The 143,572-nt window shown below is 39.6% G+C and overlaps 7 protein-coding genes across 19 annotated transcripts; 5 read left to right on the forward strand and 2 right to left on the reverse strand.

Moving 5' to 3' along the window:
- The first annotated feature begins 6,927 nt into the window (after positions 1-6,927).
- Positions 6,928-65,992, forward strand: LOC101167491 (neurexin-1a). Of its 11 annotated transcripts, XM_011488276.3 has the most exons (25): positions 6,929-7,212; positions 8,679-10,049; positions 15,598-15,615; positions 16,312-16,341; positions 29,225-29,526; positions 30,947-30,970; positions 33,276-33,437; positions 35,445-35,516; positions 35,949-36,173; positions 37,225-37,372; positions 38,311-38,441; positions 39,833-40,085; positions 44,377-44,580; positions 45,543-45,569; positions 48,056-48,178; positions 48,433-48,814; positions 49,186-49,376; positions 50,733-50,906; positions 51,993-52,112; positions 52,773-52,954; positions 54,537-54,708; positions 55,625-55,714; positions 56,732-57,042; positions 61,966-62,044; positions 62,933-65,992. In XM_011488276.3, the coding sequence occupies exons 2-25, from the start codon at positions 9,317-9,319 to the stop codon at positions 63,232-63,234; spliced, it is 4,455 nt and encodes a 1,484-aa protein (XP_011486578.1). In that variant the 5' UTR covers positions 6,929-7,212; positions 8,679-9,316; the 3' UTR covers positions 63,235-65,992. The 11 variants fall into 11 exon arrangements, with proteins under 11 accessions (XP_011486582.1, XP_020567880.1, XP_020567881.1 ...); XM_011488280.2 differs by lacking the exon at positions 55,625-55,714 and having other exon boundaries at positions 6,928-7,212; XM_020712220.2 differs by lacking the exon at positions 45,543-45,569.
- Positions 65,993-71,689: 5,697 nt separating this feature from the next.
- On the forward strand, positions 71,690-85,139 carry fshr (follicle-stimulating hormone receptor). The gene is given in 14 exon segments (NM_001201514.1): positions 71,690-72,010; positions 73,575-73,646; positions 74,073-74,147; positions 74,287-74,361; positions 74,433-74,507; positions 76,508-76,582; positions 77,608-77,688; positions 78,280-78,348; positions 78,444-78,518; positions 79,810-79,995; positions 80,335-80,555; positions 80,661-80,842; positions 80,920-81,111; positions 83,724-85,139. Coding segments are annotated over 14 exon segments (2,064 nt in total). The 5' UTR covers positions 71,690-71,858; the 3' UTR covers positions 84,258-85,139.
- Positions 85,140-86,490: 1,351 nt separating this feature from the next.
- LOC101167743 (F-box only protein 11) lies at positions 86,491-97,918 on the forward strand. Of its 3 annotated transcripts, none has more exons than XM_020711877.2 (22): positions 86,491-86,838; positions 87,936-88,099; positions 88,204-88,285; positions 88,432-88,573; positions 88,679-88,808; positions 90,062-90,145; positions 90,319-90,451; positions 90,597-90,703; positions 90,859-90,970; positions 91,603-91,709; positions 91,803-91,940; positions 92,028-92,245; positions 92,948-93,128; positions 93,211-93,333; positions 93,758-93,843; positions 93,985-94,061; positions 94,136-94,279; positions 94,370-94,480; positions 94,565-94,672; positions 94,746-94,854; positions 96,316-96,414; positions 96,583-97,918. In XM_020711877.2, exons 1-22 carry the CDS (start codon positions 86,751-86,753, stop codon positions 96,710-96,712), a joined length of 2,673 nt encoding a protein of 890 aa, XP_020567536.1. In that variant the 5' UTR covers positions 86,491-86,750; the 3' UTR covers positions 96,713-97,918. The 3 variants fall into 3 exon arrangements, with proteins under 3 accessions (XP_020567536.1, XP_011486583.1, XP_004080502.1); XM_011488281.3 differs by having other exon boundaries at positions 88,204-88,264; positions 88,429-88,573; XM_004080454.4 differs by having other exon boundaries at positions 86,492-86,838; positions 88,429-88,573.
- A 3,633-nt stretch (positions 97,919-101,551) lies between these two features.
- msh2 (mutS homolog 2) lies at positions 101,552-110,391 on the reverse strand. Its single transcript, XM_004080455.4, has 16 exons — positions 109,971-110,391; positions 109,390-109,538; positions 108,974-109,258; positions 108,736-108,882; positions 108,496-108,645; positions 108,218-108,351; positions 107,849-108,048; positions 107,652-107,761; positions 107,444-107,567; positions 104,352-104,502; positions 104,153-104,250; positions 103,561-103,806; positions 103,282-103,486; positions 102,956-103,203; positions 101,879-102,051; positions 101,552-101,796 (listed from the first exon to the last, which is right to left on the reverse strand). Exons 1-16 carry the CDS (start codon positions 110,176-110,178, stop codon positions 101,620-101,622), a joined length of 2,805 nt encoding a protein of 934 aa, XP_004080503.1. The 5' UTR covers positions 110,179-110,391; the 3' UTR covers positions 101,552-101,619.
- A 13,244-nt stretch (positions 110,392-123,635) lies between these two features.
- On the forward strand, positions 123,636-126,370 carry LOC101161367 (GTP cyclohydrolase 1). Its single transcript, XM_004085058.3, has 6 exons — positions 123,636-124,031; positions 124,397-124,506; positions 124,584-124,639; positions 125,192-125,223; positions 125,330-125,414; positions 125,682-126,370. Exons 1-6 carry the CDS (start codon positions 123,734-123,736, stop codon positions 125,809-125,811), a joined length of 711 nt encoding a protein of 236 aa, XP_004085106.1. The 5' UTR covers positions 123,636-123,733; the 3' UTR covers positions 125,812-126,370.
- Positions 126,371-127,645: 1,275 nt separating this feature from the next.
- On the reverse strand, positions 127,646-132,180 carry cript (CXXC repeat containing interactor of PDZ3 domain). The gene is made up of 5 exons (XM_011493443.3): positions 132,052-132,180; positions 131,783-131,848; positions 130,356-130,410; positions 130,104-130,207; positions 127,646-127,966 (listed from the first exon to the last, which is right to left on the reverse strand). The coding sequence occupies exons 1-5, from the start codon at positions 132,065-132,067 to the stop codon at positions 127,902-127,904; spliced, it is 306 nt and encodes a 101-aa protein (XP_011491745.1). The 5' UTR covers positions 132,068-132,180; the 3' UTR covers positions 127,646-127,901.
- A 275-nt stretch (positions 132,181-132,455) lies between these two features.
- On the forward strand, positions 132,456-135,920 carry pigf (phosphatidylinositol glycan anchor biosynthesis class F). Its single transcript, XM_023949499.1, has 5 exons — positions 132,456-132,823; positions 133,340-133,431; positions 133,617-133,733; positions 133,814-133,922; positions 135,636-135,920. Exons 1-5 carry the CDS (start codon positions 132,596-132,598, stop codon positions 135,747-135,749), a joined length of 660 nt encoding a protein of 219 aa, XP_023805267.1. The 5' UTR covers positions 132,456-132,595; the 3' UTR covers positions 135,750-135,920.
- Positions 135,921-143,572: the final 7,652 nt, after the last annotated feature.

Here is a 143,572-nt window from a genome sequence, read left to right on the forward strand (position 1 = left end):
TGAGTCTGAATGGGAGAGAATGATATATCATGAATGTAAACCTTCTGCTTTGAGGAGGTATGGTCTTTTGTTTGGTTGTGAAATTATCAATTTATGGAATGCTCATGCAATGACAATATGTTTTTAACCAAATGTGAAGCTGCTGGATGCGTGAGAACATGATGTCTCCATAACGGTGTGCAAGTAGTGGTCCAGATATGACACAGTTTATGTTTAAAAGTTGGATGGTAGGAATCAAGTTAAAGAAGTCATTTTTCAGAGTCTCAGATTGCTGTAGTTTCAGGTTGTTGGTGTCAGCATGCTGATGAATGTACTGTATACGCAGAGGGGTGTTTAACAGAGAGTTAGTGGGTAGAGTTTTTAATGTCATTCACAACTGCTCCAGAGAGCGAGAGTGTGTGGCACCTGCCAACCCGGACATGCCGGACAACGGAGTACACAATGAGCACTGGCTGCTGCACAGGTCCGGGTCTCCCAGCGGATCTCCCAGCGAGTCTCCTCGTGATTGCAGCTGGGTGACGAGCAGCAGCCTCCGCTCCAGCGGGCTCAGGTGGAGAAATGGGAGCTCCAGAGCAATGGTTAGCCTGGCAAGCCATACTTTTTCATAAAACATGCACTTACCAACAAATTAAACAATGCATTTTAAGATCACTTTATAACCTATAAAATCTTTTTAACCCATATTGTTGTTTCCATTTGAAGAAAAAAAAAAGTGAGGGGTGAAAGCAACATTTGAACAAATGATTATCCCACTCCTGACATTAGTGGAACATTTGAGGTTTTTTTTTTGGTTATTCCTGGTGTAGGACTTTGCTCAATTTTGTCAAAAAAAACTTGACATGAGTTGTATTTTTTTTGCATCAAAGGGACATTAAAAAAGCTGGAAAGACAAAAGCAGGGTGAACCACATTTTACATCATCTGTTAAGAATTTGACCCAAAAAAAGTTATTTAAAAAGTAAAAGCTGCAATGAACAGATGCATTTAAATTGTATATACACTGTACAGTTCACTGCTCTGAAAGTCAGCTGTATTGTTATGTACAGGGTTTGTGAAATGTTACTATTTCCTGATGCAATTTAGTCTTAAAGGTCATTGCATGAGAGTTTTTTTTTTCTATTTTACATTCTTCATTCAGGTATTTAGCTTTGGGAAAAACTGGAGGCAAAACAAGATATGTGGTAGAGTGTGAGGAAGATGTGGTAATGTGGTGGTCAACCCAGTGGAAAAACCATGTGCTGATGTTAAGATAGTTTCCATAGAAACGTCTCCTCCACCCAGTCTTCTCTTCCCTTCTAACATGCATGTAACTCACACTGAGACACGTGCACGACTGTGTACTCAGATCTCCTATCTGTCTCCTAGCAAATGTTTCTGCGGCCAGCCCTTTCTGGTTTAATATCTGTTGCTCAAATCAATTGGAGTCTTCATGTTCCAGCTGTGCGGTTGTGCCGATATGCTGTGGTCTGACCATATGAGCTGTCTTACTAACAGACGTCTGACTGAATATCATGTTGTATTTTGTAGGATCATGTAGTTTTTACATTCCAGCATCTTCTGAAAGAAGACACAGGTAAGGATGACAACTGTCAAACAAAGACAATGGATGGCTGCTGTTTCTCTTCTCAGATGTTGAAAGGGCATATTGAATGATGTAACGCTTTCTGCTTTAAACATACATTTTGACAATCTCATGCACATTTTCAGAGCTCAGGATGAGGCGTTGCCAAGTAAAAGCAGTTGGGCAAAGTGAAAGTGGGAGGAGTCATGCTCTAGTAAACATGTGTCAAACTCATGTGCCAAATGTGGCATTGTATGTGGCCCGCTGGAGCTTAAAAGTTTTTAATTTTTTTAAATAAAAAATGTCTATGGTTGATTAAATAGTTTTTATGTGTAGTTGCTGCAATTATTCAATGTCTGCAGGTCTTATGTGTGTATGCAGACAAAATGTTACACGTGTAATACATGTTCTTTGGAGCTGTTTTATGTTATTTTTCTTTAGTCACTTGGAAAATTTGATCCTTCATTAATGGAGTTATGTGGGTTTTAAAAAGCGGACAAAATTTAAAAGGATTAATGCTAAAGTAACAAGCAAACATGTGTTTTCTAAAAAACTGTAATTGTGACTTTAAAAAGTTATAATAAATAAATAATGGTTTATTTAACATTACATTTAGTTACATGTATAAGTTATATTTGGCCCTTTGAGGACTGCCGCCTACTGATGTGGCCCTCGGTGAAAATGAGTTTGACACCCCTGCTCTAGTGCGTCTAAAGTGTACAGATTCTAGAAAAAGGGCAGCAGCTGGCACAGGGAGTCCAGTGAGAGCACTGGGAGCTGGGTTTGACGCAGCTGCAGGCAATGGTATTACTTTTTGGTGGAGTAGAGGACACATGAGTGGCTAAAAGTAAGAGCATGTCAAAAGTGATGATCAGTTCTAGGAATTTTAACCACTTCACGTCGTATGTCTCTGATTTGCAACATACCATTCAATCCAGGGCCCTACCTTAATTCAGCATTACCTTAAAATGAAATAAGAAACACTAAAGAATTAGAAGTACATTTGGGGGGCAGTGGTTAGCACTCTTGCCTAAGTGAGAAGTTCCTGGTTCAAATCCTGGCTGGGACCTTTCTGTGTGGAGTTTGTATGTTCTTCCCGTGCATCTGTGGGTTTTTAGCAGGAACTCTGGCTTCTTCCCACAGTCCAAAAGCATGCTTCATAGGTTCTCTGATCTCTCTAAATTTTCCCTAAGTCTTCATGTGTGTGAATGATTGGCCATGTTTAGGGTGCACCCCGCCTTGGCAATCGGTAATTGGGCTGGCTCCACCAATTCCTTGACCCTGAAAGAGATTTGGGGAGTTCTGACAATAAATAAAAGGATGGATGGATGGATGGATGGATGGATGGATGGATGGATGGATGGATGGATGGATGGATGGATGGATGGATGGATGGATGGATGGATGGATGGATGGATGGATGGATGGATGGATGGATGGAAATAAATTCAGCTATGAAGGGCTTAAAGTCTAAATGTCTCAAGAAGCTTGATTGCTTTTAAATTGAACCACCCAACTATCAAATTAATAATAATATCTTATGTGTATATTTTGTTACTTTAAGAAGGTTTTCTACAAGAAAAGATGTGTTGCACTTTGAAGTTTTTTTCTAACTTAAAGTTAGACTATAACTAACTTTTGTTCAAACTGGAGACAAGAAGCCATACCAAAATTGATGTGCAATCACTACTAAGGTCTGCACAGTTGTGAAGTGGTTAACGCCAAAAGCCAACAGCAAAAATTGTAACCCTTTTTGAGACTTTTTTGAGAGAAAACATTGACACCGCGAAAATTTAGAAGGAGAAAGAGTATTTGTCTGATCTGCAACCCTTAAAAACCCTCAAATCTAAGTAGAATAAGAGCAAAGACAATGTGGAGTCTTAACATGTTCGCATTTCAGAACAGACTTTTCACACCATTCCTGGTAATGACATGGACAGGGTAGATCACCTGACTAAAAACCAGAAGTTTCATTATCATCTGTCAATTGACAGGATTGTGCAAAATGAACCAAAATCGACAAAGTTCCCTCTTAGAGTCTCCTTTCACCGGCCATTTCCAATAATCCATGTCTTTTTCGTTAACAACTATTCCCTTGGACTTTAGTTAAAGGAAGCCTTTATCTCAGAGACCAGAGGAATATAAAAGAGCTGTTCATCGACCATGTTCTTTTTGTCTACCAGTTCTTATTTTGTCATTTTTTTTCTTTTTGACAGACAAAACAGGTCAGAGATGTGTGAAATGGGTACTCTCCATAGGCTCTCAGTGCCTATGGTGTCTGTTTAAAAGAAAAGAAAAAAACTATTTACTGAGCTGTTCATCCTTGAACCTGGTAATTGCACATTGCTGATGATAACTTGGAGGAGTTGAACTTTACACAAATGTATTTAAAAAAGGGACCATGTCTGTGTAAAACATGAAGGCTTTTTGTAAAAGCAATAAACCTTTAATTTAAAATTTGTTCAGTAAGAAACAGCAGATGATGCAATGAATCATTGATGAAAGTATTAATTAGAATCTCCAAGTAAAGGAGATGAAGAAAAGGAGAATCATCATTGCTGATCTTCTGTCTGATGCTTTGGTTTTCAGACCTTCCTGGACCATGAAAGACTCAAGATGACAAGTTTCTCCCTCTATCCTGCAAAAGCTCTCATTGAACATTATTTTTCTGCATTATGGACCCAAAGAAAAATAAACTTGTAAAACTAAAATACTCTTTCTGAGGACATGGATGCGCATTTTAGGTTGAATTTGTGTTTAGGTTGTGGTTATTTCTGCATTTCAAAACCTTCTGGAAGGATCTAACCTCCATGTTGCTTTCAGCCTTTTACTTCTCAGCTCCACTCTCTTGTAAGATGAATAACACAAAATAATAAGAGCATCAAGGATCAAACTACAGGTCTTCAAAAGCCATCTTCAAAGGTTTATGAAATAATTGGAGCCTTCATCACTTACTTTCTAAAGCAGGGAGCATGAATTCAAACCGTATGCATTTTTACAGTCATATCAGTCATCATACTAAAATGAATAATGTCTTTATTTTAATATTCTGTTATTTAGCTTCAAATCATGTCTCTATTTAACTAATCCCTGAAACAACTGCTGTGTCCACAGATCTTGGAACCATTTTAAACCACGTCTGTGACTCATATTTGGAGAGGACAACAATCATATCTGTGACGACATGAACTGTGGAAGTTATTAATAAATGGACATGGGAAGACAATTTGCTTCTTTCTTTTTTATCATTAGTGAGAACATTAAATGAAACTCTTTGACCACTTTCCTCTTTATTTACTGGCAAATGAAACCTTCCTCAAAGTATTTTTTAAACCTAAGTGTTTTTGTGCTTTAGCCATCTTCCTGCTATCCACTGTGCTGGTTGTTCTTTATATGAGATTTTAGGAATACTGTATTTGAAATTTCATTTCTTTTTACCTTTTCTGGTCAAATAAAGCAAAAATTCTTTTAAAACAATGTTTGGTTGTTTACTTTGAGCAAAATTTGTTTTTAACTAGACCTGAGGTCTGCATGGTGGCTCTGAAATCACATGCGGCTCTTGTTGCTCTTTGGCTTTTGATGCTAACAATTTACAATGGATTTGTAGTTTTGGTTATTTTGTTTTAGCGAAGTTGTCATTCGTGTCAGAAAATGGATCAAAATGATGGTAAAATATTGTATCTATTGTCTGAGTGGTTTATCATTAGAACACGCTTAAAGCATATATGATCTACTGCTGCACAACAGCATAGTTGCTGTTCAGAGGCAAATAAACTTTAAAGTTGCGTTTACATGTATGATTCTCAACAAAAAAAAAAATTTTGATTTGACACCAGTGTTATTACATTTATATCTCATAGTTAAAGGAGAATTAAAATGAAAGTGCACCAAAGTCATAATGACAGAAAATGTCATGTTTGACTTGACTTCTTGGCATTTTTAAACACAAAAATCAGTTGCAGCAGGAGGTTCTTATTTGACACAGCAGGCTGTGTTTTATTTTGAAAGGAATTTGCTATGCTGCAAAAGTAAAAGAAGGTGAAATAGCCATACTATATATAGAAAAATGTATGATTATATTTATTTTATTTTTTATCGCTATAATTCATTAATTAAAAAAAAAATTTAAAAGCTACATTTTAATGAATGTCTTGATGGCCAAGAAAACAAAGTGTATTTTTTTAAACATTGAGGTGGGACCAATTGTTTGTTGATGAATGAAAACATGCAATGAAAAATTGAATTTTTTGTGTTTTTAACATGTTCTTGTAGCATTATTTTCATGATGGAGAAATTAAAATTAGGTTCAAAATACCTTTTTTTAGTATTTCTTTATTCAAATATTTATGAATCACAGGCAGATTAAAAAAAAAAGGCTTGTAGCAGTGACGTAGGAGATACTGCGGGCCACAAGCTCCCTGCTCCGCTCCATTTTGATGCATCCACTTGCAGACAAATAGATTAAGTACATCTTTGTTTTCCTCGTCTGAGTTGACATCTGGTTTTAAACTTTACAGCTGGATAGCTCCAATATTGCTCGCCATTTTTTTTGAACCGGTCATATTAGGTTGGGTAATAGAGGGGCTGTAAGGATAGAGAGCGTAAACTAAGAATGGTGGAAAGTGAGGGCGGGCTTACTCTGCAGTAACAGTCCCACCCACAACTCAGAGACGAAATCTTGATAAGTTCTGACCACTCTGCAGAAACTAAGTCTGAAATGACAGTTTTGTTTATTTTTTTCTAAAAAGTGCAGAATTGAAAAGAGCACTGGCAATGATTTTCTAATCGTTCAAAAGATGATCCGAGTGGGACTTTAACCCATTAGAACTCAGAGCCTTTTCTTTCTTAAAAATTAGTGAATAACAAGTGGAACCACAAAATACATTTCTGATAACTTTTCTGTTACACTGTCACCATGGGTTCTTATGGGTCAAAGATTGTTGACCCCTGAATTAGACAGGTTTTTACGACTTTAATTACTTCCAAAAATTAGTCTGGTGTTTTGTTTTGTTGCAGATTTTCATTTTTTTCTTCTGTTTTGTTAAGTCAAATGTTGTTGCAGTCCCTGTTAGGGTTTACCCTCTTTAAATCACATTTAGTCTGGAAATCTCTAATCACCGCGCTCCTGACAAACGGTAGAGTGGGACAAATAAGGTCTGTGCTCATCTTTCTGATCTTCCCCGGTTCTCCCGTCTCATGTCTGCCTGGGGGAGATGATGTTTGTTTCGTGTTTGCCGTGAGTGAGCGCTGTCCAAGGTGCTGCAGCGGCGCGCTGCCCCGCCCGCGGCTCTTCCTCCTCTCTCCAACGCGCACACGCATTCAAATTCACACTTTCTCTGCCTCTCTTTCTCTGTGGCGCAACCACGTGACTCTGGCTGGTCTGCCGCGAGAGCATCACACTGCACCTTTTCCTCCTCAGGAAAAGAGAGAGAGGACAGAGAGACACGGAGATAGACAGAGGGAGTTAGGGGCAGGAGGAGAAGGGATCGGAGCTATAGAGAAACACAGCATCGGGGTTGTCTCCAGGCGAGGCTGTAATAATCTCCGTCCGGACCTGCTTTGCGCGCAGCACCTCCCTCCTCCCACTCCAAATTCCCGTCAAATGGGAAGGGAAATCGATGCGCTGTTGCCACGGACCCAAATGTGCATGGGGTGAGTCTTTTTTATTTATAAATCACGAATCACCTTGAGTTACAGGTAAATGTCAATATAAAGAGTTGCCCAAAAAGTAAGGGCCAATAGGTTGGAGTGTTTTTGAGGTGATGAGTCGGAGCCTCTGGTACAGTCTAGCAGTGGGTGGTAGGGAGAAAAAAATGGAGGAGGTATGGCCGCAAATCGACAATCGATAATTCAACCGCATTCATTCACCCTCTCCATCAATAACTGGGATGTCGCCGCCTTTGAAAGACCTAAAGAAGAAAGCCAATTGCTCTGGCTCTGGGACTGGAATTTCAGTTTTTTGTGACAATATGATTTTTTTTCTGTCTTTTTTTTTCTAAGACAGAGTATGTGTATCAGTTAATTCAAAAGCGAAACGGTTTGAGTCATCCGCAGCAGAGCGCGCGGAGCTGCTCCTGTTCTTTGTGGTGGAGCCAAAACAAATTCTGGCGACCCTTTTAGGTCTGAGGGGAATTCAACAAAAACGCAGCAGTGGCTGAATTGTGCCGTTGAATGCTCGGTGAGTCTGGTAGCATTGAAGAAATTACTTTATCCAGTTAAGGCAAGTCTAAAAAATCTCCTGCGGCATTAATAATGAGGTGCGGTTTGTGCGTGTGTGTTTGTGTGCGTGTTTGTGCGGGTGCGTGCGTGCGTGTGTGTGTGTGTGCTTGACTTGACTTATTAGTCAAAGGATGTGTAAGGATTTATTTAACAACAATTCTGCACGATCTGATTCAGTGACCTAAAAATTAATCCAGAACATCTTTAGCCAAAAAAATCAATCAGTGTGACTCAGAAATAAAAACTGAACGGTGCAGGTGAAGTTTTCCAGATTTCTTGCATTTTTTTTGTGCAAGATAATCAAGTATAAATGAAATATGTGTACAAACAAACAAGTCAACAAGAATTAATGGCAAATCAATTCACATTTTAGTTTCATAAAGTTCAGCCCACTGCTGTTGCTTTGTTTTTTTTACATATAGGGAACATTATTAGAACATTCGGCCACACGGTCATATGTCTTTGCAAAATTCAAAGTGTTTCCACACATTGGACTGTAATGATGGCTTACTCATTTTTTGCTGCCATCACATGCTGGGATGGTCACTTTTTGAGAATAAATAAATCTACAGTGCCTCAAATCAAACACGATTTTCCAATATCGATTAACAACTAGTCTCAGATTAATATGGTTGGATCGTAGGAGTACAAATTGATTAATCGATTGATTAATCGTCATATCCCTACATATTACTGGTGTGTGGGCTGTGAGGAAGTTTAAATACACCTCTACACTGACATTTAAAAGCTTATAGTTCTGATTAATGCCTAATTGGATGTCTAAGTGTGCATAGAATATACCTGTGTGTGTGTTTTACAATTTTTGCATTCTTGTTTTCATGGGATATCTGTGTGCATCTGAACCTCGGTTGATTGTGCCATTTCTGTTCTCTCTGCAGGTCTCTAAAGACAACGATGACGTGGCTGTGAGATATACATCTCACACAAGCAGCCATACACACATAGATAATTGCCCACACACACATTCTGTCTTGACCTACTACAACAGGGAGAAAGGGGGAGAAAATACTGCTATGACGGTGTCATTTCTCTCCATTACCCGTGTGTGAGCTCCACACACACACATGCTCACACTCTCCGTGGGGAGTTGCTTGCATGGGGAATAAAGCCCTATCTAGGGCACAAAGATGGAGTTCATATCGTATTTGTCCCAAATTTGACTCACAGCCATAAACAAACATACTCACACCTGGAGTCTCATGTCTAAAGGGAGGAATGAAAGACTGATCGGAGAGGAGGCGTTGAACATCCCACAGACCATACAAACGCTGGGAAAAGGCAAAAGAAGACGTGAGATATGTGCTAAGAGGACACAGGGTGTTGCTGTCTAACCCACTCCCCCTTTGGAGTTCCCACCTTAAAAGACACAGTGAAGACCAAAGGTTTACAAGAGACACCTAGAAAGTGCTTCATGAAGTGCCCTCCAGTTTGCACCATGAGCTGTTGGTTAGAGGAAACCCCCCAGCACTAGCGTCAGTCTTCTCCCGTGTGTGTGAGTGCGAGAGTGAGTGTGTGTATGAGTGTAATGGCGGTTTGCGTTTGGGCGGCAGCCCCCCTGCTCTTCCTAGGGCTGTGCCTGTGCAGTGTAGGGGGCCAGGCCCAAGGGGAAATCCTGGAGTTCGGGGGTGTATCCAACCAGTGGGGGCGGTTTCCCGTGTGGAACGCCTGCTGCGAGAGTGTGCTGAGTTTCAGCCTGCGGACTCACAGCCAGGAGGGCTTGCTGCTCTATCTGGATGATGAGGGTTTCTGCGACTTCCTGGAGCTGCTGCTTCTCCACGGCCACCTTCGCCTGCGCTTCTCCATTTTCTGTGCCGAGCCAGCCGAGCTTCAGTCAGGCGTGGCGGTGAGCGATGGACGATGGCATGCGGTGCGTGTCAAGCGGGACTGGAGGAACACCTCGTTGGAGGTGGATGGGCGACTGGAGGGATGGGCAGAGGTGAAGAGTAAGAGAAGAGACATGACAGTTTTCAGTCACACATACATGGGTGGGGTGTCACCAGACCTACACTCTTCGCCCCTGCGCCTCACCTCACCCACAGTGCGGGAACACCCCGCCTTCCGTGGGTGGATCACAGCAGTGAGCATCAATGGTTCGCTAGTGACACTGGACAGCTCAGAGGGCGTCTCAGTGACAGCTGGTTGTGGACCTGACCACCAGTGCCAGAACGGAGGGGTGTGCAGTGTCATCAATGACCAGGCTGTCTGCGACTGCTCCGATACCGGCTACCAAGGCAACGACTGCAGCGAAGGTAAGGCTCAGATCATGCTGACCCATCATAAACATCTCATCCTTCAGATATGCACACACATGCACATATGTGTCTCCTAACTCCATTTTGCTCAACCTTGACCTCAAATTCTCAACACCAGATACTTTAATGGACAACACACATTTTTCATTCACACCTTCCAAAGTACATTGAGTTGGCGTGTATGGCTCAGCAGACTTCCCAAACACTGCAGGACATGAAACTGATCATGTCTGATATTGATTTCTAGCCTTCAAATGGCTACTAGGTTACCGTGTTCATTCAGAACCCAAAAATAAGCATCCTCCATGGAAGTGTAGTGGCTGTAGCAAAAGCTGAGACCTTGACAGCAGCTGTTTAGAGCCCCATTTAGGTTTGGAAGCTCCAGATCCTGCATATCCTTATTATTTAAAAATAATAGTAAAACTTTGTAAAGACTTGACTGATTCATCAAGCTCTAAAAGACTCAGTTTTTGTGTTAAGCAAACAATCATATACAGTTAGATTTTGGCTTGTGCCCTATTAGTAAGGGATTGAGATGGAGGTTGTTTTTTTTCCAATACTTGTCATCTTGTTTGTAATGATCATGCACTGATCATAGGGAGTTTTTAACCAATCTGTTGCAATGGTGTGTTCATCTGTTTCTAATCCTTTTAAAAGCTTCATAGGTTGCTATGTTTGTGAATGACTGCTTGCTTGTTTTTTGTCTTAGCTTTTCTGCATATAGAAAAGATAATGTCTTATCAGTCATTAAGACTTTGAATAACTTTTATTGTGTTAATGGAAAAAGATAAATTATATTTTACGGTTAAAGTCCTGAACGGTACCAAATTTTTTAACACGCAAACAAGCCCTTGATCAGTACAAGTGCCAATATACAGGGCAGTGTAATGATGGTCATTACAAAAGCAAAACAGCTGCTTAATGAACGTTGCTGCTTTGCAATGGCCAAGGATGCAAATGCTGTAATTTCCTCCTGCCAAATCATGCGTGTGTGTGTGTGCTGTGAGATTTGCTTGAGTTCATTCAGAGCCAGTTTGCACTGTTAATCAATAGCTTTCCAAGCTACTGTACACCAAGCTCACCTTCCAGACAAGGCTCAGCGAACGATTTCTTATTTGGTGCCATTAATGCATCTCCAAAAAATGGAAGAGTGGCCTTGCTGCACAGACATCTCAACCTTCCGCTCCACTCAGCACCAATGACCGCATATTACATCTATTTAGGCTCCCACTGGACTGCACCGTAGCATTCAGTGGATGGTGGGATGTCTTAGGTTACCACAGTAACGTAACAGGAATTTTTTTTCTCAGTATTTCTCAGTCTCTCCTCTTCATATCAAACATATTTTTAGTCACCTGGGGTTTGTTTTCAGCTCTCAAGGCATGACATCTACAATGATTATCTACTATAGTAGTGTGTTTGTGCAGTTATTAGATGCAAAACACATTGATCTCTACTAAGGAGTTGGGAGATGCTCATTGGTGCATTCAGGTAAAAAAAAATCAATCTTTTTCAAAAGAGTCAACAATTGAAGCAGCAATTTGTTAATTAGCTGCTCAACCTAGAAATAAACAGTAAGTTGACTGACTATCATAATCAAGTTAATAGTGAAGCAATTGATGACAGACTGTTAAGTGTTAAACTCACTGCCACAATTCTTTGCAGTTGACTTCTTGCCTCTGAGCGTTTAGGAGGTGGCAGGTGAAGCTGTCAGCAGAGCCATATTGTCGTGCTGAAAATTACAGTTCTTGTGAACTAGGTCAGACTAACCCGGTTTTCTCCAAAGTGGGAAGCGCAGACATGGGGTTAAACGCACAAACCCACACAACGTAAATATACGTGCGCACGGAGGAATGAATCAATAAATTGTGCAGGCTCTGCAGTGATCAACCAGATCTTCACTCAGTCATCTAACAGCAGTGTTGCTCTGCAGACTAAATGTAAGCTGCGGATATATTCTGCATACATGCTCGCACCAGATGCACGGCCTACTTTGCACTGGTACTTGTCACTCAATAAGAACTAGCTTTTTTTCTTAGAAGCGGGAGTTTTCTATTCATAGAGATGTGTTGATGTGAAACAAGTCTGCAGAAGTTATTTTATGCTCCGTACAGAAGTAGCTGGTAATATTCACACGACTCTTGAGAGGTCCGCTAGAGGATGTGTACAGATTGAGCAGTATGACACGTTTCTGTGTAAAAAAATAAATTATACAAAATATATTTTTTCCTTTCCAAATAGTTACAGACTTTTAATAATGACACGTGTTGTTTGTTGTAAAGGAGAGCGGCAAAGTTGGCTTATTTTTTGAGAACCTATTCACATTTTTAAAAGTTGTGTTATCTTGTAGAGATTCTTTGTTTTTGGTTGAAAATGATGATAAATAGAAGTAGCTTAATAACCTCTTTGAAAAAACAGTTCATGTCATTTTAATTTACTTGCAGGAAAGGGGAATTACAGTAATTTACTTGAAGGAAACAGAAATCAGTGTGCTTTTCTTCTGAAAGCAAAACGATCTCTGCACAAATCGCTTCGCCGTGGGGTCATGACATTTCTATAGTTGGATCCATCCGAATCATATTCCTTGTTTTCTTTATTTAGTTCGTACAGATATAGATATACAGAGGTCTACGAACTGAAATATGAGTATATAATGTATTTTTATGGGTGGTTTCAAGTAGTTTGGAGTTCTTAGTTGTAATTACTACCCTCATATACTGCTATTCATTCTGGTCTCCCATCAATGACATATTTTTCACCACATAATCCACAGGCTATTTTTTGGATCACCATCAAAAACAATCACCAATTTAGAGTTGGCCAAAAGAAGTCTAAATTTGTTTGGAATGAAAGAGAAGATATAAAGTGGCTAGAAGGGAAAAAAGTGTAGAAAGGTCTAAAAAACCATTGACATTAAATAAAAAATGGTTTACCAAAAGTTAGAGTGGGAAATAAGTCCAATTGTAAATATTTAAGTTTAATACCTTAGTCACAACTCCCCTTATGAGTGGATAGAATGGGCAAATCCGCATGGGGCACGCAAGTGGCCCAAAGAAAATTTTATCCCATGAAAATCCAGATCCATATTTCCTGTAAAAAAAATAAATAAATAAATAAAAATAATGTAGAATACACCCCGAACCAATTGGACCACTAAACACATTTCTGATATTTTTCTGTTACATTGATGTCACCATGGGTTCTTACAGATTAAAATCGTAGACAACATGGTGAGCCTGTACAGCAAAATGGTTAATGTAGATTTTTTTCTACTAAAAGGATGAAGTAGGTGAAATGCAGGCACAGTGTCTGGATTTTTAATATTTCACCCCCACAAATCTTAGGAACTGCATGTGTTCTATTAGTGCTGTTCAAGTGGTAAGTGGTCACTCCTTACCTGAACACCTTGTGCGTACAGCATTTGTGCCTGGTTAATAAGGAGCCAGTGCTTGCACCTTACTTCTACAGGGTGGCCGCAGATCTTTAAAACCCATCAATGGTCTTAAAAATGTCTAAAATTTAACTGAACTAAAATAAGGCCTTATAAAGCTTTGACTTCCTGTCAGTAATAAACAACATTTCCAGGATTTGTTGTGTCATAAGGTCGTGAACTGGTCATGAATCGTTTAACCTCAGCTAGCTAATTAGCTCAAGCTCGTCAGTTCAGGAAAATGGAAATGCAAATTTATTGAGAAATGCCTTGAAATAGGGATTACTCATGGTAGTTAAAACCGGTTAGTGGAAATCCTTGTGAAGCAAATTGAACGACATTCAAACTTGGCACAATGGGAATCGTGGGTTTCAAATTAAATCACATGTATAGCGCAAGAAACAGTAGACTCGGGTTGTTTGTTTCTTTTTTTTTGTACGTGCAATCTGCAAAATCTGTAGACACCCTGGACTAGAGTGTGGCATATGGGCAACATATGACAGCATCAGCTGTGCATCAGAAGTGCCTGCAACTTACAGTTCTCTTGTGAATATTTCTCGATACACTTAAGACACGAAAATGATACGTTCCATTTTTGTGACACTCCTTAATATGGACGTACGGGTCTCAAGCGAACTGCAAGACACACCTTGTGTCCTTTCTATGAGCCTCAAAGCCAAGACAAAGCCAAAAAACCTGCAGCACCCAAAAGGGTCAACCCCTGTATGGGTACATGTGACTAAGGCATAAGCCGGCATTACTGCTAGTTAAAATGAACAAAAGATGTCCCTTTTTGGTGTAACTAAAAATAACCCTCAATATATTTGTGTGATAAAGATTTACAATTTGACTCTGTAAAAAAGGAATATTGGCAACATGTGACAGAGACGTTTAGATGAAATAGTGCCACTTTCCGCACATGGCTCTGTGATGGACCAAAAACCTGTCCAGTGTGTACCAATGAAGAAAGTTGGAACAGGAAACTTCTACATGATAGAAGAAAGTGTAGACAATGGTATAGATTATTTCTCAATTTGTTTGCAGTTATTATGTTCAGGGCTTCCTAGTTTTTGTAGTCTTGTTTGTGTTGATCTTTGACCGGCTTAGAAACCATCTGAGAACGAAAAATAATTTCTCCCAAGAAAACTGCAAGAAATGTGTTTTACAGGCTTGCAGAATAAATGAGTTATGGCTGTTGTGTTGCAAAAACTTGGTAATTATAAATAGCCAGAGATAAGACGGCATAAAAGGACACAATTTAGGCAGGTCTGTGAATAAATGCAACCATCTGAGGCATTTTGGCTTGCAGCGAGGGCAGAATCAACCTGGCTCGTTAGGCCTGGCTGGCTTGCATTGTCCTTGAGGGCAAATTGCTGTTAGCATGCTAATGGCTCCTCCTGTTTCTGCCATGCTACATGCACAAGGGCAAGTGGCAAGGGAACACACCGATTTGAGCACACATCGACATACAGAGGCCACTACACACACATCTGTACGCACACAAGTACACAGAAACCCAGTTCTGAATCATGCATGCCTCTTCGTCCTGCTGCACTGCTAATCCATCCCTACATGTTTACCCTGCTATTTCACATCATAATTACTGCCATAGTCAATGTCAGTGTGTGTGTATGTGGAAGGCAGTGGGAGTGAGAGAGAGCTTGTGAGAGGGCATGTGTATGCCCGCGTGTGTCTGTGTGTTGCATGCTATCTGTCGGGGTGCTCTGGGGAAAGAAAACAGCTACAAGGTAAGTTTTGGGGTAAATGGCTCTCGAATCCAAATCTACAGGTAGGAATGCATACCAAGTCCCTCCACCCTTCCCTTCTACCACGTGTGGATGTTTGCATAGGTAACTGTCTTGGAACACAAGTGGAGTAGAGAGAAAATGGGCTTTTCTTAAATGTGGCTGTGTGCATAAATGTCCAGACAAACTTCAGTTTTGGCTACCAGTTCAGCATGGTACCCATCGTGATGTTTGTGTTGACTTGCATGTATGCTACCACAGAAACCCAGGACGGGTGTGCATGTACAGTAAGTAGCCATGGTGGGCTGAGCATGCATGTTAATGAATGTCTGTCTTTCTCTCTCTTCACCTGGCTGCAACACCCCTCCAGAGCACAGCTACACGCCAGGTAGGTAGTCATTCTTTCTATCTATCTATCTATCTATCTATCTATCTATCTATCTATCTATCTATCTATCTATCTATCTATCTATCTATCTATCTATCTATCTATCTATCTATCTATCTATCTATCTATCTATCTATCTATCTATCTATCTATCTATCTATCTATCTATCTATCTATCTATCTATCTATCTATCTATCTATCTATCTCAAATTCTCTCCATTTCTGCTCCATTCTTCTCTTATTCTCCTATCACTGTCATTACCTTCTATTAAGGAAATCGGTCAGCAGTAGGTAGTCAGAGCAGTAAAAGTTTATCCAGGCTAAACAGGTTTTCTGGGAGTACATAAAGGGTTGGTTGCTGACATCTGGTAAGTACTGCATCGCTTGCACAATCATCTGAAGTAGCTCTTGCCTCAAGGTTACGCAGACAGAGAAACATAAAAAAACAGCTCAGAAAACAGTCTCCTTCATGACTGTGCAGAAGTCTGTGAGCGTGTCTGTGCGTAGGATCGGTGCCTAGTATACGTAAGCTTCCTCCACAAAAGTTCCTAAATTTTTATCTATATTTTTACATGCACACAAAATTACTTAGCAACTTTAGCCTCCAGAAGCATGTCACTGACAGACACCACAAACACACATCTCACACCCCATGATCCTTTGCTGTGCTGACTGTGCTCTTGTCTTCCTTTAAGGTCTGGCACACCTGATGATTGGCGACCAAGGTATGGCCTCATCTTATCTCACTTCCTGTTGTCCTCTGCTTTGCCATCACCCTTTAATTTTTCCTCACACCCCCACGATCAAAGCTCCCCGTATCCCCTCCCCCTCACCTCATCAACACCCTGGGCAGTTGTCTCTGTAGGCTTGAGCTAAGGTCAGTTATATTTTTATCAAATCATGCTGGTTATTAGTGACCATTTTGATCGAGTTTGATCAAAAATGTAGCTTTCATTGGAGGATAAAGTGGAATATTTCAGTTATGAAGTTAATATTTAATATGGATTAGAACATATAAGCATTCTTTAAGGAAGCTCTCATATTTACTGTATGTAAATGCAATGATTTTGATGTTAATGTGGAAAACCCCAGGAAGGGGGTATTAATGGTTGCCACTCGATGCTACTTGGCTGGAATCGACTTGACACCAATCCAGGTCGTGGTAATGGAGCTAAAGGTCATAGGGTCACGTGACTGAGTGACAACAAGGATGGTTTGATTTTTTTTTCCTCCTCTGCCTCATTCCACATTTCTTCATCAGTGTGAATTGACATTTATAGGGGTGTAAAATGCGAGGGGCTAGTGTGGTTGTGTATGCATGACCCGATTGGAAGCATGCATGTTTCCCTGTTCCAAGCGGGTTTAATCTTTGATTGTGGCAGTTTGTCACTGCAGTGCAGAGCTCATCCCTACACCTCCATGGCTGCTGATCTGCTTCATGCATGTCTGCTGGTGCCCACATGGCTCCTGATCACATGTTGGCAAGCTCATGTCATTCCAAGTAGATGTGTTGTGTCAGAGATTTACACCTTTAAAGGTTTGGTGTTTTGGAAATAAAAAGATGTAAAAATAAGCTACTTTAAAAAAAGTTTTCATTGATAAAACTTATAGTGGCCCCTGTCTCCTCTTTTCCTCATTCCTTTTCTTCTTCTTTTTTCGAACCGTGATTTTAGGAAATCCCAAAGACACCTCCTTGATTTTACTTTCCCTATTGACTATGGGGGTATTAGGGCTTAAAATGAAAGTGTTGATTAGTCCTTGTTAAATAAAATGTTCAGAGCTGTTTATGAAATTTTTGGGAATAGAGCGGGAAGGAATGTGCCATTTTTGGTAAGGTAAGATTTTGCTGCATGCTTGTGTGTGTCTGCATGCGTGCAAATGAGTAGAAGCTCCCGGCTTTTGAAATTCTAAAGGTAGGTGCTGCTCGGTCGGTTGGCTCTGCGTGACGCTGATGAATACACTGATTGGCACACATGAAGAAGGGGCTGAAAGTGACTTGGCATTGTGCCTTCTGATTGGATGAGAGACGACATGGTTTATGGCTGTCTCCTGTTGGGATGGCGCTGCCTTTCATTGGGTGAAATGTTTTATTTGGTGCAGGTGCTCAGCCGCTCATTTCAGCGTGCACAAATTGTATCTCTATGAAAGATCCAAGTCATACCAATGCATGTTTTTGCTGCTTTGGATCGCTCGATGAAATGTATCTGTTGGTTGATTTTTGCTTTAAATTGCCTGCAGTCAAACACCAAGGTGGCACTGACAACATTAGAGCCTAATCTACCCTCAGAGAAGCTTCTTAAATCATCTATTTAACAACTGATGTGCATTAACATATGTTTAGAAAATATTTAATGTATTTGTTTTGTTGGTTCCCCCCTACTGTAAGCCCTATGTAATGATGATTGGCTGGAAAGTGTAACTTTTTCCCCCCCAGAGTTTGGAGTGTATTTCATTACACATTAATAGCTATGTGTGGTTTTATGAGTGTGTTCTTGTTCCACATATGATGCAAAGGCTGTCAAATGGTGCAGGCAAAGCCAAGCTTAGGTTAGCTCAGCGTGAAGAGTTTTTTTTTATTTTTTTGAGGAGCCTTTAAAGCTCGAATGAGTTTCTTTGAGGGGGCTGATGTGTGCGCATGCATGTGTGGGTGCATATATCTGCCTGCACTGTGAAAAAAGTGAAGAGAGAAAAACTGTGCCTTTGCTAAAGAAATGAATGAAGCAAAGAGGAAGCGAGGGAGGCGTGAAGTGAGTCGTCTTCTCTTGCTGTATCTCCAAAGCAACAGCAGCCTTCCTGTCTGCCCTCCTCGACCAGCCTGTTCTCCAAGGGACATCAGCCCATCAGACCTTTCCCCTCCTCCGTGAAATACAGTTATCATTCTCCCTGAAAATGGTACCCACAGATCACTAATCACTTGGAGTGGGTATAGTGTGCAAATGGTGGAAGTAAGACAGAAAAGAAGGAACCAAATTGGATTTTCATAAGGATTGAGCAGCCAAAGGAAAGAGGGGAAAATTGATTTTTTTTTTCTGTCTTTGTGAAAAGTATTGAGCAGTGATAATCTGGATAGAAAATGTGCTCAAAATCAAGTAGATTTTGCTCTTTTCTTCCCTGTTCTTGGCCAAAAAGAGACAAAGTCTGAGAATCAGGGTTCTGGCAGCACGAGTGATGGCCTGCCATGAATGGAACTACAGAGTGCTTCTTGGGGATAATTTACTGCCATGCCTGCTTATATTAATAATTTCTTTTTTGGCTTTGGGGCAGGATGTTCCCTTAATAATGGTTGTTTGTCTGCATGTCCAAGTGTTCTCCATATCAGTCCAACAATCTTGGCGCAGCTTAGGCAAGTGGCCAGCGCTGCTTCAAGTGACCTTTAAAGACGCGGGTACGTGAACGGACGGACAAACAGACATACACAATAACCTTTAGAGATTGCCTGCTGAGTAGGTGAGTTAGTGTGTGTTCAGTGTAAATATGCATGAGTAAGGCTGCCTGCACATATTCTTCACGGTCAGTGGATAAAATCAGAAGAGGGAGCAAAGTGTGTGTCTGTAGGTTGGTGTGTGTGTGTTTTGTGAGTGCATGTCGAGGGGAGGTGGATTGCGAGTCATCATTTGTGACTCATAAAGCGTCGGCAATCAAAAGTGCCTCATTTTTTAACACATTGTCTTGTGGCAAAAAATGCATTTATTGGTGTTCCACTCAAAATCCAGCTATAAGCACACCCTTTACTTTCTCTTGCGCATATGCTATGATGTAGCTGATCCCACAAGCACTGATAAAAACTCACATCAGACGAGCGTCATGCTGACTCAACCATATGTTAGGTTGGGAGTGGTAACAGACGCCAAGACAAGAGGAACCAGTCAATACCAACAAAGTACAGCATGTATCCCACCTCTTCCTTACCACCATATATGGTCCTAGCAAGACTAGAAAGTAAAACACACAAGTTTTTATGGTTTGTATAAACATGCTTTTTAAGATGGCAACATTTATAAATGTTTATTTTATTATTAGCATAGCAAAAAAAGGCTGCATCACTACGTGTATCTCCAGTTTTCTCTACTTAATCAATGAAAACATTTTTAAAAAGCAGATAATGATTGATCTGATTACTAAAATAGGAATCTTGGAAAAACAAGCAGCTTGTCTTAATTTTGATGGACATCAATGCAGAATAATTGTAAGCAAATCTAACACAAGCGCTGCTGAGGGGGGATAAGATGAAAGTAAACAAAGAAAAAATGTAATGAGCAAAGGAAACCAAAGTGACTAAATACTGATAGTGGTGACGATTAATGGAGAGCAGCTGTGAAGCAATTACCCATAACCAGGTGAATGCAAACAGGAAAATTAGCTTCAAGCCAAAAACAGAACTGAAAGAAAAACATAAGTACAGAGGCTTCACAACCAGTAGAAAACAGTCTTATGAAGTTTTTCAATAGAAGAATAATCTTGGTTTTAGAAAACATGTCCATGTGACTAGAATTTATTTTCCTGAAATAAGAATTCTTGTTAAGACTATTCTTTCCTACTGCATTGGCAATTTTTCAATTGTGTAAATAAAAAAACAACGTTGGTAAAGCTTTTTTTTTTAAGTACTGAGATCAAACAGAAAATATTTTTGCTGGCAGTCCTTCCCAAAGAAAAGTGAGGTGTTTTTTTTTCATGGTACGAAAACATATATTTAAAAAAAAGCACATAATGGTTCTGTTACCAAACAGCAAGACAGTTTACATGATTGGGAATTCAATATATTTCTCAGGCACCAATAAGTCCCTGTTAGTCTGTTTCTTGTCAAGCTTACACACTGTTGCAGGACTGGCAAGTGAGCAGAGTCCAACTTGAGACAGAGAGAAGACGTTTGGTGTTAAGAGGCTAGTGTGTTGACTGGCTGCCGAACTCACTGACTGCCATCAATTTTTCTCCCGATGGTCGAGTCTTAAGATTTTATGAAGATAAAAAAAAGTGCTTTTAGTTTGGCTATGAGAAATGCAATTGCATGAAAGTTTGCAATGCAAAATGACTAAACTCTAGCTATGTTCTCCTATCTAATGTAACCAATTTAGCCAGCTCTCTCTGTGACCACTTCCTATTGCATCAGAGCACTCATTAATGCTTAATGTCCATGCACAAAGTCAAAATTGGACTAGTGCCGTAATTTCAGTGTAATGCATACTTTTACTTGTAATTGCTTGCAAAATCCCATCCTTTTTGCAAGCATACAAACTGCACTTCTAGCAGTTACTAACAGGGAAGCAGATGCACCCCGTAATCGTCTAAAAATAAAGACATCAAATGAACTTCCTGTTTCCTGAGGATGAAAAAGCAAGATAAAGCAGAGGAGGACTGTGAGTCTGTGATGGAGGTTGGGAGGAGAATAAGGAGTGTAGAAAAGTGATGGTGAAGAAAGATAGGAAAGTGGGAAAAGAGAGGTGGTAAGAGAAGGTCGGCGACGCGCATGGAGACAAGGCAGGAGATAAGACTGCAGTGTTTCTCAGCAGGAGCGCTGCATCTCTCCTTGGGCTCACCAGTCTGCACAGCCCAAAATGGTAGTCATTATAGATGCGGATGCCTCATCAGACTGTGGCATTGCACACACATGTTTATACACAAGTGCCCATGCACTCCCGTTTTGGAATGAACAAGAAAGTCTAGTGCTCTAATTGTCTCTTACCTGCTCTAGAAATTTCCTTTGTTTATTGGCAGTTGCTGGGAGTAACAACCCAATTGGCGTTTCACTCCAGTACCCCATCTGGCATTTGAGGTTAATTTCTTTAGTATTTGCCAAAACAGGAACAAATACAAGAGAGACACACTTAGATGATTTTTGTACACGAACACTCCCATTGCCTCATTTTTTATGATTCAAAATAACCACAAACTTAAAAAAGAAGAGTTTCTTATACCTTTATTTTTTAAAAAGCTACAGTACGAGTCATTGGATATGTTTCTAGGGTGTGAGATCTTTCAGCATGAACACATGAATGCACACATTTATCTATGTTAATATGACTATCTTACCAAAATGCAAATTTTTTCAATATGGATGTTTTATCTGTCTTTTGGAACTTTGCTCTGTATTTTTGCATGATATATGGGTGCATTTATTTGATTTTATGTGTGCCCGTGCGTGTATGTGTGGGTTTCTGCATGTCTAAACGGGATGAAACCAACTCCGATCTTATCCAGCTTAAGACAAATGCACTGTTCCGCCCAAAGACATCGTCATGGAAACAAGCCGGTTTCCCTGGGTACCAGACAGAAAGTCAAAATCGAGCTATACAGACGGAGACCAAGAGAAAGAGAGACGTGCAGATAAAAGGAACAAAAAAGGGTATAAAAAAATAACAAAAAAAGTATGACAAAGTATCATCTGTGTCACGAAGAAATTTCTTTGAAAGACTAACTCTGCACTTTAGCCCCTTGACACCTATTGATGCAAATATGCAATGAACCACTTCAGCTCCAAAATTACTTTCATTTAGCTTCCACATGAACACAAAAGCAATAGGGGAATCTTTTTTTTTTTTTTTGTAGCTGGAAAGTCATTCAGGCAGAAAGGGGTTAAGTTTTTGCTAAGCAGAAAATATGCTTTGTTGACATTCTTTGCTTATTAAATGGGGAGTTACTGCTATGCACTGTTAAATATTACCCTTACAGATTAAAAGCTTAAGTGAACATAGGGTTTTCGAATGAATATTCAGTTACAGTTATTTCAGAAATATTTTCTTTATTTCTGATTAATTTAAATTAACCCTTTTGTGCCTGGTATTATTTTCAATTACTGTGTTTTTCGGAGTATAATTAACAGTTTTTTGAATAGGTTGGCTGAGGGTGCGACTTATACAGTACAGACCAAAAGTTTGGACACACCTTCCCATTCATTTTAATGAGAAGGTGTGTCCAAACCTTTGGTCTGCACTGTATATGATTTTTCTTCTTCTTTATTACGCATGTTTTAGCTGCTGCTTTTAAAGAATATTCTAAAAAATATTTTGTTTTGTTTTTTTCTACAAGGTCATGCTAAATTAAGTGGTGTTCTGGATTAAATAGTATATTGTAAATCAGCATCAATAGTAATTAAAAATATAAGCGTCACTAACACACTATTTAATGATTAGGATTTGACCCATTTAAAAAAAAATCAAACATCTGATAAAAATGTATACCATCCATTTTTTTTTGGATGGTATACTTACGCTTTTTTAGAAATGTAAGTTATATCTACATTTGTCATTATTTAAACTCATGCTTGTTTGAAATAATTAAAGCAGCATTGATATTGCTGCTTTCTGTTTTTATCCCATCTCTGTTAAAACCCCAGTTCTATATTTGGTTTCACCAGATCCTCCTCCTGAATTTTGCCACATCTTTCCACATTCAGCATGAATGCCTTCATTCCAACACTCGTAGCAACAACAACAAAAAAGAAATACGAGATCTACGGTTCAGGCAGCCAATCCGTCACCACTGTTGTGACAGTAATATCCTCCTCTACAGTATTGCTCCCTTGGCTGTGATGTGATAACCCAATCGGTTTCAAAGCTATTTACAGCAGTGGTCGTCTACATCTGTATGAGTATTTAGTTAATCCACCTGTCTGTTATTAAGGAGGGATGTCTTATGTGTGTGTGTGTGTGGGTGGATGTGTGTGTGCAGGCTGAGAGGAGCTGATAGCAGAACTGCATGGTGGGCTAAAAACGAGGTGCTGGGGAATTGCAGTGTACTATCTCTGGAATGACAGGACTGCCATGATTGAGGCTTGCTACTCTAGGATTTAGACACACCAGCATTTTTCTTGCTCCCGTCCTTTTCCCAGCCAACTATCACGGCCCCTTGGCCATGGCCTTTCCTCGCCTCATCCTTCTTTGTTCCTTTCCCTCCTTTCTTCCATTTTGTCTTCCAATACATGTCTCCTCCCACACTTTTCTTATTTTATTTGCTTTCAAATTTCCCTGTGCGCCGTTCCCTTTTTTTTTGCATCTTTTCATCCTGCTCCCTCCATCAGGTGCTGTATAATGAAGGTTCCCCTGATGTGCACCCACCCTCCATCCGCCATTTTGATTCAGTACAGCTGTCCATGATAATGTACTGTTCACTCAATCACTAGTTCTCTCTCTTCCGCTCCTTTTCAATCTCCCTTCCTGTCTCCCTCTTTCTCCCCTTAAGACACCCATGCAAACATTTGCTGGAGCCCCCTTTTAATGCAGGGTTGTCATGGAAATGATAAATTAGTATGTGAGATGTTGAGGAGGAGACCCACGGGATGAGACAGCGCCTCAAATGACACACACACCGCCATATGTGTGGAAACTCACCAAAAAATCCATGTGAAGTGTGTTTGATCATTGGTGGTGCAGATGCAGCTGGTCCCTGATGCAGCAAGCATCAGATCAGTTATTCCATCTCTGTCCTGCCTCCCAACAGATTGCTTTATTCATTAGAGTGGCAGTTTAATGACAGCCTTCAAGGGCTAATGCCAATCATCTTTACATCTGTATCTATTCCCCTTATAGCCTCCATAACTCAAATCGTTTTTATGCAGGTTCCCCATGTTCCTTCTTTGATGTCTTGTCCTGATTCTTTTCGGCCTTCCTTTTAGAATAATATCCACATTTCCCTCCGTGTCATTTTCTTGGGAAAAAGCCATTCTCATGAAAATGACATTACTTTTATTCCACTGTTTGTGGAAGCTGTAATTATGGCCTGTAGCTATGTTTCCTGGATAGTAATCTGCATTAGCCGTGTGAAGTCCTTGCAAAATTACAGGCGGACTCGGCACTTTGCCAACCTTGGAAAAGAAGCCTCCTTAGTGTCTACAAATGTTGTATAAAACAAAATTTTGCCTTTTTGAAGACGAGTTTTTGTTGAAGTAAATACAGATTAGCAAAGCTTCTTTCATGTAACAGTTAATTCAAGATTACACACTTTACTTTGTATAATTGCAAAAAAACAACATTCAATTTCAACAATTTTCAGTCTATGTCAAAATAAAAATATTAACTTTTCATGTTTTCTTCTAGTGTTCCTTACTGCTTGTCCTCATTCGTGAAAATAAAGTCGGCAAAATGTATTTATATATATTAAATAGACATGATAAATGCTCTCAAGACAATTCCATTCCGTTTGAGCAAATTGCTGCAGAAAATAATTAAAATACTGTTTACTGCTATGTCTTAAAAACAAAAAGCCTGCAAAGACATGGTTTTTATTATAATCTTAAAAAAATTCTGCTCAATAAATTAAAGAAAAAAATGATCAAAACAAGTGACTTGTAATGCATTGCTAGTAATGATATAAAGACTCACTCTGATGAAAATCACGTTTTTGGTGTCATTAACATTTTCATGTGACATTTTTCTGATTATGGAGGACAGATATTTGGAAAATTAAGCTTAGTATTGTATTTCTACGTTTCTTTTTTCGCATTGCTCTGAATTAGGAGCAGAGGGAAAAATGCAGTTTGAAAAATAGCTTATTTGTGACTTTTTTGTGATATATATGTAAGAATGTCCTACACATAGGGTGTCATTTAGAAAATAAGCATGTTGAGGTGTAAGCTATAATTACATAAATTCAGCAGCTTGTTTGCTGCTGAAATCTTTTATTTACTCTCTCAGTGTGTCTTAATGAGAAATATATGTTAGACCAGATGAAGGTTATACTTCATTAATGTTAAACAGACTGAAGCAGAGAGCTAAAATGGATGTAGTGTATTATGCATTAGACTAAAAAACAAACCAAACTTAATTTTTCTTTAAACTTCTTATGGTTGTCTTTGAATTTTTTTTAATTTATTTATGAAGCCTTAAATTAATACTTCAAAACACCATAAGCTAATTGGTTATTTTTGATGTAAGCCAAGTATTTTATTAAAAGAATAAGCAACAGCAAATAGCCAAGAAAGATGATAAGAATCGGCTAAAAATGCTTTTTTGCAACGTCTCCTGGGGAATTGACAAGCAGGGATTTTTCTCTTCTCTCTTTTATTTGCTTAACTCAATATGATTAGGTAGTAGTTTTTAGATTAAGGTCTGTGCAAGAGGCTGACCATAAAAAAAGAAAAGGCCCTGCAGTCAGATTTTCCATGGAACTACAAATCACTTGAAACTATTAACATGGTTAAACTTACCGTACTACACAGCAGAGTGCAAGTCATTTAATGTACAAGGTAATAGAGCTTGAAATAGGTATGTTTTAGTAATTTCTCCTCTTTCTTTTGGCTTTCTAATTCCTTTCATTTGGCCGGTTCCCCCTTCTTACGCACTGTTTCCTCGTTCCTCACTCCCTCGCGTTGATCGACAGTGCTTTCTGCGGGATGAAGTGTGACATGTGGTGTGTATGTCAGTGTCTGCCTCAGTGTTTACTCTGAGCTAATACTGACTCACTACATTAATCTGAGCTACAGCAGATCCACTTAAACCTGCCGCTTGAGAGCAAACACGTTTTTTGTGTGTTTCAGGTGCGTAGGAACAGTGATGGAATCCAAGCCCCACACTTCTTTGTGTTTTATATTGTTCATTTGTGTCTTTCGTTTGGTTGTGCACCTGTGTGTTTTCGGGGGCCACAGCTCCTTGATCGATGCAGAGATGCTTTATGTGCCCCTGTCTGATCTAATGGCGTGTCTGTAAATTAGCAACAGAATAGTGGAGCGCCACACTGAAACCTAATGGCACCTCTGTAAATTACCGCCTGAATGCCGCTCGACGGCTGTGTGTGTTCAGAACAACCTGCCCCCTTCCTTCTCATCTACATCTGTCTGCGTGCGTGTCAGCAAACATGTGCGATTGCGTTAAAGTTTCCCGTCCATGTGTGCCCGCCGCGTGCATTGGGGTTTGCCTCCCTCCCCTCCTCGCTCTCGCTCCTCTCAGTAAAGACTAGCCCCAGGCCCTGAGTTGGTAATAGCTTTTCTGACAGCAATACACCAATATTTACAGAGACCAGCACCCACCCACTCCCACACACATTTCACTCACGCATAAAATAAAAGCAAATAATTGTTTGTGTGTATGTATACTTTTAAACGCCTAGATGCAAAGTTGCCATTTTCTTTATGAGCCACTCACACACACTCTTAATTAACATGCCGGGAGGAAAGGAATTACACACTGGGGGGGGGGGGGGGGGGGGGGGGGGGGGCTCGCACACATGCTGGCAAATAACGTGTTGTTTCTCACTCGCACACTGACATTCACACTTTAGATTTTTTTCGTGCGACAGAGGCAAAGAAAGACAATTTGCCACAATTGCCCTTTGGAATAGTGAAACATTTTCACTTTTTCCTTCTCATTATGCTGCATGTGTTTTATTCACTCAAGTGCGGCCAATTCCATTTCAACACTCCTCTCTCCGCCTCTTACTACCTTAATAACCTATTACACTTCAGTCTTTTCATTATGTGACAGTCTTTTTCCTCCCCTGCTCCAAGTGTTGTTTTTTTTCTCCAGTTCTCACCAAGTGCTTGCTAAATGGGTCTCTGTCGTCTTCATTGTTCCAAACTGCAAGATGGTGGTTGTGCTCGAGGTTTCACTGTGGAGGGAAAAAGAGGCCAATGACATGTGTGGAGAGGAAAGGTGGCGTAAGGCCAGGAGGGAGGTGTGAGCGATATAGAGATCATGGTGAAAAGGACACAAGAGTAGAGGCAGAAGAAAAGGGCTTTGGCTTGTGTTGGTGAAGGAGACAGATAACGTCCACCCTGCTTGTTTGTGGTAGTGCAATGGTATGATGCTGTTTCCACGCAATTGTGTGAGTGCATATTTGTTCCCTTGCTGGTGCAGCAATGCCCTGATATGTGAGCCGGTGTGAGAGAGCTGATAAGGAAATGTGAGTTTAAGGATGATGGATTACAAAACCTTGGTCTAGTGTCCTTGGGGGTCACAAGAGGTCTGCAAGGTAAGTTGCTATTGGCTGTCTGCCTGTTACTCTTAATTCTGATAGCATATTCCTGCAGGCTTTTGGTTTCCATGACACTTACATGCTGCCGTTTTCCTTTTTCCCTTCATCTGCTTTTACCACCTTCCTTAAATCCCTTCTTTCCTGTTCTGCTCCTGCATATACATCCTTACACCTGTGTTCTGGGTTTTTTAAAAACATCGTGGAATGAGCCGTGTTGTCAAACAAGTCCACATCACTTTGGGCTGCCAGCACAGCTGTTCTCTCAAAAGAGTGGATGGCAGGTTTTTGAAGCGAGCTTGGAATGCTGCACACTCAGTTACTGTGTCTCTCACATCCACTCTGTTTAATCTCAAACCCACATGAATGATCAAAGCTTGTTTACGCACAACTTTATGGAATGATTAGAGGCATGGAGGGAGTGTTGGCATCAGTGAAGCCTTGCTTGACAATAACAATATGTTCTGCACAACAGTATTAAGCCAGAGAAAGCTATATTTGAATTATTAGAAATAGACTTCTACATATCATGTGACCAACACGCAATGTGTTGTGGGTATGAGTGGCAATTTCATCAAAACGAACCCACGCACGTGCACTAGTAAAGCGACGGCTGTGACTTTTATGCTCATTTGTATCACCATCGGCAACGCATGCACAAGTGGGCACTTCCAATGAAAAGTCTATGTAAACACGTACATATGCTCAGGCTTCTCCCTTCAAAATTCTCAAGTCCATGCATCACCACGCTAGGTTCCACAGCCATTTTCAGGCTCTATAGAAAATGCACGTCCATTGAAAATTAAACCAAGTTACACTTTGACCAGTCAGGGATGCGAGTTGGTAGTGACAAATAGATGTCGTCACTTTTAATTCATGGAAGTGCCAACCGTTTAAATATTGATCATGAAGGATAAATTAATAATTGTGGCTTGTTCCCGCCTGGAATTATATGACACTAAGTCTTTCATATATCGAAATAGAGCTTTGAAAGAAAAAGCCTGGAGCAAGATTTGCGAAATTTGCACCGCCTTGATGTTTCGCACGAAGCCACTTCCAACTGTTGGTACAGGCGCTAGTAAACAGTAGAAAAAGAACAAGAACACCATATGCCAGAAGCACGTTCATGAAATCGTGTATAGCGCGTTCTTGAATGAGCAACACATGCCCGGAGTGCATGTAGCTTCGGCAATGCATGTTTAAGTAACAACTTCCAATAAAAAGTCTATGTGTAAGTTCAAAACGCTTGCGCTCACACGTCGCTACACAGGTGTCTACGACTCTTTCCAGGTTCAAAACGTGTGGCCATTGAATGCGCATTGACGGTTACGACAGGTTAAAGTTTGACCAATTAGGGACTCAGACGGGAACACTGGACATGAAGGAAGAACTAATAATTACACTTTGTGCACTTCTGGAATTATGTGACATCAAGTCCTTCGTATATTGGAATAGCGCTGATATTTGAGATTTGCTTCGACATCTAAGCCTCTTCCAACTGTAGTGTGGCGTACATGCACTAGGATCAGGTAGCGACAGTCCAGTGTGAACACCATGAGCTGAATGTGCGACAGTTGCCCGGTCTGAACCTAGTTTTACACTCAAAATGTCACACCAATGGGTCAAAAAATTATTGCTAACTACTAGATCACAGTAAACATAGATGTAATGGTTTTCTTCCTCTTTTCCATCTCTTCCTTAATTTTTTAGCTCGCGAGGAGTACGTTGCAACTTTCAAGGGCTCTGAGTACTTCTGTTATGACTTGTCACCCAACCCCATCCAGTCGAGCAGCGATGAAATCACACTTTCCTTCAAGACGTTGCAGCGCAACGGTCTAATGCTGCACACGGGCAAGTCAGCCGACTACGTAAACTTGGCACTCAAAAATGGTGCCGTGTCGCTTGTCATTAACCTCGGTTCTGGGGCGTTCGAGGCCTTAGTGGAGCCCGTCAATGGCAAGTTCAACGACAACGACTGGCATGATGTCAGAGTCACCCGCAACCTGAGACAGGTAACCAGACCACAGTGTGTTACAGCCTTCTCTTGGTAATGTTTGCTAACAAAGAACTGGAACCCAAAGATGAGAGCTTTGTTTCAGGATGCCCTTATTTGTGTTCCATCAGACACATTTTATTGTTCAAACTTTGTCACGTGTCACAAGTTTGTTGCATAGATTCTTTTCAACAAATAAAGTCAAACAGGTTTCATTTTGATTTAATCAATACAGTTTCCCCACAAAAAATATTTATCCAAATGTTATTTTAAATTTATCATCTTTTATGCCAGGAGCAACCTGAAACATATGCTCCCTTGTTTTGGTCGTGTTTACCTAAAATTTCTGACAAAATTTCATTGTTGATTTCTGTCTTTCCTGATTTCCACTAGGACATTCACTAAAAGTAATTTCCACCTCAACAAATAAAAAAGCTCTAAATACTATTAACATCTGCAAATCTTTAAAACTGTTTTGCATGACAGCTACTCTCAAGCACACTGATTAATTGACTAATTTTACCCTTTTTAATATCTTTAATATTTCTTTTCCTTCCTTTCTCTATGTTTCTTTATTATTAGGCTTTTGACTTGCTCTGTTTGTATTTTTCAAAAAATGTGATGAAGTTGTCAGAAAAGTAACCAGACCACAGCAGGTGGAAGACTCAGTGACTTAAAGAAAATAGCAGAGCAAGGAACAGAAACTTTTTATATCCATATATATATTGATATGTATATAAATTAGAATCTAAGTAAATGTTTCTCATGGCTCTAATTAATGTTGTTGACTATTTTGTGGCAGCCAAATTTTCTGGGAGTAGGTTCCAAATGATGTTTGTCTCCCCTTGAATTTCATGCCACTGGCTCTCTAGTGGAAAACCAGAGGCAAGAAGGAAAAAAAACTAAAATGAATCCCGACAGAGTTTTCCCATTAATGTAACAGTTTGCCTGTTTAGGAAATAACCATAAGATATATCTAATGTAGAAAAAGAAAACTGCTAATGTCAGTCTGTTGATCTCTAGAAATAATGTGTTAGTGAGGTTTTGGTCTTAGTTTGCAGTGAGTTTACCCCCAGCACAGCTCTGCTTTCAGCTCTAGGTGAGTGCTTTTTCACTCCAATGTGTGCATGAATCAGAAAGAGTGAACCAGCAAACATCGAGGATCACAAGCAGTCAGGTGCTTGTAAACCTTTTTGTGCTCTGCCTCTGCCGTTTGCCTGTCTGTACTACTAACTTGACTACTAACTTTACTAACCTGCTAGTGAAACTAACCACCATTCATGGAATGATTCATTCTACTAACCTAACCTGTGCCCTTCTCCTAGCGAAACCACTCCAAACAACCTACAAAAAAATCACCTGAGGCCTTTTTTTTTTCCTTCCCAAAGTTGTTCTGTTCACAGTTTTTTGCTTTTTATTTCTCCCCCTCTTCTACAAAGCACTCAGGCATTGGACACGCTACGGTAAACAAACTCCATTGTTCGGTAGAAATAATTCTAATTGTTTCTTAGTCTGGGTTTGTCTATTTCCTTTTGAATCATAGACATCAAAACTAAACCAATAAAAGGATAAATGCGGTTGGTAATTCTTTACGCTTAAAGAGCCCCTTATCCCCCCTCTTCTTGCCAACCACTTTCTTTAATTTAACCCCCCCTTCCTTCCTTTCTTCCTTCCTTACTTCCTTTCTTCCTTCCTTCCTTTCTTCCTTCCTTCCTTCCTTCCTTCCTTCCTTCCTTCCTTCCTTCCTTCCTTCCTTCCTTCCTTCCTTCCTCCTACTCTTTTCGTTTGTCACAACATCACTCTTAATGACATTTAGGCGTGCACAGATCCCTCACCTGCACGCAAATGGCGAATCCCAACTTTCTGTGCATGGCGTGAGTCAGAAACCCCTCCCCCTTCTGATTGGTCCGTTGGATAGAGAGGCTCCTCTTTTCCTTCGTTTATGTTTTTTTTCTTTTGTCTCGTCCCACACTCTGCCACTGCATGTTTTCCATGGTGTCTCTGAGTCATTCTATTCTTTTGTTGTCCTTTCTTTATCTGCGTCCTCTTTGCCGATGTTGCATGCAGAGAGAGGACCAGGACGCATGTTAGTGTATTTGTGTGCGTGCGTGTGTGTATGTGTGTGTATGCGAGGAGTGAGCTGCATCAAATCTAACAACCTGTGCGTGCGCATCAATATCGGTTTGCTCGGCTGTGTGTCATCTCATTTGGACTCGCTGATCCAACAAACCCCCTAACACCTCCATTACAAATCACCCTAACAACTCAAAAAAACATCATACCGACTACTAACCGCATTCGCATCATTAACCCGATCCTTAAGATCCAAACACGGCTTGCCCTGACACAAGTGACAATATTTTGGCTGGAAGCAGTGCAATAGCATAGTACTAACACCTACTTAAAAGCACGAATGCCTGCATACTTACTAACACCTGACTGGGCAGGATTGCCCAAAATTACTGAGTAGTGCCAGTAACAGAGAATTGCATTTATAGAGTGAAAGTAATGTGCTAGTAGCTTTTAATAACTGATCAGATATGGTTACTAATTTGCTTCTTAAAATTAAAGTGACTCCGCAAGCTGTAACTTACAGGACATGATTGGAGCTGCAGTCAAAGACCCACTCTGATTAAAATTGTGTTTTTTGTGTTTTAACATGTTCCTGTGGCATTAACCTGAGATTAAAATTGCATTTCTAAGTATTCCTTTATTAAAATCATGTGAATCTGAAGCAGAGCAGCAAAAATTCTGTTTAAAAAAAGTTTGTCAGAGAAGCTACAATCGGCGGGCCACAAGCTCCTTGCTCCGCTCCATTCCGATGCATTAAGGTTTAAAACTCTACAGCTGGATAGCACCAATATTGCTCGCCATGTTTGGTGCACTGGTGATGTTAGGTTGGGGTGTGAGGGGCTGCATAGCTGTAAACAGATGGATGAGGGGAAGTAGAGGCAGGCTTACACTGCGCCAACAGTTCCGCCCACAACTCAGAGGTGAATTTCTGATGAACTACTGCTGCCCTGCAGAAGCTATGTCGTAGAAAATGACAAAGTTTGTTTTTTTAAATGGGCTAAAAACAGCATAATTAGAATTAAAAAAATACTGAGAACTTTCCAAAAGATGCTAGGAGTGGGTCTTTAAAAGCCCCAAGTAAGGGCAAACTAAAAACTGTTGTTTTTCTGTGAGGGAGTAAATCACTTTAAATCAATTTACAGTGTAAAACATAAAAATATTGTAATAAACTTTTAATGGAAAGCAGCAGAAGCAGAGTTGCTTTTTTTAGTCAGTTTTATTCATTTAGTAATATCTTCTCACAGCGTGGGATTTTCCAGCTATCAGTGCAGCCTAAACCCAAAATTGAATCCCCATTCGCCAGATTTTTTTTTATTTTTGCTCTGTATTGGCAGATTATACTGTATGTCTGACTCCCAGAAGACCCGGGTGGTAGATGGGACTGCTAATTGCGTCAAAAACTGTGGGTAGAATGAATGATAGGGATTTTTTTGCAGTAAAGAAGCCATTTTTAAGTCAAACTACTAGGAGAAGAGTCAAAGTTTAGCAGCATTCGATGATGCTTCAATATCAGCACTGAGCCAACTTCACCAAAAAAGTCCCAACAGCAGCACATCTATCTAATTCCCAAACCATCTCTCCCAACAAGACTGCATACATACTGCTCACCAAACCTACGGGGGGCTAATTTGGCTGGTCAGCGCCAAGCTAGCGCTTAGTATACAGCGTGTCCTTTCCCTGTGCTTTGTTGAGTAGGTGACCATCTCTGTGGACGGCATCCTGACCACAACAGGCTACACTCAGGAAGACTACACGATGCTGGGTTCGGACGACTCCTTCTATGTGGGGGGGAGCCCCAGCACTGCCGACCTCCCTGGATCTCCTGTCAGCAATAACTTTATGGGCTGTCTCAAAGAGGTGAGAAAATGCTTGAAACACCGGTCTATCAATCTATGGATGAATGGATGGATGGATGGATGGATGGATGGATGGATGGATGGATGGATGGATGGATGGATGGATGGATGGATGGATGGATGGATGGATGGATGGATGGATGGATGGAACAGGCACACAATGATGCATTTTACACATGTAGTCCCTTTGCCAAAGGTTGATTTCCAGCCACCCATCCATCTTCAAGACACGCTGAATCCCTTTCAGGGTCATGGGGTTGCTGGAGCCTATCCCAGCTGCTGCTGGATAAAAAGGCTGGGTACACCCTGGACAGATCGCTAGTCCGTCACAGGGCCACACAACAAAACACACTCACATGCAATCCTAGGGGGAGTTTAGAGACATCAGTTAACCTTTAAAGCATGTTTATGGACTGTGAGAAGGAGTGTAAGTTCCCAGATTAAACCTACGCATGCACAGGAGAACACATAAAGAACCCAACCGGGATTCAAACCATGGCCTTCTCACTGCAAGGTGAGACGTTTATTTATATTTGGCTATTGCCAAACATACTTTCACATAGTGCACTTATTTATATTTGGGAACAAAGTTATTGCTCTTTAGATTATTTTTTTTGTGCAAAGCTTTCTGTCTTTTACTCTCTTTTGTCAAGCATCGTGCAAGCGTTTCCACACAGAGTTACTTGTAACGCACATGCACAAACTCACACAGAGAAATGCTTCCATTTGGCAGACTCATACAAACAGTCCCAGACACACACACATCCTCTCCAGCATCAGACGGAATCAGTGATGAGTGTCGTTGAGGGAGTAGATACAGCACTAAGCACTAACATGCTAATTAGTTATGCCACAGAGATACTCCATCCATCCGCTCTGCTTGAAATGGGCCACAATGTTGCAATGGCAAAATTCACAGGACACACACATGACAACACACTAATGCACAACTTTGTACACTTAGTCACAATCTCAACCTGCATGAATGTGTTTGCAACTTTGCATAAAATGTCCCAATAAATTGCAGACTCTTCAAATGATCAGACACACACTACTTAATGCGCTCGATAAAACTATATACCCTGGCACTCATCAAATGGGGATCCTGTCTGTGCTTCCATTTCACTCAGACTCACATAGAGGCATAAACAAGCAAGCTGACAGATGATATGCCAAACAGGGAGCTTTCTGTGTCAGCGCTGAATGCGCCCTGTGTTAGTTCATTAAGAATGATGGCGTTTTAAACAAGGCTGCCACAGTCAAAGTGATCCCTCTACTGACACATTTACATATTTAATATGATATGATAATCCATGTGAGCAAATTAGGATGAATGTAGGGAAATCACATGCATAAACGATCAGCGTTTGTTTCTTTTTTTTGCATTCAACGTTTTGTGGGCACGTTCGTGGGGGAAATGCTAACAGCACTTTAATGTAGCCACTGTCTTTGCGAGTCACCTTCAATGCTGACCGCACAAAACAAATCCCAGAGACCAACGGAAAATGAAAGCAGGGATGGAAACCCTATGTTTCAAAAAGCATCTGATGCTCTCAGTTCACAGAAGGATAGAGTGATTGTTAAACCAGGCGCAGCCTCTATTTAGCTGCTTGGTTATATTTATTTATTTATATATTTATCTGCATCTATCAGATGTTTAAAAAGCATGAATGATAAAAAATGTTTACATTCATGCAAAAGACTTTAAAGTCAGGCCTGACATTTCAGATAAAAAAAACATGATCTCGGATGAAAAATATAAGAAATAACATTAATCGTGTAGAGTTCTGCAGTTTTAATGTAAAGCCTTGGATTGACTAAACCTTTTTGTAAATTGATGTATTTGTATTTTTTATTCTACACATAAAAAAAATTTACATTCAACTTCCTGAATGGTTATTTTACTTCTTCTGTGCATCATTTTTCACACATTAAAAAGTTAAATGCTTGTTTTATTAAAAGGAATTCAGGGTTAGTGATGTTTTTTCCCCATTTTTCTCCCTTTAAGGTGGTTTACAAGAACAATGATGTGCGGTTAGAGCTCTCTAGACTGGCTAAACAGGGAGACCCAAAGATGAAGGTATGCCCAGCTGCCACACACCACAACATTTTTGTGTCATAGCCTAAAAGACTAAGACGATAAGGGTCTTTTAATTGATATTTAATATTTAATTCCTTTTTTATACTCTTCACGGTTTAGTTTTGGCTCAAAAAAGGGGTTGACTAATTTCAATGGCTTCAGCAAAACAATGAAATTCCATTATTCATAGCAACTTTAAACTTTAAAAGTTGTTATGCAAATGTGTTGTGCAAAAGGAGTCTAAATAGTTTGGTGTTTTAAAAAGTCACTTTTCTTACTATTTGATTGAAGGAAAATCTTTAACTTTACATAAATACGTCACTAAGCTCAACTGCAAGACAACCATTGTATGACAGTAAACTACATTTATTTGGTCAAACCTTTAACTGCTGTAGCTCCTAAACAGTTTTTGCTCCCCTGCATTTTACCAAGGTGACTGGCGTGGTGTCCTTTAAGTGTGAAAGTGTAGCAACGCTGGACCCAGTGACCTTTGACACCCCAGAGTCTTTTGTGGCACTAAGCAAGTGGACTGCAAAGAAGGCAGGGTCCATATCCTTTGACTTCAGGACAACAGAGCCCAATGGGCTCATGCTGTTCAGTCACGGGAAACCTCGGCAACTGCAACGCAAGGATCCAAGAACGCCTCCTACTGTCAAGGTAAAACCTAATATTTTGTTTGCAACAAAGTAATAACTGTATCGTTTGTGGGTGCTCACTAAATGCTTTTGGAGAAGCTCTGTTCAAAGTGTGTTTTTGTCAAATCAGCTGGGGGGAAAAAAAGAAAACCTACATGCCATTTTTTTACATATATTTTTTTAAATAGTTAGTTAACATTATTCCAAATACCTTTATTTTTTTATAAGAGTAACTTCTTTCAGTCTTTCTTAACCATCCGGCATTTGGGCCAAATGGGTTTAACTATCAGCTTCAAGAATGGGCCCCATGTGGGTTTGTCTGCTTGTTCCTAAGTGCTCCCCCAATCACTGGCTGGAAAAGAATCAGCCTACAATTTAGGTGGCTGATTGAATGAGTCCCTATAGCGTCTAGATTCATTCATTTCCGTCTTGAGTTTTATATTTTTCCCCATATTGAGTGTCAGAGTTAAGGAATTTACATGGGACCCTCATTTTTGCCAATACTCAGCCCCATGCTTACTTAAGTAGCCCTGCATATGGGGATCATACTTTTTACTTTTTAGTCAAACTTTGAGGCCTTTGGCTACGTCCTCTTTTTATCAAGGCAGACCAGTAAAGCATCTGTGTCACTGTGTAGACTGCCCCTGTTAGTCAGTCTCATGATCCAGTTTCCTTGGTTCTCTTAAACAAGAAATCAAACTACACATGAGGCAGAAAACTGGACCAACTTTAAGGGGCATTTGAGCATTTGGAGGGATTCCCATCCCAAATGACAAAGGGCAGAACTGACAGTTAACTGACTGTAAGTTGGTCAGACTTGATACACTTTAACATCGACCCATATTCTGGTTTTACAAGGCCATTTAAAAAGATAATGTAGTCCATATTTCTCCCTAAGGACACCATGAACTATATGATAGTAGCTTTTCTCTAAGTCTACAAACAGACTCGTAGGATAGACTCATTAACTATCTATGAATGCTAAAGAACTGACCCAGTATTTCACCAAACTCTTTGTGGTTACACCATAGCCATACCTTTCTTTACTGATGCTACATTTTCTAAACATACAGGTGGATTTTTTTGCTATTGAGATGCTGGACGGACACCTGTACCTGCTGCTGGACATGGGTTCTGGAACGACAAAGACCAAAGCCATTGACAGAAAAGTCAACGATGGAGAATGGTATCATGTTGACTTTCAGAGAGACGGGCGTTCAGGTAAACCAAAGGCTTCTTAACTATTATTTCTCTTATTAAGACCATATGATTATCTGAATGATGATTGATTTATTGCAAATTCCTCCATCTTCATTTTAAAGTGGGTTTTGTTTTTTTACATTAGTCTCACTGTCATAAGGAAGTCTTATAGTTCAGGTAAAAAATAATCGTTTTTGATTAGACTGGTAATCGGTCATGTGCTGTGTAGTTTGGATGTCTTCAGCAGCAGTCCTCTTAACAGGGGTCTTGTTTGTTTACCGTACCCAAGCAAATGTCTAAAAATAAACATATTAATGATTCACTGGTGACAGTTTTTTTAGACGTAGCACTTTAAAACCTGCTGGAGATGGCGGAAATCCATAAAGGTCAGAAAAAAAGAGAAGAAATGATGAAAGAAGAGATTGAAAGTATTGCGTTTATTTTTCTTTTCTTTCAGCCCTGTCCATATGTGATTAGTCTAGCAAGAACACATGCAGAGATTTCACATGCAGCTAAAAAAAACGGGGCAGTGCTGGAAGGACTCAAAGCCGACTCTCCTGGGCAAAAGTACTCTGATTAACCTATTTACATTATGAGTTATTCTTTCCTATGGGGGCTAGATTTTATGAAAGCCAGAAAACATAAATCTCTGACTCAGAAAACCTAAAATAAAGTATTCCTAAAGGTTATTATTAATTTTTTTCCCCCCGTTTTGCCAAAAAAATTAGTGCCAAGCTTAGTGATGAGCTTCAGCCTGATGACAAAGGCCTGTGTGGCTTTGGATTTCAATTGGCTCTGATTATAACAGTGAAGTGTGGTGGTGATGACAATGAAGAGAACGGAACGCGGGGCGAACATGATGATGGCAGTTATAATAGTAGTGGAGACGTGGAGGATTTTGATGAGAACATTCAAAGCGAAGGTCATAATCATTACTGAGGTTATTTCGATGTATTCAGGAACCATCTCCGTGAATAGTGTGAGAACAGCTTACACGGCCCCGGGAGACAGTGAGATCCTGGACCTGGATGACGCCCTGTACTTAGGAGGACTACCCGAAGACCGTGCTGGACTCATCTTCCCCACTGAGGTTTGTGTGTCTGTCTTTGTGGTCAGATTTTTATGCTTGTTTGGCTAATGTGTTAGGGAAATTATAGGTAATCAATTGGGGTAATTTTCCAAAAACGTTTCCTATTGGTTGATCCAATGTTTTCTTTTCTTATATTCTAGCAAAAATGTTTTACTGACTTTTTTCAGATAAATTACACCTGAAACTAATTGAGGTCACCAAAAAGTAAATAATACAAATTTATCAATGTCAGTTTTGGCTGTGAAAAAGCGTATAGGTAAAGCTATTATATCAGGGCAATATGTTTTCATGGGATTATAATTACAGTCGATCTCAGTACTGATACTACTAGCATACTCGCTGCAGCACGTGCACGAAGAGAAATGTTACAATTATATTTAGGATGAAGAACTTAGTGCCATAATGCAAGCGTTGTGATGTATATAAACTAAAATTGGATTTGAAAAAAAAATCCAAATCATTGTTTTTGAAATTATGATTTTAATTAATACAACAAACAAAAATGTTGCAAAGTGTCCCAGAGCAAATCATAAGCTATAAAAAAACTGAAAACAGCTGCTGCTTTTTTTAATATGTATAAAATATAAATATTTTATATAAGACATAAAATATATTTATATTTTCCACATTTACAAACACATTTAATATAAATTTGAACATCACTGACTAACCCAAGTGATATAAAAAAATGTAATGTAAAAACTTACACTTCATACTTAGGACACATTTAAGGGACTGGTAGATGCCACAAAAAAGTTTTTCAGTGACGGGATTTCAGCCAAAGAAGCAAAGATAGCTAATAGGAGGCAGGAGGTCTAAACTTTTACCTCTATTAAAATATGATTTTTTTTTTCACGACTTTTTTCTGTGAGTACTATATAACTAAGTACTAAGTACTATTAGTTATGCTTTAGTTAGTTAGATTTTCAATAAATCACATTCTTTTTTTTTTAGAAATTTTCCAAAATAAGGTTGGACATTGATATATGAACATTTTTTAAGACAGATCTGATTATTTAATGTCAGTGGCCTAATGTCTTCACATGACTGTAAAAGGTGTGTTGTCCGTCGTTCCATCACCACACACTGCTGCACTGCAGAAATCATTCAATAATTGAGGAGCCTGAACTGTAATTGCATTTGCAGTGAGTGCGGTCATTGCATTTACAGTTTCACTGATTGACTACCTGCTCTTCATCATGAATAGCAAGAAGTTGGAGACGGCATAAAGGAAAAATATTATGTCTGTGTGGTGTTTTCGTCTTCTGCTTCAGCCGTGTTACTGGAAAAAATGCTGACTTGCTGTAGCGTGCTGATTTTAAGGGAAATATCAGCAGGCACATGCGTGGAGCTTGACAGTCACAACTCAACGCTGACAATTTCTCATTCAGGTTTGGACGGCTCTGCTAAACTACGGTTACGTAGGCTGTATCAGAGACCTGTTTGTGGACGGGCAGAGCAAAGACATCCGGCGGCTGGCTGAGTCTCAGAGAGCGGTGGGCGTGAAGCCTTCGTGCTCCAAAGACCAGTCAAAACAGTGCCTGTCTAACCCCTGCCAGCACAATGGCATCTGCAGAGAGGGCTGGAACCGGTACGTCTGCGACTGCTCCGGGACGGGCTACCTGGGCCGGTCCTGTGAGAGAGGTAAGCATAACAGAGAATGACTCAAAAGGGATAAAAATAAGCCTGGCAATTGACTTTTACCAGACTGTATTTCAAGATAAACAGAATATATGGTGAATCATTTTCACAACAGTCATGAGTAAGCTGACTAAAAACAGCCACAAATCAACAGCTTTTCATGAAAATTTCAAAAACGTCATGAAGTGAAATATTGTCATAATGACAGCCTTCTCATTATCTTGGCTTTTTGTCTTGAGAACACTGTGTCAAACCGAATGAATGACTGACAGATGACGGATGATGTGGGCTGGAAAATCAGAAGTTTTAAAGTCAGAAATCCCTCCTAAAACTAAATTAGAACTGCCATTTATAGTGAGTCATAAAAATCTTTATTCATTACAGCCATGATTTATGATTTTCATTCTTAAACAGCCCCATCGTAACAGATTACGACATCATGACAGTACTAATGGGCTGAAAGTACGCTCATAAAACTTCATGCTAGATATGTTATGTAAAGGTAGGATGGGATGACAATGGAATTCTGGGAATAAAAGGGGTCAGTGGGTAGGAAATGTTTTAAAAAGGTGAAAATAAAGACATATTTTAGCAGAAATTGCAAGCAACAACAACAATAATACATGCTTTTCCATCCTTTTTTATTCTGAATCACTCAATATTTGTGTCAGAGTAAAATGCAAGCAGGGAAAGAGGAAGAGGAACAAAGGTGAAGGAGGTGGGAGGAAGCATAGCTGCAGACAGGAATATTGGACTTCTATGAATGTAGTGACTGAGAATCGATGAGAGAGGAAATGTGCAGAAAGCAGGGAGCAGGAGCCGTGATGGAGGAGGGTAAATTCACTGGGCTGGAACCACCATATGACAGCAGGTGAGGCGAGGAGGAGGGACGGGAGATGGGAATAGAAAAGCCGACAGTGGAAGAGAGAGCTGAGAAAAAGGTATGATCTCAGATCCAGGGAGAGAAGCAAATAGAAAAGATTGGCGGAGGGATTGATACGGGCCCGCCGAAAGAACAGAGATGGAGTCAGACAAGAGAGGAAAACGTTGTTTGCCTCAACTTCTGATGCATCTCAAGTGATGATTGTACTATCTTGTAACAGCAGGTATGCGCTGCATACTTGCATTGGTGTTGATCGGAAAATGGATTCAGAGAACAAAATTTCAGCATTATGCACTCATTTTTCTCTCTTTTCGGTCTCTATCTTTCTTCTCCCTTCTCTGTGTGCATTGAGGGGTCAATAACTGGTGGTACAGTGGATTAAAGAAAGCACAGATGGAGAAGCAGATGGACAGAATGATTGGCCGTGTTTACGCCTTCTACCTGCGGTTTTCCCCATCCCTTTTTTTCCTCCCCTGCTTTCTCGCTCTCCCTTTGTTCCCTATCCTTTCTTTTTTTACGATCAAACGGAATTGTTATGCTCCAACTCCTACATCGTTTTTTTTTTATTTTCCTTCACACTTTTTTAGGTCCATCCAGCCTTTTTTAAAATATACTAATGCAATACTCAGCATGTACCTCATATATATATATATATATATATATATATATATATATTTATATATATATATATATATATATATATATTACATTTTAAAACATAACTATTTTTGAGGCCTTAAAAAAATAATTTTTAGGACATTCTTGCCCCAAACATTTACAGGTTTTTGTCATTTTTATATATTCCATGGGCTATTTATTTGCTTAAATTTCTATTTTGAGGCCAAATGCTTCTTTTAATAATCCTCTTGAGTAATGATATTAGAAGGTGTGTGCCAACTAATGGCCTGTCATGAATCCATATGGTTAATATTTTGTGGTTTTCTGTTTAGAGTTTAGAATTTAACTCTTCGTGTCAATTATGAGGCATTAGTTTCTACGATCTAATTATTTGTTCTTAAACTGTTTGAATAAACAGTAAATGAGACCAGAAGGATTCTGGACATTGCAGTCAGTTTGTTGAGCAACATTTTAATGTCAGCTATGTGTTTAGTATTTAACATTTGTGCTTGAGTTAAATGTTAGGTTTAAAAAAGCTAGTCGTTGCTAAGAATATGAGTCATCAATTAACTCATTTTTATTTTAAAGTGAAAAAGAAACAGTTTGATTTTGATGTAAAACTTCCTTGTTTTAAAAAAATGAAAAGTCTTTGGTTTTAATCTCTAGTTGAGTGAAAACCTTTTGTCCAACTTTTTAGGTTGTGCGTGAAAAAATCATTTGATGTGTGATTCATTTTTTGTAAAATGAATTTCCAGTAGAAATTTGTGAGCTACAGTATTTTTGCAGTAAATGCTTCAAATTACTGTTGCTGAATTCATGTTGTAAGTAATGGGGCCATTTTTTATTTTAACCCTGGAGAACCCAAGAAAAATTTTCTTCTGGGCTTTTAAAATCTAAAAGTTATTTGACTATTTTTGAAAAAACAGCATGCAGCAACAAAACAGAAAAAAATGTAGGAAAAAAAACCATTTTTTTCAGATTAAAATCATCAAGTGTTTCACAATAGGAAAATGAGCAGGTGGGATGTTGATTCAGGAATAAATATAAAAGCAAAAAAATAATCAATTACAATAGACACAATCCCATTCAAATTAATTGAAATCATAAAATGTATTCAGTCAACCTCATCTGAACACAAAGGAGCATCTGTTTGACTGTCTATGTGGAAATTTAGCAGAAAAACAGCTAAAAGTATTTTGAAGCTGAATTCCTAGATTGTTTTCAAAGCAAGTGAAGGCAAAACGTCTTTATTTCCAGCACTAAAAAACTTCCCTTGGGTTGTGAGTTGAATGAGTGCATAAATAAAAAAGAGCTGCCTTATACTTGGCAACAGGCTGTCATGGCTGTTACCAATTCGATCCCTGTTTCCACTCTTAGTAAAGGTGGATAAAGACTATTTCTATGTCACCTTTGAAACTAATTTTGAATTACCTCCAGACTGTTGTGTGTATTTTCAGCTTGAGTCTAATTACCAGAAAAATGTTGTTACAAACTAGACAGGCTAAATGCATCGCTTCTGAGGCTTTTGTGGATTCATTCACTAAAAGGGAGAAAAAAAAACAGAACCTGTTCTGGTTTCATCACCTGTTTAGGGAAGGCTACAGGCTTCTAACATTTTGTGACACAGCTAGCGTAACCCCATTTGCGTTTTCCATTTCCTGACATAAATAGGCCTGCATACTTTTCCTCTCACCAACTCGACATCGAATAGATGCCTGATGGTGAGCCAGGTGCTGTGGTTAGGGAAAAGGCAGTCAGCTTTCTCTCATCTCAAATCACATGTGTACGCCTCAGCATTTCTATGCATGACTGCTGGTTGTGTTATCTGTGACTTAACAGGCCAACCACCTTTTTTTTCTTTTTTTCCCTCAAATTAATGAGGGTTCATTTGCATTTTAGCCAAGAGCTTTGCTGTCTCACCCCCCCTCACTGTGTCTCCCGTTCATACTCTGTCCTTATTTTCTCTTCCCCTGTCTCACTTTACTAAACCCTCCTCTGTTCACACTTAAATTTACTCACTTATTCTGACAAGCACACACACACACACACGCAAACACACTACCGCTCTTTTTTCCCTCCTCCTCAGCTCATCAGTATTCATGACGCCTTCCTCCCTTCCTGTTCTCTTGTATTTGCCTCGGCTTCAGCCGTCTCCCACAGAAACAGGGGCGAGCAAAAATCAAGCATGTCTTGTGTGCGGAGATATAAGGGGAAAAAAAGGGCGGGGGGGGGGGGTGAAATGGGAAAAAAAGACACAAAGGCATGGAGAGAGTGTTAAGCTGTGTATGTAATTGGCCAATAAAAGCAGAGTTCTCTGAGGTAAACAGTTTAGGTGTCAGAGATTGGCCCCAGCAGGAAGAAGAGAATAGGTTTATGAATATGTAAATGAATATGCAAAGGCATTAAAGTGGAATCACCTGGGCTTGTTACATTATGACTTCAGGGTCTAGGATGTCAATGACAGTGGCTAACAAACTCACCATCAGGCATCCTGATTTAGCCCAATAACCAACCAACAGCTTTCGCTTTTTTTGGCTCCTTCAAGGCGAACTTGGATAAAAATTCCGGAGTGAAAAGTCATTTTTTTATGTATTGAGTCTAAACATGCCATAACAAGAAACCAAGGGTTCCAGTCGACTAAATCTGATTCATCTATTGTCAAAATACCTTTTCTCCTTCTTCCATAATAGATTTTTCTCCCTGTCAAGTATCTTTTGTTAAACATTTTCTCCTGCATGCTCCTATCTGCTGGCATTTCCTTATCATCTGTCTCTCCCTGCGCTTCTTGTGCAGACGCGACCATCCTCTCTTACGACAGCAGCAAGTTTATGAAGGTGCAGCTGCCTGTGGCGATGCACACTGAGGCGGAGGACGTCTCGCTACGCTTTCGCTCCCAGCGGGCCTATGGCGTTCTCATGGCAACCACATCCCGTAACTCGGCAGATACCCTTCGTCTGGAGCTGGATGGTGCCCGCGTTCGACTCACTGTCAACTTAGGTACGCTCATGCACACGAAGCTGTGAATGTCAAACAATATTTTGAATGCCTGTTGGAAGAATCAGGTGGAAAAAAAAACAATTTCAAGTGTTTTTTCATAACCTCTCCTTCTATTTAAGGTTAATATGAGTAAAAATTTCATCCCTCAGGTGATTCTTCTGAGTTTAAAGTCAGTCTATAGCATTTTACTGACTTCAGTAGTTGCTTTTCAGTGTTTGTGTGGCGTATTGAGAGCGCATTTATTAACACATAAACGCACACAACTGAAGTTTTCCCACTGAACAGAGGGTAAAGCAACAAGCTGCATTCTTTGCTTACTCCCAGCAGACCGGTGCATCCCCAACATCTTTAAGGAATCAATGTAACAAACTCACAGTTTGTGAAAACACACAGATGGTTTATTACTCAGGTAGCTGCAGCCCTTTTTTTTGTTTTTTTTTTAGCTGTGAAATATTTCTACCCAGTTGCATTAGAGTTCAACTACATTCACAGTACACGTTTGTACACAGGGGTGCATGTGTTGGTCTCTGGTTGTCTGCATCCACGCTCTTTCCGTGGTTGACGCCGCACGACACACCAAGGCATTGTGGGTCAAACAATTGGGCTGGGTGAGCGACTAGAATGTGTTTGGTGTCATTAAACACCTTGACACATCTCAGTCACCAGATATTTTAACCTGGTGACTGGAAGCGTCGCTCAGGCCACAGCAACAAAACTGCTCATTTTGGGACAAAATTCCATTTTTTTCCCCCCTGGATATGCCCCAATTGGAAATAAATCACATTTGTTGCACACTGTCATGAGAAAACACATGAGCCTTATGCTTTGACAAAGCAGTGTGTTTTCTCAGCAGTGCTTGTGTCCTTGCAATATGTGCGCGGTGTGTCGATGTGTGTGTCCCCAGGGCGTGGAGGGCATGTTTGTGTGTGCAGCATTAACCCTCTGCTCTGCTCTCCCTCCAGACTGTATCAGGATAAACTGTACCGCCAGTAAGTGATCCTCCATCTCACCTAAACTACCCCCCCCTCTTTCTCTGTATGTATGGTGATTGCTTTTAACATCTGTTTTCAACGTTCACATCTGCCTTGTCCTCGTCGCTAATTCAAATTATCACCGCATCTCCAACCAGATCTATGTATATATATTTGTGCTGAACGGGGGAGATTCACCTTTGAGTGCTGAGCTGCACCGCAGGAGAGCCGAGGGTGTTTTTTGCTGAGGGCCAGGGTTTTTCGAGCCAGCCATTTTAGCAAAGAAGGAAGGGAGGGGAAGAGAGGGCGACGATGGGGAGCTTGAAGGAGGGGAAAATGAAAGAAAGGGAAAGGAAGGAGGGAATCTGAGTAGGAGGTGTACCAGTGAAACTGTGTGAGAAGGGAGAGATAAAGAGGCGAGGCAAGTTAGCAGGTAGATGAATGCAGTTTGGAGCTGCAAGCAAATGACTTTCTCATGGCAGAGACAAAAGACGTGTCATCCCTCTATCTCGCATTGTCGCACCCTCATCCAGCAAGCCGGCTTGTTTTCGTTGATTGCTCATTGTTCTTGTCTAAGCCCCGCATGAAAGACTTTCAGGCGGTGTCTTATATGGGGCATTTTGGGTTGGTTTGGGTGAGAGTGAAGTATAATTCCATCACAGGGAGTTTCGCTCTGTCATGATGGCAGAAAAACAGGAGAGAGTGAGATAAAGAGAGGTGAATACTCCGTGACGACGAAGAGGTGGTGAAATGGACGACTGCAGTTGCCATAGAAACCCTACTAGCCACACAGCGCCATTGCTATTTCGCATGTCTGCTGGCCAATTTTAGACCAGTTGTCTCAATGAACATTTCAGTAGGCAGCCACTTTTCTAGCGCACTGTGTATACAATAAATTATACATATCGTATTCAAAGGGGAGGAAAATGTCTATTTAACAGCCAGGCGCCAAAGAAACAGTCCACTCAGCAGTGGAATAAAAGCCTTGGCATTTCAGAGATTTGAGGCTTATTCCTCAGAAAAACCATTTGTTGTTTGGAGCTAATTAAATATGAATCACATTTGCGATTTTGTTTTCATTATTTTGCTTTCGTAATCCTCACTAGCTTGTGTTATTTGGTTTGATCTGTGTTTCCTCTGCAGCGAGCAGGCCCCTCGTGTCTTCTTGTTTAAGATGTCTTCTATCTTTGGCCCAGTATCCAGACGAGTGTGCAACCTGACTCGCTACTGTCTGAGCCCCCAAAACAGGTGCTCCTTTGTCCGTCTGCAAGGCTGAGACAGATCAGCATCTGATTTTCACATTCTTTGAGTATTCAGTTACGTGTGCAAACGGACACACATTGATGCATGCACATATTCCCTCCCTTTTTGGTGCTAAGCAGTGATCCATGGTAACAGGATGAGATGCTCATGCCCAGAGCACAGCTGAGTCTCCTCAGGGGAAGCTTGTTCTCTCTTAACACACAACGCTCTTTCAGCTTTGCAGGTCATTCCGTTCTGCCATGTCCAGTTTGATTGACTTCTCATCTTTGCTAAATTAATCTTGCGCCACAGCATCTTCCTTCTACCTCTTTACCTGCGTGTGTGTGTTTCGGTGCGATCCTGCCTGTGTGCTTCTGTGATTGATGTGGACACGCTTGACATTTTCCGCTGCAGAATCTCCTCGGGTCAGTTTACTTCTCACCTCCCCCACTCATTACCTCCTATAGGTCACTGTAAGCAGACACAGTCACACTCCTCACATCGAAAGCACTTTGGAGACGGAAAAGAGTTGATGTTTGTTTGTGCGGACGTGTGCTGGGAGGTGGTGTTGAATGTCACGTTCAAGGTTGGAGTGGAGCTTGTAAGGAGTAAGAGCAAGGAGACTGTCAGTCTGTCAAATGTGTGCAGTCAAGTATGGGAAGATATAAAGTAGTAGATGGGCAAAGAGGGAGGCATCATGCAAAGACATCGCCGCTCCTCATTCTGCTGCATATCAGCACCTTGGACAGCATTACAGCGCTCTTTTGTGTGTCTACTGCCACCGTGAGGATCCCTGCAGCACTGCAGTCAGCGGAAAAACATTACAACATTACATATGTGGAGTTTAAAGGTTTTAAGGGAAAGTTTAGTAGTCGGGAGTTTGCACCCTAGTAGGTAGTGTGGGTAGGTGCTCGACATGTTGACGTGATCAGCCCACAGATGGACCGTCTCAGAGTGGGCCTGTTGTGACTCATTTTAGGCATTCATTTATGTTAATTTTTGTGTCTGTCTGTGTCACATCACATATCAATCTGGAATATCTAAAAAGAGACTTCTCCATCTGTGTGAGTTGACACAGAGGTGTATGGATGCTTCCTCTCCCTTCAGCCTCCAACTTCCATTTTCTCTCTGTCCTTGGAGTTTGATTCATCCTCGCCTTCCTCTTCTTCACCTTCTTCTTTAGGCTTTCTTGTCTTCTCTCAGCAACTCTGTCTTTTTTCCCTTCTTTGCACTATGTTAATGGTGATCTGGGCTATGTGTAGGTAAAGGCCCTGAGACCATCTTTGCTGGGTCAGGCCTCAATGATAATGAGTGGCACACAGTGAGGGTTGTCCGGCGTGGCAAGAACCTCAAACTCACCGTGGACGATCTTCAGCCTGTTGAAGGTAACCAAAACAACTTTTTTTGCTAATCAAACGACAAATACATTATTTGACTTTAATTTTTGAAAACATTTTCTATTTGGAGGACATCTATATATGTAAGTGACAAAAAGCCATATATATATATATTTTTTTTTTAATAAGCTTTTTTTTTTTTTTTTTTACAAAATTGATTAGAATTTGCTTCCTGAGCAACAGCTGCACCTCAAAACAATCTTTCCTCAGTTCTTACCTCTGAGGTTTACCCACACCACCAGGTCAGATGGCAGGGGACCACACCCAGCTGGAGTTCCATAATGTGGAGACGGGAATCGTGACGGAGAAGCGCTTCATGCCCGCTGTGCCCTCCAATTTCATTGGCCACCTTCAAGGCCTGACGCTCAACGGCATGCCGTACATTGACCTATGCAAGAACGGCGACATCGACTACTGCGAGCTCAACGCCGTCATTGGTTATAAGACCATTGTGTCCGACCCTGTCACGTTCCGCTCCCGCTCCAGCTTTGTCACGCTGTCCACGCTCCAGGCCTACTACTCCATGCATCTCTTCATACAGTTCAAAACGACATCTCCCGACGGACTCATTCTTTTCAACAGGGGAGATGGAAATGACTTCATAGTTGTAGAGCTGGTTAAAGGGTGAGCAGCTTAATTCTCTGCCTAGACTGTTTATGACATTCCGACATCTTACCAGTATCTACAAATAACATACAAATGAAGCCAAATTTCATTAAAATGAAAGTGCTCGCTATGCTTTCTCAGTTTTTTCACTGTAATGGGATTTAAACAGCAAAAAGAAACAGTTTTGACCTAAAGGTTGGCCTTAAAAATTGCATTTCTGCAGGCAACTGGCTGTTTATTTGCTCTTGTTATCAAGCTAGTGAAAGAAGGAAAATAAAGTCCCGAAGTGTGACCCTGTGATGTACTTGAGAATGTACTTAATTAATTTGCTTTTCCATTTCTTGCCTATTTAACTGCCTCCACCCTTCTTTTCTTCTTCCTTGACACAGCTACCTGCATTACGTTTCTGACTTGGGAAATGGAGCACATCTGATCAAAGGGAGCTCCAACAGCCCTCTGAATGATAACCACTGGCACAATGTTCACATTTCCCGGGACACCAACAATCTTCACACAGTCAAGATTGACACCAAAGTCACCACACAGACTACGACGGGTGCTAAGAACCTTGACCTAAAGGGTACACACAATTTTGACATTATTTATCAATAATATATACATTTCTTTACCCATTTTGCTTAAATAAAGAAAAGGTTTCCATGTTTAATAGCTCAGTTAGTGATTTCAATGATTTTTAATGTAGACCAACAGCTCTCTGATTCTGCATCTGTAGGCTAAGCTATAGTAAAAAGAAAATAAAGAACTCAGTATCAGTTAAAAGAGTTTTTAAAAATCCCTCAAGAGACCGGCTTCTTTTAAGTTGTTACCTTCTTCTCTCCTGAACGTCTTTCAAGCAATTTACCTCTGGTACTCCGATTCCTCCCTTCGTTCCTGAGGTTAATTGAAGTTGCATTGCTCCGTCTTGCACTGTATATTAATATTAAAAAAAAAACATCTTTACCTTCAAAAACATTTCTTAAACCAAAATCCTCTGTGTCCAAGGATAACTTTTTTTTACTTTTTTGTGGTATTTATATTCTGCTCTTTCATAGCACAGAGCATTAGTGCTAACATTTAATTTGAATTTATTTTTTTTAAATGCTTCTTTGCTAATGCTATTTTAGTTTTTTATCAATGTTTCATCACCCTAAAAGGGAAGGCGTATCATAACTTGTGTTTAAAATTCCACATTAACACCTGCTATTTTTAAGAAAAAAGGTGTCTAAAAACAAAAGTTCTATTTTTGGTTTTGCATTCCATGCCAGGTTTTTTCTCAGGCAGCAAATGAAAAGAAGCTTTTACTGCATTTGGATAGAGCCAGGGTCTTGTAATCTCAGTAATTACACTCTTTGCACACAGCTTAATTTACTGTCTTGCAGTGCTATCAGCAATTACAAGCATGGAGAGTGATGTCCATTTTATAGTTACTCACAAGAATAAAACAATAAAATGTCCACATTCATAGGTTGCAATAAAAGTAATTACTTTTCTTTTCATATTTATCAAAAAAAGGCTGGCAGTTCATTTGCAAATAACAGGTGGCAACACAAGCCAGTTAAAATATACTAATATTGGGCTGCTACACTGCAAACACAAGCCCTCTAGAAAGAAGTCAACATGTTCAATAATTGAACATTTTTCTTTGAAAAGGCAAAATAAATTCTACCAATGGGTTAGGAAAAAAGTGTTTTTTTCTATTTTAAGAAAACAATTCTAGTCACTAAGATGTGTTGTCTTAGACTAAGATTATTTTTGCTAAAAAAAAATAAAAAAAAAACTTAATTAGGATTATTTTCTTGCAAGACAGAAAATAAAGTTTTTCTTAAAACAAGTTTTTTTTTTTTACTTCATTAAGATTCAGTTTTTGCATTGTACTGATGTAAATGTAAGATTTGTCCTAAACTGGATCAGTTATTGAGTGTTATTCATTTGACAGGTGATCTGTACATTGGGGGTGTTTCTAAAGAGATGTTCCGAGACTTGCCTAAGCTGGTCCACTCCCGTGAGGGATTTCAGGGTTGCCTAGCAACGGTTGATCTGAACGGTCGGCTGCCGGACCTTTTGGCCGATGCCCTGGCAACCGTGGGGCAAGTGGAAAGAGGATGTGAAGGTAAAGCGCAAACATACCCGAAACTTGTGGTCCCCACCTGCCTCCGCCTCTGTATCCCACAATCCCTGCTGCCTTTTTCTCCCAGTTTTTGTTTTAAAGCTCACGCACCCTGTTTAATACCTGACTAACCTAGCTCTTGGTTTGTTATGTGTCAATTTTACACTCTTTCTAAGCATCCTGTCCTAAGGCATTCCCCACACTGTTTTTTACTCACTTCACAGGCAACTGTGTGCATTAACTAACCATCTAACTTAATTTGCTTGTTTGTTTTTTTGTTTGCTGACAAAAGTTACATTGATGAAAGCTGACTTGAAAGGTATATCATTATATGTGAGCATGTGAGACACATGCTTGAAGGTGCAGAAATGTGTGGGAGTGAGTGTGTGTCTGAGCAGCTGTATTGAAACTACCCAGTGGTGTCCAGTGTTGTGTGGATCCCAGTGATCCAGAATCAAAGGCCAGATTGGATTTAGCTGGTGTGAGATGGCGCAGTAGCTACAACTGACTTGAACTGACCACCATCCCACCACCCAGCATGCTTAGCTGCATGCTCTCCAACCCTTCCCACTGACTCCCAAACTAAACTTCAATACTCCACTGCTGAATCATTTTACACCTTTTCTTCCATGCCTCATGTTACAGGCACAGCCAAGGAGAACTAAGTTTAGATCTTTGACGTTCTCCTGTCTGGTTTTAGCACGAGGCGGAAAAAGGTGCCAGACCAATAGAGAGAGTATTGGGTTAAAGGCCTTTAAACAAAACTTTACCTCTTATGTAAAGCTGTTCCTCCTGTCCTTGGCGGATTTATTTAACCTCAACGCCTGCATGCTCTCCACATTTAGCTATTTTCACTCAAATAAGTTAGTTTCAGTTTCTACTATAGATAGTGCAGCATCTCTGTAGCTTTTAAACTTGAAGGTGTTTCAAGAAAATCTGGTTCTAAGACTGCCTCACTTTCCTGCGTGAATGTTGTCAACAAAATAGGCTGTCGACAAAACCAAAAACCAAAAAGAAAGAGAGGACACTGTTTTTCTTTTCTTTCAACTTTTGCCACCTTTCATCACCTCATCGTGTCTGTTACTGCAGGTCCCAGCACCACATGTCAGGAAGACTCCTGCGCAAATCGGGGAGTTTGTTTGCAACAATGGGAGGGCTTCACCTGCGACTGCAGCATGACCTCTTATGCTGGACCTCTATGCAATTACGGTGAGTTCTCCCAACTAAATGAAATTAAAAGAGATGTTTTTAAAGTTCTGCCTGGTAATTTTTTATTTGGAAAATTCTGCGATCTGTTTAAATCACAGACAGATTTTTGAACATGTTTCTTGGACGTTTGGTTTTAAGCATCATAACCTTTATTGTGTGTAATTATCCACCACTCGGGGGCACTGTCAACTATTTCTGAAATAAAACAACACTACCATCCCAATAGGCTGTTGAAGTCTCTGCTATACAATCATTTCAATTTTACCTCAGGTTAAAGTCACATACAAATTGTCTCAAGCTCTTGACACCTATTGATGCAAATATGCATCAGACCACTTTGGCTCCAAAATTACCTAAATTTAGCATATACATGAAAGGAAAAACATAAATGATTTGGAAATAAATTCAGGCTTCAATGGGTTAATGTAACCAAATGATAGAGAGCCATGTGAGTTTTTCATGATATGAGTAACTTCAGCCACCTACTGAAGTGATATGTGCCAAACTGGATTTTAAAAGACGTATACAAGGAACAATCTGAATTATAGGACACTATAATTAAGCTTATTCTAATGTTTTGTTTTTTCTGAGGTAAAATTGTGATCTTGAATGTGTTTTTAAGCTTATGATTTTGCCTTTGTTATAATCTGCGTGACCAAGGTGGTACTACCTACATCTTTGGCCGTGGCGGAGGACTGGTGATTTACACATGGCCCCCTAATGAACGTCCCAGCACCAGAGCAGACCGGCTGGCTCTGGGCTTCAGCACCCAACAGAAACATGCCATTCTGCTGCGAGTAGATAGTTCTTCTGGTCTGGGAGACTACCTACAGCTGCAGATAGTAAGTAGACAGTCACATCTAGACAATAAGACAAAGAATTTCTTTGTGTGCTGCCCCTTGAGTACACAAATACAAGTCTGCAGACATTATTTATTACAAATATTGCTAAATCATTAGTCATTACTTCTTCAGATAAACAATTTCACCAAGTGCATCACACAACAAGGTTCAATTGCCCCAAAATACTGTTGCCCCACAAATATATCAGTTAATATCAAGCCCTCATTGCAGTTCTCTCTCAGCCCTTTACTTTGGCAGCAGTGTCGAGTGGTTTATTTTACTCATGAGGCCATTATGTTGAAACATAACCAAACTCTACTCAGTGGTGCATTTGTATTTTCTGGGTGATTGCTTTCCTTATTAATCCACAGCTTCCTAAAGGGCTCCCATAAACCCTTAATGTGTTTGCAGTCATACATGACGCAGACACTCTCGGATTATTAGCAGGCAATGGCCGTTGGGCCAGAATAATTTGCAATTATTCTGTCAGGTAATTATCATCCTCGTTCCTGATTTTTTTTCGGGATTCAAATTCAAAATATTATATTCGTTTTATAGTTAATTGTTGTTATTTTTTTTTTGGGGGGGGGGGGTAATTTTAAGTACTTTCCTGAATATATAGGATGATTAGATCCTAACCAAGAACAGTAAGACAAAAATACGTACATGTGTCAAATGGCGTTATTTAAAACTTAAAGACCCACTCCAATCATCCTTAGATCTATTATAAAAGCATTCCCAGTAGTCTTTTAATTGGGATTTTCCCACTGTTAGCCTAAATCTAAAAACGTGTGTCATTTTCTAGGATATGGTTTCTGTAGTTACCCTCATCCCCTTGTTTATGTGCAAAAAATGGCTAGCAATATTGGAGGTATTCATACAGATTTGAGCCAGATATCAGCCCGGACAAGGAAACAAAGCCATATATGGATCTAGTTGTTTAATTAATTAGAATGGAGCCGTGGAAGCTTCTACATCAATGCCACAATCTTTTGCCAACAACATTTTTGTACCTGCTCCTGACTCACAATTTAAATAAAGAAATATTCCAAAATGCAATTCAGAGCATAGTTTTCTTTGTATTTGTCCTTGATCATCAAAAAAAGCCACAGGAACATGTTAAAAACACCAAAAACAGCATTTTCAATGGGGTGGGTCTGTAGCCCTTGTGCTATCCTAGGCACTTTAATGTTGGGAGTTGGGTCATCTAGACCCACTAGACAGTGCGCTGAACTTTTTTTCTTTAATGATTTGTGATATTCACTGGTGTCCATGGATTACCTGAAATCTTTCCACCTTTATCCACCTTTGTCATGGTAGGGAGAACACGTCAATGTAAGGGTGGGGTCATCTAAGATAGCACAAGGGTTAAAGGTGCTGTGAAGAATTAAATAGATAAAGGTAAACCTTGAGCCTAAACTTCATTGGTTAAGCAGCATTTTATGTTTTGAGAAAAACATTCAAGTATTCCCAGCGAAGACTTTCCATAAAAACTCGTGCTCATTGTAATTATCCTAAAGGACCTCAAACATACCTTTTTAACTCAAAATCTGACAAAACACTTCTGTTATCTTCTCTTCAGGATAATGGCAACATTAGAGTGGTGTTTAATGTTGGAACTGATGATATCAACATAGAAGAGAGCTCCAGGTTTGTCAACGACGGGAGATACCACATAGTTCGTTTCACCCGCAGTGGTGGCAATGCAACCCTCCAGCTGGATGACCTGCAGGTCATAGAGCGTTTCCCCTCAGGTAGGCCCTGCCCCGCCCACTGCCCCAGCAGAGCACTGCTTGTCCCCTTAGCAGATTTAACTGCACCCCAGTTCAAAGCAACCCACCTCTTCCTACTAATTGATGAGCCACATCAGTCTTCCTTTAAATGTCTATTTTCCAGACTGAAATATAGAGTTGAAGCTTTGTTTCATGTTGATGTGTTTGAAATGAAATATGTGTGATCTGACAAGAAACATGGCTTTTAAATAAATAAAATAAGATAGCCACTGCAATAGCATGTGTACTAGACAGCTGTGTCATGATAGGCCTTTTAAATAGTGTTAAAGGTAACTTATGTAAATAGTAACTTTAGGTGTCAGTGTTTGTTTTCTCCTCATAAAAGAAATAATAACAGCTGGTGCATTTTGGACAAATAATAATTTTAAAAAACTTGTCATATTTTGAGATAAATGCTTAACTAGAGAGAAAAAAATAAGAAAAATTGTATGTTGTTGAATATAGTTTTGGATTTTATAATTGTTTGCTTTTTTTATCTTTAAAGTGGTAAATATTAGGTGCCAGCCTTTAACAGTGAGATTTTAGGTAGCTAAAATGCTAAATGCTAGCTGTTGTGAGGTGTGTGTGAGGGTTCTTCCTGTATGTAGCTCTAAACTTAGCCAGTTATATAGGCTTTATGTGGCAGCTGTAACATTACTGTGCTCTTTCAAATGTTAACCCCTGAAATGTTTCTTTAAATTAAAGCCAATGAACAGAGAGTAAGAGTCCGCTCACTGGAGACTTAGTGATCTCAGCTCTGTTTTCCAGGGAAGTTCAAGCTGACCCAGTTCCTTGCAAATATTGAATGGACCATTACTTTCTTTTCATTGCTTTTTCTTTTTGTATCCAGCTCCTGTATGTGCGTAATTACTACTGTGTTTTCATCTCTAAATTAAAGGCAACAATGATAACGAGCGCCTGGCCATCGCCAGACAGCGAATCCCCTATCGGCTTGGTCGAGTAGTTGACGAATGGCTACTCGACAAAGGTAAAAACCCTGATTAAAATTCCTTAAAACTTTCAGCTTAAAATTACAATTTCAAGGCAGTTGATTATACTCTTGTGCACCATCAACTAACATCTAAAAATCTAAATCCATAACTAAGTATTTAAAAGTTGGGCAGCTGTAGTGTGTAATACTGTGTAAACTGTAGTGCCTGTGAACGTATCTTGTTAGTGTGTATTTTATAATATCAGGTTAAAGGGACGATGGAGAAATTTAAATGTGAATAAGTCAGTAAATAGCAAAGAATTACTGATAAAAGATGCTTTTACTAAGACTGGAAAATAATTGTCAAATTGTAAACAGTTAAGCATTTACTAAAGATTATATGATGAAAATAAGATTTGTTATCAAATTAAAGTACATGCAAAGTATGATGACATGTAAGAATTATATAAATTTGAAATTAATTATTAGAATAATGCCTTTTGAAAAAAAAAGTAAAAGATTTCCTCATAAACTACAGCTGAAAGACATAAATTAGCCTCTAGTCCCTTTAACAGTGCAAGAGCTTATAAACTGTGCATGCTTTATAGGGCTGTGACAACAGTTCTTTAGATCTCTGTCTGCCTGTCTGTTGCTCTTTCAAATACAATGTTGTGCCGCACAGCCATCACCATAGCAACCATCTGTCAGCCCTGTCTTCTCGGGGCCTTATGACTCTTCTTATCCGCTTCCTTTTCTCCTCCTTCTGTTCTGTGGCTCATCATCCTCCTTCTTGACTTCTTCAAAATCTTCCCCCACTCTCCTCTATACTGTCCTCACCCCTTATCTCTCTCAATCTCCTCCACGTTTCTCCACAGTTTCGACTCGCTCTGCCATGCTTAATCTATCCTATCCTCTCACCATGCCTTGGGGGATGATGGATTGTGTAACACTCAAGAATTATTATGTGTGGACGTACACACGTATGTGATTGCCGGTTTGTGTGTGTGTGTGTGTGTCGTCTGTCAAATTTTCTCCTCGACATGTTGCGGTGGGTTTTGGCTTGCGTGTTGGTAGGTCGGCAGCTGACCATCTTCAACAGCCAGACGACGGTGCGCGTTGGTGGAGATGAGAGAGGCATATCCATGTTCCAGGGACAGATGTCTGGTCTTTATTACAACGGCCTCCGTATCCTCAAAATGGCCGCTGAGGGACACCCACACATCAAAGTGGAGGGTAGTTTGCGACTGGTCGGCGACATTCCTTCCTCCTCCATTACCCCGCAGTCGAGCGCTGCAGCTGGAGGCAACAGATCTGACTCCGCCCCCTCGATAAGTGACATCACAACCACGACAGCCACCAACAAGAAGCAGGGTGCCACACCACAGGTCAGAGTCAAGTCACAACCTTTTTGTGGGACTTCCTTTAAGTGTTGAAACCATAAAAATGTGTACAATCACTGCGTTATTTTCCTCTAGATTACCAATCAGAATGGGCTGATTAAGAGAAAGAGTCTGAACACAGATCACTAACTAAGATGGCTTCCAAATTCCTTCACTACTCTCTACAGAGTGCACTGAGGAGTGTGCAAATGGGTGATGTCATATTTGCAGTATAAAAAAAGTAGTGAGCATGGTGTCTGAATGGCTTTTAAAATTCTAGTCCCACACTATATTGTGTTTTAATATCTAGGGAATAGGGAGGGAATTCGAAAATAGCCTAAGTGTTTTCCCAAGTGAGGACCTGCCAGAATCAGTTGGAGGGATTTACACGGAGTTTAACCCATGTGTGTGTTTTTTTATTTGATCAACCTGTGCTTTCTGAAAGGCTACTGGTAATCTTAACTTAACACAAAATGATATAGAACCTCTCCCGTTATGGATGAAACAACCACGAATAAGTGGAAAATGTTTTGCCTATAACAGCTAAACAAGTAGTAAAGGTAAATAACAAGAGAATGAGCATTTTAGTAACACAAAAGTCATGTAAACGTTACAAAAAATGTGTTGTTTTTCATGTCTCAACATATTTCCATACAAATATTTTAAAACATTTTAAAAATCAAAGCATATAAGAAAACAAAAAGTATGGATAAATAATTTGCAGCTGTAAAATAAACTCCAGCATGTGTTTGCAAGCAAGGCTTAGCGTTTACTCTCAGGAATGAAAGCAACGTTTTCTTCTTTTATGTATTTTTGCAACAAGGTCTCCATAGGTTTGAATGTTGGAGCTTTTTAATAAAAGAAAACAGTATGGATATTTAATGGATGGAGGGCTCTCGTCGCTTTCTGTTACACCACATTTACTTAAACGGATTAGATGGCAAAAAATCTCAAGTAAGTGGTCCCTCCCTGCAGAATTGCAAGACGATAAATGCGTGTGCTAATGGAGGATGTAATAGCTTTTCTGTATTATGGGTTCAGTAAACAGATGCAAATGGAACAATAGCGGCAGAAGGGACAAGTGAAACACATAATTGTTATTTATGGGGACTTTGAGTTGATTTTATTTTCAGTAGGGCATGTTCAGCAGGTACAGCACAGACTTTTTTGATCCATTCAGATGACTGAAGAAACGATGACAGGCTCTTTGTGGGTGTCAGGGTGTGCTGCAGTTTTTTTTGTGAACATACATATATATATATATTTGTGTTCTTCATGATAAGAATTGCCATGGAAATAGTGAACCCCACAACCTGCAGCTTACTTTCTCTCACTTGTCCAGGCTCCCACAGAGGCTTGTTTCCTCTGTGTATAAAACCACCAGCTGTTTTAGACATAAATTATGAAACACGGATGGCTGTGAGATCCCCCTCAGGCATCAATAATGGATATATGAGCTAGATGGATTGCACTGCAGATTGAAATGACTGTCAAAGAGGCAGATTTCACACCTCACCTTTCTTTTTCTTCCTGTCCATGTCTGCGGGGGTTGGATGAAACGCTCAACTAAATTGATGTACAGATGCTGAAGTCTGACAAGTATATGTGCATCAGTACCACTGTATGAAATCTGGGTCAGACTGGCTGCATGCTCAGAATATTGAAAAGTGTGTTGGTACTTGTGTTTAAGTCACTCGGTTTTTTTTACCTCCAGAACTCTGCATCTCTGTGTTGTACTTGTTTAAAAAAGAATCCATTGCTTCTCCGCCGAGGGTGCCTTGGGTTGCCTGGCAACCAACATGGCCTTAACCAGGACACACGTAAAGTGTAAAGAAACGTACAGATCGCACATACAAAGACTCAGGTGGCTTTAGCACAACAGCTTTGCGGCACATTGCATCACAGGCGGGGCAGAAAATGTGTTACAAGCCAAAATAATCGCGCGGTTGAAAGCAAAACACCTCGAGCTTTGAGGGGGGAGAAAGGGGGATCTGCCTAAGTCACCCCTTGGGTTTACCTGTACCATGAGCGCTTTGTACAGAGAACAATTTTTGAGCGCTGCCTTCTGAAGTCCACAGTGAGTTGATTTGTGCATTGTGCTGAAAAAGTGGAAGGGATTAATAATGCATGTCAGCTGAGCACCAGCTAGGAGAAGAGAGGCAGCGTGTTTATGCTAGAGGGGCGCTCTGAGTCACAGAGAGCGAGTTTGGATTTGATGTTCGGTGTCTGTCTGTGCGCCTTTGTGCACATCTTCGTCCGTGTTTGTGTCTTCTTTGTTTGACGCAAAGACTGATGGGAAAAAAAAACAAATCTCTGAGAAGTGCCCAATCGGCTATCACAGACACACTTTCACAAAAACACAACACTTTTTATCCCCTCCCTCATTTTATTTTCTTTCAACCTGCTTTGCCCTCTTTGTCTCCACCTTGCGTTTTTCTATCCATCTTGCAGAGATCCTCTCCCTTCATGCTTCCTTTTTTTTAATGTAATTTCATTTCTCCTCTCCTCTCACTTTCCCTGTCTCCCTCTGCCTCCATATCTTTCCATATTTACTCATTGCCCCCCTCCTCCCATCCTCAGGCCCTCCCTTCCTCTCTGTCTATGGTTGAGCTCCAGTGATAGGCTGTTAATGCAGGCGTTGTATGAGTCTATCTCACCATCTGCAGTAGTGGAGCTAGCTCCTCTTCTCTCTCGGCAGGATCTCTTCATCAGCCTTCCAACTTGAACCTGAATCGGCGATGTGTCTGCAGATTTGTTGAATAGATCAATGGAGCGTTCTTAACTCCTCCAGAGTTTGTGTGTCATTTTCAGCTGTGTAAAACAGCGGGAAAACTACTGAATCTTCTGCAGGAGAGTGTGTGAGCACCTAGAGCAGGTACTATGTGTGAAGTAGGCAGTCAGGGAGGCTTGGATGGTCGTTGGCACTGTTCGGCTGCTCAGGTAGAGATTTTGCTCTTTTAGCATGCAGATACTGTCCTCTTTTCTTTCTGTCTTATTTGTTTCGCATCCCTCTCTTCCTTTACTGTTCTCATCCTGCCACCTCCGTTGTTATGTCAGCGTGTTCTGTGACAGACAATGAAAGGATAAGACAAAAAGAGAATAAGAAAAGGAGGCTTAGTTGAAGTAAGAATTCATGTTTTTGCTCCTAGGCGGCTCGTTTATCAAGTTTTCCGCTATTGCATGCCTCTAGTTAAACTTCACCGTGTCCTGCATAATAGCCAAATCAATACTTGTGCTTCCACTTTGAATTGGGAGGTCAGCTGATGAAGTGATGTCACAAACCAGAGGAGGGACCTTCTATAATCCATTCTTCTGCTTTTATTTTCACCAAATAGATATTTAAATGGGTGTGTTTCCTGAACGGGTTGAGCACGGCGGCTGGACGTTGATCAGTGACAGATGTCATGGGTGATGAGTTTCTGGCTGGTGATTGGTTCATGTGCTATTCAGGTCCTGGCAAAGGCACACAGGTTTTATTGGCTGGCTAGATTCCAGAGACTGAGTTCAGCCTAGCAGCATTTGACAGCCCAGTGGGCAGAACTGATTGGAAAGGAGCTGCAGAGTCAAGCATCGATGACCTAAAATATGTTTCACAACCTAAACCACAGAAGACTTGTCAGGACCAGTGCCACACCTTACAAGGCTGGTGAAGGCTTTGATGAACAGCTGAATAAACTACTTCCTTTTCCCCTGTTCAGTTCATGTAACAGGAAACGCACATGTCAAGGAAGCAGTTTTTGATTGATTTTTATGTTTCTGTAATTGCTAACCACAAGCCCCACCAGCCACTTAGTGATATGATTGGATTCAATCTTCGTGTCTCCAGTTTGTGTGTAATCTTCCTTTGGAGATCTCCTGTTTTGGTAGCTCTGCAGCTGCCTTCTGTTCTCCTTTATTCAATGAGTTACTTTCATCCACTACAATGCATCACAATCCAATTTTTAATTTAGTGCCAGCACTGAGCGCCCAAACCTGCGCTCATGTGCACTCATTCAAATCTCTCATGGCCACAACCTCAGGAACATAGATGTTTAACAGTAGTTCATGAATATGCGCGCACATTTGTGTGGTGTTAAGTAAAGACAGCAGCTCTTTGAAGTCTTCCTCTCGTCTTGTCTTCTTTTCTCTCTCTGTCTTCCCAACTGACTCCTCAAAATTCCTTTTATCCATCCATCTATCTTTCACCAACTCCCTATTCTCTCTCCACACTCTGGCTAGAACAGCAAATCAATACACAGGTCCCCACTGAGGCTGAACACTCCCTTTTTTTTATTCCCCATCATTTTTTAAAAGCCTGAACTTAGAGTTACCATGGCAACAGGAGGAGCAAGGATGGAGAGGAAAAAGGGCTCCTGTTCCATTGAGAGGAAGCCAGGCACAGAGATAGAGCTGTTGTTCAGGTATAAGTTGGTTGATGTATTTGGGAAAGCAGCTTTTCAGGTTCAACACGAATGTCTGATGAGTGACGGTTTTGTTCAGTTTGTGCATCCTCACCCGGTATGTTTTTTTAAATGAAGTTAGTTTCAACCTGGTCAGGTGCATCCCTGGGTTTCAAATACTTTCAAATGAGGAGGACTACACAGGAAAAGCAAAGGAAGTAGACAAACCGAACAGCCATAAGGAGAAACAAAGGGGGGAGGGTTAAAAGAATGGAAGATGATAACTGGTGGTCCCCTGCGGATTTAAACGGATTCATTGTCTCTCTCTTTCTCTCCCCCCTTCCATCTTTTCTTGTTATTGGCCACCTGACAAATGCTGGGGGGCCTAAGTGTTTGCGGGAAAGTAAAAAAACAAAAAAACAAGTGGGTGACAACTGTGCATCTTCTGTTAAAAAACTGTTAAAAAATGAAGAACTGTGAAATGCAGGTAGCGCCTGTGTTAACACGAGCACTCACATGATTTATTTATCCTAATTTGCTCTGTTCATAGTCTGCGGACGACCTGCTGGTGGCGTCAGCCGAGTGTCCAAGCGACGATGAAGACATTGACCCCTGTGATCCCAGTTCAGGTGAATTTGCCCTTCTCTTCTGCTTATTTCTGAAGTCCTCTCTGTGCTCACTGTCACTCAGGTTTCTTTTTTTACCGTTTGGTCACTCACCGCTATGAATTTTTTATTTTCACTGTGCTCTCTGCCTCCAGAAACCACCTCCCATCTCCATCTTCTTTCTCTGCTTCTTCCCTCCCCCCACCTGCTCCTTTTCTTTTATCTGCTTTCCTCACTCATATCTGATGGTAACACTTCAAATCCTTTCATTCCACTGACCTCCTCCTTGCTTTACTGGAATTAAGATGTGAATTCCTTGTATGTCATGTCAAACCATTGAAAAGAATATTCCTTTTATCACGTTAATCAAATAGGATATTATGAAATAATTTTAAACCTTCTCCGGGCTCGGAAACGTGCATTCGAGCGACCACTTCCAATGAAAAGTCTTTGTAAACGCTGGTATGTTGGCGTTTTTGACTTTCCCATTTAAAACTCTTGCATTAACGTCTCACTACGCAAGTTTTTAAGTCAGTTTTAAGGCCCTTTGTACAAAACACGCAGCCATTGAATGCACGCTCTGCCCGGCTGGAATTTTATAATTTTATAAGTCTTTCATATATCAGAGTAGAGCTGTTCAAGAAAAAGGCTGGAGAAAGATTTGCAGGCTTCAACATTTTGCACATGCGCTAATATTGAGTAGCGACAGTCCAGTGTCAACACCATATGCTAAAAGTGCTTTGAAGAACCCACGTTCAGGGCCTTCGTGAACATACCCGTTAAATACATGGCTTAAGCTGCACTTTTTTGAAAAACAAAATAAGAAAGCACTATGAATGGACCTTGTTGCTGCCTGTATTTGGATTACAGTTCATAATACTTTGCATTGTTCTCACCCATACTTTTTCATAGCACGCTCTCCTCTGCCAGAGGTTCCTATATTTGGAGATCCATCTCCAGGGGTGCGGGAGAGCAGCAGCACCACAGGGATGGTGGTGGGCATTGTTGCAGCAGCCGCCCTCTGCATCCTCATCCTCCTCTACGCCATGTACAAGTATCGCAACCGCGACGAAGGCTCCTACCGCGTGGACGAGAGCCGCAACTACATCAGCAACTCAGCCACACAGCCCAACGGCAGTGCTAAGGACAAGCCTTTGGGCATCACCAAGATCTCTAAGAACAAGAAGAACAAAGACAAGGAATATTATGTCTGAGCTGGAAGACTTTCAAGACACATACACTTTTCTATATACCCATATATGTACATAAATAGATATATTCTCAAAAAAATCAAAAAGCAAAACTACACTTACACACACACAGACATACTACTATTAATGTTTACTCTTGAAATATCATACCTGCACACATTCTGGCGAGAATAGACACACACAATCATGCCCACAGATCTTCATTTAAGCACAAACATACAGAAAAACTGGTCTGGGGGCACAACCCCTCACTGTACAGTATTTACCAATGAGCAGAGCCTCTCAAGAGAGCCTCGTTTTACAAGCAACACCATTCCCAATGACTTAGAAAGCACCAGATCACTTCCCACCAACTTGGGGCCAGCCAAATCAAAACAAAACAACAACAAAAACCGCCAGACACTTCTCTTCCGAAGCAGGACCTCTGCTCGGACGGAGAGAAGGCCATGTAGGACTTTAAGGAAAGCACATGGCAGACTGTGTTTGGAGTGAAGCAGTGTACCAGAAGAAAGATGATGTAAAAGCACTAAGACAAGCACTTAAGTGTCTCTTCCAAGCTTCTTGGCCTTTATCCTTGTTAGCAGACGGGACTCAATGAAGCACAGCAGATGCGGAGGAAACAAGCACAGTTCGTCCAACCCCCCACCCCCCCACCAAGCTTCAGGAGGAACCACAAAAACAGCTAGTTTAGAGGAAGAGGCAGGGCTATTGCCCATTCATATAGTGGATTGATGCTGCAGTGCCGATGTTTTTACGGCAAAATGTAAATGACAAGATGGAATCAACGGAACCTGAGAGATATTCTCCCGGACAAGATACTTGAGACTTCAGATGCTACCTACAGACACCAGTCTTGCACGACTGCAGTGTCACACTTGCATACAAAATGGACACCACACGCAGATGAAGATTTACCTGTAACGCTACAGACTCCCACTAACTTCATAACTGACTCTGAAGACTGTACAAGAAGGTGAAAATGTTCAATATGATACTCGTTACGATGAAGATGCTGATGAATTATGAAGAACATTTGGGCAGTATAGACTCTAGGGATGGGGGGAGGGAAGGGGTCTTATTGCACGTGACTTATCTTACTCCGTGTGATTTATACCGCATTGAAAACTCCTGAGGTCACACCATGACACGCCATCATAAAACGACCACGTCGGCTTTGAAGTTCTCCCACTACAAATGGTTTTTAAGGAATATTTAAATGGATGAAAGAATTCTTTTTATTTTTTTTTGGCAAAAATGTGACCATCTGGAGTGTGCTGCATGCCTGCGTGTCCGAGCTGTGCCGTGGAGTGGTGGCGTGTTCCACTCAGACCAGATCTGTTTGTCTGTGGGGGGGGCGGGCGGACGGTGTTGCATGTTGAAATGTGACACCTGGATGGGTTCCACTACCCCACAGGACTGCCAAGTCCTGTTTTCTACCCTGATGTCTTTAACGCCACTCCCACTGTACCTGCTCTAACAACCCCGTTTTATAGTAAAAGAAATTAAAAAATAATAAAACAGTTGAGGCAATGAATCAAAAGCAGAGAAGTAAATGTGTTACTGATAACTATGGATGCCATGGCCTATATTACAATTTGAGTTGCTTTAATTGTAACAGCTCTTCCCTTTTTCTCTTAGCAGCCATGCTGTCCACGATGGGTGACTGATTGCTCAATTTTTCTGTCATGACAGGGTTGTGTGTTTTCTTTCTTGGCAAACTCCTGCGAGCGTGTGAGTCCTCTAAACCTCATGATACTACGTGTTCCCCCATAAATTAATAACACAAAGAGTGCCATGACAAGCCCCTACAGTTCTTCCAGCAATGTAAGCGAACAGGCGGATCCGTGCAGTATGAACCAGTGTAAGGAGAGGCATGAAAAGGACTGTGAGACTTCAGTTAAAATTAACTTTCCACATTCTGTCCTTTCTAACTGGTCTTGTTGGTGTCTTTTTCTCTTTTTCTCTCAATCCAAATCTACTTCTGCCTCCTCTCTGTTCCTCCATGTCTTCAGCTTTCTTTTCCCTCTATCTGTTGTATTGCCATCCTAAACAAAAAAAAAGAAGAGCCGTGTCAACCAATGGGATTCCATTAACCATGTTTATTTTCTATATGTACACTTTTTCTACAGTATTTTCTTTTATTTTTATTGTTACTGTTCTTTGATGAACATAAAGTGAGAATTTATTATGAAAAATAGTTTTGAAGATTAATGAGTAAATAAAATATTACCCAAGTGAGCCTGCAGTGCGTCTGTGTGTTGGTTCTTGCTCCCGTCTGCCTGTAGTTATCAGCGTGGTGTCTGTCATCCAATTATTCCCGGCTGCAGGAGCAGAAAAACTCTTGAATCGAATACTAATTTGCATTTTTTCTGGAGTGTATTTAAAAATAAAAACTGAAGGCAAACGTGTTCCTTAGGGGACAGGAAGCAAAGTTTGTATCAAGAAGAAAACACTTGCAATTTGATTATCTTCTTTGTGTTGTTGTCAGTTTAAATTCAGGGAAGCAATAAAACTACTATCTATTTCATTTTTAATCCAGGAATGGGGATCTTTCATAGCTGTGGTTTAACTATGATATCACAAGCTTGGGTTTCAGGGTGGGAATAAGACAAAACAAGACGACTAAAGACATCACATTCAACTTCGGAAGTTCATGATGAAATGTTTTGCAGTTAGAAATGGAAAAAAAAAATTTCTCTGAGGATGTAAAGGAGTTTTTAACCGCCATCCCCTCATCTGTTGTTTGTCTGCAAGCAGCTGCTTCGGAAATGTCTGCACCTGTAAATAGGTTGCAGATTTCCCTTTACACCTTTTGTGTCATGAAAATATGAAAAGGCTTCGCCATTATTTTTTTATTTCTCATTTTTTTGCAGCTATGATCTGTCTAACTGGGACTGTCGATGTATAAATAATCCCTGGAAAGCAGGGCTTTGAAGTGTGAGTCAGTGCTGCAAATGTTATAAGTCTCCACAGACTTATTGTTTTCTGGATGAAGGATTCCTGAGACTGCAGGACTGAGCCTGCATCCTCAGGTGAGGGTTGCTTTTTCAAATAAATACTCCTCCTGTTTTGCTATCTTTTCCTTCCTCATTTGTTTTTTATTTACCTTTAGTTTCGTCTTCAGTTAACAGTCTGTGCTTACGAAAGCTTTGCGTTAGACTGAAACAAATTGGTGCTTTGCTGTCCTTGACCCCAGAAGTGCCTCTAAAACTACTGGATAACACCAAAATAATACCCTTTCTGATTAAAGTGGATATTTCTATTTGAAAAAAATCATTATATAAGTCAGTCATTCTGTTAGGGATCATACAATCAAAAGAGAAAATCACCTGAAACAGTATTTAGAATCTCAAGGTAGTTGAAGTCGCTCATTTTGTTCAGATCTCCACATTTTCTGCATGTGACGATTTCTGCTTTGGTAGCTGCACCCCTTGATGATCTCCTTTTCTTGCTTTCAGTCACAGCCCAGCCTTCATTTGGTGCCGCAGGCAAAAACAAAAAAAAAAGTCCTCTGTTCTGTCCGCTCAGTTGCAGCCATGCTGTCAGGTGCTCCCAGCAGATCAGGCCATTGTCAGACAGCCTCACCCATCCCAGTCAGTCAGCTCAAGGATCTTATGGGATTCTTTTTAGACCAACAGAAAATGTCAGCGCTTCTCGTACACAAACAATACTGTGCACATTGCCACCAAAAATAAGCTGCTTCCAGATGTAAACGTTGGATCTCAGTAAAAAACAGCTGCCAGCGCATTTCTAAGTGGAGTCATAATCTAAAACCAGAAAATGCTCTTTTTTTTTAATTCATCAAAGTAATTGTTTGGAAACAGGAAATGAATCTTGAGCTAAAATCAGATGTATTTTTTCCATGCTAAACCGAGTATTTGTTGCTAAATCAACCAAGCTGTCCAAAAAGCAAATACACACGAAGAAATTATCCGTTAATTTTCCTAACCTGCTTTATCCCTCTCAGGGGTTGCTGGAGCCTATCCCGGCTACTGTCAGATAAAGGGTACATCCTGGAAAGCTTGCCAGACCATCACAGGACCTTAAAACCACACACACTTACGTATAAGGGGCAATTTTAGAGTCACCACTTACCCTATGAAGCATGTTTTTGGATTGTGGGAGGAAGGTCGAGTGCCCAGAGAAAACCCATGCATCCATGAGGAGAACATTCAAACTCCAATCGGGAAGGACCCAGCCGGGGTTCTATCCAGGGTCTCTGCAGTGTGATCTAAGTGTTAAAGTCCAACAACGTTCATCTTTTGATCTATTTTAAAAGTGTTTCCAGTTGTCTTTTAATAATGAATGTGCTGTTTTTAGCCAAAATTTTAAAAATAACACAGTTGTTTTCAAGGACATAGTTTCTGCAGAGCGGCAGGAGTTCATTAAAAATTTGCGTCTGCGTTGTAGGCGGGACTGTTGGCACAGAACAACCGCCCCCCCTTCCCCTCCCCATTGCTGAGAGCTCAGCTTGTGGCCTGTCCTTTGTGTTTTCTGGGTCACAAATATGCTCTTCTTCAAACAGCATTTATTTTTTCTGCACCTGATTTACAACAATTACAATAAAGACATACTCAGAAATGCAAAATTTGCACTTAATTTTCTTTATATATGTCCTCCATCATGAGAAAAATGCCACAAGAACACGGTAAAAACACCAAAAACACAATTTTCATCGAAGTGGGTCCTTAACCACAATCCCATAGTGCAGCCCTAACAATAAGTGTCATTTTGAAAATTTTTAGCAGCTAAATTGGGGTCTCTGGTTCTCTTTTTGTAATCCTTTTTCAATCCCATAAAAAGCTGTTTGGCCACCTTCCTGATTTTCCACTGGCCTTGTGTCCAAAGCATCAGCTCAGAATTGTAACACCTGTCACAAACATGTAATATGATAAAAACGAAGTCCTCATTTTACATTTTATTTTGCAGTATCTCATTGTCTAATATGGTCTTCTCGTTGCTACACTCTGTGACCTCACCCTCCCAACCACAGCTCGCCTAAACAAACAGCTGTTCTCCACTAAATTAAAAAAAATAACCTTGCACTTTTTGGACATAGCCTCTGGGTCTCTCGGCCTTGGGTTCCAGCCCAGCCTTCCGACATCAGTACAACATGCTGCAACACTGGGATTCCTTCATCCATGCCTCCACTCTGTTACTGTTTGCATGAAAAAAGCAGTAGTTTTGCCTTAAAATACAGAATCCAACTGTAAATTAAAAAAAAAAAAATCTATAGTCTATGGGTGATGTTTTCTTTGAAAAGAAAAGAAAATTGCTTTGTGTATGCATAAGCAGGCAGATCAAATGGAATAACCTTCAAATTTGACTACATGTTGAAACATTCACAGAAAGCAAAGTTGTTTCTTCATCTTGCCCTCCATTCGTGTTGGAACATCAGGAGCAATTTTATTTTCGAACTCATGTAAGTACAGGTTTGTGCAGCTGCTGGAATTTTCATCCAATCAGAGGTTTTCAATTTCTTTGTTTCTTTTTATCCAAGCAAGGAGCTGTGGGAGAGAGTACTTGTGTGTCTGCGTGCGAGTGTGTTGTCGTGTCAGGAGCTCAAGGCTGAATTTTCTTTCCTCCTTCCTCTGGATTAAATCATGGACGACCTTTTTTTTCTCTTCCAAATGATGTTCCCACAGAGCAGCAGACACACGTGCAGCAGTCCTTATCTTTGCACCATAAAACTTGTGGATAGCAGAATTTAGCCAATTTAAAAGGATCAGATTTTAATAGGCCACCCCACAGATGTCTGTGTTGTTTTGAGCACGTTAGTGCGTCCTTGTGAGCTGGCTGCTCAGCCTGCTTACAAAAGAGGAGAGCTTTTAAAGTGTATTTTGTTCATTATTATCATGCTGTGCTCATCATTCAACACAAATATGAGATATGAGACAAAACAGTGTTACACCATGTTTATATGAAAGACAGAACAATAGCTGCTTTATTTATTTTAAACTTTAACAGGAGCTTTCATTCAAGCAGCAAAAATAACAGAAAAAATAGAATTTAACTTTTTTTAAAGATAGCATTTAACTCTACCTAAATAGTAGTCAAAATAGTCAAATGAGAAATACTCCATTGTTAAAGCATTTTTTGTGTTATTAAATCAAATTCATTCTGATACATCTCGACCATTTTTAGTCATGAAGGAGCTAGCCTTGAGTCATTTGTATGCATGGTGCACAGCTGCTTAAAAGTTATGAAGCTGGCAAAGAAAGCAGCAGCAGAGAGGGTGCCGTTTTCCAGAATCCTAATTTAAGACGCTCACTTCTCCAGAGAAGTGCAGTGGGCTTTATCTCAGTCTGTGTAAGGATTTGGGTCTTTCTTTAATATCACAAGTTAGCTTTTCAGGTGGTTTTGACAACAGTTGGTATATTTTTGTGTAAATGTTCATTTGGTTTCACGGTTTGTGTTACTAATCACCACATTTGCCCTCAATTCGTTTTTGCATTTGAGTGTAGTCCATACTTTTGGTTTCTGCTTATCTTTTGCTGTTATCATCACAATTTCTTCTGATTAATCTTATCAAAATGGAAATGTATTCGTCATCTTGCCTCCACCTCAATTCCATTTGAGTTCTTCAACAACCAACAATGTGCCGTAATAAATACAAAAAAATTGAAAATGGTGTTTGTTTATTGGCATCCTGCAAATGCATCTCATATGTCTGCATGTCAGCCCTGACTCTAACCATTGACAGCACAAGTAATAGACCTTCCCCAGTAGGACAAGCACCAAAAATACATTTACTTGAGGCAATCATAGTGTACAAACTAGTACCAAAGTATGTGTCTTTATTTTGTGTTATCTGCACATGTCATAATCCAATGACGTAATGTCATAATTAAGCTAACAATCATAATATAAACATTGGTCTGTTTCATTATATTCTACTTTCACAACATACTTTTTTGTTTTTTTTACAAAAAACTTCCTAAAAAGTTGGATATAGGGAAAATGAGAATGTGTGCATCTGGATTTGGTTTTGATCATGTTCTGTTTAGAGTTGTCCCCTTGTCATCGAGTTAAGGTTGATCATCCACAGCTATCTTTATTAAGTTAATTGCCCTCAGTATATGTAAAAATCTGGTTTTCAGTTCTTTATTTCAAGGTTATTTGCTCTGTCACCTTTTTGTTTTGTCACTTGTTATTGTTTTGCCACTATGGAGAGCCATAGGTTAACTGGAATGAGCACAATTTACTGAAAAAACATTAAAGGGAAATTCATTGAAGAATTATTCAGAGGGATAGGAAAGTGCAGCTGTGGCAGCCTCAAATTCATTCAACCCAGGCCTGAAGCTCTAGAAATGAAAAATCCAAATAAAAACAAGTACAAAAAACCAGTGGCCATGAAATTTTGTATACAGCCATGACATGCTTTGCTTCCTGTATGTCATAGTTGATCAGTCCTTTTCCTTTTTCTTTTTTTTAACCAAGAACCAAAAGCCTTTGCTTTGAGCTTCTTTGTGTTGCAGCCTTGGCGAGCTGTTGACCACTCGACCATTCTTAAATCCTGTTACAGAGATTTCAAATTACATTTTTATACAATGTACAGGTTTTTTGCATTGTCATTTATGCAGCTTTTATTCTGCACAGTGCAAATCACACCAACAAACTACTCATTGCACAAACGTATGAAAGATTACAATGACAATTTTAAAAAAAACATTTGATTACAGAAGTCGAAACAAAATTCCAGAAACCAAAACACAATTGCAAAAAAAAAAAAAAACGAAATAAGAATGAAACATTTTAGAAAGCAAAAGTAACTTCCAAAGATTAAAAATGAAATGGTAAAAAAAGTTATTTTTAAATAAAAAACAGAAAAATAAGGCACTATGGGACCATTATTTCAACCAAAAAGTAGCTGCCTTTCATGGTTTCTTATTGTGTTTTGTTTTTCACATTTTATTTTGATTTCTGGAAATTACTTTTGTTTTTTGAAACACTTCTTTTTTTTCCTTTTTATTTTTTCTAATTGTGTTTTGATTTCTGGGTTTTTCTAAAAATGTAATGTTTTTCTAACCATTTGTTTTTCTTTTTTTAATGTAGTTATGATCTTTAAAATGCTTCAGTGCTGAGTGATTTGTTAACGGCATTTGCACTTCAGGGCCACCACAACTTTTGACAACTAAATTACCGTATTTGATCATTGTTCTCATGGAAAAACAGTGATTTCTCATATTAACAGATGTAGACAAATTGAATGATAGGATTTGCATGAGTGGTAAAATATCCATTTAGATTATTTTTTCATTAGCTATTCACATTATCTATGCCCTCTACTAGATTATTCGTCTTTAATGTAGTAACCAAACACAACCCAGAAAAGACCTCCTACAACCTCATCCACCCTTGAAGCCTTTCACACGCCCCCAACATTCACTACTCCACAAAAACACCAAAACACCTCACATTTCCTGTGTCTGATTTGACTTTGGATTCTCAAGGGGACAGACGGATAGCCAGGCGAAAACATTCACTTTGTTCTGGAGCATGGGCTGCACTAAAGAGCCTACCTATGCCAGAGAAAATATGTGTGGAAGATAAAAAGGAAAAAAAACAGAGATTTGAAAACTTTGGGGTTTTTTCTTTGCTGTTAGGGACAAAAGCTGACTGAAAGTATGGTGGTAATGATACAGATGATGCTGGTGTTGTTCAGGTTACAGATGGCAGGCGCTTCTTTGCCTGAAACAGAATTAGATGATGTCTGCTTCCAGGTGGAATTGGGGTTCAGCACATTTCTCAGGAGCATCTCTAGCAACTCCACAGTCGTGTAAGTAAATAAGAATATACAGACTTCTCTCTGATGTTTAATTAAGCCGGTTAATTAAGATGACAGAGTCCTCTTTAAGAAGCAAAGCTAGAAATGGTTCTTAACCCAAAGTATGAGGAAAAATGTAAATAAGTGAAACTTCTAAGATAATGCCGTCAAATTAAAGAGGAGGTGATAAAACTGACAGAATGCAGCTTCTAGTAGCTGATTTCATCATAAAAATAAAAAGCTGCTGTGAAGCTCAGATCTAAAAGCATTTTCAATTCACCATTTTCTATCTTGGCACCATGCATAATAATTCAAACGTACCCACTTCCTTTTGGTTGAATCTTGACATGATATTGCTGATTTGATAAAACATTTATCAAGTGAGCACATGTATGCAAGTCTTCTGCTCTGCAGCCATAAATTCCAGATATCCTGTGGGTTTTTTATTTAAAAAAATTTTTTTTTAAATCAGCTTCTCGACAGCGTCTGAGTTTAGTCTCCTTTTCTTTCTTGCTGATAAGTTTCTTTACTGCTATTGTGTGCATGCAGCTACTGTGTAGAATTCAAAAATGAATGGCTATTCAACAGAATGTAAGATATGCATTACAAAGCAAAGGTGTTTGCTAAAAAAAAGATATAAAAGTGTTAAAAAGCAATAATTTATTAAGCTGATCAACACATAGTACACTTACTCTTTTGCTTTTGCCAAGTTTAAATTTTTGGATCAATTCTTTTTTTATGACTGCTGCTGCAGAGTGTGATCAGATTCCCATGACAATCTAGCTTTATCATTTCTCAAGTTCTCTTTTTTTTTCCTAATTGTAGAAATTTGCAGGTTTTCTTTCACCCTGAGTTGTCAAATGAGACTGGACATTGAAGAATCTGGCAATGAATTGGAAAAAGCAATATTTTTTCAGAGCTTGAGCAAACATCAGAATCCTTCCTCATCATTCACTCTTCATTTGAAAGTTTTAGATTTGAATGATTTTGATTTTTTTCTGCGCAGCTGCACCTTTAAAAGTCCAATTTAGCCTTAAATATTCACCCAAAGCTGGCAAGATACATTTGAAAACATCTTGAAGCCTCAAAAAGATGGAAACACAAAGTTTAAAATCAATTCAAAAAATAGAATTTTCACATGAATAATGAATAGTTTTATAATCCACAGGAGCAGCTACTCAAGTGCTGCTGACACACACCAATTCTCAGAAGGCAAGGACATACTTTGTGTCAAAAGTAGTGACTATTCCCAAGAGATATGCTGCAAACTCCCAGGTGGCGATGCGTGTGTTCCCATCTGCTCTGCTTTGCTCAAAGGTCAAGGCTCAGGAACAACTGAAATATTTACAAGAGCGCTGCATTGGATGTTCTTTTCAAATAATCTTCAACAGCACGCTCACACACCCCTGGAGTGAAGAACAGAACCCATCACAAGCATTTAAAAATTCAGTTCACACGTCCGAGTGAATACCAAACGCGCCCCTGCCATGTGTGAAAATTCTTATATCATTATTCCAGGCAATGTTCATTCTTGCATCACATAGATCTGATGTGGGTTTCTTTTGTCTATCTGCAGAAACATAAAACAGACGCAGATCACAGTGATTGATCAGAGCATCTTCACTGGTCTCTGGCACCTGGAGAAACTGTAAGAATTGGTTTGATGTTCCTGTTTCTTCTCCCAACACATCAAATATGGACTTTCCATGTTTGCTTTTTATTTTTCTGATAACACAGGAAAATATTTCAGCCTTTGACCACTTTTTTATTTTGTCGCTGTATTGTACAAATTTAAAAAAAAATACTGATTGAAATAAGTTGTATTATTTTATAACAAGTTGCAAAAAATATGTGTACGCTTTTCTGCAGGAATGACTCCCAGGGGTGATATCAAGCTTTAAATTAGAGACATGTTTTATAAAACACAGAATTATAACTTGCACGATAATTTCTTTCTAATTTTTTGTTTTAATTCTTCTAAGAATTTTGGTTGTAGTATGTTACTGCAGCTTCAGAGACATTTTCCCACATAATTCTCTTTTTTTTCCTCCATCTCTGCCTCTCTCAACCCCAGAACCATATTAGACAACGACAAGCTGCTGAGTATTTGTCCGTCTGCCTTTGCAAACCTCCCTCGGCTCTTCGATGTGTGAGTATTTTTAACAAGCTGGAGCATTTGTTTTATTTTCCTGCCTTGTAATGGAATGGCTCTTTAATTTGAAGACTGAAAAACATTAACATATCATATAATTTTACTGTCTTATTTTTTCAATCTGTTTTCTGTTTAGCTCAATTTCTCAGAATATGGCTTTAAAGAAAATAGGAGCCTTTGCATTTTCCAATCTTCCAGCATTGACAGAAATGTAAGTATTGAGGCAGATTCTTGGCATTAGTTGTTTTGTAAGTGCCTGAAAAATAAATGCTTGTGTTGCAGAGAAATAACCAAGTCAAGGCACCTGACTTCCATCCACCCAGATGCTTTCAGGAGCCTTGTGGGCCTTCGCCGTTTGTGAGTACTCATTGAGAGAAAAATCAAAACTTTATTTTTCTTTTCAAGTTCAAAATAGCTGTTGGGTGACAGGCCCCCAATTTTGTTAGGCAGAAACAAACAGAAACATGATTTATTAATTAGCCTAGTTTCCTTTAACGAAAGAATCAAGTGTCACAACTGTGAAAATGTTTTTTATAAATAAATACTCATGAGTAAATATATATATACATATATTGCTATGAAATTAACAACACAGTATCCCGCATTCCCGATTTGTTTCTATCTTTTGAAATATACTCAAAGTACAGCTGAGATGGTGCATTTCTAAAATCCCTCAGGGACAGTGTCATCAGTTCTGTTGGGCTTGTCCCAATTTGTAAAAACTGGGGCACACCAACTTAACACTGTAAAGAGAAGAAAAAGGTTTTGAGATGTTTCATGTTTAAACAAGGGCAACTCAGGGGGGGCAGGTTATACATAAATAAATCTTTCTCTTGAAACCAGTTTCACAATTTGTGCTTGTTTGAAAACCATTTTAAAAAGGATAGATAGAGAAAGATGTTAGAATTCTTTCAAAAGAAAAAAAAGAATATAGCTTTCCCAATAGTATTTCTTAGATTTTGAGCAATAACTCTAAAAAGCCTGCCATTTGTTCATTAATAATCATATAATGGGTGATGGAGTCACAGTAGGGTACATTATATCAAGAGTCAGTATCAACACATTGATTTTAGACGTGATAACACAGTCTATTTACAGCAAGTTTGTCATTTTTAAACCCCAGCTCTGGTCTTTGCCGGTTTTCTCCCAAAAAACAAGCTGACAGACAGGTGGTTCTATATTATTGTGAGTGAATATGTGGCCATATAACCCACTAAAATATGACTTTACAATGGCTAAACTGCCAACAAAAGCCCTCTCTGATCATCTTTTAATCAATTTCAAAAGGTCTTTTAATGATGTTTTTAGTCAAAAACAAAAAAACTTTGTTGTTTTCTAGGACATAGTGTCTGCTGAACAGCAGTAGTTTATTGGAAATACACCTCTCAGTTGTGGGCAGGACTGTTGGCACAAAGTAAGTCCACTTTGCTTCAGAGCAGGGAGCCTTGTGGTCCACCCAGCATGTTTTATGAGCTCTTTTTCCAACAACATTTTTTGTTTGCTTCTGATTCACAGCAATTTGAACACAAAAAATACTCAGAAATGCAATCTAGAGTTTAATTTTCCTTATATACGTCCACCATCTTGAGAAAGTGCCACAGTAACATGTAAAAACAGTTTTATCTGAGTGAGCCTTTCTACTGCCTTAATGTGGAAATACAGAGGGATCCATTAATTTAGGGAAAAGGTCAGGTCTAAAGAAAAATAAAATCCCGGCAAATAAAGTAGTTTTGACTACAATTTTTTTAATCAAAAGAAAAATAACTTTTTTAACATTTTGGAATTCAGGGAAATTGACACCCAATTCAGCTGCATACTGATAACAACACAGTAATGATAATCTATGAGGCTTCTATCAGAAAAAAATCCCAAACTACATCAAATTTGATAAACATCCAAAGTTTTTCAGTTGTTTACATGGTGTTTCAAATGTTTTAACTCAAAAAAAATGGTAAAATCTCAAATTAAATTTACTTTTAGACACAAAGTACACAAAAAATGAAAGGATTTACAAAATTGCTATATTTTCTGAACAACAAAGTTTTGAAAGAAATTCAGTAAAATAAAAAACAATTTTGAAAACTATTACATTTTAAGTAGAGAACAATGCCATAAATATTATTAGTTTCATGAATTTTAGCCTTTATACACCAGTTTATACACATCTATTGAAATTTTGATTGAAACTAGTTTGTTTTTTGGATTTTTTTTCAATCACTATTATGCATACCTTTTCTCTGGTTGACTTGTTACCAAAGTTGCTACATTGATATGAGATGTCATTGCTTTCAGCCTCTGAATTTTTGCAGGAGCTCCTTTGTGAATCTAATAAGCTTTTGCCACCTCAATCTTCACAGAATCATCACCAACACGGGTTTGAGGATTTTTCCGGACCTCTCCAAGATCCACTCTGCAGTCCATCGTTTCATGTTGTAGGTGTCAGCATGAAGACAGAAATAAACCACAAACTCACGCTCAGAAACGCACCCACACATGCTATTCCCACGAGCATCTGAACACACAGGCATTCAGAGACAAAAATGCACTCCAATCTAATCACGCAAACATGGACTGCATGAAATATCTGGGAATATTAAGAAAAACTTCAAAACTTTAACTTCAAAAGGACAAAAACGTTTCAAAGAGATTGGTGTTTTTGTAAAAAATGCACCAATCACTACTTCTACTACAACGGACACAGTTGTAAAAATAAAAGTGTGAAAAAATATGTTAGCGAGCTGCAACTGATGGTAAATTATAAAAACAATACATTTATTTTGCAGTTTGCAAACATTTCTTTTTTTATTGTGTGAACAGCAGGGCCTCATCCTTGGGTTGCTGCACTTCTAAGATGTTCAAGAAATCTTGCAGCTCGGACAAAACATTCTGTGTTTGGTTCAAAATGTCAAAAAGTACACATAAATCTTTGTGTTAAGTTTTGCCTATTAAAATAAGAGTGTAAAAAAAAAAATCTTTTTCTAGTATGATGAATTGGGGACAAAACATACCGGTACTCAGATTTTCCTCAAAGATCTGGAAACATTTGCCAAGGTTCCCAATTTCCATGCATGTGACAATTTGTTCATTGTGTTAAAACCCTGAAAGATGTTGGTAACTTTTTAAAAACAATGTGACTGACTGAACACAAAGGTGACAGTTTAATATTGCATTGCATATTAGCATAATATTTAATGTGAACTCCTGAATGAGTGAACATTTTGTCCACTGTTTAAAATACTACAAACCTCTTAGTCAATTTTTAGAAATTACTTAGTTCAACTGCAATGCAAAAGCAAACCAGTGAGTATTCTATACTTGGGTTATCACTACAATAAGTCAACAAAACATACTGTTATACCTCCAAAACAGTCTCTGTTTACATAATTGTTTTAACAAATACCTATCAGGTTTTTTTCCCATACATTTATGATGTGATTTTTATCTTTGTGTTGCTTAGTGACTTACAGGACAACATCCACATTCAGGCGATCCCTGCCAATGCCTTCAGGGGCCTCTGCACTCAAACTGTTGAAGAGATGTAAGAAATTAATCTTTTCTATTTATACATTTACTGCCCACATACAGACCCCAGAGGACATGTCATGGACAGAGAGAAATATGCCTGAAATCCCTTGATTTGGATTACACTCTTCCCTATTTCTTAATTTGTTCTTTTTTTAGTGCTGTAAATGTGTTCAAACATCTACTCTGTGTGATACTTTCATTCTAAAACAGGCAATCATCTGATCTTTTATTGTATGAGGGAGTAATGTGTACATTTGGGATTTCCACAAAGCGCAATTTGCTCCAATTGCTATTCAAATTCCATGTATGGTGCACTTTGACTCTCAGCTGCAAAAAATAATAATACATTTGTGAAAAACATAACAGAAAATCAAGAGAAATTCCATCTAAACGTATTTAATATAAGTGTATTAACTGTATATGTAAGAGAGAACAAGTTTGTTACAAAGGAAATAAAAGAATAAATGTAACAGCACAAATTACAATTTTAGTTAACAATAAGACAGGAGCACTAAAACAATGCATTTGGCGTGTCATCCTATCATTGGAAATGTTCTGTCTTCAAACCACGTGACCACAACTTGGCATCTCCTCCCGATGACAGACGGCTAACCAGAAATGGCATCAGGGAGGTGGCAAGTGACGCCTTTAACGGAACAAAGATGCACAGATTGTGAGTCAAAGACTGACGCACAATTGGGAATAGACGATTTACAAGAAATAGTCAGCCTAAATATGTCATGTCTTTTTTTTCTTCCTCTCTAACAGGTCTCTGAAAGGCAACAAACAGCTTACTCACATCAGTGGCGATGCCTTCGTGGGTTCCAGTGAGTTGGTGGTGCTGTAAGAATGACTTCCAACATCTTATGCCTACATTGTTCCGTCTACACGAGAAAATGTGGCCTGTGTAGGAAAAATACAAATCCTCCTTAGCTGTAGCAGGAAAAAAAGCATTTGTGATTGGGCAGCCATTGCTGTTTTTTTTCTCTTTTCATTCTCACCCAAAAGATATTTGGCAATTGAATGATCCCCCTTCAGTTTAATTCCTTCATTGGTTGCTTTTAACTCTGGCATTTATTTTAGATTAATTAGTTTTTTCCAGAATCATTTGTACAAAAATAACTTGCAGCAAGAATCAGAGTTTATTTTCCAAATGTGTGCATTAATATAAAACTGCAAACATAAAGTTACTGTCAAATCACTTGAGCTCTAATAGAAAATATAAAAAACACAAAATAAAATAAATAAAGGTTCACCTAATTTAGGGCACAAAAAGTAGAAATAATTTTCTATTTTGTTCCCCTTCCTTTATTTTTGCAAAATAAAAACACTTTTGTCAATATAATGATTTAAAATTATAATATTCCTTAATTTGGTTCAGTTTAAAACATTTTGTGAAGCATGCTTTTCAAAATAAAGCACAATGGCTTTTTGCATAATGAATCTTAATATGAAATTGATTGGTAGAGTATATTCAACCATATCAATGCTGTGTTGCATTGATCGCATACTCTCTTTAATATACTTTATTAATTTGAAACTGAGATCAACTGCTGTTGATCTGACTTTACAAAAATCAACACATTTTCTTTAAGCTTTTTTGATAAGACACTGAAACAGCCCAGCTGCTTTGGTCTTCCTTGCTTCCCTAATGAGGCGACTGCTTTCAGTGAGTCATTGGACTGGATTTAAGTCTTTAGAAGACACAGAATTTGGATTAAGCTCACAATAGGAAAGTTCTTTTTAACAAGCTGGGCCCAGAGGAGGTGAAAATGTCTCTTAAATGTGTCTTTGCATAAAAATCCGCACTTACAGATGCTGCCACAGACTTATGCTCAGACACTGGATCTGGAGTGTCTAAATGTGTCAACTGCTGGAGGATGTTGATCTAGATGTTTACTTTGAGATTTTTAAGTTTTTGAGGGTTGTGGAAATTATTATAAAAACACAAACCATAATCGAACGACAAAAGCAGCTTGATTATCTGACATATTTCATTTTTATATGTTTTTTTATTCAAATAAAGGGACTCTAAGTTTTGCCTTATATTCCTTTAACTTTACAAAAAACAAAAAAGCATAATACATGTTAAAAAATGCTTGTTTTATCCCTGCTTTTCTGTTTACCTCTGCAGAGACATCTCTGAAACAGCCATCAGCTCTTTGCCCGATAACATCATCAGTGGCCTGAAGAAGCTGTTGGCAGAATCTGCTTATCACCTGAAAATCCTTCCTCCCCCTCAACAGTTCGCCAAACTGCGCTTGGCTAAGCTGACGTACCCCTCACACTGCTGCGCCTTTAAAAACAAGCCGAGAAGCAGGTACAGATGTCTAGATAAACGAACCGTTTTTTGTTTTTTTTAGAGAGAATATTCTAGGAACCATTTCTCTTCAAACTGTCACCATCTGTTGCTTTAAAATGTTCCCACTAGTTGCTCAGCTGTAAATGTTACTTGGGGGATGTAAAAATGTTACATCCTATTGGTTGACTCTGACAAAGCTAAGGATTCATACATGAAAACGAAGAAAACTGAAATCGGTCTAAATAATTCGGTTTCAATGTAGCTGTAAAACTGATTAGCGCCTGACCCACTGTTTAAGTGGAGCTGTGGTTTTGTTTCCATGTAGCAGCCAGACTTTAATGCTGTGTTTTGTGCCAGATCAAAGTGGAGCCCACTATGCAGTCATCCCATGGCGAAATACATCACTGACTTCTACAGGGATCACTGTTCCAACTCCACCTCCATCACCTGCAGCCCAACACCAGACAACCTTAACCCCTGTGAGGACATCATGTCTCCGGTCCCTCTGCGGGTCCTCATCTGGATTATCTCCGTCCTTGCTCTGCTGGGAAACACTGTAGTTCTCGTTGTATTGCTAGGCAAGAGTTTTTGACTCTCATTCCCAATACTGCTGTTGTTTGTATTTCTGGAGTGACTTTTACTGGTTTTGTTTCCTCTTTTGATTTCCTCTTCTTTGTGATCAGGCAGTCGCTCCAAACTGACTGTTCCTCGTTTCCTCATGTGCCACTTGGCCTTTGCTGACCTTTGCATGGGTATCTACCTGATCATCATAGCAACCATAGACATGCTGACTCACGGCCATTACTACAACTACGCCATTGACTGGCAGACAGGCCTTGGCTGCAGTGCGGCAGGCTTTTTCACGGTCTGTATGCATGGATCTCATTGTAACAAACATGAATAAAAATGCTTTTTTAAAGCAAAAGCATTTTTCCTCTGCAGGTATTTGCCAGTGAGCTCTCAGTGTTCACGTTAACAGCGATCACGGTGGAGCGCTGGCACACCATCACACATGCCCTGAGACTCGACCGCAAACTTCGCATGAGGCATGCGTGTGTCATCATGGCAGCGGGCTGGATCTTCTCCTCACTCGCTGCGCTGCTGCCCACAGTTGGGGTCAGCAGTTACAGCAAAGTGGGTACTTTGTTTCTATCGCACATTCCACCTATTAGTTTCCTCAAAAAACCTCATAAAATGCCACATTTTTATTTTAAAACTCCAAAAACATTTTCAATTCTCACAACTGAGAGTTAGAACCCGTAACAGTTTTTCACTACACCACCTTAAAATCTATTTTAAAAAACCTTCCCAGTAGTCTTTTATTTATAATTATGTGGTTTTACACCTAATTTTAAAAAGACCTGTCGTTTTTATAGGAAATAGTTTCTGCAGAGTGGCAGTAGATAATCAGAAATCTGCCTCTGAGTTGTGGGAAGGACTGTTTGCAGAGAGTAAGCCTGTCCCCATTTCCTGTCATCCATTTGTTTACATGCTTTCCCGCTAGCTTACAGCCTCTTACAACTCCAACCTAACACTACCACGTAAACAAAACTTTCGAGCAATATTGGACCTATCCAGCCGTATAATTTTGAGCCAGATGCCAGCTCGGATAAGGAAAACAAAGACGTACATGGATCTAGTCGTCTACAAGTGAATGGAGCAGAGCAGGGAGCTTGTGGCCCACCAATTGTAGCACCTACATCACAACAACATTTCAACAACAGTTTGTCATCCGATTCACAACAATGAAATACTCAGAAATGCCACGTTAACCACAATTTTCGTAATATATGTCCTCCATCATGAGAAAATGCTACAAGAAAACGTTAGAAACCCCCCAAAACACAATTTACCTTTGTGTCCTTTTCTTGTTGAGAGAGGGTTGTAAGGAGAGAGCACACATGGAAAAACACTGTCTATGCAACACCAGTAATGGAAAAAATAGCTGATGGACTTACAGCCACAGACCCAGGGGGCCTGGAGAGTCAAGTGTCAGCTTGTCTTTTCCCCCAAATATAGTTTCTCATGGAAATAAATCTACTCTGCAAAATCATCAGAAGGTGTTTCAGAAGATCTAATTGCACGTCTGGACTATTCTGCTTTGACAGTTTTAATCTTGAAAAAGATGGGAAGTATTTCTGTCAACACATCAGTGATTTCTGTATTTCTATAATATGCAAGCAATATATAAATGTCTAGGAGAAAATTCAGAGAGTAAATACATGGGGTTTTTTTGTGCAAAGATACTTTCCTACTCTCCCCTTGCAGCCGTTTTAACATGTAGGCTGTCAAGCCAGAAATGTGAAGGCCAACTATCCAATCAGAAGATGGCCATTTACATAAAAATGTGTTTTATAACATTTGAGTCAAGTGCATAGAAACATGTGAAATATAGAAAGGTAGTAGACACTGCAAAAATAAACCCCCAAGAAATAAGTCAAAAATTCTTAAAATTAGAACATTTTCTTTAAATAAGTAAAAATTGTCTGCCAATGGGAAAAGAAAGTTTGTCTTTTCTTATTTTAAGTAAATAAATCTAGTCACTAAGACATGTTTTCTCAAACTAATATTATTTTTCTATTGAAAAACTTTCTTGATAAGATTATTTTTTCTGGCAAGACAGAGAGTTTAAAAAAAATTCTTGAAACAAGGATCGGTTTATTTTCTTAAAATTCCGTTTTTGCAGTGTACACATCCAAAGAAATGCAAAAAAAAGCATTATAAAGAAATCCTCAGGATTTCAGCTGAATAAGTAATGGATATGAGCTAAAATCTAAATTTTACAAATAATTCAGTACATTTGTAGCTGGATTTAAAAAACTAAACGAATATTTTGAATTTAACAAATATCTCACAAAACCCTAAATAGCTCTGGAGCTGTAATATAGAACAAAAAAACTGTCTTTTGTAGGAAGACTTCAGACTTTTACAGAGGCACTGTGACTGCCTCCATCACCTTAATGGTGCAGCAGACGCTCTGCGGCAGACTGAAGCACTGTCCAGCAGGTAGAGGGAATCGCAGAGCGCATCATTTCCTGCCCCCCACCTGTCTGCGAAGATACACCAACACAGAAGCCGCCCACTCAAGTCACATCATCCTTTACCTTCTGCTGTCTGGTAGATGTTTCTATAATGTCTGTGGACCGGCTTCCAGACTGATACTCTGTTTTCTTTTTTCTTTTTTGCCTTTTTGCTCTAAGTCTTCAAAACAAGCCCACTAAACCTTATCTCCTTTGCACATGTAGACACAATTACCCAGACAACGCAAGTGAACTTGCACATTAGCTAAAGTCTAAACTTGCAGTCAAACCAAATGACTTTTCTATGCTCTTATTTTGATTTTTTCTCTTGTTCTCATGTTTTAAGAGTTTGTTTCGAGACTTTTACATTCTTAAATGTGTGAATATTGAACTGTTTTGGTGCCCTGTCTTGTATCTGTGGATATGACATAAAATTTTAAACATTTCTTAAAGCAAAGCATCTAAAAGATACTCGCCATTATTTATGGAACACGAGCCAGGTTTGTGCTCTGTGGCTCCAATTTTTTTAATAAACCGTTTCTTGGTTTCACCTTTTTCCCTGGTTCCTTTCAGTGAAATGTGTATAGTTGCCTGGCGTTTATTCACCATTCTTTTCCCAGCTGAATTATGATAGCTAAGCTTTCTATTTAGAAAGTGGATTTACATTTTTTGAGCTGCTGGATCAAGGTCTTGATAATTATTTTGTTTCTGTTCCTTTCCCTGCAGGTGAGTGTCTGTCTGCCCATGGATGTGGAATCTCTGGTTTCCCAGGTTTATTTGGTTTCTCTTCTCCTCCTAAACATCCTGGCCTTCTTCTGCGTGTGTGGCTGCTACCTCAGCATCTACTTGACCTACCGCAAGCCCTCATCTGCTCCAGCTCATGCCGACACTCGGGTGGCTCAGCGCATGGCCATCCTCATCTTCACAGACTTCCTAGGCATGGCACCGGTCTCCTTCTTCGCCATTTCAGCTGCCCTGAAGCTCCCACTCATCACTGTGTCAGACTCCAAACTCCTTCTGGTCCTTTTTTACCCCATCAACTCATGCTCCAACCCGTTCTTGTACGCCTTTTTCACCCGTACTTTTCGACGGGACTTCTTTCTCCTTGCGGCTCGCTTTGGCCTGTTTAAGACTCGAGCGCAGATCTACCGGACGGAGACTTCCTCCTGTCAGCAGCCAACTTGGACCTCACCAAAGAGCAGCCGTGTGATGTACTCCTTGGCCAATACTCTCAGTCTGGATGGGAAACAAGAGTGCTGATTGTCATCCAACTATCCACCAGTACACAGTTTAGTGGATCATCCTGTATTTATTGATGTAGTGGTCCTTTTAGCCAAAACGGTCAGAAACCCATATGGCCGTTTTTTTCATTTTATGAACACTAACGTTTAACAAATTACGCTACCTTTTTTTCAGCCTAGAAAACTGCATTGCTGCTTAAAATGATAACTTCCAATCCAGATCCTCCCTCTTTGAAGACCTTATCTTGTTTTCTCTGATGCAAATTTTTATCTAGAATTGTGTTTGTTAACCTCTGACTTTGTGCAAGCACAAAACAGGAAATGCCTGCTTTTATTTTGAAATAATTTAGACCACCAATGGAGTACTGTTAAAAGTTTATGATTCAAAAACTAATTAAAGCAATGTAGTTTGGATATAACTGGGTTATGGATACCTTTGTAATTTTTTTTAGCTTGGTTGAAATGCCAGATGGGTTGAGTTTTAGGCTTTATCTTGGCTGTATAAGGAGAAGTAAACTCCTGATTTCAGTTGTTTTTTTCATCTAAAAAAAACTTTCCATCTGGAGTCCCAGTAGAAATGAACCAGTTTTACTGCTACAAGTTAAAATGATTAAACCTAAAAATAAAAAAGGTTTGTATGGTGTTACATATGGTGCATTTTCATTTCATATTTATTGATGAAATGGAGAATATTTATTATGACAAAGTAAAGTGCTGCTTTACTAATATTTTACATTCAGTCTGTTACATTCATATCTGTTACAGATATTCAGTTCTTATTTTTATGTAAACAGAGTGGTATCAGTTTTGACATTTTGTCATACTTATTTTTCTCATATATAGAGTATATTTGCTCTTTGTAAAGTTGTTTTTTTTATAAAACTTTTTAACATTTTGTAAAGTTTTTATAAACATTCTTGCTTCTCTCTCAAGCTTTCATTCCTATTTTCTTCCAGAAAGTGGTCTTTATCTTGCAATGCTGTCCTTCACGGAATCCAAAGCTTTCAAGGATGAAGTGACCATACCAAAATCTGCTCTGTGTACCAGAGTGGGTGGGTGGTAGTGGGAGGAGAGAATACAGCTGCTCAGTTATCTTGCTATTACAGGAGGATGAATATGGCAGCAAGATAATATGTACACACACAATCATAGACTCACAAGAAAGCCAGAGTTTCAAGGCTGCAGCTGCAGGAAGGTGCCTGGCTCCTCAGACTAGTTTATGTCTCTGACGTTTAGAGTGTGCAGGTGCATTTTTACACCTTAGCCACCAGGTGCCGCTGTTGCGTGTGAACCTTATGTGCAGATTCTTGACCATTTAATTGTTCAAATAAAATAAAAATAGGACCAGTTAAGGTCTGATGAGATATGAACAAAGATGTCCAAAGTCACGTTCACTGGAAGAAGCACCATAGATGTGAAAGCATTTACCTAAAAATATTTGATTGAGTCTCTTTTTGGTCATATTTGTTTTTTAAATATTTGCATTTCAAATATGATGATGATGATAATAATAATAATAATTATAATAATATTATTAATAATAATGATAATAATAATAGTAATAATGTAATTCTCTGTTTATCAAAGCTAAACATTTTCAGCTGAACACTTCACTCTAGTGGTAGTTTGATAAAATTACGTTCAATCAAAAAGTTGACACACAAAACCTTCACAAAACAAAAAATTCCCCATCCACCCCTGCTTTAACTTGTTATGGTGAGCAACAACAATATTTTGAAAATTGCGCCAAATTTGGACCCAATTTTCTATTTAGTAGGTCTTCTGCCCTATCATACATTTATTATTAATTTGAAACCAATGTTTGGGGGCATAGCATATTCATGTAGAACATTGTAACTTCAAATGAAGCTGTAAATAGTTTTGAAAAGATCAGTAGAACACTTGGGTTAACACATTTGGGTTAAACCAGTTGGATTAAACAGTGTGAGCTGAGTTAACATTTAAATAACTAACCATTGTGGGTCACTCTGCTGCAAACTACAGTAAATCTGTATTGTCATGGCAGAAATGTCTGAACTTAAATTGATTACCATTGCGCCCTTTGATGCGCACATTCAGTAATAATCAATAATAATCAATTAATCAAGGCGCCGATTGACCGATCCCGAACCCCAACAGATAGGTTTGTTAAGTTGCTTAATACAAAGCATCTGATTGGCTACTTTCAAGGGAGCTCTTGAAACGCGTAACGGCATTGGTGGAGCCAACACTCTGTTCTTTTTTCTCGCGATTGTTTCCCGTGTGGGTTAATGGCTCCTCCTGCTGTAGACAGAGACAGAGTTTGCACCGAGCAGTGGAACGGGGGAAGCTGTGACACAACGTAGAGAAGAAAAAACGCAACTTAACCCCCAAAGCTTGTTTTTTCCCCCCAGCAAAACTGTTTTTTGTTTCGCGTGAAAGAGGCTGTCTCGGTGGCACTTGGGGTTGACGGCTAATTTTAGCGGCGGGTGGTCGAGGACAGCGGTCTATTTTTCGACGACCAACTCCCCAGATGAACTCCGTCAGGGCTACCAACAGAAGACCAAGGCGAGTGTCGAGGCCGCGCCCGGTACAACCCGAACGGAACAACGCCGAAAGAGGTAAGCTATGCTACGGTTAAGCTAGTGTAATTGGTGAAAACGATAGTGGAGGGTGTCGGGTTTTCTGTAGCCCTATTGACTTTTCACCATTGCTAAAGACGGGAGGGATTAGTAGGAAAACCCGAGGCTTGTTGCTCTGTGGTTCAGGCCAGGCCGCGCTTTGTTTGGCTTGAGTGATCGGAGCCAGCTAGCTTTCCAGGTTAGGATAAGGTTGGGGGTTGTCTTTATTAACGTATTGCGTAGCAGCAGCACAGCCATCATCCATGGCTCATATTCCTCTGCTGGAGAGAAGACGACTGTCTTCGATCGGAAGCTTTGTGTCTACCCGGCCACCGCATTCCCAGCTGTCATAGCTGTTACGATCATGGGGGTAAATCTTCAGACTGCCATTTTTCTTGGGGTTGTTAACCAAAACATTAGCGCCTATTTGTTGGTGCTAACTAGCTTCTACAGCTGAAAAGGGCCACACAAATTAAGATGTGATAGATGACACTGCACGATACATACAGACGGAGGCATTTTTATACACAGGCCTGTCGTCGTTTGAGTTTATTTGCTAGAACGAACATGCTAGCCTCCGCTGGTGGCGTCTGCGATCCGCAGCTCCATTTGTTTACACCGCGGATTTGTCAGCTACGCAGTTCAGTTTTGTAGCCGTGTTAGCCGGACGCCAATGGGACGTTTTTTTCTATAGTTGCAGATTTGACAGCATTACGGCTACCGTATTTTTTTGTAGCTTCTCAGAGAATCCGATTGTGCACCGTTTGCATTGTGGTGGAGTGTTTAGCTGCAGGAATCGCATCTGCCATTATCAATCACCAACCTTTGTCTTGCATACCAGCGATTAACCTGGTTGTACTAGTCTCTCTGCGCATGGTGTGCATTGTCTGAGTTCCTTGCACACTACAGTCACGTATTTATTTATGTTATTTTTGTAAAACTGAAACGAGAAAAACAAGAGGCCCAATTCAGAATTGGGACTTTACAGAATTGAATTCTGTACTTATCATGCATTCTGATAGCAATGACATGAACGTGCAGCTTTATGCACAAGTCTGTCCCTGCAGCTCAAGACAATCATTGTATTTTCTGCCCAGATGAAGAGGCTCCTGCAGCAGCTGCAGCAGAGATGGCTATTGAAGAGTCCGGTCCTGGTGCTCAGAACAGTCCCTACCAGCTTCGACGCAAGACCCTGCTACCCAAGAGAACCACAGCTGCTTCTGCCACCGCCTCTGCCTGTCCCAGCAAGGGTCCTATGGAGGTTAGATTCCTTCCCCTGCATTTTGCAATTTTCTCTGGACACATGACTTATTACCATGATATTATCCTAACACATTTGTCTTTTTTTTATTATTATTACTGTAGGGAGCCTCCACTTCATCAACAGAAGCCTTTTGCCATCGAGCCAAGCGGGCACGAGTGTCCGGTAAGAGCCACGACCTCCCAGGTGTGTGTAAAAGCACTGCAGCTGGATAAGGAGTGTTTCTTTCCCCCTTTGTTTCCTTTTCTGTCTCCTTAAACGCAGAAAAACCCTCAAGTTATGAGATTGTTGGACTTACACTTGTCTCTATATTTTTGTCTACATTTTAGCAGCCCCAGCAGAACAATATCTGCAGCAGAAGCTCCCAGATGAGGTTATTTTGAAGATTTTCTCCTACTTACTGGAGCAGGACCTATGCCAGGCAGCTTGTGTCTGCAAAAGATTCAGCCAGCTAGCAAACGATCCCATCCTCTGGTCAGTAATGCTGAAGACCAGCCTCCAGCCTGTTCTTACATGTGACAGTCATTAAAGATCACCAGTTGAGGTTTTCTTTGTATGTGGCTGTTTGTTATACTGCAGGAAACGCTTATATATGGATGTGTTTGAGTATACACGTCCCATGATGCATCCTGAGCCCGGCAAGTTCTACCAGGTCAACCCTGAGGAGTATGAACACCCAAACCCTTGGAAGGAGAGCTTCCAGCAGCTAGTAAGCTCGTATTTGTTTTCAAATGAGTATTATTGATGTGGGAACAGTTGAGTATTATTTGACAGAAGGTGTGTTTCAAGGTTTGTTGCTCAAATCAATTATATTACAATATTTTCTACTGGATATAATCCCACGTCATGTATTTTTAAGGCAGAAAAAGTTTTCTTTTGTTTTAGTTGTTATGAACACAATTTTGATTGCAATTCCCATTTGGGTCAGTTAAAAATGTATCAAATGTAAAAATAAATTCAACAGAATTCAACTGTAAATCAAATCATGAATTTATGAATCTAAATTTAATCTATTTAGGAATTTGACAGCAACACCTACCTTTAATTATTAGTATGTGACTAATCAACAAATTTCATTCTTTCCCAGAAATGATTACTATCAATGTGAAGGAGGAGATGTAGAGTTGTTCACATATTAGAAAGTATATTTTTGTGTGGTTAGTAGAGATGCCACAATTCTCTGTTTAAAGCCAAACTTTACATTGCACCTCTGAACCAAATTGTGGGCAAAAGTGAATCGTTGCATCCCTACTGCACATCACATTGAAAGTGTCAAACACCAAATATAAGAATTGGTTTTATTACGTTACACTAGGCATAGAATAAGCTACTAAAAGATTTTTTTTATTGTCGTTTGCTATTGGCAAACCAATAGAAGGAATTTTCTGAATCTTTAGTTTTTTGTTGTTTTGTGATACACAAATCATATATTGAACTGAAAAGAAAAACCTGTAACTCAAAAGTTGAGGTTTAAATTTGCATTGTGCAGAAAGTGAACTGTTCCATCCCTTACTTTTTATATATGTTGGTCTTTTGCAGTTCCTGACAGTTCCTGCATTTTAATGCTGTTAAAAAAATGGCTTGAATTTTGGATTAAGTGCTTGATATTCCACCGATATTTCACTCACATCTAAGAACTCTGACTAAATATCTGATGAAGAAATTTAACTTAACAAGAGTTTTGTTCTGTCTGAAGAACAACAAGGATTGCAATTCATTTCTACTTCTACTTGTACAAAAAATACTTTTTAGAATCTCTTTAAAACATTATGTGAATATTTGATTTTAGATCAAATATTTTTATGACTTATTTTGAGTCTTTAGAGTTGTAAAAACAAAAGGGCCTAAAAAGCATGAAAATTATCCCTAAAAAAGTTTGACAGGTGCAAGTTAAAAATAAATGTGCATGAAAGGTGCTGTTTGTATCAGCGGAGCTAACTTTTGATATTCTCTGTCTTGCAGTATAAAGGGGCTCATGTAAAGCCAGGCTTTGCTGAGCATTTCTACAGTAGCCCGAGCAGATACAAAGGCAGAGATAATATGCTGGTAAGTAAACATACTAGGACGACTTCCTTTTACATTAGATAGCCCTCTAATATCTACTTCAACTTGTAGGAGGACATCTCTGCTTTAAATAGGTTAAGCATCTGCTCTGCTTGTTCCTGAAGTCTAATTTTAAATTTAAATTCTTTGCCTGAAAGTGTCTCTTCCCCCTCCAGTATTATGACACCATTGAGGATGCACTGGGTGGGGTACAGGAAGCCCACTTCGATGGCCTCATCTTTGTTCACTCTGGCATCTATACAGATGAGTGGATTTATATAGAGTCCCCCATCACCATGATTGGCGCAGGTAAGTAGTATGTTTTTTTTGAGAGCTGCTGAGGCCTTTCGTGTAGTATGGTCAGTATTTGGATATAAGAGGAGAAGAAGGCCCGCTTGTGTGTTCGTCTGCACGCCAAGGCGTTCTTGTGAGGATTGTCACACTTCTGTTTTAGCTCCTGGTAAAGTAGCAGATAAGGTGGTGATCGAGAACACGCGTGACTCGACGTTTGTCTTCATGGAGGGCTCAGAGGATGCATACGTGGGTTACATGACCATAAAGGTGACTATATGTCCAGCTTATCTTCTGACTTTTTAATTATACTCACAACTTCATTATTGCCTTTTTTTTATATTGCTACAAGCTTGGAAGCATGACTTGAATGTGTCACTTGGATAACAGCCCCTGTGTGACCTCAGCTGTTCTTCTCTGAATAGTTTAATCCTGACGATAAATCAGCGCAGCACCACAACGCCCATCACTGTCTGGAGATCACCGTCAACTGCAGCCCAAACATCGACCACTGCATCATCCGCTCCACTTGTACAGGTAACCGCCCACTCTTCCACCTGGTTTCAGCACATTTATACATGACAAACAGTGTTCTTTGTTGGGTCTTTAAAATTTCCAAAGGTTAGCTTATATTACCGATTTTTCCTAAATCTTCTTGTGATGGGATGTTTGTCGTTAGTTTGTTATTGATATCTGATAAGAATGTTGAATTTAGTGTTCTGCTGTTAGACTGGAGTGTTGAGAACCCTTGAAAAAGGATTCCATATGTGGGCTTTTTGTGTATTAATGCTCTGTTGCTTTGGGATTTGATAACATAACTTGTTAAGGATTTCCAGTTTGATGACGGGCTGTATAAATAATATTAAAAAATTTATAATAGAATTAAAGATAATTTGTAAGATAGCCTTTGCTTTACAAGTTTGTCTATAGTAATGTTATTTCAGTATTTGAAGATTTTTTATATATCTTTTATAGAAATATAAAGCTATTATTTAAAAAAAAATACTAAAAATCTGCATTGAACATTAGAAACAGAGTTGGTATGATATTGGCTTTTTGAAAACTTAATAAGCTTTTTTGTTGTTGTTATTTTTGTTATTTATTGAATCTTGTTCATTTGTGGCCCGGCTGCTTTTACTGAAGTCTGACTCTTGTGTTTTTCTGCCCAGTGGGGTCGGCGGTGTGTGTGAGTGGACAGGGGGCCTGTCCGACCATTAAACACTGTAACATCAGTGACTGTGAGAATGTAGGACTGTACATTACAGACCACGCACAGGTAAAAAGGACTTCTTCCCTATTTGTTTCCTATAAATGTGCAGACAGACAACTAAAAAGTTTCTAAATCATATGTTTATTTTTTCCATTTCAGGGCATTTATGAAGACAATGAAATTAGCAACAATGCACTAGCAGGAATTTGGGTGAAAAACCACGGAAACCCTATCATTAGACGAAACCACATTCACCACGGCCGAGATGTTGGAGTGTTCACATTTGATCACGGCATGGTAAGTTCACCCAGCAATGCCCTTTGTTTTTATTTCACAGGGCAAATGGTTATTCATTACATTTCTCTTTTTTTTTTCTTTTCCCAGGGTTACTTTGAGAACTGTAACATTCATCGGAATCGCATAGCAGGCTTTGAGGTGAAGGCGTACGCTAACCCCACAGTGGTGCGGTGCGAGATTCACCACGGCCAAACGGGGGGGATCTATGTCCACGAGAAGGGGCGGGGCCAGTTTATAGAGAACAAAATTTATGCCAACAACTTTGCAGGTGTGTGGATCACATCCAACAGTGACCCAACGATACGGTAAGAAGTCTTATTTACCATAATCACTTTTTAATAACCTTTGTTCCGCTTATTCTGTTACCATTTAATCTATATTAATATGTAGATTGTTATAGGTATGTAGTAGACTTGCAGAGGTGCATCACCTTTCTATAAAGGTCAGGGGTATTGGAGCTTTTCTAACTCTATGATGTTGTTTTCCTTCTAAGAACATTTTCAGTTCTTCTCCTTTTGCTCTTAGTTTTGTGTATGAAGTGGATGAAAAATACTTAGATTTTTTTTTAAAGCACTACAGGTCATTTATGCTTATCTTTAACTTATCTTTGTCCATAATTATGATGCAAAAAATTAAGATCTCTGTGTCTTTGACATAACTCATGTAAGGAAGACAAGTTCTCATGTCGAAAAGGTTAATTGGCTCTAAATCTAGTTATGAGTTTTTTTTATTTGTTTTGTTTTACAGTGCAGTCACCATTTTGTAGAGTTATCTAAATCTATTTCTAAATCCAGTGCACTAGAAATTTCCCTGAAGTCTCTGCGAAAAAACCAGTCTGCTCATTAGATTTGTGAATGTAAACCACAATGCAATGCCTTTGAACACATTTTGTGAAGAAATGTATTTTAATTATTTTATCATCAGAGCACAAAAAATAAATTTTGCTTTTAATTCTAAAAGGTCTTCCTAAGGGGCTTAAACTTGTTTCTCTTTTTCTTCAAATTTAGGGCCAATGCGATTTTCAACGGTAATCAAGGAGGAGTGTACATATTTGGAGATGGGCGAGGTTTGATAGAAAGTAATGACATCTATGGCAACGCCCTGGCTGGAATCCAGATCCGAACCAACAGCTGCCCCATTGTTCGGCACAACAAGATCCACGACGGCCAGCACGGGGGCATCTATGTGGTAAAAGCACAAAATATCTGTAACGACTGGACATTATTTTTGGTCAAACAGCATCTTCATCTTCTTCATTTTTTTTCTTCAGCATGAGAAAGGTCAGGGGGTCATTGAGGAGAATGAGGTGTACAGCAACACTCTGGCTGGTGTCTGGGTGACCACAGGCAGCACCCCTGTTCTCCGCAAGAACCGCATCCACAGTGGCAAACAGGTACAATGCTTCAGTGAACGCTTTGTGTTTTCTGAGGAATGGGTTGCAGTGTCTGGATTTTAATTGTAAATCTCTGCATTTTGAAGCTTTTGCACAAGTATTTAAATGTTTCATGTTGGTTTTGCCATCAGTTTTAATGCGATTTATGCAAAATGTATTTTCTGATTCAAATTTGAATTTAATCCAATCTGTGGCTTCAGATTAACCTGCAATAATCTAAAGATGAAAGTTTATTTTTTATTTTTTATGAAAGCTTCATTTACACGACTTCTATTTCAGTAACTGTTGGCTTTCATGATTAAAATTTACTCTTTTAAAATGTGTGAAACGACAGCTACACTTATCAAAGATGTACATTTTTTGGAATCACAGTAAATTAAATGTGGATCTAATGATAGTTTATTCTGTACTGAAATGTCTTCAGGTTGGCGTTTATTTCTATGACAACGGCCACGGTGTTTTGGAAGACAATGACATCTACAATCACATGTACTCCGGTGTACAAATAAGGTATCTTTCTAAGACTTGTTTTTATTTTACTCAACATTCAAAAATGGAAGAATTGAGCTAAATCAAATTAAAACTGCAACACGGAGCAATCAGCCTCGTTTTGCTTCCAGTTTAGCTGACGGTTATGTTGAATCCTCACAGGACCGGAAGCAATCCCAAGATCCGGCGCAACAAAATCTGGGGAGGACAGAATGGAGGGATTCTGGTGTACAACTCTGGTATGTATTCACATCTTCTACTGCAGCATCTGCACCAGTGTGTCTTTACTTAACCCTGTTGTCATTTCCTCCAGGTTTGGGCTTCATTGAGGACAATGAAATCTTTGATAATGCTATGGCTGGGGTGTGGATCAAGACAGACAGCAACCCCACCTTGAGGAGAAATAAGATTCACGACGGTAGAGACGGGGGCATCTGCATTTTTAACGGAGGCAGAGGTAGCTGTTTATCCGTGTGGATGCTGTTATTCCTGCTGTGCCGTCACGTCCGCACATGTGAAGCTCACCGGCTTCCTTTTTTCCTCTCAGGGCTTCTTGAAGAGAACGACATCTTCAGGAACGCTCAGGCCGGAGTCCTGATCAGCACTAACAGCCATCCAATCCTTCGCAAGAATCGCATTTTTGACGGCTTTGCGGCAGGTTCGTTTCACAAACCTTTCAACCCAAATAACATTTGTTGACCTTCTTTGACCTCATTAGAACCTTCTTTTTACCCCTAACCAGGTATTGAGATCACTAACCACGCCACGGCAACACTGGAGGGCAACCAGATCTTCAACAACCGCTTTGGGGGGCTTTTTCTGGCCTCAGGAGTCAACGTCACTATGAAAGGTTAGTCGTTGCTCGAAAGAATCTGGCCGTTACAATAACACTGGGTTACAAGCTTCCTTTTTTCTGCTTTTAGATAACAAGATTCTGAATAATCAGGATGCTATAGAGAAGGCAGTGAGCAGAGGACAGTGTCTGTACAAGATCTCCAGCTACACCAGTTACCCCATGCACGACTTCTACAGGTGAACCCGGCTTGGTTTTGGTCCGTTTGACAGCAGTATCTTACTAGAGTTTAAAAGAATGCCACGTTAGGCCACAAGAAGACAGTTCAGATATCTATCTATTGTAGAGGAAAAGTGTAAGCTGTAAAAAAAAAGTTACCAATACTAAACAATTAATCACCAACACAGACGTTCAAAGGCTAGGAGGGAATTTAAAATATCTGCGACGTTGGGGAACATGTCCTTCCATTTCTAAAATTATCTGCCTCCTATTTGTAATTACCGAGTCACGTGACCACCCACTTGTGTCATTTCCTGTTATTAATTAAACTAAAACAAGGCCAGACCACAGAAGCAGGTGGCGAGTGCAGAGATCTTTGATGAATCTGGAAGCCGCTTTAGCCACAGTTTATGCAGGGAAGGCTTTGTGCTTTTGGGTCAAATTTGAACACATAAGCTCCAGCTTGTGTTTTATTATGTCTTCAAACTAAACAGCTTTCTAATGTGGGAAGAAAGGGAAATGTTTGTTGATAGAAAACAGGATTTAATGTCTGTAAAGGCAGTTGCAGATGTTCCAAAAAGTAGACATTTAAATATAAAAAAAACACTGTAAGCTCAGACTTTACATTGACTGAAGAAACCTGGAAAGAAAATTTAAATAAACAAAAATAAAATAAACAAATACTGAACAAAAGTTTGTTTTAAACCATTAGGGTTTAACATTTCTGTATCATTTATTAAAAATCGAATGCAACATATGGGCACCGAACGTGTAACGGTGAGGCATGCTGACGGGATGCTTGTGATGTGTGCTTGGTTAGGGTTCGGTTTGAGTGTGTGTACAGTGTGTTTCAGACTTTAAGTCACTCCAAGGTGTAAGTCGCAGCAGCCAAAAAAAGCACAATAAAGTAGAAATCAATCCCATACAAGTCACTTTTTGGGAAGAAATTGATTTAACAAAATAAGGGAACAAAGAAGGACATTTCAATGCAAAAGGAACATCTTAATTTTAGGATAGATGACAATATTTTCACATTTCACTGCGAGAACTGTGTTTAGCTTAATAAAACATCGGAGGAATGTAGTAAATTGCCGTATTAACATATGAACAAATATTAAGATAACCATAGCATAAAGGACATGCTAACAAGTCAACTACACTTTTTATTTCACTAAAAACACTAAATCTGTTGAATTTTCATCCTCTGTGTGGCTTTTGAACTATTCCACCAAGTCCTGTGTAAAACAGAGCCATACTTCTTCATCTACAAATTCTGTCAGTACTGACACAGTGCCCTCTAGTGGTTAATGCTATTTATTTTTAAAAGAATGTACCCCCGCCCACACGATGCAAAAAAAAACACAATTTAATATTAATTTTTACAAAATATGGTGATGTAATATTTACAACAACTTTAAAGTCAGTAAGTTCGAATTCTTTTTCTGTCTTTGTGAGAACATTTTTCTTGTTTGTTTTTCCAGATGTCACACCTGTAATACAACAGATAGGAATGCCATCTGTGTCAACTGCATCAAAAAATGTCACCAAGGACATGATGTGGAGTTTATACGGCATGATCGGTAAGACCTGCGGGAGGTTTTACTCTCTTTGTTCAGTTTGGCTTGACTTTTTCTAAAGAAAAAAGAAAAAAGCAAACACCTCCCTTTCTTCTGTGTGCAGGAGTTAAAATACTTCGTGTTTGCATTTAGCTTTACTAATTTGCTCCATTTTTGGTGTCCTTGCTGCAGGTTTTTCTGTGACTGCGGAGCAGGAACGCTGTCCAACCCTTGCACGCTTGCTGGAGAGCCCACACACGACACGGACACTCTGTACGACTCGGCGCCGCCTATCGAGTCCAACACGCTGCAGCATAACTGAAGCCGTGTGGTCAAGCAAACACCCTCACATAAGCAGACAAACACACAGCCACACACACATCCATCTGCAGCCGTAAGGACCCAGAGAGACTCTGACTGCGGCGCTCTCGGATGGGGTGGAGTTTTAAGATGCTGCAAAGGAAGCAGCTTTTTTTTCTTTTCTTCCCCCCACCCCCATCGGTAGTCGGACTTGATGCGATGGAGGGAGAAGCTGAGGGAAGACACACAAGAACGGCCATGAGAGATTTCTTACTGAACTAAGAAGAGGGTAGAGGAGGAGGGTGGAGCCAGTGAGCTGCTGACATCAGCAGCTGGCGTTTTGAGCGTAAATGTCGGCGCTCGGCCCTTCCTCTTTACCTTCTCCAGAAGTGATGCCGCAAAGACTTCCTGCTTCCTTGCAGCATCCAATCCTTATTGACTGTCCAGGAAGTTGCAACACTGCAATGAAAGGGTGGATGTTGCTGTGTGTGGACTAAAAAAAATGTGTGTTTGACGGAGCACTTGGGCTTTTTTTTGTCTTTTTTTTTTACTTTTAAATATAAATATATATATATGTTCCGATCATTGGATTTTATTTCAATGCTTTCTCACGTAGTTTTGTATTTTCAAGCAAAAAGCGATCTGTATTTGAATGTCTTTTATTTTTATGATATAATTATTATTATTATTATTATTATTTGGTTAGCGTCCTCCTCCCACCTCGTCAAAAAGCGCAGAAACTCTGATCAGCCCAGTGGTGAAATTCTTTCTGTGAAAGAGAATCTGGTTTAAACACTAAACCCTCTCCGGTGTGTTGGTTTAAATGACGGGTGGAGCGACTCCATGCTTGTATAAAGACGTGTATGTAAATGTGGTGTACAGTGCAGGTTGCGCGTGTGTTTGTGTGTGCGTGTTTCTAAGCCGATGCAGTCTGTGCTTTGCCGAGAGGGTTTCAACAGGAGGCGTCCGAGCTCCTTCTGAACTGGAACTGAAGAGTCGCCCTGCAGCGCCCCCCCCCTCCCTCCTGTGTATTGTGGTGACTGTGGCTCCTCATGCAGCCTGAATCGAATGCATGTACCATAACATCTAGACTTAATATATTGTGAAGTATTCAATAACCATTATGTAGATGCTAGTTGGAATTCAAAAAGGGGTATACTTTCTTAGAAAGAAAAAAAAACAGAAAAGACTGGCCATTTCTAAGAAAATAAATCTTTATTAGCTCTAACATGTCTGTCTTTCAATTACCGTTTTTTTTATTTCTATCAAAATCTGCCTCTTTCATTTTTATTCCTAGAAGATTTAATTGGTTGGATAACCCGATTACATGGACTTTGACAGAAACGGTTTCTGTTTGGTTCTCCTGCCCTTCAAGGATTTGGTGATCAAAAAGACGGATCATGGAGTTAAGGGAAGGACTGAGAAATCTGAACTCTAGAAATGTGAGGAAATACATGAAACAAAAGTCAGCAGACTTAAATGCAAATAAAGAAAACTTCATGCTCCAAATATCACAAGTGAGTTCCCCAAAGTGTAAAATTCCCTCCCTCTGGTTGTTCCGGTGAGTCCGCACAAACTCTCAGAAACAGATTCTAGCTGTGACCTCATTTAGAAACCCAAAGGTTCATTCATTGACTTTGAATCGTAGTTTTGTCCAGTTCAGTTTGATTTTGGAAGCTTTTAAAAAAGATAATCAGTATTATTCACATAAGCTGCAACACAAAGCCACACATTGGAGCTATTTGGCGTAAATAAAAAAAGAATACACTATTTTCTTTTGTAGATTGTTCTGATATCACATTAAAAACATGAGCTTGACGTGAGGAAACGGAACAACACGGGTGAAATTATGTGGCAGGAATCACCAGACATGCCGGTTCCCACTGTGGGCTGCAAGAAGAAGATCAAAGAAAGTTGGACCACCTGAGCGTGCTCTTATTTTGACATGGCAGCAGCTTTTACACATTCAACTAAGAAGGAAATAATCCAGTTCAGATCAAACTAAAAAATGATCATAAAGTGTGTAAATGAAAATCGAAATGCTTTCTTTTTCTTTTTCTAGAAAGAAAACAAAAATTATAAAAACATCCAATAACCGAAATGATTTTTTGTAACATCCTTTTTTTTATAGCACCCATACAGTCAGTTAAACATGTTTTCCTCAGATTTGTTTCAGATTTTAACTTTTTTTGACAGAAAGTTAGTCCTCAGCAATAAGCTTTTCTGTTGTCCTGTAAGTGGAAAACTGAGCTTTATCTTGGAGGTAGAATAACCAAGGCAACCTGGATTGGAGCATTTTTAAAACCTATTTTATCCTACACTAAAACTAAGTAAAATTGTGATTTTTGTGGGGAATTTCAAAATAAAAGCAGGTAAACTAAAACATAAGAACGTTTGATGATAAAACTTTGAAGGAATCATTTTAAAGGTTTAAATGAAATGATACAGATTACAAAAATGAATAAAAACTTCACTTAAGATGTATTGCAGACCAAACATCAGTATATCAAAAAAGTAAAGTAACTTACACCAAGATTGAGCGTTTTCTTTATTTTCCCTCTAAATTAAACAGTTTTACAAAGCAACTCTAAGTCTTGATGTGCTGGAAACTGAAAAGGGAACGAACCAACCTAATATTTTATTTAATACAGTCCTTTCTAGAAAATCCAGTTTCCTCACATTTGGTTCGGACTTTGAATGTACCATGTTCATATGTCTGTCCCCTTCGTGTTTGTGCGAAGTAAAACCTCCACAAAAGATAAGTAACTGTCTCTGAGTCGTTATTCATTATTTCTGTGTGTAAGAAACTGACGGGGTTACGAACTAAAATTTAATACAGTCCTTTCTAGAAAATCCAGTTTCTTCACATTTGGTGAAGATAGTGAAGTTTCTTCACCAAATGTGAAGAAACTGGATTTTCTAGAAAGGACTGTATTTGTATTAGTTCGTAACCCCGTCAGTTTCTTGCACACAGAAATGATGAATAACGACTCAGAGACAGTTACTTATCTTTTGTAGATTTACTCCGCACAAAGACCACAGATTTGTACGCAGGGTTACAGACAGATGAACTAAGTGTATTCAAAGTCTGAACAAAGGGGTTCAGCAAAAGGCCTGGCATATATACCTTGCATTTGCATATTCAGAACCTCATTCGATGGATCATGGTGTGAAAAACACACCCACAGACTGTTGCAGGCTAGATGCTCGAAGGTCAGAGCACCTAAAGTGTCAGATCTCTTGCAGACATTTGCCAGAACGCATACACCAGAACACACAAAGATGAAAAAGGGAGGATGTTAAAGGAATGTCAGTATAAATTGTGACAGGAAAACCCGAGGCGTAATGTAAAGCTGCAATCATGGCTTTCAACTCAGGAGCCTGAGCAGAGTGAGAGGATGGTAGTGTGTCCGTCAGCAAGACATCAGACAGAGTAGTGACAGCATAAGCCGTGTGTGTCACCCCAAAGTCGTCTTTTAAAGACGAACCATCAGTAAACAGCCACAATGAGTTTGGAATGGGCTTATCTTTTAAATCAATCCTAGGCAAAAAAATCTTTAGGGAACAATCTAAACAGTCATGTGCTTCACCATCTTCAGAAGTGGGCAGAAGAGTGGCGGGGTTCAAAATTGTGCATCTGCGCACAGTGATGTGCGGTTGTGACAACAGGACCGTCATACAGTGCAGATGTCGTGCTGGGGACAGAAATGCAATGCGATTCTGATTCAACAATGCAGAAACTGCGTGTGGAACATGCAGCGTGAGGGGGTGATACAGAACAATCTCAGCGCTGGCCAAGACTGCTTCTGCAGCAGCAACAACAGATTGAACACAAGGAGGAAGACCGAGAGTAACATTATCGAGTTTTTTGGAATAATAACACAAAGGGCGAAAAGCCACTCCATGTTTCTGACTAAGCACAGCAGTCATGTGGCCGTCCTTAATGTCACAAAATAAATGAAAAGGTTCAGAGTAGTCAGGCAGTTTTAAAGAGAGCACAGAGGAAAGAGCAGATTTCAGCTGCTCGATGCACTGCAGGTGCTGGGGAGTGAGAGTCACAGAGGCAGAGCCTTTGACATCAGAAGGGCCAGATAACAAAGAATAAAGGGGGGCCGACATGTGAGAGTAGTTTGGAATCCATTGTCTGCAATAATTAAAGGTCCCTAAAAGCGACATTAACTGTTTACGAGTAGAAATGTGAGGAAATTCATTCTTCACACTTGATATTATTTTATTTCCAATCAATCCTAATAACTAAACCTTTTCGCAAAAATGAAGGCTTTGCCTTATTTTTTTATTTACTTTTGAGTCTTGGACTTTCAACAAGGAGTCAAGAAGTTCTTTTGGACAAAGACAGGAGCTCCTGGAAATTATTTTAAGATCACAGCTTCAGATGTTGCTCACCGTCCACGAATGATACCTGATCGGATCTGCTATAAATCAAAGACCCAATGTAAAAAAGGATAGCAAATGCAGTTCATAATTACTGTGAGGCCGTGGATTCAGTGCAATATACTGATGGAGATTGTGTGCTGTACAGCAAGTCATCAGCGTTCTATAAGGGGAAAATGTCAATTACATGCAGTAAATCTCGTGGTGTCACTTTATCAAATGTGACCAACACACAACATGTAGTGAGTGAGGGGCCTTCAGACATGCCTGTTCCACACGTAAGATATATATCATGAGGTTCTGGGAAACCTGCATCAGCTGAACACGTGGATCATTTGACGCAAGTCCAGATCTGCATTTGAAACAAAGTTCTAATTTATGGGACGCCTTCAACCAAAAACCATGAGCTTTAAACCCGTTCCAAGTGGAACTAAGGATGACGGCCAGTAAATGAGCCCACACAACACACTAAAGAGAAAACCTTTATTAGGAAACTATACAGAGGAAGTGTTGTAGTGTGGCTCTCTACAGTGAAAATCAGGCAGTTTTTACAGGAACACAGCGAGCCAGGATGTCACTGATGTAGGTGTTGTTTTTGGAGATGAGCTCCTGCTTCAGTCTCCTCAGCTCCACCTTAACCTCCTCCTCCGCCATGGTGTCGACAGGAAGGGACTTCACCTTCTGTAGAAACTCCTGGATCAGACTTTCTCCCACCTAACAGGAGATAGGTATTTAAATGACTGATTTTAAACAGAAAGTTTTTGAATGAACTCAGATGTGCTGGTGTGAGCTTTACTTGTTTGTCCGTCCTCCTCCTCTTTGTCTGGGGCTCATCCTCCTCCTGTTGATTCCCCATGGGCTCCTGGAACTCCTCCAGCTCCTCAGCCTTTTCCCTCGCCACCGCGAGCACGGCTGGAGGGAAGCAGGCCAACTCCGCAACGTGAATCCCAAAACTCTGGTCACACACACCTGAAGACAAAGTCGACCAAGCTCGTCAACGAGAGCCAAACCAGAGCATTTTTTTTATTTTTTAATGAGTTGTTTTTTTCTCACTGACCACAACACAGTAGGAGCCACTAAGTCTTATTTCATCCTTTAGGACATAAAAATACTGATTTGTATTTATGGTATTGTTCCTTTTATGTTAATAATAAATAAAATGTGGTTTAAGTTTGGCTTAAATTAAACTTAATAATTAAAATAATCTCCATTAAAAAAATGAAATAGTTTACAACTATTGACAAGGGTTCACTAGACTTCCTTTCAAAATAAAAGGCACTCAGTCCCATATAGGAATCTCTTAATGCAGCAAATGTAGTAGTAGATAGTAAATTACTGTTGACATCACACCATTTGTGGTGCATCTCAGTCTGAAACAGATACAACTAACAGAAATAATCAGTGACCCCCACCACTTTTTGGATCCATAAAACAAACTTAAAATCCCTTAATTTGTTAAAGAAATAGAAAATCTATTTTATAGTCTGGTGCACCTTAAACATGAATTCTGGCTGTGCTTACTGACATCACAGTTATTTTCTGTGGTAAGAGGCACTTTAAAATCTACCAGTGTTTTAGTAAACAATAAGGCCACATCACTTCATGGCTAGTTGGAGCATTATGGGTACTGTAGTCAGGACCACGTGGAGTGATACGTACTGCCCTTCAACTGTTTCGGAATGAGTTGAATAAACTACTAAATTACTTTTTTTTTTGCTACTTATGAACTTTTTACTTTACAGTTCCTTTTTTTTAATTAAAAACTTTATTTTTCTTTAACCAGAGAGCCACAACGGAGGGTAAAAGAGCCACATGTGGCTCTTAGGTTGCAGACCCCTGGGTTAGACTTATAGGATACTAGTGGAAGACTGACCTGCTTTGACCCTGTACAGCATGGTGAGTGTGTTGTGGGTCGTCAAGGCCGTGACGTGCAGGTTGTGCACGCTGGGCTGCTGCGATGCCAGCGCCGTCAGCTCATGAAAGTGAGTTGCAAAGAGACAGAAACAGCTAATTTTGGATGCGATGTGCTCACTGATGGCCCAGGCCAGCCCAAAACCGTCGTACGTCGACGTGCCCCTGCCCAGTTCGTCGATGATGATGAGCGAGTTCTCGGTGGCCGAGCTGCAGGGTCATGGGCATGGAAAATGAGGCGGAGCTTGGCTCGGAGCATCACCTGTGCCTTGTGTGTCTTGATCTTACCGTAAAATGGCAGCGGTCTCCAACATCTCCGACATGAAGGTGGACACTCCTTTCACCTGACTGTCGCCAGCTCCCACTCGCGCCAGAATGCTGTCAGTCACGCTGAGCTCCGCCTTCTCACATGGGACGAAGCAGCCAATTTGAGCCATCAGGGCAATCACACCCACCTGCCGGATATACGTCGACTTCCCCCCCATGTTGGGTCCTGAAACCAGGAGAGAGCTCAGCTTTAAACCCAACCCGCCTCAGATCAACGTCCCTTTGACACCCCCCACCCACCTGTGATGATGTAGAAACTCCTTTCTCCCTGAACGAAGGAGACGTCGTTGGGTATGAAGGCAGTGTCGGCGTCCGTCTCCATGCAGGGGTGGCGGGCCTGCACCAGCTCCAAGCGCCGGCAGCCTTCATCCAGGATACGGGGACGGACGTACGGCACGGGCGCCGAAACGGACGCCAAGGCCAAGCTCACCACCGCGTCCAGCTGCGCTATCACGTCGCTCAGCGTCTGGAGAGGGTCCACGTAACCTGTTTGAAGAAAGTTCAAACCCTTTAATGAGGAGCGGGAATAAATCACAGGCAGGAGACTGGAGCATGTGCAGGCAGCAAAAAGATTTTCATTCGATAAAACGCTGAGCTGCAGACCTTAACCCCACCAACACTAACTCCTCTTTACAAGTTCAAAGACTCTTACAGTTTACTGACCTTTGGAGAAAATCTGAATGAAATCAATTAATCAAAAGTACAAAAAAGGACATTTAAGAAGTTAGAATTTAGTATTTTCTCAAAGACAAGGCAACATTGATTCTAGTGTTGGTCAAATCAATGCCATGCTGATGGGTCGCCGCGAGCAACATGTGATGGGGATCCGCACCCGAGGCAATATTGATGATCTCTTTGACGATGGCGTTCTGGGCCTCCTCATACTCCTCCTTGTTTCTGGTGTACTCCTCATTCAGAGAGCTCAGTTTGCTGTGGACACGTGAAGGAGGACGTTAGCGAGTTCAATCAGTCAGCTGAGACCAGGAGCAGGGGGGGGGGGGGGTCGGCTGGTACGGCGTTGGGCGAGGCACCTGTTGGTGAAGCGCACTCCGTTCTTCTGGACGTCCAGGGTGGTGAACTTCTTGTTGTTCCGCAGACCTTTCTCCTCCTTACACGTGACTCTCAGGTAGAAACCCAGCATGGCGTTGGATTCCAGCTTCACCGTCTTACCCGCCTCCAGGCCTAAAACACAGAGACGGTTCAGCAGTTTGTTCAGGGGTCAAGCAACAAGTGACTAGAGTTCATGGTAAAAAACACAAGTGTAATAGACCACTAGAAAATTGACCACACAGTGTGGTGTAGAAAGATATAACCACCTACTAAGTTAAGAGAAACCACTATTGTAAACTTTTTAATTATTAAAAAAACGTACTTGCAAAAATATTAGCGCATATAGACTTAAATAAATAGACTCAAATACAGTAGATGGATGTGCGCTGTTGTCGCCTACAGAAAACGGGACGTCAACATCCATAGAAAATGTCTGACTTCCAGCTCCTACGACAAAAAAGTCAATTCAGTCGCAGTTATTTCAGGACAAACTGCAACAAAATTCGATTTGTTAATAGAAAGGTGGATTTCAGGACAAACTGCAACAAAATTCGATTTGTTAATAGAAAGGTGGGATGATCTGACCAAAGTCTGATCTCTGCAAGCAAATACTAAAACCTGCTGCAGAACAGTGCAAGAAACAAATGCTCTGAATTACACAAAAAAAGAGAAAATTCTCTCTCTTCCAACATAAAGATCAGGTAAAGACCTAGATTTATTTCTATTTTTTTTTAGATCCGACAGGTTGTTTTTTCCATTATCAGATGGAAAAAGGTTTTGGACTGTGTCTGCAGAAAGAAACATACAGAAAATATAAAGAGGGTTCATCTAATTCTCCATGAACGGTTTTTTTTTATAAGGATTGCTGTTTAACACAGAAGAAAATTCTGCGCTCCTTTATTCCAATAAGTGGTTTACCTCCAGTGGATTATTCCTAGTCCTTTAATAGTCAAATGACAGACACGTGAGCAGATCATTCATGTCTGTTTCGAGGTATTCACACACTTTAATTGGCTAATTTGCTTCAGGGTTTTATCTAAGGGAACCCAGAGGGCGCCAGAGAGAGTCCACATGAAACTCCCTCTGTGGGTTTCGGGTTATTTGCGATAAAAATCACCAGTGGATGTTATCGCCACGGGAAAAACCTGCCACAGCTTTTAACCTTAGAGTCAGTGGGAGCAGAGCGACACTTACGGCTTCTCAGTGCGCACACTTGCAGCACATGACGGTTGAAATGTGAAATCCGTTCGCCGCGGGTTTATAGTAACACCGCACAGTAAAGGAGCAGAACAGTTCATGCAGTCGCTTCAAAAAAAAACGACACAATCCAAACTTTCCTGTCTTCTCTTTAGTTTCTAACATCTGGGCTGTTGTTTTTCCCTCATTCCTGGCATCCTAATGTTGGGAGGAACCAGAATGCACCAGGCTTCCGGTTAAAGGTGTAAACAGTGGTTTGAACTCTGCATAATGGCTGTCAAGGAAAGATGAATAATGGAGGAGGAGGAGGTTATTTTTTCTTGATAATTCCACTGTCATTGCCATTCGGCACAGAGATGGCGTCCCCAATGCTCGTGTAAGTCCTGGACGGAGCCAGAGGTCACATGAACGTTTGTTTTCATGTTGAGCCGATTTGGCGCCAGCTTCTCAGGCTCCTGCTGGATGCTGGTGGTTCACGGGGTTAACAAGCCTAATTACTTTTAAAACGAATCTGAATCGATGTCACACCGCTATTAATGAACAGTTTAAGGAAGGGAAATCAAGAGATACTCAAAAGTTTACACCTACTACATTGGTGATGGATATTTTAACACCAGTTTAGCGGCTGGCCAAGCAGCCTTCGTGTAGGACTGGCGCATGGTTCGTCTCCCAGGGGGCACGATGAACTTAATCCAGTGTGAGTCCTTGGCCAAGACCCTTAGTGCTACCGCCTAAGTATGTAGCCACAAGGGGGCCCAAGTCTGGGTCCCCCTGTGCCCGTCCCCAGCCCGGATAAAATACAGGGTTGTGTCAAGAAGGGCATCCAGCATAAAAATCTCTGCCAATCCACACGAGTAAACCAGTGAAAGCCAAAACACGGATATGCCGACAGGTGAACAACAACAATAGATGTAGTTTCTAGAGTGAATGGACACTGCCTTGCTGCACGTGGCTCCAATTACCTTGTTTTCAAATGCGCTTCAATCTTGAAGTCAAACATTTGCCCTTCAGTGGGTTAAAGTTGCTGTACGGGTGAACTGAGCGTAATCTGGTGCCACTGAGCACTAAGACACGCAGATTTAAAACATTTTCTGTGTTTGTTTTATTGGTTTTTGCTGCGACACAAGAGAGACAATCTTGTTTTTTTTTTTTCAAAAATCCTTAAACAATTTTTAAAGAAGCACATAAAATAAAAAACATTGTTCTATCCCTAATGATCAGTAGTCCTTCAACCTTTTTACTATAATAAACAAAAGAAGAAATTCCACCAAACTCCTCCAATAAATTAATGAGCAATTTTTCAAACTCTAGAAACCATTTGTTTCACACTGAAACAGCAGAAATACAATTACAAAAATTAAATATACTTTGGTGCAGAGCTAAATTTATATATATTTTTAAATAAACCTTTATCAATAAAATTGTAATTGTATTTCTACTTATTTTTAGCTTTCCTGTCTTCGATACTGAGCTCATTTCTATGAGTCCTTTCAATGGGGGTGCAGATAAAGCCACAAAATGTGGAGAAGATGGGAGTTGAAGTACCATCATGTACTATCATGTACCCCCAGTTTGAGAACCACTGCTAGAGATTATAGCAAAGAATGTTGGAAATTCTGTTTTATAAAATAATCATAATTAGTCAACCACTGTAAAATTGTCAAGAGATCAATGCACTACAGTTGTTTCCTGTGGTTTTTCTCTTTACTTGCACTTTGGTGCTTCATGGCTGTAAACATATCTAAATAGGTCAAGCTGCTCTGAATGAGGCTTTGGTTTGAAGTGTTTTCTATGGAACCACACAAGAACCTGATCTGTTCTGCATCCCATCTGTTTGATGGGAGTCTAGGAACAAAAGTAGTGTTTGTGGAATCACCCAGTTCTCTGGCGGCACTGTTCAGAACCGCCTGCATGCTCTCCTCCAGATCGTCCATCTTTTCTCTAAGCTCAGTCAGCACGGGATCGAACGATGCCTTCACGAGGAACTCGTGGTGATCAATCTGCACAAATCAACAATGTAAACAAACAAAAAATGTAAAGTTACAAAATGCTCTTGCACATTAGAAAGAACTGGTAAACCAGACCTGGTTCATGTCCAGAGTGGTTTCAACCATCTCCTGGTACTTGGTGAAGTCAGTCTGCAGGTCTGTGAGCGGGGAGGTGAAGACCGCCTGCAGGAGAACCTGGTAGCTTCCTGCAGCCAACACACACATTGAAAAGCCTCAACACCCTTTAACCGCTCTAAGATTGTGTGTTTTAGAGATTTCGGTTCAGGAAATACCCGAATACTTCTCAAAAGCTGCGATGAGGCCAGGGATCTGGCTCACAGCCTGGTAGACGCGGTAGCAGTCCTGCAGTGTGGCGGAGTGGCGGTGAAACTTCTTGGCCAGGCGGTGAAGGTCAGGAAAGCGGTGCAGCAGATCCCCCTGACAGGTTTGCCTCAGCTCAGAGTCGCACACAAAACTCTCAACAAGATCCAACCTGGAATCACACAAAAACTGTCACTCTGAAGGACTTTTTTTTTTTTACTCCCGAAGGTCCTAAAATTGCCTGAATTTACTTTTCGTTGCCAAGAAAGACGATAAAACATCACGATCTTTGACCAAATGTTGCATAAATCAAGATCTACGTGTAATACATCTGCCGTTACCTCTCCTCTATTTTGGTTTTGTCCATGAGTGGCTGTTTGATCCACTGGTTGACCAGCCGCTGTCCCTGTGGAGTCCGACACTTGTTCAACAAACCGGCCAATGAATGAGCGCCGCTGATGTCATCAGGTGAGCCCTGAAGGAAAGGAATAAAATCATTCAAAATGTTCAAGCAGAGTTCGATTAGCTTTCCCTTCACTTAATTGTGATAGTTGAAACCCTGCAATTTCAAAGGAGTAGTTGACCTTTTTTGGGAGTAAAACCGCATTTTCAGACTGACCTGGAAGAGGTTAAGAGCTCCGACAGCAGCATTGTCCAGCCTCATATACTGACCCAGGTCCAGTGAGGCGAGGCTAAAGGAGTTGAAGTTAGACTCGTCTGAAAGCAGGTCGAGGAATCGCACCACTGCAGCCAAGCACGACATGGCCACCTGGGAATGGAGCCGAGTGGATTGGAAGATTGCACTCCACCTGACTTTCTCCAGTCAAGAAGAAAAGGTCAATGTTTGTCTTGTGATCACCTGCTTGTCCAGTTCAGAAAGTGTGCTGCTCGCCATTGCTTCTCCTTTCTTCACCCTCAGCAGCCTGTTGAGATCCTGGGTGATGTCTTTGCTGCTGAAGTCAGCTCTCTTTCTGTCAGACACCAGCATCCCACCGCGCTGCACCACCTGCACAAAGAAAAACAAGGCGTTTCTACACTGACCTCAGAAGTTCTTTCCTTTTCTGTATGGCTTTGTCAATAACCATCCAGCGATATACCTCCCGCAGTTTGTTCCCATCAGTGCTGCTGTCACCCTGAGCTAAGAGACACTCTTTGGGGCTTATCTGGACGAGCAGGGACTCAAGGTTGGAGAAGATCTCGTTGTCTGGAAACTCACAAACTCCCATCTTTCTCTGAGCTGCGTCTACATAGCCGACTCCAACCACGCGCTGCCCGTCAGCTGCTGTCGCAAACCGAACAGCAACAACTCCCGCACAGCCCTCTGCTCCTGTCGCACCTCCAAAGAGAATATCCTCAAACTGAGTCAGGTTTCCAGGCGAGGCCTGAAAGGAGAGATCACCATAAGAGAAGAAGGTTTTTCTGAACCGGCTGTTTAGAGCAAAGACAAACATCCGGCATCAGGACTGAAGACTTCATGGGAATTTGTTTGGTTGCTGCACATCATGTTCAGTACCTTGTACTCAATTCTCCAGTCGTGCTCTTTGCTGCTTTTGCTGTGGTTTCTGTACACTTCCACTCTGTACTGCCTCACCAGCAACAAGTCTTTCACAAAGGCCTCAAAATTCAGCTTGCTGAGGATCACACTCTCCAGCTTTCGACTGCCTGTTGACCAAAATGCAAAGATCATCATCAGCATCAGAGCTACACTCTGAACTGTTTTCCTTTGCAATCCACCATCTAATGTGTATTATTTTTTAGCTCTGCACCCTATAGCTCTAGAGTTAAAAACAACAACACTGAAGAAAAAAAACGTTTTGATGATTAATGAATGATTCTAATAGTAAAAAATATACAATGAAAATATGAATTCCACTTATGAAATACACAAACGTGTGTTCAAAAAATATGTGTTCATTAATGAATATTAAAGTAATATTATGATTTTAAGTACTTCAGTACCACCCCAGGGATACACGTTTCAATAAATCTTTATTATAAACATTTCGGCTACATTTATCTATAGATAACCACCTATTAGTTTCTGAAACTATAGACAGAGACTACAAATTGTGATCTTCCGCGTGCTGTTGTTACCTGCGCCTAAATATTTGATGACTCCATTAGTTTTGAAAACCTCCTTGGCAGCAAATATGGCGTCTTTCCCGTGAACCGTGTAGTATTCGTTCCGGTCAAATATCCGGAACGTGGTGTCTGGCTTCTCCGGCATGGAGAAAATGAAGCTCAAGAAGCCGTGCTCGGCCACGCTGTCCATGGAGAAGTTTTGTTTCGGCTGCACCGCCATGCTGCAATCTCCCGCCAGACACCGGAGCCAAACAGGAAATGACGTTTACGCTGTTTCGTTCCCATGGAAACGTTCTTCTTCTTGTGATTTTATTGGCGGGAGGCACTAACGTGAAGGTGCATTACCGCCACCTACTGTGTTGGAGTGTGGGTCAGAGTGGGGATTACCTAACCAAATGTAACTTAAAAAAAAAAAAAATAATAATAAACTAAATTCTCCTCAATAACCTAGTTCTTTTCAAAAAACCTATAATCGCACCATTGAAATTCTCCTCCCCTCCCAAAAGCTTCTTTAAAGTCATTTGCTCACCCTCTATCATCCGTACCCTACTTTCCAGTTGTCGTCTTTCCTCCCTATACAGTTCACACTGACATAGCACATGCTCCACCGACTCTTCCCCTCTCCCGCACTCACACAAACCAGTTGGATGTTTCCCTATCAAATGCAATGTATTATTTAAACCAGTGTGTCCCATCCTCAACCGTGATATTATGCAGCTATCTCTGGTGTTTACTCTGACATTCATACCTCTCCCTACTCTGTCCTGAATACTAAATAGAAGTCAGCCATTTCATTTCCCTCCACCCCCCTATGTGCTGGTACCCACATGAATCTGATGTTTATTTTCAAGTTTGCCAACCTGATCAAACTCTCATAAATTTCATATAAAATATCTGATCTGCTCTCAGAATTGTATGACTTCAGAGACATCAAAGCTGACAATGAATCTGAACAAATTATACCATCCCCAATTCTGTTCTGTTCTAGCCAGTGTAAACTATATGATATTGCCAACATTTCAACTGTAAAAACTGAAAGATCCTTTGACGTCTTAACTCCAACAGATTTGTCCAATGTAGGGATCTTCTTTCTCTTTCGGCTTTTCCCATCAGGGGTCGCCACAGCGAATCATCCTTTTCCACCTCACTCTATCATGGACATCTTCTACCCTAACATTAGCCAACTTCATGTCCTCTGTTAAGACATCCATGTATCTCCTCTTTGGCCGTCCTCTTGCCCTCCTGCCAGGCAGCTCCATCTCCAACATCCTTCTACCAATATATCCACTATCCCTCCTCTGAACATGTCCAAACCATCTCAGTCTGGCTTCTCTGACTTTGTCGCTGACACAGGCAACATGAGCCGTCCCTCTGATGTACTCGTTCCTTATCCTGTCTAACCTGGTCACTCCTAAGGAGAACCTCAACATCTTCATCTCCGCTACCTCCATCTCAGCCTCTTGTCTCTGTCTCACTGCTACCGTCTCTAACCCATAGAGCAGAGCTGGTCTCACCACTGTCTTGTACACCTTTCCTTTGAGTCTTGCTGGCACTCTTCTGTCACACAACACTCCTGACACTTTCCTCCAACCACTCCAACCTGCCTGCACTCGCCTCTTCACCTCTTTTCCACAATCCCCATCACACTGAACTGTTGACCCCAAGTACTTAAACTCCTGCACCTTCTTCACCTCAGTCCCCTGTAACCTAACGCTTCTACCTTGATCCCTCTCGTTCAGACACATGTATTCTGTCTTACTACGACTGACCTTCATACCTCTTCTTTCCAGAGCAAACCTCCACCTCTCTAGCTGTTCCTCCACCTGCTCTCTACTCTCACTGCAAATTACAATGTCATCCGCAAACATCATTGTCCAGGGAGATTCCTGTCTTACCTCGTCTGTCAGCCTGTCCATCAGCATAGCAAACAAAAAAGGACTCAAAGCTGATCCTTGGTGTAGTCCCACCTCCACCTTGAACTCCTCTGTCTGACCTACAGCACATCTCACCACCGTCATACTTCTCTCATACATGTCCTGAACTACTCTGACATACTTTTCTGCCACTCCAGACGACCTCATACAGTACCACAGCTCCTCCCTCGGCACCCTGTCATACGCCTTCTCTAAATCTACGAACACACAATGCAGCTCCTTCTGACCTTCTCTGTACTTTTCCATCAACATTCTCAAAGCAAAAATGGCATCAGTGGTGCTCTTACGGGGCATGAAACCATACTGCTGCTCACAAATCTCCACCTTCTTCCTAAGCCTGGCTTCCACTACTCTTTCCCACAGCTTCATTGTGTGGCTCATCAACTTTATTCCTCTATAGTTGCTGCAGTTCTGCGTGTCACCCTTGTTCTTAAAGATTGGGACTAGAACGCTTCTCCTCCATTCCTCAGGCATCTTCTCACTCTCTAAAATCCTATTGAACAACCTTGTTAGAAATTCCACTGCTGTCTCTCCTAGGCACTTCCATACCTCCACAGGTACGTCATCAGGACCAACGGCCTTTCCGCTCTTCATCCTTTTCAGAGCCTTCCTAACCTCATCCTTTCCAATCTCTGCTACTTCCTGCTCCACAACAACCACATCTTCCTCCCTTCTTTCCCTGTCATTTTCCTCGTTCATCAGCTCCTCAAAATACTCCTTCCATCTTTTCTGTACACTCTCTTGGGTTGTTAGCACCTTTCCATCTCTGTCCTTAATCACCCTTATCTGTTGCACGTCCTTCCCATCTCTGTCTCTCTGTCTGGCTAGCCTGTACAAGTCCTTCTCTCCTTCCTTTGTGTCTAACCTGTCATATAGCTCATCGTAAGCTTTCTGTTTGGCCTTTGCCACCTCTCTCTTCACTTTACGCTGCGCTTCCTTGTACTCCTGTCTACCTTCCTCAGTCCTTTCTACATCCCACTTCCTTTTAGCCAACCTCTTCCTCTGGACGCATTCCTGTACTTCCTCATTCCACCACCAAGTCTCTTTACCGTCTTTCCTCTTTCCAGATGACACACCTAGCACCTTCCTACCTGTTTCCCTGATAATCTCTGCTGTAGTTTCCCAGTCCTCTGGAAGCTCATCCTGACCACCCAGGACCTGCCTCAACTTCTGCCTAAATTCCTCACAAGTTTCTTCATTCTGTAGCTTCCACCACTTGGTCTTCTTTTCTGTTTTCCCTCTCTTCTTCTTCCTGACCTCCAGAGTCATCTTACACACCACCATGCGGTGCTGTCTGGCTACACTCTCTCCTACCACCACTTTGCAGTCATTAACCTCTCTCAAATGACCTCGTCTACATAGGATGTAGTCCACCTGAGTACTCCTACCTCCACTTCTGTATGTCACTCTATGTTCCTCTCTCTTAACTCCAATGTAGGGATACAGAAAGAAAAACCAGTTCGCATTGTTTCTGGGTCTTTAGATCCATCTGTATATATGGGTATAAATGAAGCGTGGGCTGTGTCTAATCTGTCTGCTGTTAACTCATCCCAGTTTCCCTTCCCTTTTCTATCCTCCATTGTTCTATGGAGATACAAATCCACTTGCGCAGTTGGAAAAATCCAGAAAGGAGTGGTCGGGTACAAAAACGTCTTAACTAGGGTTTTGCCATGAATATTTGCTTTTCTCGCTAACCTAGCTAATTTCCAAGCAGCACTTTCATTTGTCCCATTATCACTTTCCCAACAAGGATCAATAGCCCTCCTAACCATGTTCTCTACATCTACACAACCCTGTATTTTCACCCAATAGTTAAGCATCAGCTGTTTAATTCTTAGTTTCAATGGTAGCTCCCCCATTTCAACTTGTAATGACACAGCAGGAGTTGACCTCATAGCCCCAGTGCATATTTTCAAAGCCTGATTTTGGATGACTTCTATTTTATGTAATAATGTTTTGCAAGCTGTATTGTAAACAATAATTCCATACTCTGTGACTGACCTAATCATTGTAATATATATTTGTTTTAAAGCCTGTGCACTAGCTCCCCACCCAGTACCTTTCAAGCATCTCATTATATTTATGACTTTCTTACATCTCCCTACTATACTATCAATGTTCTCTCTCCATTTCAATTTTGTATCCAATATAACACCCAGGTACCTAAAACTATGTACTTGCTCAATTGCTTCTCCATATAACCTTAAGTTCAAAACAGTTCCACGTTTCCTAGTAAAAACCATGCATTTTGTTTTAGTTACTGAAAATTTGAATCCCCAGTCATAAGACCAGTTTTCCACCTCCGTAATCGCGTCTTGTATTTTTCTCTCCACATAATGAATATTTCTTCCCCTCTTCCACAAGGCTCCATCATCTGCAAATAGTGCTTTCCCAAATTCACATCCAATTGAATTAAATATATCATTAATCATAATTGAAAACAACACAGGGCTAATCACACTACCTTGTGGGGTTCCATTATCCACTACGTACCTATTAGAAAAGGACTTTCCTATCCTAACTTGAACATATCTATCAAACAAAAACCCCTTAATCCAATTATAGATTCTTCCATTAAGTCCTAACGTACCTAATTTTATCAATAAACCCTCTTTCCAGACCATATCATAAGCCTTTTCAATATCAAAGAATACCGCCACCAAATATTCTTTATTTACTTGGGCTTTCCTAACGTCTGCTTCTAGACAGATTACAGGATCCATTGTCCCTCGACCTTTCCTAAAGCCATTCTGATATGGGGACAGCAAATTTTTACTTTCCAGGTAATACTGCAATCTCTCATTTATCATTCTTTCCATCACTTTACCAACATGTGATGTGAGTGCTATAGGCCTGTAATTTTCTGGGCTGCTCGGATCTTTCCCAGGTTTTAATATGGGAATAACCACCGCCTCTTTCCAATTGGTCGGCAATTTACCTTCACTCCAGACCCTATTATACATGTCCAATAATTTCAATTTCATTTTCCTACCTAAATGTTTTAACATAACATAACTTATACCATCCCCTACCGGGTGATGTAATTTTAGATTTATGTAGTGCTAAATCCAATTCAAAGCAGGTAAACGGAGCATCCATGGTTGTCAAATAAGTGTTATCATCAAAGTCCTTGTAGTGCCGTTCCCTAATTTCATCTCTCCTCCCTTTCCTATACCCTGACAAATTCTCATTACTTTGACTTCTCACAAAAGTTTTAGCCAACATTTCTGCTTTATCCGTATCCGATATCGCCAGGTCATCACCTATTTTCAATACTGGATATTGTAACTCCCTCCTTATACCCTTCATTTTTCTAATCATTCCCCAAACCGTATTAACTGGAGTTGTACGACCAATTTTATCACAAAAAGCCCTCCAGTACTCCCTTTTCTCCTTTTTAATAATCCTTCTTGCCTGTGAACAAAGTCTCTTATAATTCAACAGATTTTCATACGTGTGTGTCCGTTTTAAGAGTTTCAAACCCTTATTCCTATTCTTAACTGCTATCTTGCAGTCTTCAGTCCACCATGGAACATTTTTCCTCGTCATAGTTGCTTTACTTCTCGGAATTGTTTTTTGCGCCGCTGAAATTATTAAATTTCGAATTTTCTTTTCCATTTCTTCAGCCGTACTCTCCATACTAATGTTTGAACATTCCTCCTCACACATAAAAGTAAATTCACCCCATTTTGCTTTATGAAAAAGCCATCTTCCTTCCTTTCCATTACTTGGTGGTTCTCTATCACCACCAACCCTAGAGAACACAGGATAATGGTCACTCCCCATTGTGCTGTTGTGTACATTCCACTCACTACCCCCTGCCAAAACGTTTGAAACAAAAGTAAGATCTAGTGCTGACATATTCCCTGTTCGAACATCAGTTCTTGTTCCTCTCCCATCATTGAGACACACCAAGTGTAATTCATCCATCAAATCCTCCAATACCTCACCATTAACATCTGTCACCTTCCCCCCCCATAATGTGCTATGTGCATTAAAATCCCCACAAACAATGACATGCCCATTGTCTAGATGAATAATTGATTTAAGAAGACTGAGATCTAACTTTTTGCATGGATTATAGTAATTAACAACGTTTATTCTCCCCAGACCAATATAAATTTCAATGCCAATAAATTCTTCTTGTGTCCCTATCTTAATCACCCTGTAATTGAAATTATTTTTTATAAATGTGGCACAACCACCCCCACCTCCCTCTGCTCTATCACACCGGATTCCCGTATATTGGGAAATTCTAAAATCTAAATTTGGCCTTAACCACGTCTCTTGAATACATATAATATCTGGTTTTTGATCCAGGTCATCTATACACTTTTTCAATTCCTGTCCATTTGCCAATAAGCTCCTTGCATTCCATTGAAGTATAAGAACCATTTACTATCCCACACATCCCACCTCCTGACTAGACTGGGCACTAAGGTTATTCCGAACCTCTTCCCATGTCAACTCATTGATGTCCAAATGGTTCGCTGCTGCTTTTACAATGATTTGTATTCTTTCTGTTTTTGATTTAGTTTCCATCGTTGCATTTATAACTCCAGCTACAAACGTGACCAGTTTCTTCAAATCTATCAAAACTCTCCCCTCAACATTCCTGTCCTGTATACTGTTTGGCACTTCGTGTATGACTCCTGCCTGTCTATCAGAACTTTTACCAACCATTTTAACTGCATCTGCATATGAGATTCTATGTAGTACTCTGGTTTTTTGAATATGGACTTCTCTCCTCATAACCTCACAACCTGCATATGCAGCACTATGGTCCCCCCCACAGTTACAACACTTTGGTTTCATCTTGTTCCCACAGGACTCATAGCCATGATCTTCTCCACACCTAGGACACCTCTGCTTGCCTTTACATACAGCAGCAGTGTGTCCAAATCTCTGGCAGTGAAAACATCTAATGGGTTTAGGAACATATTCCCTCACAGTATAAGACATGTATCCCAGGGACACTCTGTCCGGAAGGCTCCTTCCCATAAATTCCAACAATATTCCCTCAGATTCCCTCCTCACACCATCCCGAAAAACACTTAATCTCCTTGCTTCTCTTATTTCTGCCCCTCGTAGGTTAGCTTTAAATTCCGTAATAGACATTTCCACAGGTATGCCCCAAATCACTCCCCTCCGCCCCTGACCTCCCAATCCTACCTTGCTCATACTAACAATTTTATGTTTCCCCACTTCTCTCATTTTACAGGCCCTGTCCCTCTGCTCCTCACTTCTACAAACAATCAACAGGTTCCCATCTCTCAGGACTTTAGCAACTTTAATGTCCCCCACTTGATTCTTCAAGATAGTCGTCAGTTTTATCGGGCTCAAAGTACTTAACCCTTGTCCTTCAGAAAATCTCAAAATGACTTTATAGCCATCCCTTCCTTCTTCATCACTGTCAGTTGACATCACTCGTCTTTGTTTTTTAGGATCAGCTCCATCAAAACTATTTCCTCTCTTTTCCCTTCCTGTTGTTCAATCCCAAAGCTCATCTCCATACTATCCTCACTTTCACATCCCCCGTCATCTCCCCACTCCTTCCCAGTCACAACACAGCTGTGCCTACCCGTCACCGCCTTAGCGTCCATCTTCGATTTAGCCATCACAACCAGTCCAACTGCAGCCAAAGTCTGGCTTCCCCAAACTCGACCCATGGAAACGTTGACGGAGGAAGATAGTTTTACGACTTTAGAAGAACATACGTTTTTTCGGTTGAAACACCGCCATCTAGAGGTTTGGAGGAGGACAAGATGGTTAATGGAATTTAAAAAGCTCAGAAATATCACGTGGAGCTTCACCATGTAGAGCCCTACAAGTGAAAACTAAGGATTTAAAATGGATTCTAATGAACTCAAAGCCAGGCGAGAGGTCCAAAAGCTGGAGTGATGTGGGCTGGTGTGGATTAAAAGACACCCAGCACAGTTTTTTGACAGCCTGGAAACAGTAAATTTCTTTACGGCCAGAGAAAGTTCTACTGCAACAATCCAGATGTGAAGAAATCTTCGTAACTTAATTATTTTTGTGTTAATTCTGACATTTAAGAATTAAGACATTGCTCTTTTTGAGTACTTCATAACTATACATGTGATACATGTGAATAAATAGTTATATTAACCAGCTCATAATGCACTTTTTCTTTATAATGTTGCAGCTCTCAGACCCGACTAAGTCTGAAACTGGCCAAAAAAGTTTGCTACATTTAATTCTGAGTGCATGTGCATAGTACTTAACCTAACTCAAACACACGCACACACAAAAGGAGTTGATTGTATTTTTTTTAACCACAAATCAGAGTTGAATGCACATTTATGCACATTCATGCAAATTGAGTGTTTCTGTATATTACCAGAATACAGCAGAGATGGTGAAACTGGAAAAAAAGTGCCTAAACAGACACATAAAGTCAAAATGTTTGCACAAGGTGCATCATTGACTTCTAATATTGATGTATAGTTAAACCCAAATTCAACTTTTTTTCAAGCGATTGGTGAAATTAATTTCGTTCATTCATGTGTACACAAGCAGCACGTTTACCTGAGAACCCCATGATTCGCATTTTTCTACATAAAGCTGTGCTTTGATCCCTAAGGGTTTGCAAAAATGTGCTGAAAAAAGTCTGGAAAAGGACAAATTAAACATTTGCATTCATTAACTGGTTTTGAAGCTCAGAAGACGTCAATCCAGTTATATTCCAACTAGTTTGACTGACCAGTTCATCAGTTTTCCAAGAATCTTCAAGTGGTATTATGTGACACGAGCTAGAAATAATTTCTCGTACAAATGTGAAAAGTGTGGGCCAACAGCCTTTGTTTCATCCTGGATCCTTACACACTAATGAAGGACAGCCTACCCAATCTCATCGGACACAGGCGCTCGAAACTAATTGGTTTCTCTAGGAAAAATATGACAAACTTTCTTGTTCCATTGTTGACTGCATAGATGTTAAAGAACATGTGATGACTGAATTCTCGTTAATGACCGCATTTTGTGAATGCAGCGTTATTTACACTCAAGATATGCTTTAAAAATATCTTTCTGTGTACTTTTCTGAAGAGAATTACTCTTATAATTCATACCACATTCTACACAAACACACACACACATATATATATATTAAAAAAATGCGCATATATATATATATATATATATATATATATATATATATGTATAAGGATATATATGGATAGACATGTATCTATCTATCTATCTATCTATCTATCTATCTATCTATCTATCTATCTATCTATCTATCTATCTATCTATCTATCTATCTATCTATCTATCTATCTATCTATCTATCTATCTATCTATCTATCTATCTATCTATCTATCTATCTATCTATCTATCTATCTATCTATCTATCTATCTATATTTTAATACGGATAAAAATAAGTTATGAAATAAGCCTCTACTTTTTGTGGTTAAGCCGCTGCTGACATATTACATGTAATATTCAAATTAAAAAATGATATGCATCACTTATCATTTTACATGAAATCTGCAGAAGCAAAAGTGAAAAAAATTAAAAGAAAGCAACAGAAATGTGTTCATGTGCATTTAGATTTACCTCAACTCTCAAAAATGTAAAAATATTCCATCCAGAGTGCTTTAAAAATGTCTGCTACTAAGAAAACAAACCAAATCAGTGACAGAGTTTATTTAGGGAAAGTACTACGTTAGATAAGTTTTACACAACAGGGATTGTTAGCTTGATTTTCACACTGCAATATCTAGTGGCTGCAGAAACAAGGCAAATTGGCTTTTGATTGAGCCTGAGCGGGTACATATTTGTGACGTGCACAGACTCATTTGGCGTCGCAAACGACAATCAATTAATAAGATAGCTATGGGAAAGTGGAAAAAGAGGAAAATATCTGAAAATAAACGTAGATTTCTGATAAGTCCACTTTGAAATATTCAAAACTTTGCAAGAGAGAGCTTAACCACACAACAGAACAGCTAACCGTGGAGCAAACGGTTTGAGTTTGACTGCTTAAACCTGACTTAGAGTAAACTAGTTGTGCAACGGAAATGATTAGCTTTCAGAATGATCTCAAAATGAGATGCATGGTGACACAGTGGTTAGTGCTCTCACCTCAAAGTGAAAGGGCTGTAGTTTGAATCCCTTTGGGTCCTTTCTGTGTGGAGTTTCTGTGCATGTGTGGGTTTTCTGCAGGCACTGAGTTCCTCCCACAGTCCAAAAACACACTTTATAGGTCAATTTGTATCACAAAGTTGTTGTAAGTGGCAGAAAGTGTGTGGCCCCTGCCACAGACTGATGACCTGTTCAGGGTGTACCCCACCAGGGGCTTGGATTTCAAATTCAACTACAGAACACCCTTAAAGTCCTTTACATAAAATAAATAAAACAATATAAATCATAATAAAAAAACAACAACACACAGACACAAAGAAAAAAAAGTCAATAAAAATAAATGACAGCATGAGAAAATTTAAAATCTACTTAAAAGCTAAGCTAAAAAGATGACTTTTGAGTATTTTCTTAACCTCCACAGTGAATGAAGCTGTCATACCCTCAGACATTTCCACAGGCAAGGCCAGCTGTGCTGGAATCTGTGGACACCGTGGGTTTTTATTCCTTGGGGACCATCAGCAGACCTACACTTGAGGACATGAGGATCTGGGAGGGTCATAATTTCAAAGCAGTTCTGATTAAAAAAAAAAAAAAAAGTACAATTCCATTACGACATTCATAAACTAACACAAGTATTGTAAAATCGATCCTAAAGCTGACTGGGAGTCAGATCAAAGATTCTAAGATGGTCTAAGTTGGATGGGCTCCAGCAACCCTGTGACCACAATAGAGATTCAGACGGTTCTGAAGATGTTCGGATGGACGGATGAAACTATCTCAAACCTGGTTTGTCTTGTCACAAACTGTATATTCAGGAGTATTTATTAAATTTTGAGCATTGTGACGAAGTTGATGACATGACAAAAACTGCACAGTTTCTCACTAAAACTTGTTAACACAGATAGCAAGAACTTTTGTGGACCAAACTTAGGAGGTGAAGCATTGTTTGGTGGTATCAAAGTAGGAGCTTGAAAAAGACGGCACTGTCAAACAATAAAGATCGAGGTGGTCAGCCTGCAGAAATTAGATGATACACTACAGGTGTTGCATAACAGCACAATTAGGAAAAGAAAACACTTTTTTTATCCAGTAATTCTTTTTTTTAAATTAGTCAATTCATGTCTTTTAGTGGCTTAGAAAGTTCATATTCATAATATTCATCATAGATTTGGGAAGTGGAACCAGCTTTCCAGCAGTGCAAGGATGAACTCAAATCTTTTGGGGATCTTTAAAATGTGTTATTGGAGTTTCCTAAAGATATTTTGCCTTAAATTAATCTAATATTTCTGTAAATTGATCATAAAGGCCTGTTAAAAATGATTTGGGATTTTATGGACTTCCTTAAATAAATCATTTAATTGTGATATCTACATTTACTGTAACTCTTCACATATCGACATTTTGGAAATTCATTTTGCGGATCATCTAGAGTTTGTGAGAGGTAGCAGCCGCTTGCTTATATAAGTCGTGAGCACAGGCCTTCAGAATCCTACATGTGGAGAATTCCAGTAAACAATGGTGCTGGAGTTGTTTGTTTTGAAGCCTGATGCTGTCACCATCGCATCTCCAAGCTATTTGATCTGCAACAAATCAAGTGCGGTCACAGGAAATGATCTTCTGTGCCACCTGGGCCCTGATTCCTTCTGTACTGTGAAGAGTGGACCCTATTTTCAGATTTTGTCTGACAAAATGTTGAGACAGAGAGATATTATTTATTGATCCCACATTGGGGAAATTCAATTGACAATTGAGACAGATCCGTTTAGCCAGCAGGAAGAACATAGGCTTCTAAAAGATGGAGCATGGAGTTCCCATTAAACAGCTTTCTGACCAACTATGTGGTTAATGAGTAAGTCAGTTGGTTGGTGGGGTGACATTACCCAGGGATTTCCAGTTATTCTGAAAAGCTGGAAGAAATCTATTCAGGTGATGTAAGGTTGCAACAAAATAAAACATAAAATCTGATCCTGTGAGAAAAAAGATGCAGAATTTTGGGTTTAAAGCAGTGAGACAAACAGTAGACATTTATAGACATTTATGTTTCGATAGAATGTAAACATACAAAGCTTAAACTGTCTGTGTTCAGCAATTTTTGGAACTGTTTCCCAGAGACCCTTCTGGAGATTATCATTTGGATTACAATATCAAGTGTGCTTTTGACTGAGCCCCAGACTCCTGAGTTCTACCTACGAGCATTCCTCTCTCTTCTGAGTTCTGTGTTCTGTGTAATTCATGACATGTTTATATAAGGCTGGATTTTGCTTTGTTTTTTTTTTAGGAATTTATTTTTCAGCTAAAAAATCAAACCGTTTTAGCCATGCAAATCAAAACACACTGTGATTTACTAAATTTTTTAATAAAAACCTTTTTTCTACTTGTTTATTTGGCATAATGTTTCCTATAGTGCAGTTAACAACACATAAAGTTAATCTCAACTGACAATTCACCTGGAATTTGGTCATGGGTCCCTTTTAAATTGTAATTTCAACATTAATGTTAAAGACTTGCAATAAATTTAAGATCAAATCAAAAAGGTCAGCTTGTGAATTGCAATCTTTTACATTGCAAAATGCTTTTTTCTAGTAGCAAGACTAAATTATTCATCACAATTTCAATTGAAAGATGCATTAAAGTCCCACTGATCATCTTTTGAGCTTTTTTCAAAGTGTTCACAGTTTTCTTTTAACTATGATTATGCAGTTTTTAACCAAAATCGAAAACTTGTGTCATTTTCTAGGACACAGTTTCTGCAGAGAGGCAGTAGTTCATCAGAAATTCACTTCTGAGTTGTCGGCAAGACTGTAAGCACAGCGTAGGCTTGCCTCTTCTTCTTGACATGCCTTTGTTTAAATGCTCGCCCGCAAGCTTTCAGTCCCTCACACCTCAATCTAACATTAAAGGTACAACAAAAATGGCAAACGATATTAGAGCTATCCAGCAGTACACTTTAGAGCCAGATATCTATATCATACATTTTGAGAAAAATGCAACAAGAACATGTTGAGAACATGTTGGGGTGGGTCTTAAAGAGGAGCAACAAATGATAAAAACTGAAGAAAAAAATCGGAATTAAGCCAAATTGAAAAACTATTTTTTCACTCAGCTTTGAGCATCCAGCCTGTTCAGTAAATACTCATGTGTGTAATGCTTTGGATAAATATATAAATGTGAGTTTGAAAATTTTTTAATGTTGAACTTTAATGCTCTTTGATAACCAATTCATTCCCAAGTCAACGAAAAATAAATGAATAAAAATCCTCATTTGCATGCTACTAAAGGTTAAAACCTCTTATGCAATTTGATTTCCCTAGATTAAAAGCCATAATAAGCCTATGGTTTCTCAAAAAGAAAAAAAATTATCATAAGACTCGTGAGTATTTAAGGAAGCGTTTGTAGAAAACTAGTGTAACACAATCGGAACCAATTCATTGGAGATACGTCCGTGCATTTAGTGTCAAGTGATGCCAGATGCGGAAAATGTGTTACAAATTCAACCTCATGTTTAGGGGAAGTGTGTGTGTGTGCGCGGGGGGGTCTGTGATGACCGCGTCCACTCTCAAAGGTGTGTTGACGCACGCAGCGTCCGGACGAATGAGAAGCTGATGCGCTCCTCCGGCACGCTATAAAAGCTGTGCGTCCGTGGCGCAGTCATCCAAGCAGCCGCACCGAGCAAGCGCAGCCGTAAAATACCTCCTGTCTGTCCTTCACTTCCGTCTCTCTCTGCGGCAACATGAACTCCCACTGCAATGGAAAAGTCAGCGACTCCGTGGAGGACTTCCACCTCAACAACGGCTTCAGCGACCTCATCATAGACACCAAGAAGTCCGCCGTCGTCGCGCACCGCAAGCACGAGACGTCCCGCAAAGAGTCCGAAGACGAGTCCCGCTTGCCTCTGCTGGAGGCCGCCTACACCAGCATCCTTCGGCACCTCGGGGAAGACACGGACCGGGAGGGGCTGCTGCGCACGCCGCTGCGCGCCGCCAAAGCTATCCAGTTCTTCACCAAGGGCTACCATGAGACCATTGACGGTGAGTTCAACATCCAGCAGCAGCGTTCGTTTCCAAAGCTTTTGGTCGAAACTTACGCACAAAAAAAGCATCTTTGTAGAGCTTCTTTCTTTAAAATGACATTTTTTAGAAGTTTTACTTGAAGGTTTGTCAATAAAACTGAATACAATCAGCAACTTTTTCAGGAAAGCTTAAATTTATGAAACTCTATATCTTCATAAGTCAAAGTTTTGTTTAATTTACTATGTTTTTCTTTCAGAAACTTATCTGAATCAATTTCCACACAATGGGATGTAACATAGGGTTTAAAATAGGTCAAATGTTTTAACAAAACATTGCTTTAGGAACTCATAAAGATATGAAATGTGTGTTTTTATACTCAACAGACATCCTAAACAATGCCATATTTGATGAAGATCACGAGGAGATGGTGATTGTGAAGGACATTGATGTGTTTTCTCTGTGTGAACATCACCTGGTGCCTTTTTTTGGAAAGGTACTGTACAGTTGCACTGTAATATGTATAGTCTAAGAAAGTAAAATGCTGAAGTACTTCTTTTTTTTTTCTTGCAGGTTCACATTGGATATATTCCCAACAAAAAAGTGGTGGGACTGAGCAAACTAGCAAGGTAACTCATCACGCATGAGCCCTCCTGCTGGCATTGTGGCTGTATATTTCAGGCGTTAGTGATGGGTGGCTGCGTTCTTCTGTTGTCTTAGTGCTTTGACCTGGAGGCTTACAGTCTGAGCCCACTGACCATCATCTAGTCCCTTCATCAAGCACACTCACAGAAACAAATCTAAAGCCCATCCGCACTCGAACCATGAGAAAATCCCCGTCAGATCTGTGGGAATAGGCCTTATTTTCACGGCAGCTTTGTCTGTCTCCTTCTCGTTTTTCCTGGGAATATCCGATCAAAGGAACCCAGAATAGCTGCAAAAATGAGACATCAAGGGATTTTTTTAGGTGAACTTTTGCAATTTGAATCGTACACAACATATTCAGTGAAATGTCCAGAGTGAATGATTCACAGATTTTGAGTATATACAGTCAGAGAGTCACATCAGAGGTCACAGGTCAGGGACTGATGCCAGTCTGTGTTTGACGAAAGATTAATCATTATTACAATTGATGTAAAAGACACCCCTGTGTGCTCTGTTTGCGTTCTGGTCTTCTGCAGGATTGCAGAGATCTTCAGTCGGAGGCTTCAAGGTAGGCAAATCCAAAACACGTGGAGCGACAGTAAAACTGGAGATGAACTCTGATAAATATCCGCATATCGAAATTCCACAAGTCCAATTATTTTTCCTTTGTTCAGTTCAAGAGCGTCTGACCAAGCAGATTGCCATGGCGATTTGTGAGGCTCTGCAGCCAAAGGGCGTAGCTGTGGTAATAGAAGCAGCGTAAGTCAACGATAACATGGAAAAACTCATATAACACTGCAGTATGCTGATTTGTTTTGTAAGCACTAAAAAAAAAAAAAAAAAAAGAACGTCTGTCTGTTTCAATCTTCTGAGCCCCACTTCTTCTATCTCAACATGTAACAACTGATAAATAGAACTTGATGTGGAACAATCTGTGGCGTTCCCCTTTCCAATTGCATTACAAGCTTCCTTGAAGCATGTGAAATGCTGCGGCTCCAAGTCTGACACTTGTGTTTGGGTCTGCAGGCACATGTGCATGGTGATGCGTGGCGTCCAGAAGATGAACAGCCGCACGGTGACCAGCACCATGCTGGGAATTTACCTGGAGGACCCCAAAACCCGGGAGGAGTTCCTGACTCTCGCGATGCGCACCTAACAAACCACAAGCACTATTCCAACACTAATCCCTGCTTGCAGAATTGTTCGGAAAGATATTAAGCGTGGCTTTTTAAAAAACAACAGCACAGTGTTCAGAAATTTGCTGCAAGAATTCCAACTCTTAAGGAACAAGATCCAAAAGAGCGACGCTTGAAAGATTACAGTCCTGCAGCAGTGGAGATCTCAGTGAACACAAAGAATCATGGTGCCTTTTATTGTAGATATATTAGTTTAAAAAAAAACAGTTTTATTATAAAATATAGTAAAAGCTGAGTGCAATAATATAATGTGAAAATCCTTTCAGATGGAAATTTCATTGGTGCTTTTCCAAACTGTTCCATTCTGTGTTATCGGGTTGAGAATCCACTGGTTTCAAGGTTTCACTGATGTGTGTGCCATTTATATACATTTTTTAAACCTTTGTATTCTATGACATTTTATGGTACAACTGAATTTATATCTGTAGTCCAACAAATAAAGCAAATGAATGTAGATTTCAGATCTATGATGGTGATTTCCTGAAGAGTCCTAAATAAAAACAACAGAAACAGAAAAAACTGCGTCTCTGATCTTTTTACTGCAGAATCTGATGGTCTCAGGGTTACAAGGTCTATAAATACTTTGTTTACTGAAAATAATACTAATAATAATGTCGTTCTACTAAAATATGAAGTTGATTTTCATTTCCACTAGAATGGGGAAGACAAACCTTTCTAATCAGTCATGGTTATTGATCTGCCATATAACCATGCTGCTGGTGAGTGGCTTACAAAAAAGGAAAACTAGTACAGTCACAAAACATCCTTGACTTTTGGAGTATTGACATGCAGGACCATGCCATTGGTGTGCTCCTGCAAAACAAGATGGAAAAAAGGGATAAAAGAGTTTTTGATCTCAAAAGTGAAAAAATTAATAATAAAAACTGAACATATAAATTTGATTTTGTTGCATTTGTGAATTCAGAGCAGCAGCAAATAGCAGCGCTTTGACTTGTATTAAACTGTTATAAAGATAAATAAAAACGCTGGTCAGCCACAACAAAACTCGTCACAATCCTGTGAATGCAAGTTTTATAACCAAGTCAGAACATTTTTTTTTAATGTGGTCATACTTTCAAACAAACAGTACTGGAACAGAAACAGATGTACTTTTTTATATAAAAGGACTAAACTCCTAGTAAATCTAAAAAAAGAAATAAATTCACAGTGTTGCATTTTATTGCATCTATTCTGCTGAATCTGTTCTGATAAACGGACTGATAGAAGAAACACTTGAATGTTTGTTTTGATCAGTGTGTTGCCATGATTTTGTATGAAAAAATATTTTGTTGGGTATGGATTTGTGTGCATGTCTTTAAACACATCACACAAGCAAACATTTACCTCACACCAAAGTTCCTCCTGGACTCTTCAATCAATGTTTGTTAGTCAAGATCACAGTTACAATAATATGTCGTTACATAACAACAGTTACACTGTTAACTGACCTGAGCGGAGGCTTAGTTTAACTGTGGCGCAACAGTAAAAATCCAGAAGCAAAAAAGGCGAGGGTGTGCACACGTGATAGAAAGCCCGAGGCAAAGCAAGCCCTTTAAATATCACAGGGGAAACTGTCGTCAAACAACTGCTGAACTGTAACCTTCATCACTGACAGCAGATTTGGGATTGGGTGGTGGAGCAGGGGGAGGGGGGGGGGGGGGGGGTCAAAGCCAACGATGCAGCAGGCGGATTCTAAATATGATTATATCAGCGTAAACGTGGATGTATTGTGCGTAAGCGGCTAAAATTGTACTTGATTGTGCCCATAGGCAATGAGGCAAGTCGACTCATTTAATCTCCTCACAATGGAAGCTTTAATTGACTCAACACAGAATCTACAACATAAATCAATGCTCTAAAATGCAAACAAAAAAATCAAATCTCAGAAACTGAATTTTAAAATATAAAAAAGTTATGACTTTAAGCTTAATGGTTTATTTGGAGATAATGTTTTGTGTTGTAATATCGAAGCATCTTTAACAGGAATAGTCATCTCCAAATCTGTCCTTGACGGTCTCAAATGTACAGATGTTCTCCGGTTGGTTCTCAGTCACACAGATGTCTGCTTGTAGTTCTTGGTGTCCAAGACTTTCTTTCCACACATTGCACAGATTCCTGCAGAGAGAAAAAAACAGAAGCATCAGGAGCAGAATCTTTCATTTGTACTGTCTAAAGTACTCTTTACATTTTAAGTATGAATATTTACTGTGCTTCTTCCATTTTCTTTTGCACTGAGGGTCCTATACTGGCTACTTTAACAAAAAGTCAAAGTATGCATCCACGATGCAGGATTTAATGAGTTTAAATTTCACACTGCAGTGTTTCCTCGCTATTTCACAGTTCACTCTTTGTCTTGCAGATTTCTTTCAGTGTAATTTTGCGTGCTTTTTTTTTTTTTAAACACAGCAAACTGTGTTCTGCATCTTGATTGGCCATGTGGCTTGGACATTGAAGAGAAGGACGGAGATTTTAACCAATCACCATCTGGTTAGGACTTGGATTTGTTGTAGGCCGGACAAACTGATAGGCCCAAACTCTGAGAGGGTCTGACAGAAGTTAGTGGAGGCCACAAAGATCACAATCACTGTCAGCTCTCCTTAAAGAAATTGAGGATTGCACCTCAGGATTGCATCTCTGCTTTTTGCAGATGATGTTCTGTTGGTTTCAACAAACCAGGACCTTCAACGTGCACTGGGCTGGTTGGAGTCAAGTATGACGCGGCTGAAATAAGTATTTGAGGCTCCACGTTGGAGACCATGGTTCTTGACTGGGGCCAGGTGGTTTGTCCTCTCCAGATAGATGGACGGCTCCGTCCTCTCATGGAGAAGTATTTTGGGCTCTTGTTCATAATTGAGGTAAAGATGGAAGATGGGACTGACAGGTAGATAGGTGTAGCGGCTGCAGTGATGTTGTTGCTGTATTGATCTGTTGTAGTGAAGGAGCTAAACCAAAAGGCAAAGCTTTTGATTAACTGGTCGGTCTATGTTCCTACCCTCACTTATGTTCATGAGCTCTGGGTCTTTCAGAAAGGATCTGATTCTGGATCCAAGGGGCTGAAATTAGTTTCCTTCAAAGGTTTGACTGGGTGCTTCAATAGAGATGGGGTGAGAAGCTTGGTCGGAGTAGACCCGCTGATCCACCACAGCTAAGGCGGCACTGTGATCACCTCTGTATACTTCCTGGATGGCTTCATAGGGGGGTATTCTAGATCTGTCCTACTGGGAAAACACTCAGGACACGCTGACGAGACTAAAGTTCTAGTCTGGCCTAGGAGGGGATTGGGGTTCCCCAAGCAAAGGTGGAGGAAGTCTGTGTGGTGAGGGAGGTCTGGGCATCCCTAATGAGACTGCTTCCCCAACATCACGTCTCTAGATAATCTGGAGAAGAAGGGTTGATGGACGAATCACTAAAACAAAGCAATGCTGTCTATGGGGGAAGTTTATAAAAATTTAAAGATTTAATTTACTGTTATATTTATTGTGCAAGCAAAAAAAAAAATCATTAAAAATATCACCACCCGGTAAGTTTGAGCCTTTGGGTTTCACTTGAATAGCAAAGTTTGACAAACATCTCAATAAATAAATATTTTATTTTTGCCCATTTAGTTGTTGTTTCACAGCAGTTTGGGTTGTGCATATATTCAGGCATAATTTTTAGCTCAGGGGCTATTTTTGACCACTTCATCAAAACCTGCAATATTTGGGGCACAACATGCAATTCTGCAATCAATGTAAAACCTTGTATCCACTTCTGCAAGCCGAGTGCTTGGGGCTGGGGTCGAGGTTTGTAAAAATATGGCTTTTGAGGTTTGAATTTCATCACTCAGTTCAAATACTTTACAGACATAAACAAACAGTTAAGTTAACCTATTCCTATACCTTTAAATTCTTTGTATCAGTCACCAGGAACCCTAAAAAAATTACATTTACATCAAAGGATATTTTATAAATTAAAGTGTGTAGTGAGAAGATAATAAAGGACTTGCCAACATGTGTACATTTATATAAATGGGCATCTGTTATGGAAGCACAAACATATGCCAGCACAATGTTGGTTATAGTAAAGATTTACAAAATTACAGACAAATTTATATCAATATTATGACTGAACATAAAAATGAAAAACCTACTTAATACTGTTCTGCTTTAATATGATTTTTGGTTCTACAATACATTGTAGTGTTAATTTTTGACATGTTACCTTCAATTTGTATTGAAGAAAATAAAAATAGAGTTTAAGTGCACAACTATACCTTTCTTGTAAGCACAGCCCTGGCAGTAGTGCGATCCAGGCTGATGAACAGAGCTCTTGCAGATTCTGCAGATGGCAAAGCCCGTCTTACTGTAAGGGTCGAACCTGAGAAAAACCACAGTTAAACATTGAGAATTAGCAACATCAAAGAACCTTAACAGCAAAATAAACCACTAGTGCTTACAGAAAGCTAGAAACTACTACACTGCCATTTGATTTATGAGTAAAAGTTTTTTCACAGTGCAATACTCACCTGGCCTTCTTAGATGTCAACATCTTGTTTTCATTTAGTTTACGGCCTCCACTCTCTAAGAAAAATAAAACAACATTGTGAGATTATATATACACATGTATGTACATACATACATACCAGTGGCGATTTCTTTAAGACTGCAAGGGAAGCTCTGCTTCCCTTATAATGTCACAAAATAAATGGTCAAATATGTACTATTGTATTGTATTGTATTTTATTTTATTAACATTTTATTGACTAAAAATGTGTAAGAAAACGTTCATCTCAAAGACGAGTTCGTTAAGAATCAGTTACATATAGCAAGTCGCCTGACTCGATTTCCTTCTCATACATTCCCGCAGCATCACAGTGCATTTCTCTAAAGAAGCCCAGCGTCCATTGACTTCAATCGGGCTGCTTTGAACATTTTTTTTCTGCGCTTCGAAACTAGATGGTCATTGGATAAACGCTGTGATTATGTCCCGCCAACGGATGCTCAGCGTCTCTGGGGGTGAGTGGGGAGTGGGCCAGCCCAAACTCCGAGCTTCTCCGTGATGATTGAAGGGTCTGTTAAAAGACCGCCTTCTGACTGAAGCTTTTCGCTTATTCACATTTCTCAAGTTCAGTCGAACTAAAAACTGCTGCAACCTATTTCTTTGATAATTGCTGGGCTAAATTGCTTGATTTTCATCATACATTTCACACAATTATACACCACATTGATTGTTTCAGTTTTACAGAGTTTAATATTTTTTTTTAGATAGTTAATTCTTCCCTTTGATTCAGGAAGACTGAGGTCAGAACTTCAAGTCCTGTTTTCAGATCAGGACTTGCAGGGTAACAGGGGAAAGCTGTATGATTACTTGGTGTTCCTTAAAGACATGGAGTTGGACAGTCCAATGCCTCAGCTTTACAAACTGTTCTCATTAGTGGCAACAATTGGAGTTACATCTGCAGGTGTAGAAAGGAGCTTCTCCTGTTTAAAGTGACTTAAGTCCTACACCCGAAACACAATGGGCTAAGGCTGTTTAAGCAGCCTAGCTCTGCTGGCCATTGAGAGGACATTGGTCAAGTCAGTTGAGACACCTAGTTGGTACGACAGGGTCACAGACCATTTTCTTGAAAAGGAACGTAGGGCATAAATACTTTTAAATAAATAGACAATTTTATGATGTAGGCCGAAAATGAGCCGACAGACAGACCGACAGACAGACAGACCGACCGACCGACCGACCGACCGACGGGGAAAACAGATATGTAAATGAGTACTGTTCTAATAAATATTTTAGCAGTAGCTTCTCCTTCCATCGTTTCGATTCCTTAATGACGTTCATTTACAAGACAGATTTTTTGGGGGCAACATATTTATTTTACCTGTCGTTCCACGATTGTCTAAATTATTAAACGTGTAAACATTTTTGGATGTTTTTGGATAGAGACTACGTTACCAGTCGTATTTCGTGCTCCATCCTTCCAAGTGTCAGGAGTGATGACCTTTCCGAGCTTCTTTTCGCCTAAAATATTAGGAAATCCCACATTAACAAAGAATTATTAATAATTAACAAAGCTAACTACGAGCAAGGAAAACCAAAACAAATGCTAGCATAACAAAATATTAGCCACTCAACAAAACAACAAAAATGTCACTAACTAACTATATTAACTAAGTCATAAGTGTAAAATTATGTAAGAAACAAGGCGAAAGTGCGATATTTACATTTTTCACAAACCATCTCAGCTGCGTTTACTTGGCCTGTCTTGATATAAAATGTGTACAAGCGTTCAAGCTAGCTCTGCTCATGTAACTTCCGGTTGTCTTCGTCAACTTGTACAAACAAATCTCATTGGGTAATCCTGTCAGTAAAACGTTATGTGATTCGTTCACTCCGACTAGAAGCGCATTTCTAAAATCCAGAATAAAAGTAAAATGAGAGTAACAATATTTTCGCCACGGAATCAGCACTCGAAAATATAAATTTCACTTTAGAAAATAGTATTTTATTATAAAGTGTTGAATATGATTTAAATATGTTGGGTAATGTATGTCAAAACAAAGAAATTGGTAGAAATTAACAATCAAAAGAGAATCTTCTGTTTTATTGTGAAACGCAAACGGAAATTGCTTTTTTTTTTTCATATTTACGGAAGCGTAGTCATACATGGATTTGCGTGTCCTTTCGCCTACCAAAATTCTAAGACACCTCTACTGAAATTATCTACATTATTCTATTGTCTTGTTGTGAAAAGTGAAAGTCTTCATCATGTGGGACCACGAAATCAGAGCCATGGTGTCGACCCACGCTCTGATCGCCGCTTCGATGTTCATGGCTACGGTGCTACCTGCAGTTTTTGTTCTAAGCTTCTCGGTGTACGGCACTCACCTGTTGTGGCTGTACTGCACATCCGGTGCTGTGAATGCTGTCAGTGTCGTCGTCTTCTGGCTCCTCGGCGTCACACCGTCCACTAAAAAAAATACACTTGGATATAAGGTCAGAATGTCTTCCCTCGGAAATGTCTTTATTTTGTCCAAACCCAAAGAAATGTGCTTGATTTGTTTAAGGTTTTTGCCAAATAGTCATACGTATATGAGAGAAGTATCAGAAATAATTATTACACAATTTAAAATAATAGAAAACTAGGTTTTTCAAAACAATTAATTCCTATTATTTACTCGTAAACGTTTTGTCTCGTTTTTAAAAAACAAATTTGCAAATGGACGTTTCAGTAATAATTAGAAATGTGTATTTCTGATTTGAACACATTTTTAATTGAGTTTATAAACATTTGCTACAGTGCTTTATTTTCACGTTAAACATTTTAAATTCATATGACAGTCTATATGCAATTGTTGCTTATTAACATTTTTCTGCTACAACAAACTCATATAAAAAAATAATTTTTCTGAGCTTTTACATATAAAAATTGTTCATTTTTTAAGTGGATTTTTCTCAAATGTCTACGTTGTAACTTTTTGGTAATAATGATAATCCTGTTTCTTTCCACAGCTTTCCAGGCTGTTTCGTGCCTGTCTGTACTTTTTCTTGTCATGTCTGTTCTTCCACACTGTGATTGTCCTTTATGGAGCCCCGTTGATTGAGTAAGTCTATTAGAAAAAAATCTTTGAAATTGTTTTTAAAATGTATCTGTAAAAAAGGGCAGATGTTTTCTGCATGCAGACAACTTTAGTGCATTCTCCTCTGTTTGACCAAATCAGATTTTTTTTTTTTTTTTTTTTGCAAAACTGTACCTAATATAGTGAAATTTTTCTTTTTCTTTTTTCAGATCTGCTTTAGAAACATTTTCTCTTGCTGTGCTGCTCACCTCACTGACCACAATGAGGTGTCTCTGTGTTCTTGGTCCAAACGTCCAGGCCTGGATAAGAGTGTTTAGTCGTCATGGGTAAGCTTTTTCTCTTTTTTTTTTTCCACATTTTTTTCCTTCATTCTAACGCAAAAAGGGTTTTGTTCTGTCTTTTTTAGAGCCATGTCTGTATGGGACACCTGTCTGCAGATTACAGTGGCTTGTACACTAATAGGGGCCTGGGTGGGAGCTTTCCCAATACCTCTGGACTGGGACAGGCCCTGGCAGGTCAGCAGCTTTTAATAAAATGAGTATTTCTCGAATTTTCTTGCATGAGAAGTAGTTATGAAGTCTTAGATGCACAATTACTTCTTATTTACATCCAGGAGAAAAATAATCCAAAGCAACCCAAAAAAAGGGTTTTTTTGGGCAAAAATCAAGCAACGCAAACCTGAAAGAGTCTAATGAGGAGGATATGGTGACAAAGTGCAGTGTGTTAGTTGTGTTGTTAGCCAAGATATACTCCACATAGATCAAGAGGCACCTCTTTCATTAAAATGAGGTTATCATGACCATGCAATCAATTTAAAAGATCCATACAAATCCTACCTGTGAATGCTGTCAGTGTTGTCGTCTTTAACAAACTTTATATTTTTGAAAAAGTTTAGTTTTTAAAGTTAAATGTAGGTGATGGAGATTTGGTAGTAATAAAAACATTTTAAAAGTTATGTTAGATCATTACTTTTTGGATAGATTTGAGGTAACTTTTAAAGGTGCAAGTGCATTTGCACTCTAGTCTGTTTGTGAAGTTTATTTTGGATGTATCCATTCATTTAAATCTTATTATATAAAAACAAATGAAGGTTACTAGTTTATCTACATTTCAAAGAAAGATCTGTCAGGATATGTGAAATATAATTGGATGTTGATCAAGTTGAAAAAATACATATATATTTAAACAGCAACTTTTTTTTTGAACAAATGGGGTTAAAGTTTTTTTTAAGGAATCAGTAGCAAGATTTTGAACCGTTAATTCGAAAAACAAATTTATAAATGATCGGATATTTAGAAAACAAATCAAAATATTTTATATTTCAATTCAGTTCAATTCAATTTTATTTGTATAGCCCAAATTTGTGCCCCTTATCTGTTAATAATAAGGCAAATCTGCTTTAGAATTTTTTTATTATCTGGCTTCAATTGGCTAATTTGATCACCATCATAATGTGTTTACAACCACCTATATTTAAGTTAAAGTCCTTGGGTGGGAAGAAGGGATCTAGGGGACTTATTTGTGTATGTTACTGAACATTTTAATCAAAATTTTACAAGATTAAAACGACTAAATGTGAGGTTTTAAAAATTTACTTTTATGAATCTTTTAAAAAACTGCCAGACAATTAGATTAAACTAAATGTTTTTTTTAATTATTTTTATTTTATTTATTATTTTCATTATTTCTGTTTTAAAACAAAAAATATGCTGTGAATGATGCACATTAAAGTTGAATACTGACTTCTTAGTGTCATGAAGGTTTATGTGGAAATTCTAAAAATATATATTTAAATTGACTTTGAAGCAAATCGTTTTATCGTTTACTTACAATAGAATGTAATATTTATGTGAAAACAAAATTTAAATGCTGAAATAATTTAAGGATCTGATTGGAGCTTGATGGGATGTTCTTTTCTCTATAAAGCTGGTAGCAGTTCTACCGTTATTGTGACATGTAATGTAATGTAAAAATGTTCTCAAACCTATTTTCCCTCTCTATTTTGTTTTTTAAAAGACACCAACTTTCGTATTTCCTTCTTCTATTTCCTTGAAGAAGCACATTAATTGTGGGTGGGGGTTGACTTAAATGACACTGTTGTATTTTTTAATAGGAGATGCTTGAGTTGGAGCACGCCTGCAGGGTCTAGAATTCCCCCCTTCTATATTTTGAGAGTGATGTGGTCGACATCCTTGGCACAAAGAAACAACCCTCTTTTTGTCCTCTAGGTTTGGCCCGTTTCCTGCAGCCTGGGAGCTACGATCGGGTACCTAACCGGACTCGTGGCCGCTCCCACTTGGATCCACTACCATCGCAAGCAGCTCACGTACAAGTGCAAGTGATGAGAGGACAAATGTTTCCAGTTGGAGTGTCCAGCGAGGGCTTGAACTTTTAAGGATTATTTATTTGGCTGCTGTTTGAAGCCTGTTGGAGGTTTTTGTAATGACACAGTTTTCTAAGCACGAGGGGAAAAAGCTTCAAATGTTTTGACAAAAATAAAACATTTACACTTATTCACTGAATCTGTTTTTATGTGAACGTTAGAGCCTCAACTCGAGCTTATTTGGTTGATCTCTTGTGGACTGACCTGAAGATGGCGCTGTTGAATCACCACCGATACAAAAGAGCTGTCTAAGCTAGAGAATCTAACAAAAACAACTGCAAAGTTATTAGGTTTGGATGATCATTTATTGACAAAAACAGAATTTAATTGTTTTTTTGGCTCCACAATCTTAACCATTTGCTCACAAAAGATGTTCAACATCTAAAGTCTGATGAATTCTCCTTTTTAAAAAGCTATTAATCTTTAACAGCCCATTTTAACGCCCCTCTGCCCTGACTTTCTTTCTCATTCCACCTTTTCCACCTCCTCCGGCAACCATATTGATTCACTTTCATTCTGGGGACATTCATTTTCTCCGTTTTTATGCCTCCCTCACAGCATTTTAGCCACAATGAAGTCTAAATCTTCTGCACTGCAGATGGAAATGGGGGGGTTCTATTACTTTAACAATTGTTTTCGGAAGAACGAGTGTCAACACATCCATTTGAAGTTTGTGTTGCTGAGTTTAATGGCGCTGGATGATGCTGGGGGGCATCAGCCCTGTGATTAAAACCTTGCTTAGGATGCCAGGACTGAGCTAAAAACAGCCTAAAGGAAGGTAGCAGAAAAAGATGGAAAGCCCTTCAAGAAGCCTACATATGCTTACAACCCTAATCAACACATTTTGTAGAGCTCGAGACTCTCACCTCGTCTGATAAAATGAATTCTGACCTCGTGCTGTTAACTCCATGTGTCTTGTCGATTTTTTTTCCCTCGATTTTCCACCTCTGCTGTGGTATGTCATTGTTAATCCTGTGGAGCAAAGTGTGTGATTAAGCTGACCTGGGCAGAATTTCACTCTGATGCTCTGATGTGACAGCCGGCAGCTATGCAGCTCCATTGTGCATTTTAGGAGAAGCACAGATGAGTCAGATGAGATGTCTTAGTGTCTCCTTTTCATCTCCAATGCTTTGTTTTTTCTGTTTGTTTTTCCCCTTCATATGTGATCAATTTTCTTTTCAGGGAGAAGAATGGTCGGGATTGCTTTGTTCTCGCGTTGAATTACACTTGGACAAGAACAAGGCCACTCAAAAAAACACTCACCATCGCTTTTGCCTCATGAGCCGCTCTCGTTCAATCTCACAAGAACTTTATTTATTCATTATTTTTTCTCAGGCAGGGCTATTGTGGTGGGGCATTGTAAGAAAGGGTGATTTGTCACTCCCTACCCATCCGCTCTCCTCCGTCTTCTCTGAAAGGCAGCTGTTTTGTGCATGTGTTGGCTCTTTGTACATTTCTGCAAGACAAAGAATTGAATATTGTGTAGAAAATCAATGTTTGGGCTCTCAGTGTTGATGAAAGTCCAAATAAAATAAGCTGCTTTTTTTTTTCTTTTCATAGATAATTTGGGTGTTTTTCTTGAATGCTTTGCGCTCACAGCCTGAGATTCGGCTTTTACTTGCCCATATCTGCAGCTGCCAAGCAAAGCTGATCCCAGCTAAAAAGCTCTGATTAAAAGCACTAACCCTGCAACAAGCAGCAGACTCCCTGAGCGATCTGGGATAGAAGGTCAAAGTAATGAAAGAGACTTCTTCTGAAAAGATTTAAGCAGTGTATTGAATTTCTTTTCTTCGTTTAAAGATAAAACACGCAGCACTGGATAAATGCTTATGTGGCCCATTGGCTGCAAAATTTAAATATCTCTTTTTTTAAGCAGAGAGGAAATGGAAATCAAATTCATGCAAAAATTCAGAAAAATAAAAGCACATTTCTGCAAAAATAAGACCTGGCTTTGTGAAACTGTGCCGAGACTTCATGAAAATGTCAAAGCATCCGCCTCAAAGATAAGTGTATTTTAAATGAAAGCTTTTTTTTTTGGTGCTTTGAAAGAAAAAGAACCTTGGATGTCAATATTTTATTCTTGGAGCAACAGCCAAGGTCATGGCTTATTGAGAATGTTTGAAATGAGGAAAATTATGCAAAACTGTGAACAAAAATCCTGGATTTATGTGAAAATAACAACCCCTTGCATGGTTACTATACAAGTACAGTACAAAAGAGTACAAGGAGTACTGACATAAATATTAAATGTGCAATGAAAGTAGCATTTTTCCAGTCAATGGGTATGAAACAGCAGCATTAAGGCAGCTGTTGGTGAATGGTAATAGCTTCTGCAGCTCTGTGGCACTGAACATTATAGCATTTGTTTTAAGACAGCCTCACAGAGCTGGAAGCCTTTGAAATGTTTTTGAAATGAAAAGCCAAGCCAACTGTCCTTCGTTTTCAAGAACAATCCCAAAAAACACAAAAACAAGGCAAATTGAAGTTAGAAATGAAATATTAAAAAAGAAGGAGAAAAATAGAGTTGAAGAAACAGATTAAAGTCTAACAAACACAAAATGTGTGTGGAAGAACGCCAAAAGAGTGGCCAAAACTTTTGCTTTTTATTTAGGCAAATATGAAAACTACATCCTTTACAAAAGATGTGAACTGAATACAAACCACAGACAGAGTTTCTCATTCGATTATATTAATGTACTGCATGGACGTCACTGTATCCCTGGTTTACCATTTAAGATAATTAATTCATATTTTATAAATGCATACAAGTTTGCAATAAAGAAAACCTCAATCCCACTGCTGTCAGCCTTTAGTGCATAAAAAAATTAATCACAATTTACTTAACAGTTATTGTACAAACAAGCTTTAAATTTTTGAATGGAATTATAAAATGAATACACTTTTTAATGAAATCCTGATTTTTTTGCAAAGAGTCTGTGTATATGCAATATTATTTTATACATTTTCTTTTCTGTTACATTTGCCTCATCCATAAATAGAAACGCATACAGAGAGATTGTTGATTGTAGTTTTTTATCTCTTTTTGGGTGAATTAACGAAAAAGTTAATGCAATTTTTTTTTTAATTCTCAATCCCATTAGTAGAGTTGTAATCGTTATAAAGCAATATTGATTAATAAAGTCATTATCTCCATTAGTGCATTGATAACTTGTGTTTTTACTGTTCTGTATGGAGTTTGCATGTTCTCCCCTTGCATGCAGGGTTTTCTCCTCCCACAGTCCAAAGACATTCTTCGTAGGTTAATTGATGACTCTAAATTGTCACTAGGTGTGCAAATGTGTATGGGTGTGTGACCTTGTGACAGGCTGGTGACCTGTCAAGGGTAAATGGCATATACTTAAATAGCGCTTTCTCCCCTATTTTGAAGGCCCAAAGCGCTATACAATCACAGTCCCATTCACCCATGCACACACACATTCAAACACTGATGGCGGCTCCGCTGCTGAACACTGGCGCCAACCTCCCACCAGAGGAAAGGTGGGGTTCAGTGTCTTGCGCAAGGACAGTTCGACCCATGGGCGTGCAAGGCGGGAATCGAACCTGATATCTTACGATCATTGGTCGAACGCCCTACCGCTTCACCACGTCCGCCCACAAGGGGTACACCCTGTACACGCCTTTGCCCAATGGTAGCCAGGTGAGGCTTTGGCAGCCCCATGACCCAAAAAGGGATGAAGTAGGTTAAGAAAACGGATGGATGGATACTTTTAAAAAAGAATCATGTATCCTGTAGTTTGTAATGTTTCCTTCTTGCTTGTCTACTTTAAATAAACATCTCATTTTTAGATTAGCAGGGTAAATAAAATCAGGGAGAAATAAAAAAAGATTAACTTGATATAATTTTTAACCGAAAATTGAAGTGATTCTGTTGTCATAAACTGCATTTGAAAAATAACGCAGTTTAGTTAGAGATGCTGTTTTCTCAAAGTTCAAACAGTTCTAGATATTTGTAGCGTACCAAAACAATACACGAATACAAGAAATGTAAAATCTGCTATGAGAAAATTGTTTGATCTTTTTAAATCAGAAACATATAGACAGGAAAGATGATTCCAAGATGCAAACAGCTTTTCCTTTCCATCCAGTTAAACAGGGATTTATTTTCAATTTTCCTCTGCTACGTGACACCCATCCTCCATTTAACAGCTCTCTTCTCACATTTATCCTCATCCTCCTCACATCCCACTTGTTTCCTGAGTTTGACTTTTTTTTTTTTTAAACTCCCCTCTCTTTCCTGAGTTCAAGTCCCTCGGCAGAATGCTCAGTTGACAGTCGAAGTGCTGTGTCGTAAACACGTCGCTGTCAAGGTCTCACATCTCTTCTGTCTGCTCCAAGAGCCACAACAAAAGGATCCATTGTTCCTGGGGGATTTTCGAGTGGGCTATGATGACGCAAAGGGGAGACAGAAAATGAATGAGGGGCTTCTGAAGGAGTCTTCCATAAAAACCCAAGCATGGGGTTTGATATTAGATGACTCTTGAACATCTCATGTGAGCACACAGTGAGTGCTTATCCAAGATTAAATTCAGGGTAACCAAGAGATTAAACCTTTTGGCTTTGTGTAAATAATTTTTCATTCTTTAAAAAAAAAAAAAAAGAATGAATTTATTGTATTTATTAAAGTGCAATAGTAAAAACAATATATTTTTGGTTCATGCTTGTCATTTTCCCCCATTGTCTCCTGGGGGCTGTGTTCCTCTGACCGAGTGATGACTAGAAAAGATTAGAGGAGACGCCATTCACGTTCGGAATATTTTCTCTAATCTAAGAAGAGGTATAGGAAAAATATGTATCGTTCTAGGTAACAAGTCTTTAAAGATAGGGTAAAAAAAATAAGTTATCACAAATATCTTGGAGTAAAGTCTCCGCCCTATAGTTAGGGTGTCCTCTGGTACATATTTTGGGCATTTCTCACCAGAAGCAGACATGTACCGTTCTATATCAAGTGATTAAAGATCACGATTGGCTATAAACACCTGGACATGAAAAAGCAGGGTGTTTTCTAAGACCAGACTTGAGTGTCGTTGACTACAGAATGACCTGGAGAAGGTGGCTTTCAGAAGGTCAGTGATTAAACTGATGGATAGAGGGCTAGAGGAGAGGACTTTTTTTTCTAGAATAATTGCAACTTGGTAACAAAATGAAAAAAATGAAATTACCCCAGAAGCAGACATGGCAGCTGCTTCTGCCAACAACGAAGAGGTTCTTGGTTCCAAAAATGTTAATGTTCACAATGGGGCCTTGATTGAATATTAGTCAGAGATAAGGTTTTTGTCTAAATGTCCATGCAACAGCTGTGAACAAATATGAAATTCATCAACAAAACTATATATATATATATACACGTATATATATATATATATATATATACGTATATATATATATATGTATATATGTATATATATATGTGTGTGTGTGTGTATATATATATATATATATATATATATATATATATATATATATATATATATATATATATATATATATATATATATATATATATATATATATTACATATTTCTTTCATACTTAAATTAATTTAACCAATTCTGAGATTCATATGAGAGTGGCACAGAGGTGTAGTGGTTACCACTCTGACCTCACAGCAAGAATACTCTTGTTCAAATCCCAGGTGGGTGCTTTCTGTGCGAGTTTTCCTGTTCTCCCCATGAATTTGTGGGTTTTCTGGGGCATTTTGGCTTCCTCCCTCAGTTAAAAACATGCTTCATAGACTAACTGGTGACTCTAAATTGTCCCGAGGTGTGCATGTGACTGTGCGCCCCTGCAACAGACTGATGATTTGCTTGGGGTGTATCCTGCCTGTACCTAACAGTAGCTGTGTTAGGTCCAACCCTGAGAACCTGAAAGAGATTCAGCAGGTTAGGAAGATGGATGGATGAGATTCATATGAAATAAACCAAGCCTAAAAAAGACATTTTTAAACCACATACATTTAAGACAATGACTTCCTTAGGAGTCATGGATTAGTACCTCCCTATGGTTATCTCAGAGTCAAAATAGCCGAATTGTCACTCAGAGGTAAAATATTGTCAATTTTGGTAAAGTGAGTCTAAATATCACAACGAGATCCCAAAAACAGTCAAAGGTTTCCACCCTCCCACCCACTGAACCTTGAGTACTGTGTCGCTCGTCTAAATATGTGCTTCTGTGTTTAAACGGTGCAGTTTTTTTCTTGTATCTACACATTGTATCACAGTGTTGAGATACGACTTTTTTTGTCACCAATGCCACCCCCCACCATTCGTAACCCATCTACACCCATCCTAAGAAAAAGGTGCGTATTCATTGCTGCTGCCTCAGTCAACTTGAACTGTATGTGTGTATTTGTTGTATGTCTGATCTTGTTTGGGTTGTACTGGAACAATCTCGTATGTCAGTGTAAAAGCTGTGCATATGACAATAAATGATTCTGAATTAAGATCATTGGACCTTATGAGTCTTGAAGGGAATTAAAAGTATACTAAGAAATTTTAACAAGAAGTATTCCACTTTCCAGGAGAGACATTCAAAAGGCCTGGAGTGGTCCATATATAGTCATCAAGGCAAGGTCACCCCATGAACAATCTGTATAACACTAAAAGAATTTTACACGTTTTTGTTACTGCCGATGGGAGAATGTATTCTTCTTCAAAACTACTCATGCAAGGTGACCTTTCTCCAAAGATGTGCACTGACAAAACACTTTCAAAATGAAAAAAAAAAAACATAAAATTCAGAGAGTAGTTTCCCAGACAGAAAAAAAACATCTATATTATATCGTTTGAGGTGTTTACAGCATTTTCTTTGGGGTATCTTACTTTATTACATGACTTTCATTATTTTAAAATGACAGAAAACAAGCACCATCTCTCTTGTCTGTAACCACACACAAATGTGCAAGTTTATTACAGAATAACCGCTCTGGTGTCAGCCCACTGATGTGAACAGCTGGGAGTTTGTTAAATCTATTTCTAGGACACCTCTCAAAGACGTGGGGCTGAGAAAAAAAAAGAAGAAAAAAATATTTGGTGAACAATAAATTTCTGATTGCTGACCAAAACCTAAAGAGCCATGGAAATTTGTGGGAACAAATTACTATTTGTTGCCACAATTTTGTATTTGATGGCATCAAATAAGCTTTTTATTACTATTTTGTGGCCACAAATTAGCATATTGTTCACAAAAATAAGTATTTCATGGCCACAAATTAGTATGAAAAGAAAATACTATTTTGTGCACCCAAAATACTAATATGCCCAAAAAATACTTATTTGTATGCAAAAAATACTGATTAGTGACCACAAAATACTAATTTGTGGCGCAAGAAATATAATAACATGCTATTACATGCCGACAAAATGCTAATAAAATGCTAGTTTGTAGCCATGAAATTTTTATCATTAACATGAGGGAACAATTTATTATTATTTTGTGTTTTTCATGTCCAGGGCCACAAAAAAAAAACTGTCCTAAAAAACCCAACGTGGACCAATGAAAAAAATACCAGTCTGGGACAAACCGTGCCCTGCATGCATGTAGAGTCATCACATCACACTCATTTATCCAGGCTCCAGCTGCACAAAGAGAGAGCAAGGACATAATTTGTTTGTTTTTGGTATGATTCGCATTCAGAGCTGCTTTTCTGCTCAGAACATTTGCAAATGGCTTTCAGCTCGTATTACATTTTTCATACCTCCTTTTTTGATAGCCTTTTTGTTGCTTTATTAGAAATGCCCAATTTTTCTTTTACTGGACAATGAC

Source organism: Oryzias latipes, chromosome 19 (assembly GCF_002234675.1).
Source record: "Oryzias latipes chromosome 19, ASM223467v1".
Taxonomy (NCBI): Eukaryota; Metazoa; Chordata; class Actinopteri; order Beloniformes; family Adrianichthyidae; genus Oryzias; species Oryzias latipes.

Excerpts from the sequence above, each read along its gene's own strand:
- LOC101167491 (XM_011488276.3), top strand. The coding sequence starts at position 9,317 with ATGAGTGTAATGGCGGTTTGCGTTTGGGCGGCAGCCCCCCTGCTCTTC. Across the intron at positions 44,581-45,542 it reads TCGACTCACTGTCAACTTAG|ACTGTATCAGGATAAACTGT; the intron begins GTACGCTCATGC and ends CTCTCCCTCCAG. Across the intron at positions 62,045-62,932 it reads CCCCTGTGATCCCAGTTCAG|CACGCTCTCCTCTGCCAGAG; the intron begins GTGAATTTGCCC and ends ACTTTTTCATAG.
- LOC101167743 (XM_004080454.4), top strand. The coding sequence starts at position 86,751 with ATGAACTCCGTCAGGGCTACCAACAGAAGACCAAGGCGAGTGTCGAGG. Across the intron at positions 88,809-90,061 it reads AGGAGAGCTTCCAGCAGCTA|TATAAAGGGGCTCATGTAAA; the intron begins GTAAGCTCGTAT and ends TCTGTCTTGCAG. Across the intron at positions 90,704-90,858 it reads TGGGTTACATGACCATAAAG|TTTAATCCTGACGATAAATC; the intron begins GTGACTATATGT and ends TTCTCTGAATAG.
- msh2 (XM_004080455.4), bottom strand. The coding sequence starts at position 110,178 with ATGGCGGTGCAGCCGAAACAAAACTTCTCCATGGACAGCGTGGCCGAG. Across the intron at positions 108,646-108,735 it reads TTTCTGAACTGGACAAGCAG|GTGGCCATGTCGTGCTTGGC; the intron begins GTGATCACAAGA and ends CTCCATTCCCAG. Across the intron at positions 101,797-101,878 it reads GGAGGAGGACGGACAAACAA|GTGGGAGAAAGTCTGATCCA; the intron begins GTAAAGCTCACA and ends ATCTCCTGTTAG.
- LOC101161367 (XM_004085058.3), top strand. The coding sequence starts at position 123,734 with ATGAACTCCCACTGCAATGGAAAAGTCAGCGACTCCGTGGAGGACTTC. Across the intron at positions 124,032-124,396 it reads CTACCATGAGACCATTGACG|ACATCCTAAACAATGCCATA; the intron begins GTGAGTTCAACA and ends TATACTCAACAG. Across the intron at positions 125,415-125,681 it reads GCTGTGGTAATAGAAGCAGC|GCACATGTGCATGGTGATGC; the intron begins GTAAGTCAACGA and ends TTGGGTCTGCAG.
- cript (XM_011493443.3), bottom strand. Across the intron at positions 130,208-130,355 it reads TTGACATCTAAGAAGGCCAG|GTTCGACCCTTACAGTAAGA; the intron begins GTGAGTATTGCA and ends GGTTTTTCTCAG. Across the intron at positions 127,967-130,103 it reads GGGCTGTGCTTACAAGAAAG|GAATCTGTGCAATGTGTGGA; the intron begins GTATAGTTGTGC and ends TTCTCTCTGCAG.
- pigf (XM_023949499.1), top strand. The coding sequence starts at position 132,596 with ATGTGGGACCACGAAATCAGAGCCATGGTGTCGACCCACGCTCTGATC. Across the intron at positions 133,432-133,616 it reads TATGGAGCCCCGTTGATTGA|ATCTGCTTTAGAAACATTTT; the intron begins GTAAGTCTATTA and ends TTCTTTTTTCAG. Across the intron at positions 133,923-135,635 it reads ACTGGGACAGGCCCTGGCAG|GTTTGGCCCGTTTCCTGCAG; the intron begins GTCAGCAGCTTT and ends TTTGTCCTCTAG.